We start from the raw sequence: 144,179 nt of genomic DNA, 5'->3' as shown, positions 1-144,179 counted from the left end.
ATTCACCATATTTTCTTTATCCTAGAACTGGGATTGCTGGCTCACATACTAGTCTATTTTTAATTTTCTGAGTAACCCCCATACTGTTTTCCATAGCAGCCACACCACACCATTTTACATTCCCACCGAACATGCACAAAGGGTTCCAATTTCTCCACATTCTAGCCAACACTTACTATTTTATGGTTGTTTTTTTTTTTTATAATGGCTATCCTAACAGGTGTGAGGTGATATCTCACTGTGGTTTTGATTTGCCTTTCCCTGATGATTAGTGATGTTGACCATGTATTCATGTGCTTCTTGGCCATTTGTATATCTTCTTTGGAAAACTGTCTATTTAAGTTCCTTTGGTAATTTTTCCCCCAATTTTATTGAGGAACAATGGACAAATATAATTGTATATATTTAAAGCGTACAACATGATTACCTGATATACATATATATTGTTGAATGATTACCAAGAACAAGATAACTGACACATCCATTACCTCACACAGTTAACTCTTTTTTTTTCTTTTTGTATGTGGTAAGAATGCTTAAGATCTACTCTTAGAAACTTTGAAGTACACATACAATACTATATTTTAAACTACACTCACCATGCTGTACATTATATACTCAGAAATTATTCTTCTTATACCTGAAATTTTGTACCCTTTGGCCTACATCTCCGCATTTCCCCCTCCCTTCAGCCCTAGGTAACCACCATTCTATTCTCTGTTTCAATGAAATTGGCTCTTTTTTTAAATTTCATATATAAGTGATACCATACAGTATTTGGGTTTTCTTTTCTTTTCCTGTCTGACTTATTCCACTTAGCATAGTGCCCTGCAGATTCATCTATGTTGTCGTAAATGGCAAATTTTCCTTCCTTTGATGGTTAAATAATATTCCATATATATCATATTTTATTTATCCATTCATCTGTGGAAGAATATTTAGATTATTTCCATATCTTGGCTATTGTGAATAATGCCACAATGAACATGGGAACGCAGATATTTCTTCACGATACTGATTTCATTTACTTCAGATATAAATCCAGAATTGGGATTACTAGATCATATGGTAGCTCTATTTTTAATTTTTTGAGGAACCTCCATACTGTTTTCTATAGTGGTTGCACCAATTTACATTCCTACCAAGAGTAGATAAGAGTTCCCTTTTCTCCACATCCTCACCAACATTTGTTATTCCTTCTGTTTTTGAGAATGGCCATCCTAAAAGGTGTGGGGTGATATTTCATTGTAGTTTTGATTTGTATTTTCCTGATGATTAGTGAAGGCGATCACCTTTTTACGCACCTGTTGCCATTTGTATGTATTTGGAAAAATGTCTGTTTGAGGCCTTTCTCCATCTTTTAATAAGATTGTTTTGTTTGGTTTGGTTTGGTTTGGTATTGGGTTATATGAGTTCTTTATATATTTTGGATATAAATCCCTTATCATATGTATGGTGTGAAAATATTTTCTCCCATGCTATAGGTTGACTTTTCATTTTTTGCCTGCCGTCTCAAAATCACCCTTTTTGGCCCTGGGCTCCACCAGGGTTTTGCAACTTCCTACCTGGATCCCAAAGCTCTCAGAGTGGTACTTTTGTTTGTGGATAGCTGCCAAATTATTGTTGCTATAGGGAGATACAAGTGGGGGACCTACAATTTTGCCATCTTGGTGACATCACTGTCTGATAACTCTCTCAATATTAGACAATAGTATTTTATGAGTGCTAAAATTTCAGAGTGAGATTTTTTCTGTGGTTGTATGAGAGAATCACTTTGTCTTTAAGAGATATATGTTAAAATACTTATGCATGAGGTTTCATGATTCCTCACAAATGTTTTAGCCAAAAAAATGAAGATATATCAGACATAAAATGACAATATGTTACATATTTTCATTTTTTAGAAACCTATGCATATACTCAGTATGTGTGTGTGCGTGTGTATATATATATATATATACACACACATATAAATAATGTGTATATGTAATATACATACATAAATATGTGTGTATATATATAGTGTGTGTGTGTTTGTGTGTGTGTGTGTGTATGTGTGTATAGGCAGAGACAGAGAGAGGCAGAAATTGGGCAAGATATTAACAATCTAGGTAAAAAATACATGTGTGTTTATTTTATTATTTTTGCAACTTTTCCATGTATTTGACATTTTTCCAAAATAAAAAGCTGAGGGAAAGTTTTTATTTTGTATATGTGGATTCTGTAGTCCAGGCAAAAACTTCCCAGTTTTAAAAATTATTTTGTTATTTTCTTCAAGAAGGCTGAGAATGCCATGGATGCTTTGGGCCACATTTCAGTAAAATCCGTAATCACTGAGTACAGGTATCCCCTGCTTTTCAAAAGTTCGCTTTATGCCACTTCGCTTTTACAAAAGACCTACATCAGTACCTGTTTTTTCACTAGCCCAAAGATATCCGAAGGTGATTTTTGCTTCTATGAAAAAAGGCCACCAGCAAAAACAGCATTCACCGTTAGTTTTGCAGGGATCCATTATAGAGGCAGCGCACACCCAGAGCAGCAAGAGCGGCCCTGCCAAGCTCCTTCCCAGGAACTGCACTCGCCATCTCAGCATCAAGCTTCCACAGCTTCAACTGTGTCTGGGAGCATCTGTGCTTTATCTTGATTTATTTTGTGCATCCTTAGCAAGATGTGTCCTATTATAATTGCTTCTTCACTTAACACCTTTTGGTTTATGAAAGTTTTCATAGGAACACTCTACTTTTGGATAGCGCGGGAAACCTGCACTTCTTCTTTATTAGCGTTTTCAATAAATTCATCTCCTGCATTTCTGCTTCTTTCACTCCTCCCTGTTCTTCCTGAAATCTTCTCAGATCAAAGAGAAATGGTTGGTAAATCCTACTTTATACACAGTTTAATCATTTTTTTAATTGGCTTTGAGCTTTTTTTCTTTTGCCTTGCCTTAATTATGTCTATCACCACGTTCTAAATTTTAATACCATATCTTGATCCATTCATTGAACAAATAGTTGTGTGTTCACTGTGCTTCAGGTACTGTTCTAGGGGCTGATGCCTTGCTCTTTATATTCTTTCCCATAACTCAATTCCTATACAAACACCTGAGACATAACCACCTACGTGTTGTAAACTTTCCTTCCTCCCTTACTCAAAATATAGAATCTAGTATTTGAAATTTCCACCACAGGAATTACTCCTTCGAGTTGTCTTCTTGTCTCAAGAAGACTGTCTGGCATATAATAGAAGTTGAATGAAAATGAATGAATAAATGAAAATACAAATAAATTACCTGGGAGTGTTTGTCAATTCAAGTGTTACAGATTCAACCAAAAGAATATTCAGTGCAAAGGATATTTGTTGGAAGAACATGGTATAGGTAAAAATATTGAATAAATTGTACCAAACTTGGACTCAGAAGGGCAAAACTGGGGAGCTGTGGGGAGCTGGGGAACAAGAACAATGTCTTTAAGGATAAATGCAACATTGCTACTTTCTATTCTTCTGTTTCTTTGGTCAAGTTTTAAATTTTAGGGAAAGAGGCTCTGATGGGCCTGTCTTAGGTCACATATTCTCCCTTGGCCAGAGGAGGTCAAGGCATCATGATTGCATGCAGTGGGGATGTGAGGGGAGTCCAGGATAGTACTTCACATTAAAATACACAAACATTAACCAGATGAAGTGAGAACAGATGCTGTTTTAGTTTTCTACTGCTACTGTAATGAATTATTACAAACTTAGTGGCTCAAAACAACCAGATTTATTATCTTACAGTCCTGTAGGTTGAGAGTCCAACAAAGATCTCACTGGACTGAAATAGGGTGTTAGCATGGGTGCATTTCCTTTTGGAGTTTCTAGGGGAGAATCTACTTCCTTGCCTCTTCCAGTTTCTAGAAGCCACTGCATTCCTTGGTTTATTGTATCCTTCCTCCAGCTTCAAGGCCCGCAAAAACCAGCCAAGTCTTTCTCACATCACAGAACTGACCTCTCTGCCTCCTTCTTCCACTTTTAAGGATGCCTATGATTACATTGGCCTCACCAGGATAATCTCCCTATTTTAAAGTCAGCTGATTAGCAATCTTAATTCCATCTTCAACTTTAGTTACCTCATCAACAGTCACATTGGTCATCAGTGAATCTTGAACAATAAGAATCCTTGGAAAAGACAACACATTTTGAGCAGTAGGTATAAAGATAGGCGATCTTTTGACACAGTGCTGGGGTCACAATACAGCCCAAATGGGAGGGGATTTGGGGACATCACAGAAGCTTAGTACCGCAAAAAAAGCATTAAAGCAAAACTTGTACAGATCTGCCTAGGCTCCCCCTGGGTATAATACTTTTTCATGTATGACAAAAGAAGCTGAATGCAATCTCTCTACAAAAATACTTAGCTCCTGATGCAACCCTTATGTTATCATTTATTTTAATCAATGATATGGAAGAATATAGTGTTCCACTCTCCAAGGAAATACGTCATAACCAAATAAATATCTTACATCATCTGTTAGAGGTAATCAGATAATACAGGAAAGTACTTAAAGATTAGAATCTAATATCCATGATGAAGCTAGGGAAATCCTATGTCATATATGAGTCTATGGCTACTTTTCAGAATCTTTTGCCTTGGGTGATCATCGTCATTGCCTATTCATTGCCTATGGGAAGATTTTAACTACCAGATATGATCTAGAATCCTGTTTCTGAAGAATTCTCAATACAGTACTGATTATATTTAGCAACAAAGGTAAATATTATAGTTTCATATACTTTTAGAGTTTCTGGTAAAATAATTTAATCCAACCTGTTCATGTGAGCAGAAAGAGGCCCTCAGAGATTAAATGACTTGACCAAGGTCATCCAAACTACCTGTGTCAAAGTTAACAGGAGCATCTACCTCTTGTCTGTTACCTTAATGTATATGATCCATTAGGTTCCTATCTAAGATGTTTCAAGCTCCTTTACACACACTCGTGTGAACACACACACACACACACACACAAATCAGAAACAAAGGAACTAGGAAAACAAAAACATGTCTATATAATTGAAATCATCTATTTAAAATAATAAACTTAGAATCATTCTTCTGTGGGTATTGGGGGGCCATGAGTACACTGAGTTCATGTATACATATAGCTATAAAAGAAGTGCTAACAGGAGGTGGCATTAGATTATAAGAGATAATCATTCCTCAGCTATCTAGACTGACAGATCAGAGGGAATGTATAGACATAGTATACCTTAATTTCATCAGGAATCCTGATGAAATCTCATGGTTATATCATGGGCAATGTGGAAAAGATGCTGGCAGGATGAACAACACGTCCAGTTTATCTAAAGGCTGATCGAGCAGCAAAAAGTCAAAATTAGTGAACCTATCTCATTCTGGAGGAGGATTAAGAAATGTTCACCCTGCTGCATTTGGGGTGAATATCCTTGAACTAGTTTTTAAAAGACAGATTGCAGAATATTTCAAGAGCAACCCATAGGGAAGATATTTGCGGGGGGGCACAGTGGTGAGATTTTACCCTACTTACAGGCTGACAAGTTAGTCTGCCGTATTTTCATGGATGTTGGCAGAAGATAAACTACTTCTGGGTCAGAGACAAAGGACTTTATTACCCACTGCACAGCAGGCAGCATGAACTTCATAGTTGCATTGGTTCCCCTTGTTCCCCAAGTCCCACTGGATTGATATGGAGGGACCCAGAGGATGGTGCACACACAGTAGGTCTGTGTCATAGCTGAGGAACCAGAATCCTTTACAGAGGACTGCCAACAAATCTGCCTAAGCTTTGCCCCAAGGAAGACATTATCTTTATGGTCCTGGAGAGCTAACAAATCTGCCTTCTGACCAAGGTATGAGACACTTTCTCTGCATTCCAAGGCCATTTGCTTATACAAACATCCTTGAAAAGAGAGTCCAGGGCAAAACTCTCAGTGCCTCTGCTCAAAGACAGGCAGAAACGTGAGTGGTCCATGGAAAACTGCTTCCCAACAGGTGGCTGTGGCATCAGTCACTCATGAATGTGCCCAGATTGCTCCAAGTGAACTTTCTCTCTAACTGGGCACCTTTTCTACTTTGCTGGGCCAGAGGACAGGATGTGACAGCTGGCACCTGCCTTCAGGAGCACCCATGTAAAATCAATAAACCGTAAGTCCTACATGCTACCTCACATGCTGTAACACTCCAAATGGCCAGGCCCGTCACTTCTACAAATTCCTCATTCTGCACTGATAGGAACAAGAAAAGAAAGAAAAGAGGAAGAATGTTATGATATAATTATTTTATTGTCCGTGGTTTTATGAATTTCCTCCCAGGATTTTTGCTGGCTTCCAAGGCGAAGCTGGGGTGTGCCACATGGAGTCACACATCGGCCACTTTCTGGAGGAGGGAGGGAAATTAACCCATTTCTCTGCCTGAGGGATCTGGGGTGACAGGGTCAGAGACCACGAGGTCAGATAACCACCAAGTCAGCCACTGTCGTTTTTTACTGGATTGAATTTAGGGTTTACCCAGTTAGAGCTTTATACAGGTTCACCATCTGTGTAAGGAGGTAGTAGAGGCAGCAACGTAATGAGCACAGAGCCTCCCCAAAGAGCCAGAGAACCTGGCCCGCCACCATCAACAACAGCCAGATCTGCCTTGGTAAGACATACAATAAATTCAGAGTTGGAGGAAATTGAGAGTAAGAAATAGGTGTACCATCCTTAAAACAGTTGTTTATTAAGAAGTCTCCAATCTATTTTCTGATTTCTGGCTCAAGGGTTAGAATTCTTAATTATTTGCCCCCTGCCTATGGGGCAACTGGCACGGTTTAAGACCCTCTCACTCTCCTACCTAATTATAGACGATTCACATACAAGAAAGCAGCCCAAAAAAAGCCCACTTGGTCCCTGATAGTATTTTTAGTTCTTAACAACTCTGTGCTTATCATTATAAAGTATTAACAAATAAGAAAATACTTTATTTTTACTTTTTAATAGAGTATAACATCAAGCAAAGATTTAGCTGAAAGGTCTCTACCTTCTTTCCTTTGTCACTTTCCTCAGCAAGGACATGCTTCAAATTTCCTTGTAGCATAAAGGGCGGATACACTGCTTCATTATCAAGTTAGAAATCACATTCTGAATATAGAGATACTTTTGCATCTGTTGATGTCAGTCTTTCATCTAAATTAGCTCTTATGTTTCATATACAAACTAGGTAATTTCTAACGTGGCCAATTTCTGGAAGATTTTACTTTTCAATGGCACGTAGGATGTTTTAACATATTTTTTTCTTAACTGATACATGCCTTGACTTCATATTTGTACATGCTGCTTTCAGAAGGACGAGATCTCTTTTCAGAAGATGAATGATCTTCATAATGAATCAGTTAATCTTGTTTAAAATCTGTTTTACACGTGAAGATGGAATATATATCTGTTACCAAAGAGACACTAGAGCTGAACGTTCATTGAATTTATGTTAGGAACACCCTGCATTCATGTGAATTCTTCGAAGTCTACATCCCATAGCACCTCAGCATTCATCTTTGCAAATCAGTACTCACCTGTGTCCATGCTATGTGTTATCACTGTATTGGGGAAGACAGAAATGGAGAAAACTGGGTAGAATTATGTTCTCTCTCTCTTTTTTTTTTTTTTGCCAAATAACAAATTCAGGAATAGATGATTGGACTGAAACAGATTTCCTGTGTGGTTTTGAACAACTTCTTGACTATTTATTGCCCCCATCTACTAACATAAACTAAGCATCAAATTGGATTTGGGGCTGAAGTCTAGGATTTAGCAATATTTTGTTGCCATCACTAGAACTAAATAAACTGTGTAGTTGGTAATATTAATGATTTTTCTGTGTGAAAAAAGGTAGGGAAGTTTTTACCCCAAAGGCACAGAGTAGTGATTAATAGACTCTTCAAAGTCTATGTAAGAAATCCTACTTTACAGCTACGCAAAATTTATTGAAATGTCGACCTAGTTTCCAAATGACATAATAATGCGATAAATGCAAATTAAACTTCAATTCAAAATGAAATGGCAAAGAACCTATTTTAAAATCTCCTGTGTGATATAATTTTTTTCCTCGTTTCTTCGGTTCTGCTTTTTGTTTTAACACGTATGATAACTTTAATAGATGAACTAGTTTCAACTGAGATAGGGATTTGTTTACCTTGCTTAGCTGAAATCAGTGTTAATGGCCCATATTAGCTGTATTTTCTGTGCCAATTGACAAGTTTACAACTCATGATATCTGACATCACATCAGTGAAGAGGGAGGAAACTTAGGTTGCCAAGTCTTGTTCGTATTTATTCCAATGAATCTTTTTTAAAATCCCTTTAGGGACATTTTGCTATTATTCAAGAGGTTGGAGACTTGCCCAGCATCATGTGGTCATTTTGTGTAAGAATCTGGATTCTTTCCTGGGTTTAGTTGCCTCTAAAGCCTGTTCTCTTTCCACTCTCCCCATCTTGCAAACTGTCTTTGCTCTTGTCTTCTTATCTGAGCTGCCTCTCGGCTCACAGTTTCTGCTCAGAAAAGACATACAGAGCGATTTTCAAAGAGGATATATTCACACCACATTTCTTTGGTATTTCCTTTCTTTAAACCTACTTAACATATTTTAATCCATCTTTAATCATATATCTTTTCCACAAATGATCTGTTTTTTAGTTTTAAACCTCAATGGGCCATACTGATAAAAATGAAAAAAAGATGGTAATTAGATTTTATTCAAATGTCGAAAAATTCAAAAAAAATGCATTTGCTTTAAATAGTGTACTTTTATCTAATGCCAAAATGCCACAGCAACAGTGGAGTTACCCAGCTTGATGTCAGCAGCCAAAAAAGAAATCAAAAGGTGTAATCTCTTTCAAGTGCAGCTCTGATCTCTGTTCATCAGTCCACATTGCTCTATTCTGCTGTTGTCCTTGGAGAGGGAGGAGGAGAGGAGACACCAGGGTGATCTGCAAAGAAACTGATGCTTGGTGCTTCATTTACTGAAGAGCGAAAAACTGACTGCAAGACCACGGGAGGGTTGCAAAATGTGGTCTAAATTAGATCCAAATACCTTCTAATCCTTCAGAATACTATTAACCAGGCTACTATTGAGTAAATATTTATTGAGTACCTACTGAGGAGACACCCTAGATAGGTACTGGGTTGACAAGATTAGTCCCCACCCTTGAAGATCTAATGATCTTGGGGGGGGGGGCGGGGGGGGGGACGACTGGCCAGGGTAATAGGTATAAACATTGACAAGTCTTGTGATAAAAGCTTGTTCCTTCAAGCTCAGGGCTCACACAGCTGAGCTTTAAAGACATATCCAGCAGAGAAAGAAAATGGAAAAGCAAAAAGGGCAAATCCATGTTAGAAGAGCAGTCACTAAATGGAGGAAAAAATAAAAGTGACTAATATATCACTCTTGGGTATTTTTCCCTGAGCACGGAATCGGTCTGATGTCCCTGATTTGCTCTTTTATCCTGAAGCTCTGTATTTCCTAAACTTTACTGTTAACCCAAGAATCACCTGTGGGCCCCACCTCACATCCACTAGATCTGAATCTGTGTGAAATGAGTCTGGGAAACTCCAATATTAACAGGTGCCTCTGGGTGATTTTATCAGGAAGTTTAGGAAACATGCTGTAGCTGGTGGTGCCTGAAACTCCACCATGTGAGCTTATCTCTTTTGCGCAGCAGATCTCAAACTTTAACTTGAACAAAAGAACTGAATCTCCTGCACTATTTGAATGTAATCCCTTTAGTTTGACAGATCCTCTCAAAAGGTTAGGGGACATTCATGCTAAGAATGTTCAAGTTACTGCACCCCACCCTCTAGAGTTTAATTGAGAGGGCCTGCTGTGGAGCCCATTAATCTTTGGACAAGCATGTTAAGAGATTCTGATGGAGGTGATCCTTAAAAGGCACTTTGAGAAATACTGGCCTTCTCAGGTTTTATTCCTCTTGAAAATAAACACATTTCACTCTTATACTTCGGTGTAAAAGAACGATTTGAGGATTGGATTTAATTTCAGATTATAAGTCCACTAGAATAGAAGCTCTGAGAGGACAGGAGTAATTTTTGTTGTTGTTTTGTTCAGTGATACATGCCTAGTATCTGGAAGAATGGCTTTTACATAGTAGATGCACACAAATTATTTGTTGACTTAATGAATGAAATAAAGGTGGAAAGAAATCATATCTCTTACTCTTGCATTCCCAACATACCTTCTAAGGCCATGTTATAATCAGAAAATATTCACAGATAAATTTGCAGAGAACAGGAGGGTGGTGGCAGGAGTAGAGAGGAAAAATCTAAATCACTTTAGAACTTCAGGAGGGAGAAAAAAGTGTCCATAAAGAAAAGCTGGGAGGGATAGTGGACCCCATCCCACCCCCCCAACTCTGCTGACCTCACAGAGCTATCTAGGGTGACTGTAATCTTGGACACCCATCACTGTTTGACCCTGGACGCTTTGGGTTGCCCCCTCTGAAAGAGAGAATCCCAGAGGGCAAGGTGAGGTTCTGATGAGGAAATATACAAGAAGCGAAATTGTAGCTTTCTCCTCTCCCACTTCCTCCCTTATTTTCTGAGCTTTCCCTATGCATGTTGGGATGTACAATCTAATTTGGTGTGTCAACAGGTGGGTGAAGCCATGGCATCACATGAGTTAAGTTCACTACCCCACCTCAGTTCTTTGCAGCTCTGTATGGAATCCTGTATCTCTTTTTTCAGCACCTGAGTGTTCACTTGCTCCTATGTTAGGGAAAGAAAAATTTTGAGTGTTAGGGACCTCACCAGCTGAGGAAAAAAAAAAAAAAGGCCAGCCCCTGATATGCAGCTCTTATGCCTTCTTCAAGGGTTGCTGCCAGCAAGGAATGACTTCAAGGGGTTAGAATGGTCCCCTGCAGACACCATCTGTGCCTGTCTTAGCTCTGGGTGTGAGAATTGTTACGGGGACACAATAATGGCTCCTCCCAGCTGTTCCAGGATCTGGGACTGTATCCTTTGAGAGCTGCATATTTTCAGGCGCTAGGGGAGGGGGCAGCATAGAGATTTTAAGAATGAGATTTGAGTCTAACAAATGGAATGCTTGGCAGAGTGTGCTGTATTCACAGGAGATATTTTCCCCCTAATTATTAAGTGCCATGTGAAGGATGAGGAGTAAACAATGGAATGGGATACATTCAATGAATCATGTTCATGCAGCTCTATCCTGATGCTTTCTGAATATATCGACTCTAAGAAAGATTGTACAGGTGTTTTTCTTAAGGATCTTCCATGGCGGGATCTAGGGCCCCTCCTGGAACGTGTAGGATGCCAGAGAGTTTCCCTTTGTTCTAAAAAGGTCTGCATTGTGTGTGAGACTCTCCAGAGCATAAAAAGCCTTATATCAAAACTTAGTACAGTATTTCTTTTTACCTATGACATAAAGGTTTTGAGGAAACTAGCTTTGTTAGTGACACAGGGAACACAGGTAGCTCTGGTGTTCAGAAAACAGGGTTTGGTCCTACATCATTTCATTTTTAATAGCTACCTCAGAGAAGCCACTTTCTTTAGAACAATTGTACCATTCGTAGAGCACTTGATAACTTACCAAGCATCTTCACATATTTTTGTGTTTTGAGCCCCACAATGAACTTGAAAGACTGGATTTATTGTTCTACTTTTTCTTAAATTAATTTTTATTGGAGTATAGTTGCTTTACAATGCTGTGTTAGTTTCTACTGTACAGCAAAGTGAATCAGCTATACATATACATATGTCCCCTCTTTTTTGGATTTCCTTCCCATTTAGGTCACCACAGAGCATTAAGTAGAGTTCTCTGTGCTATATAGTAGGTTCTCATTAGTTATCTATTACTGTTCTACTTTTTATAGTATGAAAGGGAGGCTCGGAGATTTTAAAGAAATTTCCAGCCAGTGGCAGAGCAGACAACATACAAATCTTATTCCAAATCCTGTATTTTTCTCCTAAGAGTAGCTTATGACTCTCTACTGTTGAATGAATAGAGATATAGAATCCCAAATTTTGAGCAAGATGTTTGGGTAGAACGTGCCAGCGTCCTGCTCATGATGGCATTTGGATGTCTAGAAAAATTAGGCAGTCACTCAGATTGTTTAAAGCAGTGGGTCTCAAGGTGCGGTTCCTGGATCATCAGCAGCAACGGCATCACCTTGGAGTTTTTTCGCAATGTAGAATCTCAGTCCCTACTTGAGACTTAATGAATCAGAAAATCTGGAGGTGGAGCCCAGGAATCTGTGTTGTAAGCCAGTCCTACAGGTGATTCTGATGCATGCTACTGTTTGAGAAATTCTGACTTGAAGGATACAATCTCATGAAGTCCTACCCCCAACCCCTTATCCCACAGTTTAACCTTAATTTGAAAGCCTTTTTTGATACACAATAAACACACTGTCATTTAGTACATCAGGAAGGTTTTCTCTATAAAAGTCAGTGAGAAACAGGCACAAATGCATTGAGAATTTGGATGGGTGAGGAGGGTGAAGGGAAAAATTATGAGTTGAGAGCATAGAGTTTTTCTGGAAGGCCAGTGGGAGACTCAGGTCTTGGGACTTGAGATTTGAGAAGAGAAAGCAAGAGAGAAAGTGAAGAAAGGACTGAATTTACACTTTCTAAATTTACACTTTCCAGTTGTCTAAGACTAGTTCTAGCACAGTCAGTTACTTTTCCTGAAATGCCATTGTCTTTGATAATTCCAACCCATTGGTTCAACTAATCAATTGATGCAATCTACTAAGTTTAAAAACACAAATAGTGACTCTCTCAGTAGAAATCATCTTTATCAAGGAAAGGGACATCCCTTCTTTAACTTTGAAAGGACCTGGGGAATGCAGAAGTAAAAAGCTTATGTCCAATGGAATATGTCCAGGCCAGCTCCTAAGAAGTCTACAAATGTAGCACTCAGGGAGACTCTGTGGCTTGGGGGGACCAATAAAAGAGTACAAAGTTACGGCCAAGAGTTGCTTGCTCCTCATAAAGCCCACCTTGCACAGAGTGAATCCTCTTCATGAATGTTTTCCAGTCCTCAGCTTCTTTCATGAGTATTTGCCATCCAATTTAACAGTAACAACCAAAAGATTTACTGGGTAGAAACCACAAGGATGCTCTTTTTTGTCCATTTAAAAAAATTAAAAGAGAAATGCCATGTTCCTACACAGTAGTGAAAGCCCTTTTCCCGTTCACTTTGATCCATATTTGGGCCAGGGTAGGAGACTAACTTCCATGGAACTTTCCACTATGCCAGGAAGTAGCTCTGTTCCTAAATCTTTGACAGAAGGTGCGTCCCTTGCTAAACCTTTTGAGTCCCTAATGCTAAATAGGGGTCACTTACATAAGTAAATTTTATCTGATAATACAGATATTTTCATTTTATATGTCCAAAAGAAAACTATAAATCCCTTGCTATAAAAAAAGTTATTAATTTCTTATAGATATGTACACAAACATTTGGAGAATAATTTCTCTCGGATCAGCTACCCTTAGTTTCAGAAGCAGCCTTCACTCCTTTCTAGAGCAGGAAATCCTAACTCAGAACACTGTCATTTTTCACCCCCTCCTTTTTTTGTTTTGACCACATGTATGTATTTGTGATCATACACATCTTTGAACACGTTACACAAAGTCCTCCAGTCTCCAGCCCACCTTTCCAGATTCACTGACGTTTCCTCTGAAAGCCATTTCCCTACAGGCCATATTTTTTTTTTACCAGTTTTGTTGAGATATCATTGACATATAAAAATTATATTTATTTAAGGTATATGCTTGTTGTTTTGATATACGTATACATTGTGAAACAATCACCACAATCAAGCTAGTAACATTTATCAACTCATATAGTTATCATTTGTGTGTTTGTGTGTGTTAAGAAGATTTAATTTAGGAGCTATCCTTTTAGCAAATTACAAGTATACATAACAGTATTGTTAACTATCATCACCATTGCTGTATATTAGATCCCCAGAACAAGTCAAGTTGTTAAACTATTTCTCAGTCACAATTTTTTTAAATGATCTGGATATCAATCCTTGGAGAAGAAAAAATCTTACATTTGAATAAACAACAACAACAACACCTTTGCTCCTTTGAACCTCACCTCGATCATCTATAACATTATCTACCACTCTCATCATTCACTCTCCTGCTCATCTTGCCCAATTACCAAGACTTTTCCACCCGGCTTTTTTTCTTTTTTTCCATCCCAACTCCTCCATCATCCTTGATGATGCTAACGTCCTTGTAAGTAACTGCTTCATTGCTTCCGCCTCCTACTCCCTTCACAGGGTGGGACAAGCAGGGACAGACCATTGACCCTAGAGGGTTCACTAGGGGCCAAACTCCAGTGTAGAGAGGGAGTAATGCTTACACAAACTCAGCCTAAAATCACATGAGCTGCTTGCTTATTTGCTTTGTTTCATCTTGGAGCTATCATGTCTCCTAGTTGATTGATACTGAGAACGTGTTTCTCAGTCAGTGAAATTCTAGAAAATCAACTGCTTGTCAGAAAATCAACTCTATGGTCTTACAACCAACTGGACTGTGCTGTGAAACACATGACACAGGGTCAGTTTGGTGACATAAGTATTCTATCCAGGTTTCCTGGTTCTGTTCCAGTCCGGATTTACCTTATCATTGCTTTAGGGAAAGTGATTGAGAATAGTTTATAATTGGTTTCAGTACAGAACGAATCCATGGAAAGATTTAACTTCCCATGGTTTGGGTTTTACACCCCGTTATTACAAAATTGTCCCCAAAGCCAGCTGTTAAACAGAAATTAGCACAGGAGTGTTGAGATGACAGAATGGAGGAGGAGATGCATTTAGAGCTCCCTGGCAGGGAGGTGGTGTCCAATCTGATCAAAGTAACCTAATGCCCTATGCTAGCTATTAATTGAATATTTATAGATGCCAGGCATAAATTATATATTTTCAATCCTCCATCTATAATGTATGTGATCTTGTTTTGTTTATTTGTCAATGGGTAGAACTAAAAGAGAAGGAAAATAGCTTGCCTGAAATGTTGGGGCTGAGACTCAAATCTAGGTCTGCCTGAGTCCAAAACTAATTGTTTTAACCACCCTATTCTATTTTAGTACTTGATGCTACTCCAACCCCAAGCTTCCTTCCTGAAGCCCCAAACCCCCAAGATCATTGAAAAAGAATCTACATCTGAACCATCTTTGTATTTCTCATATTGCTTCACTCAATGATCTGTATATCGTAGGTGCTCACTATTTGATTATCAAATGAATGGATACATTTTTATAAAATGGATCAACATCAGTTACTGATATTTGTAGGAGGCTTGTACACAAAAAGTATATATATAAAACAAAACCTCTTCCTTCTTTGTCAATAATGTTTTAATAGGTAAAATGAAAAGGGAAATATTTAACTCAGTGATGGGTAGGGGTGTGTTTTGTTTCGTGGGGAGACTATGGTAGCTGAAGGACAGACTCAAATGTTGCAGCCCTCCTTGTACCTACTGCCTTACAGTGGCCTCATCGTGGGCAGAGTGCGCCTCCCTGACCTTTGACTTTCTGCTTGGTCCGCAGGCTTGCTCTGGCTTACGGTATGTAGGTGGAGGTGGCCCTACAAGGCCTCTTGTGTTTCTTCTTGCCCTCTTGCACCTCAAGCATCAGCATGAGAAGAGCTTTCGCCAGGTGGTGCACCTTCAACCTGGGCCCCGAATGAGACATGAGTAGAGCTGAGTCAGCCCAGCCTAGATTGTGTGACTCTCAGTTATTTGACTCATCCGATCCAACTGCAGATCCAGTAAAATAAAAATTTCTGTTAAAGCCACTGAGTGTTGTGGTAGAGCTAATGAATACAGCACATGCTCCCATTATTTTCAGAGTTAAATGTCTAATTCAACAATATGCTATAATAACAGTTTACGATTTGCTCACTAGCTTCCACCCTTTACTTTTTAAAGAGAGTCAAACCTCAGAGGTGGCCTGAGGCTGAGAAGCTAGGACAGAGTCAACCAACTGAACAGCCAGAGACATTCACCAATCTGTCAAGAAGAGGAGCCTCCCTGAGCGAACTCCTTCATGTAGAGATTAGATCTGTTTGACAAGTTAGACTCGGGTGTTCATAAGAAAATTTCTAATATTGTCTGCAATTTTCTTTAAAATGTTTTAAATGTGGTTTGTGTAATATATATATATATTATGTAATATATATAATATATATTATATTATGTAATATGTATGTTAATATTAAATATTATGTTATGTAATATATATATATATGTGTGTTGCCTTTCAATCTGTACCCTGGAGATCATCAGTGAGCATTTGAAGCCACTAAATCAAGAGCATTCGCTACTGGGCCTTGTTACTTAGGATTTCACAGTTTGTATTCAGAAGTTTCAGGCTCTGCCAGTGCCCTTCAACTATCTTTATCTCTGATCAGCACCAGATGGTTTGTTAATTAGTATAATGTAAGGACTGATCTTAATTGCTGACCTGAGTGGTTTCAACATATGTGGATTGGCTAGAAATGTTGTCTCTATTTCTGCCTTTGCATGAATTGGGATAAGAGGTCTAGAGAGGCCACGACCTTTACAAGTGGAGCCCCAGGCCTCTGGTTATGTCTGAATCTTGTGTGGAGCCACTTCGGAGAATTCTGAATAGTGCCATATCTGCCTTGCATAAAGATTTGAAGCAAAATGTTTACTGAAATGCCTAAAAAGACAAAGCGATGACTACTTTCTCATAAATATGGTATGATGTAGATCACCGGCAGTGAGATCCTGAGAGCAGAGACCTAGAGACATTTTCTTGTCTCTAACTGCTGGAGACTACCCAGATCTACCACGACAACCTATTATTTGAGTATCACCAAATTGCCTTAGTTCAGTTACAACTGCTTCTTTAAACAATTCAGTTAAAAGCTCATCGGGGTGGAATGAATAAACAGAGTGGCATATTTCTTTACTGAAATTCTATTCAGCAACATAAAAACATTGCTATATGCAACAATAAGGATGAATCTCAAAGACAGTATGTTGAGCTGTATATTTCACATTAGGGCATTTTGCTGTATATATATTCTACCCCAATTAAAAACTAGCCATAAGAAAGATATCAAGATAATCAGCAGATCCATGGCAGGCCAGGAATGGTCTTCCCTAATCAGAACTGTGACCCCTGTCCAGAAATTCTCCTTCCTATCAAATTCTAGAATCCAAGCTGCCACCTTCTCATTTTTCCATTCATTTTTGAAGCTCCCAGAAACTTGATTTATTCATCTAAAAGGACAAATAATTGCACTCCAGGAACTCTTTTATACAAATCCAAGGGTGCTATTCCACAGACTCTGAAGTGAATTTGTGAACAGCCCTTGCTGGAACTGTACAATGACAGGTGGCAGGTCCCTATGTGACCATCGTGGAGCTGTCTTGGAGAGGCTGAAGTGACTTAGCTAAAGGCATGTATACAGCTAACCACAGCACCCAACTAGAAGGTAGAACTCTTTCTACTTACAGTATATTAAAATATAAAATTTTCTTACAGTTTCAGATTTTGCATCAAGGTAGTCATCCCTTCAGTATCTATTGTGTAAATTCAATTTTAAATGAATAATATCTTTTTAAATGAGTAATATCTTTACTGATAGTTTTTGCAAGTAATTGGGGATTAGATGTAAAATTTTAAATGTTTAGAAAGTTTACTTTTGACTTTAAATTCAACTTTACTAATTAAAAAAATAAATTTTAAAAAATAAATAATTTATAAACAACAATTTTAATTATAATTCATACTTTTAACAGTTTAGTCTAGTCTGTCCAGGCTTAAATTTTATTTTTCTTATAACCTTTCTAGTGTAGTTTACATTTATGTGAACTTTAGAACTCTGAGGCCTTTTTCTTCAACATCCCTCTCATTAGTATTTCAAGACAGGCTCACACAGCCCCAGCCTGGGTCAAAGTGAAGTGAATATTGATGCTAATATGGCATGCTTTGGCCTATGTCAATCAGGATACTGCTTCACCAAAGCTTAAGAGAGATGAGTATCTGAAGAGAATGCAGACCACAAAAACAAAGATGAATGATATGTCTAAAGTAAAGAAAGTTTAAAGAAATGAAATGATTTACCCTGAAGAAGAGAGGCTGAAATCAGAATTCTCAGATTTGGCTTCATTTGAATAGAATTTTTCAAGAGATGTTTTGAAATTCTCATAGATTGTACATGTTACTTTTTCAGGTTTTTATCTGCAGTAATTTTAGGCTTACAGAGAAGTTACAAAAATAGTACAGAGAACTCTCATACACCCTTCACCCACTTTCCCCCAATGATAACATCCCACACAACCATAACATGATTGTCAAAAGTAAGAAATTAACAAAAGACATTAAATTACATCTAAATAAACTACACCTTGTGCATATTCACCACTCTTTCCACTAATGTCCTTTTTTCTGTTTCAGGATCTAATGTTGAATACCACACTGATTACATTTAGTTCTGTTTCCCAAGTCTCTTCCGATCTGTGATGATAGTTCCTCAGTATTTCCTTGTGTTTTATGACTTTGACACATAAAACTAACCATCACAGAGTTAAGAGTCTAACCATCACAGAGTTAAGAGTCTAACACCCATTATTTATTTTGTGACCAACTGTTCTAGATTTGGCCACTGGGAACTCTTTTTAATTGATTCCTCTTGTCCTTTTGCCATGCTCCCAATCTAGTTGTTTAGCACTTTCTATCCCTCTAATACCCCCAGAAGCTCTATGCTTGACTTGCGTTTTCCATTCCCAGCCCTAGACCAGCCCTAGATCAGGGATCCAAGGAGCCCTCATTCCTGTTATTAAAGAATGGTATTTAGGAGTTTGGGATTAACATATACACACTACTATATATAAAATAGGTAAAAAACAAAGACCTACAGTATAGCACAGGGAACTCTACTCAATATCTTGTAATAACCTATAATGGAAAAGAATCTGAAAAGAATATATATATATAATATGTATCTGTAAATATTATATATATATATATATAACTGAATTACTTTGCTGTACACTTGAAACTAACACAACATTGTCAATCAACTATACTTCAATTAAAAAAAAAAAGAATGGCATTTAGAAGCAAAGACCTGGGAACTAGGTATGCTCATTGCTACCAAGTTGTCACTGCTTCTATCTTCTCTCAATGGATAAAGCTGGGCCATACGTGTTTGCACAGAAACCCATATATACACACATATCTCTATTCATTTCCATCTATCTATCTATCTACTTATCTATCTCTCTATGTATATGTGAGTTCAAAATGATACCTTTACCTCTAATTCAGTAGCACATGGTTCATTCTAGCTTCATCTCCCCTCTTTTTGACTGAGAAATTGACTATAATTGGCTGGAACATATTTATTTATTTGTTCAAACCTGGTATACACGTAGGGTCATTTCAGAATTGCTAACCTACATACTTAAATTTGTAAATTAGGGTACAGAGTTTGTGTACCAATTTTTTGGTCTTTAGTCTTACAGTAACCAGTTAAAATCATGTTTTTTAAAGTTACGTGGTACAGCTTATTTCTTCACCGTCTCATTCACTGTGGTCAGAGCACTCATTTACAATACATAGAGATTCATTTGTCATAGTCTACTCCATTTTGGTTTCCCATAATATCCTAATTATTTTTAACTTACATATGAAAATTCATCCTTTGTGGTATATAGTTACATGAGTTTGGACAAATGATTAGAGTTGTGTGTTCACAACACAGAACAGTTCCATCACCTCAAAATTTCACTTGTTATGCTCATTTGTACTCAAACCCTCTTCCCACCCCACAAAATGGGCAACTACCTGTCTTTTTTCAGTCCCCTTAGCTTTTTCTTTTCTAGCATGTCATGTAAATGGAAAAATATATTATGTAGCATTGTAGGTCCAGCTTTTTGTACTATTTTTTCTTCATTAAGGCACCTGCCCATTCTATTTCATAGAAGATACATCCTCCTGCATATATTTCAGAACAAAAAGTCAGAATCCTCATTTTTTGTTTCTTATAGAAAAACATCTTCAGAGGTACACTATTTTCCAAATTTTTTCTATGCATTGTTTCTTATTCCTTAAGCTGCAGTATCTTTTGTATTGGATTCACTGTGTTGCTTTCATATTTGTTTTGTTTTGTTTAGTTTTCTTAACCTTGAATCAGTAGAGAACCATTCATTCCCTGATTTTCTCAACTGAGATGAAAAGCTTTGGCTCACTGATTTCACACTTGGGCAATTTCAGTTTCTAAGACCCAAACCTAAAGATCAGGATGATATACATGCCACCTGGGTCAATGTGAAATGTCCAGAAGTGGGATATTTAGTGAGGAAGTCAGACACTTAGTGAGAGTATGCTTCAGAGAAGCTGGATCTTCTCCTACTTTGATTTTCAAGTTCCACACATCAGCAAATGATTCAGATGCAATTTTCAATTCTTTTTTGAAAAAAATGAAGTATCTAAAATATTACACTCTGTTTCTTATACTACTCCCAAACTTTCCCTGTGTCTTTCCTTGCTTACAATGCTGCTTCTTAGGCAACCAAACATATTTATATGAAAAAGATCATTTCTAGTTACTCTACACTTTGTTCTGAATTGCATGTTAGGATGTGTAATTTCTGAATAAAGAGAGAATAGGTCCTTACAAAGTAAACTTGGGTTACTGATTTTAGGTCTTTTTTCTTTTTTAATGTAGGTGTTTGCAGCTATGAATTTCCCTCCCAGCACTGCTTTCACTCTATCCCATATGTTTTAGGATGCTGTGTGTTTTTTTTTATTTATCTCAAAGTATTTTCTAGTTTCACTTGTAAGGTTTTTGATCCTTTGATTGATTAAATGTATTGCTTAATTTTCACACATTTATGAATTTTCCAGTTTTTCTTTTGTTACTGATTGCTAGTGTCACTCCATTGTGGCCAGAAAAGACATTTTCTGTGATTTTAATTTTTAAAAATTTATTGAGACTTGTTTTATAACCTAACATATGATCTACCCTGCAGAACGTTCCATGTGCACTTGAAAAGAATGTGTGTTCTGCTGCTGTAGATGGAATGTTCTGTATATGTCTGTTAGGGTGCTGGTTGTAGTAGCAGCACACCCTGGGGATGGTGAGTCTAAGTCCTGACTCCAGCCTCAGGGGGCATGCGTGGAACAGAAAAGGTTCAGTTACAGGGCTGTTGGGACAAAGCCACAATTTAGACCCTGGGGTGGGGCAGTGTGCAGAGCAGCAGCAGAGTGGACAGTGATGGCGGGTAAAATCTTGCCTTAGCACCTAGGGGCAGGGTGCAGAACAGCAACAGTGCAGCCCCTGGGATGAGAAGTCAAAGTCGTGGCTTAGGACCCAGGGGTGTGCAGAGCAGCAGCAGCACGGACCTAGAAATGGCAGGTCAAAGCTACGACTTGGGACTTGGCAGTGGTGCACAGAGCAGTGGCAGCTTTGGTCCCTTAAATGGTGAGGTGCTGCAGCATCCCAATCCCAGAGAGCAGGGGCACAGAAGCAACTGGAGCCCCCCAGGGACAGGATCACCACAGGTATCACTCACACCCTGGGGAGGAGATGTAGAAGCCACACCCTGAGCAGCTCCATCAGCTGGAATCAGCACTGGTGAAGACTATGAGGGTGGTCCTTGGTAGCAAAGGCTGCACATTTCCACAGTGGTGAGGCTTTCTGGGCTTCTCCTACTCTTCTTTTCCCTGTAGAATGAAATCCCTCCAAAGGGATCCCTCTTGGCATTGAGCTGCTCGGGACTGGGGGATGGGGTGACAGAGGCAAAATGTGTCCTATGCTTTTCTATGTGGCTATCCTTGGTTTTTAGCCCTGCAGTGTTTCTGCTGTTTCTTCATTGTAGTCCAGAGCCTTTCCCAGAGCTATTTTTGTTAGTTTGTGCTTGTTTATTCAGTGTTTTCGTTGCTTTTGTGGAGGAGACAAGTACTGGGGCCTCCATCTTGCTGACATCACCTTAATTGACCTTTTTCTATTGTACCATTTTGATTAAATTCAGAATAGGTGACAGATGAAAGAAGGAGGGAGAGGAGAGGGCTATGATTGCTTCAGGATTTAGTTTCCTTGTGGTAGAGAAACAGGCATATTACTCTGGCCACTGCAGCGTGGAATTCTGGAATTAGGTTAATACCATCTTAGGGTCATCTCTCTTGTTCTATATTTTTTTTAATGTGTTTCTCAATTCATTCCCCTTGGAGACGCAGTTAGTGAAACTGTACTTTGATCTTATTTCAATGTCTTCTCTGATCTTTGTCTTAAGATGCTGTCATCAATTTGGGGCTCTAGATATATTTCATGGGTATTTTAATGGGCAGAGGTATTGTGCATCAATTTTCACCAGAATGAGGTTCTCAAGTTTATCTCTCCAAGCCACTTTCAGTCCTTGTATGGTTGGGGCATTTTCTTGAGGGCCAGTTGGTCTCGTGTGTGGTTCATGAAGGCAGTGAGAGGTGATCCCTTAAGCAGAGGCCGGGACTGATCTCCAAAGTCAGGACAGGGACTGTACGGATATCACAGCTTAACCCTTATGGGTATACGGCCAGCCCCAGCTCTGATGAGGTCAATTCAGCCAGGGAGAACCAACAAGACCTGACCAAGGCAAGAGAAAACAACTCAGGAGCCACACTAGCTACAGCAGGTAAGCTGCAGCCAGGTGGGTAGAGGGCATTGCCCCTGGTATCAAAGGAGAGAGCAGGCATCAGCCACAAGGACCTAGATTCTCTGCTTTGCCAAAATTCAGTGTTAAAGAAAAGAGTCATGGGCAGGAGGGCAGGAGGAGCTGAAAGACCAAATTTCATCAAATGAAAGTATATAAAAGGACTTTATAAATTATTTATATCAAATAAGTTTAAACCATATTATACACACATACATGAACACACACACATATAACTGCTTCTATGTGCTTTTAGTTATATCCCCTCCTGGGCTGAAATTTCACTGGAAGGTTTAGCTTCTAGAAAAATCAAATGTATACAGTAGGTACTCAGTAAGTAGTTTCTGAATGATTTACTAATTAAGATCAATTCTCTATTTTCTGAAGATGAGAGAGCTGAGTTTGAATTGCAGTTTTACTGTCACATAGTCAAACAGTAGAAATACCTGTACGCTCTCCCTTTGACAACATAAATAATGGAGGCCTCAGGAGGGAAGGGAAGTCTCTACTCTTCTGCATGACTCCACTACTAAAGGAACACCACCCCAAGGTGAAGGATATTTCCTCAGAGCACAGGAAAGATAGGAACATCTCAAAGAAGATAAATACAAAATCCTAGTAGTCAGAGAGCCTTGATTTCAGACTCAGAGAGCCTCCTGGAGTCCTGAGGGTGAGCAACCATGTGGAGTTTTCATCTTCAGGGAGGAAAGCGAGCAATGGCATCCAGCAGTACACCAAGCGCTCATACTGGCTGCAGGCCCGTGAATGAATTAGGCTCAAGGGCTTGGCTGTCTTTGCGTAAAACAACTTTCAAGGAAATACGGACAAGAAGCATAATCACACTCACACAATGACCAGAGGGGAAATCAAGTTTTAGCAAGAACATGACAGCTGTAATGTATATTGTTTATTAAACATGTAATCAATCATCAGGAATTTTCATAGGGAGAATCCAGAAATATAACAGGAAATTCCATTAGAGATGAATCTTGATGCATCTTTATAAGAGATGTGAAAGTAGTGATTGTCTTTTATTATTGCAGAAAACTGTATAATTTCTATGTATGAATTTCAAGTTGGCTGAACTCTTGAAGTAGGTCTCTTGCTTATTGTAGGAAGTGAAAGATCCTTTGATAGAATTTTCAAGTAGAACGGACCTTCCACCACAATTCTATACAGTAACTGATTGCTATAACTCTTAAGTGCTCAGGCATTTCACTATTAGATTCTAATTTGTTGCACTATAAATCACATTGAGGTAGACATATTTAATAGGAAAAACAAATAATTCTGCCAAATATCTGTCAGTACTCTACTACCTGATACCTACCTACAGCCTCCAGCTTGTTGAGCATCACTACATTACCAAGGACAGCATCATTAAATAAAGGGGGAGATGAGGTACCTAGGGCAAAAGTGCTGATCTGATAAAAGCTCCTGAGTTTGATGCCCTTAATAGTATGCATCAAGGGAAACTTGTAAACCTAATAAATTGCACTACATTAAACAAATCAGGAGGCTTTTCTCAGTCTTGAAAAACAACTTTACATGATTTACCAGTAATGAAAGCAAAACTGTACCAAAAAGAAGTATGCTGCTGGCAAACTGTCAAAACAATAGATTTTGATCAAATTAGAAGTTTTTTAGTCTACCTCTTTGGCGAAACTTGGTTTATTTAAGGTGAAAAAGTGCAAACCATCTTAATACTTCTGTCAAATGAGAAAAAAAAATTCCTCTATTAGACAAACCTATAATTTCAGGGTACAGATGCTTCTTTTAGAAACCTTTTCTGAATCAATATTGCAAAGCATGTCTCCTAAGAGAGTGTAAAAAAAATCGTTCCATGACTTTATAGACTTTAGGGTGTCAGAAGCCTGAAATACCATAGGGATCCGTGTCATCACAACATTTTTTTTTTTAATTATTATTTATTTATTTATTTTTTGGCTGTGTTGGGTCTTCGTTTCTGTGCGAGGGCTTCCTCTAGTTGCGGCAAGCGGGGGCCACTCTTCATCGCGGTGCGCGGGCCTCTCACTGTCGCGGCCTCTCTTGTTGCGGAGCACAGGCTCCAGACGCGCAGGCTCAGTAATTGTGGCTCACGGGCCCAGCCGCTCCGCGGCATGTGGGATCTTCCCAGACCAGGGCTCGAACCCGTGTCCCCTGCATCGGCAGGCAGATTCTCAACCACTGCACCACCCGGGAAGCCCCCACAACATTTTTAAGGTTGGAAAAAATCATATAAAATTTAAATTATCTGATCAATGTCATAATTAGGTGGCAAAGTCAGGACCAACAACTGAGAACAGCAAGCATTCACTGAGCGCTTACTTTGTGCTGGATACTGTCCTATGGACTTTGCATAGTTAAATGACAGTAACCCTATGAGGCAGACTTCAAAGGGTATGTAACCTCTCCAAGGTCACACAAATAGTTACTGGGAATCCCAGGATGGAAATCCAGAGAGTTTGGCTCCAAACCTTTTTTACTTAAAATCTTATTTTTGGAGGGCAAGAAGATATGATTTCTTTAAATCAGCCTAATCCTCACAATTTACATACAATTTCACCAAATTTAAATGCACAAATAAGTGTGTTTTGACAAATGTAATACAGTTATGTAACCACCAGCACAATGAAGATATAGAACATTTCCATCATCCTAAAAAGGTCTGTTGGTCAATCTCCTTACCTGACTTTTTGGTCCTTGGCAACTGCTTATTTGATTTCTTTCACTATGACACTTGAATTGTTACAAGGTTTTGGCTACAGTGAATAAAAGTACTATGAATACTCATGTATAAGTTTGTTTGTTTTTTTTAAATAGACATGGGTTTTCAGTTCTCTTGGGTAAATACCTAGAAGTGATTGATAAATAATGGGTGGTAGTGGCCTCTCATTATGGTTTTAATTTGTGCTTTCAGAATGCCTAATGAATTTGAGTATATTTTCATGGGCTTATTGGAATTTCACATAGCTTCTTTGTTGCAATGTTTGTTCAAATCTTTTGTCCATTTTAATTGGTTTAACTGTCTTCTTATTAATGAGCTATAAAGGTTCTTCTACACATTCTAGATACACAAATCCTTTATGACATATATCTTTTCAGATATTTTCTCACAGTCTATGGAGAAAATAGACTTTTTCTTTTCTTTCCTTTTTCTTTTCTTACCAATGCTAACAATGTTTTTTTGAAAAGCAAAACTTTTAGTTTTTTTCTTTTATGGTTTTTTTGTTTGTATCTTCTTAAGAAACTGCTGCCTGACCCAGGTCACAAGTGTTTCCTCCTAGGAGTTTCATAGTTTTCACTTTTACACGTAGATGTATGATCCATTTCAAGTTTGTTTGTGTAGGGGGAGAGGTAAGAGTGGCAGTGTATATTTTTTCCATGCAATATCTAATAATTACAGGACAATTTGTTGAAGGGACTATACTTTTTCCACTGAATTAATGGGCATCTTTGTCAAAAATAAATTCATCATATAAATGAGGTCACTTTCTGGGTCTTGTATTCTGTCCAATTCTTCTAAATGCCAATAACACAGTCTTGATTATTATAGCTTTATAATAAATCCTGAAAGCAGATAGTTCACCAACTTTGTTCTTCTTTTAGAAAGAATTTGAATTGTTCAGTCAGGTGCATTGTATTTCCATATAAATTTTATAGTTTGCTTGTCAATGTCTACTGAAAGAAATTCTGGTATAATTTTGACTGGGATCACACTGAATATGTAGATTGACATGTGGAGAATTGACATCATAACAATATTAAATATTCTAATACAGTAACATGGTATATATCTATTTTTAGGTCTTTTTAAATTTCCTTTTGCCATGTTTTGTAGCTTTCAGTGTGCAGTTCTTGCATATGTTTTCTTAAATTTATCCATAAATATATCATATTTTGGATGCAGGTATAAATGGCATTTTAAAAAATCTTGCTTCGAGTGGTTGTATTCTAGTACATAGAAATGCTATTTTTTATTGTATATTGACCTTGACCAGTGATGTTGATAAAATCATTATTAATTCTAGCAGTATTTTCTAGATTCTTTACAAATGTCTGCGTAGGCCATCATGTTGACTATGATTAAACACAGTTTTATTCCTTCCCTTTCAATCAATATGCCTTTAATATTTTTCTTCTTGCCTTATTGCATCACTTAGAACTTCCAGAACAATGTTGAATAGAAGTGGTGAGAATGGACATTCTTGCCTTGATCATGATCTTAGGAAGAAAGCACTCAGTTATTTATCATTAAGTATAATGAGCTAAAGCTTTTATAAAGATTTTCTTTATCAGTTTGAGAAAATGTCCCTTCTCTTAGTTTTAGGAGAATTTTTATGATGAATGAGTATTTAATTTTGACAAACACTTTTTCTGCATCAACTGATAATGTTTCTTTTAATAATATTAATTACTTAAATTTTGAGTGTCAAACCAACCTTTCATTCTTATTACAAACCTCATTTAGTCATAAAATATTATCACGTGTATATCTTGCTATATTCTCTTTCTAATACTTGGTTAAGTATTTCTCCATTTATATTCTTGAGGAAAATCTGTTTACATTTTTTTTTTACTGTTTTTGTCCGGTTTTGGTATCAGGGTAATGACAGCTTCATATGTTGAGTTGAAAGTATTTGATCCACCTCTATTTTCTGAAAGAATATGTACAGAATAAATATTAATTTTTATTAAATATCTGGTAGCATTCACCAGTGAAGCCATTTGGGTCTTGTGGTAGCTAGTGACCCCCAAAGATATCCAGATTCAAATCTCAGGAACCTGTGAATGTTACCTTATATGATAAAAGGTACTTAGCAGAAGTGAGTAAGGATCTTGAGATGCAGAAGTCATTCAGAATTATACAAGTGGATAGTAAATGTTATCACGTGTCCTTATAAGAGGGAGGCAGAAGTTAGATTAGAATACATACATGATGGCAGAGCAGAGGGAAGGAGGGAGAGAGAGATTTAAAGATGTTACCCTGATAGCTTTGAAGATGGAGGACGGGGCCATGAACAAAGGAATGCAGCTCTAAAAGCTGAAAAAGACAAGGAAACAGATTCTCCCCTAGAACCTCTGAAGGGAACACAGCCCTGCCAACACCTTGGTTTCAGACCAATGAAACCCATTCCAGATTTCTCACCTCCAGAACTATAAGATAATAAATGTGTGTTGTTTTGGGCATATATCCAGACAAAACTATGACTCAAAAAGACACACGCACTCCTATATTCACAGCAGCACTATTCACAATAGCCAAAACATGGAAACAACCTAAATGTCCATCAACAGATGAATGGATAAAGAAGATGTGGTACACATATACAATGGAATAGTACTCAGCCATAAAAAAGAACAAAATAATGCCATTTGCAGCAACATGGATAGAACTAGAGATAATCATACTTAGTGAAGTATATCAGAAAGAGAAAGACAAATACCATATGATATCACTTATATATGGAATCTAAGATATGATGCAAATGAACTCATGGACAAAACAGAAACAGACTCACAGACATAGAGAACAGACTTGTGGTTGCCAACGGGGAGGGGGCATGGGGGAGGGATGGAGTGGGAGTTTGGGGTTAGCAGATGCAAACTATTATATACAGAATGGATAAACAACAAGGTCCTACTGTATAGCACAGGGAACTATACTCAATATCCTGTGATAAACCATAATGGAAAAGAATATATATAAAAAGAATGTTTCTATGTGTATAACGGAATCACTTTGCTGTATGGCAGAAATTAATACAATATTGTAAATCAACTATACTTCAATAAAAAATAAATAAATAAATGTGTGTTGTAGTAATCTTTTTCAGCAGTAATAGGGAACTAATGTAGGCCTGTAGTTTTCTTTGTCTGAAAAGATTTTAGTATCAATACTGTCCTTTAATAGATACAGTGCTATAATGGTTATTTTTTTTCTTGAGAGATGTGGTAAATTGCATCATTTACTATTCATCCATTTTATTACATTTTTCCATTTTATCTAAGTTGTCAAATTTATTGGCCTAAGTTGTTTATAATATTTCTTTATAATCTTTTCTAATATCTGTAGGATCTGTAGTGATATAAGCTCTTTCATTCTTGATATTGGTAATTTTCATTTTCCAGCATTTTCTTACTCGACTTACGGTATGTCAGTTTTATTAATCTTTTCAGTGAACCAACTATTGGTCTCACTAATTTTCCTCTATTTTTGTCAATTTTCTATTTTATTGATTTTTTTCCTTAACTTTACTATTTCCTTCATTCTGCTTCCTTTGAGATTAAATTGCTCTTCTTTTCCTGAGTTCCTAAGGTGGAAACTTAGATCATTAGTATTAGATTTTTCTTCTTTTATAACAATCATTTATAGCTATACATTTCTCTCTAGGACTACTTTAGCTGAATCTTACAAATTTTGACATATTGTGCTTTCATTTTCATTTACAAAATATTTTCTCATTGAACTTGCATTTTATTTGTCATCCATGTACAACTTAAAGTTTGTTATTTAATTTCTAAATAGTTGGAGATCATCCAGATATCTTTCCGTCAATGATTTCTAATTTAATTTCACTGTAGTTAGAATACTGCTGGGCCGCACCCCACAGGCCTACAAGCCCTGTACTTGCCCAGCCTCAAGACCGAAGAAAGAGCCTGGAGTCATCAACAAAGACATCGATGGTTTAATGGATAGGGGGCTCTTAAATGTCTGAAGCAAGGTCCTGGAGTGACACAGCGACACCCCACTGTGTGCTGCAGGCAGGCATGACATGGTGGAGGGCGGGAGGTTACCAGTTATGGGGGAATTGACACTGACGTCAGGTTGGCTCGTTGGTTACCAGGGACAGGGAAACCAGTAGAGGAGCACTGCCCTCACTGCCCCTTTGATAAGCTATCATGGTGGAGATGTTCTAAGCTAGAGGTTAGAACAAGCACTAGCTGGGGCTGGGGCCAGTACGTCTCTGTGATTAAGAGGGAAGGTCAGTCATGTGAGTAGGTTGTAGGTGAAGCAGGCACTGGTCGGGCAGGGCATGTTACATACTTTGTACAATCTTTTAAAGTCTGTTAAGAGATATTTCATAGCCCAGCATATGTTCTATTTTGGTAAATGTTCCAAGTGCATTTGAAAATAATGTGTATTCTGCTGTGTTTGAGTGGACTGCTCTATAAATTTCAGTTAGATCAAAACTGGTATATAGTATTGTTCAAATCTTACTGATTTTCTGTCCATATGTTCTATCAATTATTCATCTCAAGATGAATATTGATGTCTCCAATTGTAACTGTAGAATTACCTATTTCTTTTTTAATTTTTTTTTTTACATCTTTATTGGAGTATAATTGCTTTACAATGTTGTGTTAGTTTCTGCTGTACAACAAAGTGAATCAGCTATATGTGTACATATATCCCCCATCCCCTTCTTTTTTAATTTTAATCTTATTTTGCTTCATATTTTTTAAACTCTAGTTGTGTGCAACCACATTTAAAATTATATCTTCTTGATAATTTGAACTTTTTTCACTATGAAATATTTCTTTTTATCTATTATAGTACTCCTTGTTCTGAAGAATAATTTGTATAATAATAACATAGCCACTCCTCCTTTCTTTTGATTAGCATTTGCATAGTATTTCTATCTCTTTACTTATAACTTATCTGTGTCTTCATATCTAATGTTGGTTTTCATAGATAGACTATAAGTAGTCTTTTTTTTAAAGGGGATTCTATTTTATCTCTACTATTGATATACATCCACATATTTAGATATTATATTTTAGTCTGTATAAGTTCCATTTTTGTATTTTTTATATCATCTCACTAATATCTGGGCTCATCTTTTGATTAATGGGTCATATTTATTTCCTTCTTTACATGCCAGGCAATTTTTGATTGGATGCCTGGAATTGTGAATTTTATTTTGTTGCATAATGGATTCTGTTACATTTCTTTTGAGAGTGTTTGACTTTCTTCTGGCATAGTGTTAAATTACTTGTAATAAGTATAATCCTTTCAGAAATTAATTTTAAACTTTGGTAAGGAAGGTCCTGAATAGTCATTATTCTGAGGTTAATTAAATCTCACTAAAATAGTGACATCTTTCTGAGGTCTCTCCCCTTTAGCTGATGAAAACACAAACTATTCTCATCCTGTATGAGCTCTAGAACTTTTAGATAACTATTTATGGTAGTTCTTTCCCCAGACCTTTGTAGCCCTGTCTCTATATAGTTCCCTCCTTTTCCATATTCTGCTCTTCAAATTCTAACTACCTCAATCTTTATGTACATTGCTATCTGTCTTATCAACTCAGTGGGATCACTGGGGTCTATTTGGTTTCACTCTCCCCACACTGTTAATCCTTTTACCAGGTCTTTTTAGTTATAATATTCCACATATTATGTCAAAATCTAAGTTGATTTCTGACACTACTAGCTGAGTGATTTGAGCACATTGCTGAAGTTTATTAAAATTTATCTGGGATATCTACGTGAATATTATGGAAGTGTGTCCTAAATCGGTTTAGAATTTTAATTAAGAAGTGAAAGTCCTGATGAGTGGCTGAGTATAAATCTTAGTTCCTCGGGAAATTAATGAATATCTCTTACCTTCAGTTCTATATTTTTTTCACTTGTTATAAAAACAGTGCCTATTTTAAAGAATTCTTGTGAACAGTAAAAGGGGTAATGTATATTGAAAACTTAGTGCAATAAATACCTGGCACATTTTCGTGCTCATTTTATGGAGGCTATTATTATTTTGAAATTAACTGTCTATTAATATGTTTTATGGAAAATATGCTACAGAATGGCTTAATATGCTTTCAGATTGCTACAAGAGGAACAATAGAGATTAATGTACTGACTCACATTTTTTAGCCTAAGTTATTTCTTGTAGGATTTGAGTATAAATTATTGTAGGGCTGAGCAAGTTTACTGTTTAATTTCCATATGGATGGCATTTCAATAAAAACTTATTGAACACATTATATATGACACTGTGCTGGGCACATAAGATAAGCAAATACTGATGAGTCACTGGCCAGGCCATCAAATACCTTACACTCTAAGAGTCAGTTATTTGAAAGAGCTCCTCTATTCACACAAGCACATAACCATCTTAAACTATCCTGGAATAAGACCTCTAATTATTTTTTTAATATTTCAAGTTACTATGCTGTTTTGATTTTCACCTGAAGTACCCCTGCCCATCTTCTGTTATCTGTGGATTCACTTTTTTCATGACTATTGTAGCTTCCAAGAGGGATCTCTCCTTCCTGCCCTATGTATCTTTGTGCTGACCCAAGCTGCTGCTGGCCTTAGAGCACTACATTTTGTCCCTCATCAGCACATAGTCAATATATTTTATTATTATTTTAAACTATTTTCGTTCTTTTCATTCCAAGTCCTAATCCAAGTTTATCATCAATTTTTCCTTAATTTCATTCAAGAAAGATATTTAAGGAACTCTGCAATAGTCCAAGTAACATATAGGTAGAGTGACCAAGCTTTTGTTAATAGTCCATCCTTCTATGTCGGTACCTAAAGCTCATGATGGAGGGAGAAATGCTAAACAGACATCATGTGTCTGTAGAGTGGAAGGAAGAGTCACTCAACTCAAAAATAAAACAAAAAAATTTGGAAAATAAAACAAACTAATTTGGAAACAAACATGATGATCACATTATGCTTCTAGCTAACCCAAAACCAAAACAACATTTCCCCAGAGGAACTTCTTACAAATGACTGAGCCTACTTTCGTCTATGTGCTGATTTCCTGTGTCATGCTTTCAAGTCTCATCCATACCCACTCCCAATTCCCTGAGATCTTCAAGTTATTACAGACAATTTCCTACAACTCTAGTGTCAAGGGAGAACTTAACACATAACAGCATGAATGCTTGTGTATGAAATGTTCTATATGTTTCTTGTATATATGTGGAAGAATGGGTTAACCTCAACATAACACATTTTGTGAAATAATGTGGTCCTTTAAATGTTTAACTGCACTTTGCATGCAATTACATATTTGCTGCTATTGTTTTACTGAACTTGGTCTCATCTTTTATTTGTCACGCTCTCTTGTACACGGAGTTTGCTCACAAGTCATGCTTTGCTTCTTTCCCTCCTTATGACATAATATTATTCACATGATACCGAAAACTCCACCCCCTGAAACTTCTCACACCATACTCTGCCTTCTACACAGACTCCTTAGATTCTGATGCTGTCTTGCATTTATCTATGCCTTTTGCTTTCACGAGTTTGAAACTGCACTTATGCTGTCCTGATAGGGGTATCTCTCAATATCCATACACATACAGAATGATTTCTTTCTAGCGTTAGGTTCTTGTCTCCAACTATCACTACAGTGATATCACTATACCACTTACACCACCATGTGCTTCAAACTGGATGATTATATCAACATCAACTTCATTTAGTTTCTGCAGTCTCCACATTCTGATTCAGAGCACACTATGATTTTTAAAATCATAAAGATATATATTCTTCAGGAAAATAAGGGACAAAGACTGAAAAAAAGGATTTATCAGTGTCCTTTACTCCCTTCTTAGTTTCAATGCCTAAAAACACCTAGGTATTTCCCACATGAGGTGCTAACTTTTATCTCCAGGAGGAGATATTTTATTATTCAGATCATTCCTGGATCCTTGACCTGTCATGGTGCAGTCAGATATCAATGACAAGGCATAGGCATACCCTTTCTTACAGCAGGTACTGTTTCTACAAAGACATGGTGGGAGAGAGGGGTACTCACTTTATTACTTTGTGTGGGGCAGAAATGATGGACTAATGGTGACTTCAAATTGTCTTACATGTGAAACAACAGGACAGGAAAGTGCTCTGTGATTTTTCTACTTTTCTAAGGATAAAGAACATGTTCCCAAGAGAAGAAAAAGGGGCATTGGTTAGCCCAACCATGCCAACAGGACTCTGAGCCACAATCTTTGCAGCAACCTGAGTAGGAAGCCAAACCTTAACATCTATGACAATTAGTCCAGACTGGTCATAACTTGGTCAATCACTAGAAGCTTCTCTATATTTTTCACCTGCTTCCAACTCAGGAACAACCAGAGAAAGCTAAACACGTTCCCCAAAACACACAAGATACCGTGCTTCTAGTTAGCCTGCCTTCGGCTTCTCCATGCCAACAACTTCAGATCAGAACATACTTGAAGCCTTTCTTTTTGTAAACCACAAAGCTTTTCAACTCCCCCCCTTGCCTTTGAGGCTCTGCCAAATCCAAGTGATGCTGGCTGACTCCCTAGCTATAGCAAGCCCTGAATAAATAGCCTCTGCTTATTCTCAATGGGGTTGTCTTCACTTATTTCCACACATAGTATTGCCGACAGGTTTTAGGATTTATTTGAAATTTGGGGAAGGATTCCTTATTACACCATTCATTCAGATCAGGTCTAAATACCATGTCCTTTCTGAAGTAGTTCCTGTTATTTTACAGGGAAGTGACTACATCCTTATTTCAACTTGTATTAAGTGGGATCTTGTAGCACTTGCCATTTCATAATGTAAGCTCCTTGATGGCAGGACGTGTTACTTATGTCTTTGTAGCTTCCAATGTCATTACCAAAAATGCTTTTAACATATTAAGTGCTCAAATTTAGGACTGGACCTGGGGAGCCTAAGATTCAGATTATGAAACTGGACTGTATCACTAGGCTACCTAATGTTCCTAAACCCCACAAATCTGGTGCTGATGCATAATGCAACGTTGCAGGGGAGTAAGGTAACCAACTGTCTCGGTTTGTCTAGGACTTTCCTGCCTTTAGTACTGAGAGCCTCATGTCCTGGGAAAGCCTCAGTCCTGAGCAAATGGGGGCAGTCAGTCACCCCCATTTGTAGGAGTTAACAAAACAATGTGAGTAGCGCACTGTCTGGCATATTATACGTGTCAAAGAAAGGTTATTTCCTTCTGCTTCTCTTCAGTAAATACTTAGCTGACAATTTTAGAATTAAGCTAGCATCACCATCATTATGTCGCATTGAAGCCAAAATTGCACCAAAGTTCAACAGGCAAGGAAGACTTTACACCAGCTATTGCAGTAAGAGAGAGCGACTGAACTCAAACCTGCTGAAACAAAAGGTGGGAGAGTATTTAAGCACTGGAGTGAGCTAATGGAAAAGTATTGGAGGATGTTAGGGAGGAAGTAAGTCAATGGGATGTGTGGAACACACTGAGTTATTCCTGACCTTGCAAACAATCTTCACTGTGTTTAGGGCATCTGTGTTTGCTAATTGCCATCAAAGTTAGGCTCCTACCTTCCCACAGAGACTGGGAGATAGGGGCGCAATCATCCTATCATCTTTGATGCTTACATTTTAAAGAGATGCTTCCCAGGTCCTGTGAGCAAGATATTTCCTGGGTTGCAAAACTGGGCATGAGGCTGGGAGAAGATTTACATGCAGTTCAAAGGAGTAGAGAAGGAATTTACAATTGCTAGTTCTCTAAAGTAAATACTTTAAGAAAGGGAAGTCAGGGGTCCAACGTTAGGAAGAAAAATATCTAAAGTTTAGTCAAGCTGAAGGGAATGATAAGACAGTCTTGGTCAGTAGACAGTATCACTTCTTTCCTTCAGAATCATTGGCGCTATTTTTTTCTTGAAAAGAGCCTAAATACCATTCCCTTCTCTTTTGTCCTGCTAAAAGTAGAACATGCTTTTAAGCTGCAGTCAACATTTACGTAAGGGCACTGTGATATTTTATACTTTAAAAAAGAGTCTCCCAAGAGTTTCGTAAATACCACATAATGAAGACAGAATATTTAAGAACTTTTATTCATGTACATTACACACTTAAGATTTAACAGCATTTGTAACGGTTGACAGGCTTAGGAAACACTCCAAAATTTCTAGCTGAAATCTCTGTCTTCTCGGCTTTATCCTTAGAGGAACTGTTAAAGCACTCCGATAAAAACACTGAGCACTTGGGCCTTCCATCAGTCGCACGGTAATGGATGTTTAGATAGTGCAGGTGCCCATGTCACAAAGGGAAGACAGACCATAAAGAAGGTGGCAAAAATAAGGCTGAATTCCAATGTGACCAACCAGATGTTCAGCATCTTGAAACAGCGTTATTGGACTTCATCCAGAAGGGCTCTTCTTTGCCCTGGTGTCAAGTAAGTTCATGTTTTGGATTATTAACAGTGGCTAAATGTTACATTTCTGAAACTGCTTATATTTAACAAGTCTATTCACAGATTTTAGAGCTTGATTGCTTTGGCTCCATTTAGATCTTGTCCTTTGCAGTATTATCTTCTTGGTCAAGAACAGATTGACAGGCTCATGGAAGAATGGATGAAATGTTAGTCTAAAAACAGAACAGATTTGCTTAACTGGAATCAACCAAACAGAAGCTGATACGCAAGAACTTCCACACTACAAGCCTGTGTCCTGAAAGCAACTGGTAGAGGCTGAAGATGGCACTGGAGACACAAAAGCCCATATGCAAACCTGCCCTTTGGCAGATGCATGTGCTTGGGCTGCCTTTGAATAGCCAGATGGGTCCAGTCTGACTTCAGAGCATTGAGATTGGCTCAAATTACAGATAACGACATTTGCATTTAAATAGACCCAAGGAGGAAAAATTCAAAGTAATGTACCTATTAGAACCTGATTATGAGTGTGCATATTTGAGAAGTTTGACAAGAAAGCTCGGAGCAGCACAGAAATTAGTAACTCTAGTTCTGTGATGGGTTATTTGTTAATTTTCTATTTATAATAAGGCATAGTGCCTTGATATTTGCAATACAATGAGATCTCTTTCAAAATGTGTCTTTAAAATAATTCTGATGGTAATAATAATAAATATTTTAGAGCTGTAAGTACATGATAAGCACCTCAGTAGATATTAATATGCATTATCTTCTTTAGTTCTATAAACAACAATATAATGACTAAAATTTGAAAAGAAAGAACACCACCAAGCATTGGTAAGGATACAGAACAGCCAGGATTTGATTTGACTGTGGATATGACTGTAAATTTGTACAACCTCTTGGGACAATTTCTTGGCAGTATCTACTAAAATGGCACATAAGCATACCTATGACCCAGCTGTTCCACTTCTAGGTATATACTCAGCAGAAACATATACATGTGTTTACCAAAAGACATGTACAAGAATATTCACAACAGTTTTATTGTTAAAAGTACAACACTAGAAGCAACTCAAATGCCCACCAATAGACAGAAGCATGTCACAGGGAGTCTGACATAATTTTTTGCTGTTTGACTACCAACAGCTTTTATGACTCACCTCTCCTTCTTCCCCCAGTGCCCCACATCTGGGAAAGCTAATAAAACCTGGATGCTCCCTCCTTTGGAACAGGCAGGAGATCCAAACCATGCAAACCCCTCCTCCATGGAAATTCTCATTCCCGCCCCACCCCCTAGACAAAATAAAAATCCAGGTCACTCTTCTTTCCTTGCTCTCAAGTCATTTCAGAACAGTTTGAAAGGCTTGCCCTGCTCTCCCTGGAAACCTCACCTAAGTAATAATGCTTTTTATACCCTCTTGGTGTGTGTATGTGGTATCCACATTCTCAGAATCTGAACCAAATTTTCTGTGAGGGTCCATCTGCTCCTGCAGCTTACTGTAACAATGGGCACACTAACATATCACCTTGTTCCTGATTCTTAAGGTGCCTGTCTTGAATTATAAATGTTTGGTACTAGAACAAAGCTTCATATGAAATTATGAACTTCTTGAATTCAAGGTTTATGTTTAATTCATTTAGGAAAGCCTATATATGGCACATATTTTTTTCACTGAATATTTAACTTAAAATTCTGTTAAAAAAACAAGTCTGGGCTTCCCTGGTGGCGCAGTGGTTGAGAGTCTGCCTGCCAATGCAGGGGACACGGGTTCGAGCCCTGGTCTGGGAAGATCCCACATGCCGCGGAACAGCTGGGCCCGAGAGCCACAATTGCTGAGCCTGCGCGTCTGGAGCCTGTGCTCCGCAGCAAGAGAGGCTGCGATGGTGAGAGGCCCGCGCACCGCGATGAAGAGTGGCCTCCACTTGCCACAACTGGAGAAAGCCCTCACACAGAAACGAAGACCCAACACAGCCATAAATAAATAAATAAATAAATAAATAAAAATTAAAAAGCTATCACAGCTGGATGCTGTATGGAAACACGTGAAGCATTTTCAGATGTATAAAAAAAAAAAACAAGTCTTCTGAGAGAATAAGAGTGAGTTTAGTGACTGTTATTAATTAGATGAAAAAATAATTAAAGGCCAGAGCAATAAGGCAAGAAAGAAACAGAAGTCATCCAAATTGGAAGGAAAGAATTAAAATTATCTGTTTGTACACGACATGATCTCATATGTAGAAACCCCTAAATATTCCATAGAAACATTGTTAGAACTAATAAATGAGTTCAGCTAAATCAAAATATAAAATCAGTCACATGTCCATAGACTAACAATGAGCAACCCCAAAAGCAACAATTCAATTTCTAAGAGCATCAAAAGAATATAATATTTACAAATAAACTTAACCAAAGAGGTGAAAGACTTGTACACTGAAAACTAAAAAATGTTGCTGAAAGAAATTAAACAAATGCAGATAAATGGGGAAGACATCCTGTGTTCATGATTGGAATATCTAATATTGTTAAGATATCAACTGTGCCCAAAGTGATCTATGAATTCAATGCAATCTCTATCAAAATCCCATCAGCAATTTTCTCAGAAATAGAAAAATCCAACCTAAAATTCATATGAGATTTCAAGGCACGCTGAATAACGAAAAGAAAAAAAGAACAAAATTGGAGGTCTCAGACTCCCTGATTTTAAAACTTATGACATGTACACTGCTATATTTAAAATGCATAGCCAACAAGAACCTACTGTATAGCACAGGGAACTCCGCTCAATATTATGTAACAACCTAAATGGGAAAATGTCTAACAGAATCACTTTGCTATACACCTGAAACTATCACAACATTGTTAATCAACTAAACTCCAGTATAAAATAAAAAGTTATAAATAAATAAATAAATAAAACTACAAAGCTACAGTAATCAAAACAGTGTGTAAACAAAACTGTGTAAAGACAGATCAATGGAATATAATAAAGAGCCCAGAAATAAATCCTCACATATATGGTCAAATATTTTTGACAAAGGTACCAAGACCATTTAGTGGGAAAAGAGCATTCTTTTTCACAAATGATGTTGGGAAACAGGATATTCACAGGCAAAAGAATGAAGTTGGACCCTTACTTTTACCTCATGCACAAAAATTAACTAAAAATAGATCAAAGAACTAACTTGTAAAAGCTAAAAAATATAAAACTCTTAAAAGAAAACATAAGGAAAAATCTTTATAGCATTGGATTTAGTAATAATTTCTTGGATGTGATGCCAAAAGCAGAGACAACAAAAGAAAAAAAATTGATAACTTGAACTTCATCAAAATTAAAACCTTTTCTATGCCAAAGGGAACTATCAACAGACTGAAAAGGTAACCCGTGGAGTGGGAGAAAATATTTGCAAATCATACGTCTGGTAAGGGATTAATATCCAGTATAAAGAATTTCTAAAACTCAAGAATAAAAAAAAACCTAATTCAAAAATGAATAAATATTTCTCAAAAGAAAATATACAAATGACCAGAGGGCAGACAGCAGAAGCAAGAAGAACTACAATCCTGCAGCCTGTGGAACAAAAACCACATTCACAGAAAGACAGACAAGATGAAAAGGCAGAGGGATATGTACCAGATGAAGGAACAAGATAAAACCCCAGAAAAACAACTAAATGAAGTGGAGATAGGAAACCTTCCAGAAAAAAAATTCAGAATAATGATAGTGAAGATGATCCAGGACCTCAGAAAAAGAATGGAGGCAAAGATCAAGAAGATGCAAGAAATGTTTAACAAAGATCTAGAAGAATTAAAGAACAAACAAACAGAGATGAACAATACAATAACTGAAATGAAAACTACACTAGAAGGAATCAATAGCAGAATAACTGAGGCAGATGAACAGATAAGTGACCTGGAAGACAGAATGGTGGAATTCACTGCTGCAGAACAGACTAAAGAAAAAAGAATGAACAGAAATGAAGACAGCCTAAGAGACCTCTGGGACAACATTAAACGCAACAACATTCGCATTATAGGGGTCCCAGAAGGAGGAGAGAGAGAGAACGGACCAGAGAAAATATTTGAAGAGATTATAGTCGAAAACTTCCCTAACATGGGAAAGGAAATAGCCACCCAAGTCCAGGAAGCGCAGAGAGTCCCATACAGGATAAACACAAGGAGAAACACGCCGAGACACATAGTAATCAAATTGGCAAAAATTAAAGACAAAGAAAAATTTTTGAAAGCAGAAAGGGAAAAATGACAACATACAAGGGAACTCCCATAAGGTTAACAGCTGATTTCTCAGCAGAAACTCTACAAGCCAGAAGGGAGTGGCATGATATACTTAAAGTGATGAAAGGGAAGAACGTACAACCAAGATTACTCTACCCGGCAAGGATCTCATTCAGATTCGATGGAGAAATCAAAAGCTTTACAGACAAGCAAAAGCTAAGAGAATTCAGCATCACCAAACCAGCTCTACAACAAATGCTAAAAGAACTTCTCTAAGTGGGAAACACAAGAGAAGAAAAGGACCTACAAAAACAAACCCAAAACAATTAAGAAAATGGTCATAGGAACATACGTATCAATAAATACCTTAAATGTGAATGGATTAAATGCTCCAACCAAAAGACACAGGCTTGCTGAATGGATACAAAAACAAGACCCATATACATGCTGTCTACAAGAGACCCACTTCAGACCTAGGAACACATACAGACTGATAGTGAGGGGATGGAAAAACATATTCCATGCAAATGGAAATCAAAAGAAAGCTGGAGTACCAATACTCATATCAGATACAATAGACTTTAAAATAAAGAGTGGTACAAGAGACAAGGAAGGACACTACATAATGATCAAGGGATCAATCCAAGAAGAAAATATAACAATTATAAATATATATGCACCCAACATAGGAGCACCCCAATACATAAGGCAATTGCTAACAGCTATAAAAGAGGAAATCGACAGTAACAATAATAGTGGGGGACTTTAACACCTCACTTACACCAATGGACAGATCATCCAAAATGAAAATAAATAAGGAAACAGAAGCTTTAAATGACACAATAGACCAGATAGATTTAATTGATATTTATAGGGCATTCCATCCAAAAACAGCAGATTACACTTTCTTCTCAGGTGCGCATGGAACATTCTCCAGGATAGATCACATCTTGGGTCACAAATCAAGCCTCAGTAAATTTAAGAAAATTGAAATTATATCAAGCATCTTTTCTGACCACAACGCTATGAGATTAGAAATGAATTACAGGGAAAAAAACGTAAAAAACACAAACACATGGAGGCTAAACAATACGTTACTAAATAACCAAGAGATCACTAAAGAAATCAAACAGGAAATCAGAAAATACCTAGAGACAAATGTAAATGAAAACGTGACGATCTAAAACCTATGGGATGCAGCAAAAGCAGTTCTAAGAGGGAAGTTTATAGCTATACAAGCCTACCTCAAGAAACCAGAAAAATCTCAAGTAAACAACCTAACCTTACACCTAAAGGAACTAGAGAAAGAAGAACACACAAAACCCAAAGTTAGCAGAAGGAAAGAAATCATAAAGATCAGAGCAGAAATAAATGAAATAGAAACAAAGAAAACAATAGCAAAGATCAATAAAACTAAAAGCTGGTTCTTTGAGAAGATAAACAAAATTGATAAACCATTAGCCAGACTCATCAAGAAAAAGAGGGAGAGGACTCAAATCAATCAAATTAGAAATGAAAAAGGAGAAGTTACAAAAGACACCACAGAAATACAAAGCATCCTAAGAGACTACTACAAGCAACTCTATGCCAGTAAAATGGACAACCTGGAAGAAATGGATAAATTCTTCGAAAGATATACCTTCCAAGACTGAACCAGGAAGAAATAGAAAATATGAACAGACCAATCACAAGTAATGAAATTGAAACTGTGATTAAAAATCTTCCAACAAACAAAAGTCCAGGACCAGATGGCTTCACAGGTGAATTCTATCAAACATTTAGAGAAGAGCTAACATCCATCCTTCTCAAACTCTTCCAAAAAATTGCACAGGAAGGAACACTCCCAAACTCATTCTATGAGGCCACCATCACCCTGATACCAAACCCAGACAAAGATACTACAAAAAAAGACAATTACAGACCAATATCACTGATGAATATCGATGCAAAAATCCTCAGCAAAATACTAGCAAACAGAATCCAACAATACATTAAAAGGATCATACACCATGATCAAGTGGGATTTATCCCAGGGATGCAAGGAATCTTCAGTATATGCAAATCAATCAATGTGATACACCATATTAACAAATTGAAGAATAAAAACCATAGGATCATCTCAATAGATGCAGAAAAAGCTTTTGACAAAATTCAACACCCATTTATGATAAAAACTCTCCAGAAAGTGGGCATAGAGGGAACCTACCTCAACATAATAAAGGCCATATATGACAAACCCACAGCAAACATCACTCTCAATGGTAAAAAACTGAAAGCCTTTCCTCTAAGATCAGGAACGAGACAAGGATGTCCACTCTCACCACTATTATTCAACATTGTTTTGCAAGTCCTAGCCACAGCCATCAGAGAAGAAAAAGAAATAAAAGGAATACAAATTGGAAAAGAAGAAGTAAAACTGTCACTGTTTGCAGATGACATGATACTATACATAGAGAATCCTAAAGATGCTACCAGAAAACTACTAGAGCTAATCAATGAATTTGGTAAAGTTGCAGGATACAAAATTAATGCACAGAAATCTCTTGCATTCCTATACACTAATGATGAAAAATCTGAAAGAGAAATTATGGAGACACTTCCATTTACCATTGCAACAAAAAGAATAAAATACCTAGGAATAAACCTACTTGGGAGACAAAAGACCTGTATGCAGAAAACTATAAGACACTGATGAAAGAAATGAAAGATGATACCAACAGATGGAGAGATATACCATGCTCTTGGACTGGAAGAATCAATATTGTGAAAATGACTATACTACCCAAAGCAATCTACAGATTCAATGCAATCCCTATCAAATTACGAATGGCATTTTTTACAGAACTAGAACAAATCATCTTAAAATTTGTATGGAGACACAAAAGACCCCGAATAGCCAAAGCAGTCTTGAGGGAAAACACCGGAGCTGGAGGAATCAGACTGCCTGACTTCAGACTATACTACAAAGCTACAGTAATCAAGACAATATGGTACTGGCACAAAAACAGAAACATAGATCAATGGAACAAGATAGAAAGCCCAGAGATAAACCCACACACCTACGGTCAACTAATCTATGACAAAGGAGGCAAAGATATACAATGGAGAAAAGACAGTCTCTTCAATAAGTGATGCTGAGAAAACTGGACAGCTACATGTAAAAAATGAAATTAGAACACTCCCTATCACCATACACAAAAATACACTCAAAATGGTTTAAAGACCTAAATGTAAGGCCAGACACTATCAAACTCTTAGAGGAAAACATAGGCAGAACACTCTATGACATAAATCACAGCAAGATCCTTTTTGACCCAGCTCCTAGAGAAATGCAAATAAAAACAAAAATAAACAAATGGGACCTCATGAAACTTCAAAGCTTTTGTACAGCAAAGGAAACCATACACAAGACGAAAAGACAACCCTCAGAATGGGAGAAAATATTTGGAAACGAATCAATGGACAAAGGATTAATCTCCAAAATATATAAACAGCTCATGCAGCTCAATATTAAAGAAACAAACAGCCCAATCCAAAAATGGGCAGAAGACCTAAATAGACATTTCTCCAAAGAAGACATACACATGGCCAAGAAGCACATGAAAAGATGCTCAACATCACTAATTATTAGAGAAATGCAAATCAAAACTACAATGAGGTATCACCTCACACCAGTTAGAATGGGCATCATCAGAAAATCTACAAACAACAAATGCTGGAGAGGGTGTGGAGAAAAGGGAACCCTCTTGCACTGTTGGTGGGAAGGTAAATTGATACAGCCACTATGGAGAAAGGTATGGAGGTTCTTTAAAAAACTAAAAATAGAATTACCATATGACCCAGCAATCCCACTACGGGGCATATACCCAGAGAAAACCATAATTCAAAGACACATGCAAATATGTATGGAAATATGTTAATATAAATGTTTCAGACATTACATGAAATTTCTAAAAATCTTGTATTTGTATGGAAATATGTATGGAAATATGTTAATATAAATGTTTCAGACATTACATGAAATTTCTAAAAATCTTATATTTGTATTTGTATGGAAATATGTATGGAAATATGTTAATATAAATGTTTCAGACATTACATGAAATTTCTAAAAATCTTATATTTGTATTTGTATGGAAATATGTATGGAAATATGTTAATATAAATGTTTCAGACATTACATGAAATTTCTAAAAATCTTATATTTGTATTTGTATGGAAATATGTATGGAAATATGTTAATATAAATGTTTCAGACATTACAGGAAACGTCTAAAAATCTTATATGTTCTGGTATAATGTTATAAGTAATAATCCTAGTTATTACTTTAAAATGTATATCTCAGAAATAACTAATTTTCTTGTCAACTGCATTATTATGAACTTTCATCAAATCTTTAACCATGGTCATTTTTAAGTCTTTTGTCATTTACAGACAGTTCTGGGTGTACTCTGATGATTTTGCAAATATGTTCCTATAAAAGAGTTTCATCTTCAAGAAATTCATGGAAAAGACTCTGACAAGTACAGGTTTCTGGTAACTGACTGTACTGCTGAACTGAATGAATAAGCATTTTCAGAACTCTAATGAAAAACTGATGAACTCATAAAACTGCTAACAAAAGATCAAGATGAAAAAAAAGAAATTAATTACATGGGACTGAGTGAACTGATGAGGATGAGTATAATTTTTGTGACTTTCTGTCTGAATTAAAAAAAAAAAATCCCACAAGGACTCAGAGGAAAAGAATATACAAATCAATTTTCACTGCAAAGTAAAGGAGCTGTTACAGTGGAGGATTACTGGACTGAATGTCAATATTATGACATAGTATAAGTGTGTTTCATGTTTGGTAATTGCAATCATTGTTGCTTTTGTTGTGGTCATCCATGTACAATGCTTGGTGTCAGTCTATCTATCTCTTGTAAAATTAAAATACAGTGTGTGTGTGTGGAAAAAAAAAAAAAAAGAAAAAAAAAAAAAAACAAAGACACATGCACTCCAATGTTCATTGCAGCACTATGTACAATAGCCAGGTCATGGAAGCAACCTAAATGCCCATTGACAGACAAATGGATAAAGAAGTTGTGGTACATATATAAAATGGAATATTACTCAGCCATAAAAAGGAACGAAATTGAGTCATTTGTTGAGACGTGGATGGATCTAGAGACTGTCATACAGAGTGAAATAAGTCAGAAAGAGAAAAACAGATATCGTTTATTAATGCATGTATGTGGAACCTAGAAAAATGGTACAGATGAACCGGTTTGCAGGGCAGAAGTTGAGACACAGATGTAGAGAACAAACGTATGGACACCAAGGGGGGAAAACCACGGTGGGGTGGGGATGGTGGTGTGCTGAATTGGACGATTGGGATTGACACGTATACACTGATGTGTATAAAATTGATAACTATTAAGAACCTGCAGTATAAAAAAACAAACAAACAAACAAAAAAAAACTAACACTAAACTTTCTTTGGGTTATATGTATGGAAATATGTTAATATAAATGTTTCAGACATTATATGAAATTTCTAAAAATCTTATATGTTCTGGTATAATGTTATAAGTCATAATTCTAGTTATTACTTTAAAATGTATATCTCAGAAATAACTAAATTTCCTTGTCAATTGTAAAAAAAAAAAAAAAAAAGAAAATGTACAAATGCTCAATAAGTACCTGAAAAGATGTTCAATATCAGTAATCATTAGGGAAATGCAAATCAATACCACAATGAGATATGACCTCATACCCATTAGGAGAGTTATTATAAAAATTTAAAAAATAGAAAGCATTGGCACAGACATGAAGAAATTAGAACTGTTGTACATTGCTGGTGGGAATGTAATTATGGTGCAGCCACTGTGGAGAACAGTATGACATTCCTTATTAAACACAGAATCACCATATGATCCAGCAATTCCAATTCTGGATATATACCCAAAAGAATTTAAAACAGAGACTCAAACAGATATTTGCACACCTATGTTCATAGCAGCATTATTCCTTGAAGGACATTTGCTCCTACCCCAAAACATCCATAAGACATTTGGTCCACTCCAACAGGTCCTTTTTATTTGGTCCTGTCCAAAACGTCCATAAGACATTTGGTCCATACCAAAAGGTCTCAGATATTTGGTCCTGTCTGAAACCATTTGGCATGGACCAAATATGTTCATGGATGTTTTGGATAGGACCAAATTTCAAGGACCTATTGGCATGGACCACATGTCTCACAGACATTTTGGACAGGACCAAATGTTGCTAACTGCATTATTCACAAGAGCCAAAAGGTGGAAGCAACCGAAGTGTCTAATAATGGATAAATGAATAAACAAAATGTGGTATACTCATACAGTAGATTATTATTCAGTCTTAAAAAGGAAAGAAATTCTGGCACATCCTACAACATGGATAAACGTTGAAGACATTATGCTAAGTTAAATAAGCCAGTCAAAAAAGGGACAAATACTCTATGATTCCACCTATATGAGGTATCTACAGTAGTTAAATTCATAGAGACAGGAAGTAGAATGGTGGTTGCCAGGGTCTGGGGGAAAGTGACAACTGGGAGTTATTACTTAATGGGTTCAGAGTTTCAGTTCGAGAAGATGATGAAATTCTGGAGATGGATGGTGGTGAAGATCGTACAACAACATGAATGTACTTAGTGCTACTGATCTGTACACTTAAAATGATTAAACTGGTAAATTTTATGTTATGTGTATTTTACCACAATAATAAAAAAGTAAATGTAATCTTCTTATTTGGAAGATAAAAGAACCAGAACCACAGCGAATTGGTCTCATTATTTGTACCATTAATAAATGTGTACTAATAGGCTAAAATATCTGAAATAAAATTAACACAAAGGAATGTACTTCTGCTTTGCTATATTTATGTTGGTGTTTTTAGATTTATTTTCTGAAAGAATATCATTGGTCATCCAAAGCAAAAGAAAATGCAGAAGGACATCAATTATTAAAATCTATTTTAAGCCTTGAATTATCTACTCTGTTTCCCTTCAGTCATCAAAGTGATGTGACAACTGCCAGATATAAGTTTCCTTTGGTGCTCAATAAACCAAGAACAATCCTGATAATATGATTGATTAATGAAGAACTGCTTTGTCTTTGCATATACTTCAAGGGATTTTTCTTTTTATGTGGTTGATTATTACATTACTGAGGAAAAACTAGGGTTTGTACAACCATGGCTTAATATTTTACAGTTGGTACCCTGAAGCACAGATATGTTATTTCACAAAATTTCCTTTGGAACTGCTGTTAGAATTCTTTGTTGGGTGGATTTTGGTCCAAGTAAGTCTATATTTGTGTATTTATATTCATGAGCTCAAATAATGGGCAAAGAGTTTCTAGAGATCTGAAGCAAACCCATGCAGGACTAGCCATGAAGAGTTGCATGAATGCTGTATACTTGAGCCAATGATGTAACTCTGGAGTTACTTATTCACTGCCTATTTTATATGTTTAAAAATAGAAAATATATGAATGGTTAAATAAACTGTGGTGCATCCAAACAATGGAATATTATTCAGTTCTAAAAAGAAATAAGCTATGAAGCCATGAAAAGACATGGAAGAACCTTAAATACATGTTACTAAATGAAAGAACCCAATACAAAAAGGCTATATAGTGTATGATTCCAATTATATAATATTCTGGAAAAGGCAAAACTATGGAGACAATAAAAAGATCAGTGGTTAAGAGGGGTTAGGGAGGAGGGATAAATGGAGCACAGGGGATTTTTAGGACAGTAAAATTATTCTGTATGATACTACAATGGTGTATAACCTGTCATTATACATTTATCCAAACCCATGGGATGTATAAAGCCAAGAGTGAACCCTAATGTATAGTATAGACTTTGGATGATAATAATGCATCAATGCAAATTCATGGATTGTAATAAATGTACCACTGTGGTGCAGGTATTGATAGCTGGGAAGGTTGTGCAAGTGTGGAGACAGGAGATATATGGGAACTCTCTCTACTTTCCTTACAATTTTGCTTTGAACTAAAAACTATTCTAAAAATAAAGGCTATTTTATTTATTTCTAAAACAATTTTTTATTGAAGTATAGTTGATTTACAATGCTGTGTTAATTTCTGCTGTACAGCAAAGTGAGTCTCATATATATATATATATATATATATATATATATATATTCTTTTTTATATTCTTTTCCATTATGATTTATCCCAGGATATTGAATATATGTTGTTTATCTATTCTATATGTAACAGCTTGCATCTACTAACCCCAAACTCCCAGTCCATCCCTAATAAAGCCTATTTTAAAAATTAGAAACTACTTAATGACAAGCAGAAAGTTAAATGCTTCATTGATTTGACTGACTCATTCATTTGTTTTAGAATTACTCAGCACCAGTCTTGGCATTTTAAGACACTGAGGATCTTCCTTTAGACAGTTAATATGCTACTTGATACTGTGTAATTTTGGGCAAGTCACTTAACCTAGCTGAAAAGAGAGAGAAAAATTTTACACTCAGTTTAACGGTGTAATTAAATACAATGGCTAAAATATACATAACATATGGAGTATTTAATAAATATTAGCTTTTATTTTGTTGTATTAAGGTCTAAAAGGGAATCTATATGCACTTCAGATCTTTAAAACATTTCCCATAATGGTCTTTCATGAAAATACCTTTCATTATATGAAACAAAGAACTGATGAAGATAATTTCATGAAAATAAAGGTCAAAAAAGCTGCTTTCCTTGACAACTTAATTCTGTTTAAATAGTTGATTTGGGCTCTGCCCACCTCTGTGTCTATAGACCAGATCAAGATTAGATCACCCCAAGTAGGTAGTTGTCTACATTCTAATTCTCAGAATGCTGTACTGGAGGAGATTTCACATTGATTTACACTAACACATTCAAACCAGAAGTTTTACGCTTTTAAATAAGAACTTGACATTCAAATATTCTACTGGCAATAATCACTATAACATAATAAACCATCTGAATCTAACTGACCACATTGAAAATGCATCCCATAGTTACTGGCAACAGAATAATAGCATGTGATTATAAAACAACAGCAGCTGCTCTGTCTGCTTTCCTATTCTGAGAATTTAATAAAATACTTAGGATAGTTATACTACAAAAAATCCCAAAGTTAATTGTTAAGCTATTATTACAAAATAATCTAGTTAGTAGTTTCATGATGAATACTATGGTTACACAGTAGTATTTTTGGTCTCAACGTATAGTGATGTTGTGTACTTCTTACAAGCTCTTGTAAATTAAAGTGGAGAAAAGGAGAACTTTAGGTTTTACAAGAAACCTGGGCAAAATAATACATAACTGGGGTCTTAGGTTGTATAAATTAGAGCCTGAGATGACTATATTAGTTCTAATATATTGAATGATATATTTACTTTTCAGAAAAAAATTGCAGAGCCAAGGTTTTTAATCTATTTCACTCATGGTCTGACTGATCTCTCATGTCAAATAAATAAAATAGAAATAAAACCATATACAACACTTCAATCTGTTCTTCTACTGACTGAATTTTTTTTAGTAATTCCCTTTGCATGCAAAGGGAATCATTTTATTTATTTCAAGAGTAGGCACTGCATTCTCTACTATCTTGATTTTTATAACAATGCCAAGGTTGGTGGACCCTGGGAGTTCTTGGTTCTTGTGTGTGTTTGTGTTCAGGGTGAGGGAACTGGGTGATTAGGAGAGCCTCTCTGGGCACACAACAAAGAGATTTTGCTGTTTGTTGATGCACTTAGAATCTCCAAGGGTCAGGTGGTAATTTCACTCTGTGAATCACAGCCTTGGACTGCCGCTGCATGTGGTAAAGGCAGCCTTGATTTCATTTACAGAAAAATAAACAATGTTCCTCTTCTCTACAAAGAAGCTCCAAAATTTTCCATTCTTTATATCCTGGAAGCCACAAAACTTGTGTCAGCAAATTTAATATCACACACTTTCTGAGGAAACACACACACACACATATGTACATATACATAAAATAAAATTCCAGTGTTAAGTAGTCTTAAGAGGAAGCTCTAGTAAGCTAATGACTATGTATATGGATAAACTTTCCATCTCCTCTCACCCAATCCAATTAGATTTATCTCTCTAAGAAAAAGGCACCACTGGGCTCCCTGGCTGCCCACTTCAGCTCCTGGAATGCTCATCTTGCTCTAGTGATAGGTTCACAGAAGGATGCTAATAATGATCATAGGAAAAGTAAAATACTCTTTAAAATAAATGTGAAAAGTTGCAGGACTAAATTCAAAGAACAGTGAAGATCACAGGATCACATTTATAGAATTATGCGAGTATTACTAGTATGATTAGGAACTCATGTCTTCAATTATGATATGTTAGATCCGGATATCACTTTTGAAACCTGAAGAGAGTTCACTGAACCTTGGAACTCTCTTCTTTTCCCTTGTTTCCGGCTCTTACTTCATTTCCTTTATATAGAAAAAATGTACATTGCTACAAATGAAAGGGCAATTGAATGATAGAGCTTATCACAAGAGATGATACTTTTCTTTCTAAAACTATAAAAGTATGTGCAAACTGTAGAAGTATGTGCGAGCAAGATGCACAGAGAAGGCATTTCTTGGAATTTGGGGGCATGATGTTACTTAGTGGAATTATGCATGGCACAGGTTTGAACAACAGCAATTCAAATTGATGTAGAAAAAGAGAAGTGAAATACAGTAGCTGAATTTTGTAGGATGGAGATAGAATACATGGATTCTATGGATTTAGAATTCTATAATCAGCATGTTGCTTCTGAGAGCTGTAAGAGAACAACCTTGCATGGAGCTGGATTGGATGAAGAATTTGATACCTCCTGTCAGACAAGGCAATCCAGTATCAGGGCAGGGCAATGCAAGGAGAAAATCCCGAAGACAATACCTTAGTCCTCTCCACATCCCAGAAAGAAGTGGTGGTTAGTTGCCACTCCAGCCACAACCGAGTTAGACTTGCATTAACTTGCAATTTGTCACATATATATAAATGCCTGCATTAAGTATGTTTCAACAATATATAGATTCTTCCTTGGCTTGTTTGTTGTGGTGATCGCTCAATAAATATTTGTTAACTGTCACATTTTTTCTTGTTGCTTAATCAACAGTAGTATGCAGAGGACACAAAAAACTTCTGATCATAATATTCAGTATTAACAATAAAAATAGAAACATTTTAAAATACTGAAAAGCAGAAACACAGCTATTTAAAAAAATAAACATATAAAAGGATTCAACTCTCCATCTTTGCAAATTTTAAACAGAGTAATTCAGTGCAGTATACGGGCATTGTTAGAATCTAAGTGAGCCAATTAATCTTCTAATGAATTTGAAACTTAATTGTTGTTAGAAAGTGATGTACTACTTTTGGGGTGTTTTAAAACTGTGGCTCATAAACCTTTTTATGTAAAAACATTAAAGAATATTTTAGGCACTTACCCAAAAGGAAAGAGATTTTGTTATTAGGGTATGGGAAGGCTGTTTCTCTCGCTTTTGAAAATTAAACTTAGGTAATCATATTGAAGTTTAATTTCTATTTCATTATAAAAATATGTCATATAAAAATATGGTAGTTCATTAGAGCTGCCATAACGAAGTACCATAGACTGGGTGGCTTAAACAACAAAAATTTCATTTCTTACAGTTCTGGAAGCTAAAAGTCCAAAACCAAGGAGTGAGTTGGCAGATTTGGTTTCTTCTAAGGCCTCTCTCCTTGATTTATAGATGGCTGCCTTCTCTTTGTGTCCTTACATGGTCTCTCCTCTGTGTGTGTGCACAGGTGGTGTTTCTCTGTGTGTGCAAATTTCCTCTTCTTTTAAGGCCACCAATCAGATTGGATTAGGACCCACCCTAATGGCCTCATTTTACCTTAAGGGCCTAGCTCAAAATATAATCACATCCTGAGGTATTGAGTGCTAAGGCCTCAACATACGAATTTTGAAAGAGGGAGGCACAATTCGGCCCATAAGAATAGTCATGCTCACTGAAAATAATTCAAAATAGACAGAAAGTTATATTCTTCCCTTACCCATTTACCAGAGGTAAGGTGATTAATATATTCCTAAAAATTTGTGTAAGAGATTAACTAGCTGTTGACTAAGCCTATTCTTTCTTCTTCCGGGGCAAAAAGCTAGACTATATTTCCCAGTCTTCCTTACAGTTAGATGTGGCCATATAACTACATTTTGGAAATGTGATCCTAAGTGCTGTGCTACATGTTTAGGCCAGACCCATAAAAATTCCCATGTGTGTACTTTCATGTCATTCCCCTTGCATTTGATAAAAAATCACAATGTTGAAGATGGCAGTCATACTTTAAAGGACGCCGAATCACTGCTTAGAAGACCGACGCTCACTCAGAATAGAAAAACACATTCTGAATTCCACATGAGCAACAAATTAACCTCAATTGCCTTAAGCTACTGAGATTTGGGGACTTATCTGTTATGACAGCTAGCATTATCTTAACTAAAACTATAGATACATTCTAATTTACACACATGTATGCATCTGTGCCCCATCATGCTACACACTTGTTTCTAAAACTTGCTTTTTAAAGAAAATATAACAAGTAACTTTCTGTATAGTTACATAAGAATGTCTCTTTTTTTAAAATGTAGTAAAATGCATAACATTTATTATTTTTAACCATTTGAAAGTGTAAAATTCAGTAACATTTAGTATGTTCACAATGTGTTTAATCATCACCACTATCTTGTTCCAGAAAATATTTATCACTCCAAAAGGAAATACTGTCCCCGCTAAGCAGTCACTCCCCATTATCCCTTCCCCTGCAGCCCCTGACAACCACCAACATGCTTTCTGTCTCTACTGGTTTTCTTAAAATTTATTGATGAATTTAATCACAAAATACATGGTCTTTTGTGTCTGGATTCTTTCACTTAACAAAATGTTTTCAAGGTCCATTAATGTTATATCATCTATCAGTATTTCATTCCTTTTTTATAGCTGATTAATATTCCACTGTATGAATATATCATAATTTGTTTATCCATTCATCTATTGATGGTCATTTGGGCTGTGTCCACCTTTTGGCTATTGCAAAAAATGCTGCTATGAACATTCATGTACAAGTTTTTGTTTGAACATCTGTAACATCTGTTTTTAATTTTGGCAGTATATAACTATGAATGTTAAATCATACAATAATTCTATGTTAAACTTATTGAACAATGACCAAACTGTTTTATTTTATTTTTTTAATTAATTTATTTTTTTGGTCATGCTACACGGCATGCAGGATCTTAGTTCCCAGATCAGGGATTGAACCCGTTCCCCCTGCAGTGGAAGCCCAGAGTCTTAGGGAACGGCGGTTTTGTTTTGTTTTGTTTTTGGCCACGTGGCTTGTGGGATCTCAGTTCCCTAAACCTGGGCCCCAGCAGTGAAAGCCTGGAATCCTAACCACTAGGCCACCAGGAAACTCCCTATAACCAAACTGTTTTATACAGAAGCTGAACCATTTTATATCCTTATATTCAGTGTATGAGGGTTAAAATTTCTCCACATACTCACCAACACTTGTTATTATCCTTTTAAAAAAGTGATAGCCATCTTAGTGGGTATGAAATAGTATCTCACTGTGATTTTGATTTGTAGTTCCTTAATGACTAATGATGTTGAGCATCTTTTAGTGTGTTTGTTGGTCATTTTCATATCTTCTTTGGAGAAATATTTTCAATATTTGTCTATTTTATAATTGCGTTAGTTGTCTTTTTGTTGTTGAGTTGTAGAAGTTCTATGTTCTCTGCTAGATTCCTATCAAGTACATGATTTGCAAATTTTTTTTGTTTTCTGGGTTGTCTTTTCACTTTCTTAATAGTGTTCTGTGATACACAATTTAAAAAAAAAATTTGATGAACTTAAATTTATTTTTTTCTTCTGTTGCTTGTTTTTGTTTTTGTTTGTTTGTTTGTTTGGTGTTATATGTAAGAAATCATTGCCAGATCAAAGGTCATGAAGATTTACCCTTATGTTTTCGTCTAGGAGCTTTATGGTTAGCTCTTATATTTAAGTATTTGATCTATTTTGATTTAATTTTTACATATGATATGAGGTAGTGGTCCAGCTTCATTCTTTCACATGTGGATATCCACCTGCCCCACCACTATTCACTGAAGAGACTGTTCTTTCTGCATTGAATGGTCTTGCTAAAAATCAATTTATCATAGATATATGGGTTTATTTCTGAACTCTCAGTTCTATTCCACTGATCTGTATGTGTATCCTTAAGTCAGTACTATACTTCTTTGATTATTGTAGCTTTGTAGTAAGTTTGAAGACAGGAAGTGGGGAAGTGTGAGTCTTTCTGTGTTCTTTGTTCTGTTTTTTTTTTCTGTTTGTAGTCTCTAAAATTTCATTTGAGTTTTAGGATCAGCTTTTCTATTTAAAAAAAAAGGCAGTTTGGATTTAGACAGAGATTACATTGAATCTATTGAATTTTGAACAGATTACATTGAATTTGTTATCATTTTGGTAACCAACAATGGATAAGGAGGACCTGTTTGGGGAGAGAAAAGCATAAGAAAAGACACACAAGCAAGACTTACAGTCAATTTGGTTCTGGCATTGGGCAAATACATGATAACATGGAAGCTAAGCTGCAAAAAAGACTGTGTACAACATAAGGCGTTTATGTACAGAAATAAAGAACTGGGACTCAATTTTGGAAGTAAGTAGGCAACTATTCATAGCTTTTGATCAGAGGAATGAAACAATCAGAGCTGTAATTTCAGCACGTTAACTCAACTGTATTGTGAAGAAATGAAAGGCTAGGCTCATCATTAACACTTGGGGAGCAAGAGTGATAGTATAAGGGAGAAATTATAAAGTTCTGAACCAAGGTTCTAATGAAGGGAATGGCAAAGAAGGGATCATGTGAGACATGGAGGTAGAATTTCTAATATTTGGCAGCTGATTAGATGGTGGTAAGGGTTGTGTGTAACAAATTACTCCAAAAACTTAGTGGCATAAAACAAAAATATATATTATCTCTTACAATTCCTGTGGATCAGGAATTTGAGAGTGATTTAGCTGGGGGGAAGGGTTCTGGCTTGGGGTATCTCAGAGGTTATGGGCAGATGTTGGCAAAGGCTGCAGTTATCTGAAGGCTCGACCAGGGCTGGACCATCTGCTCCCAAGGTGGCTCATTCATATGGCTAACAAGGTAGTGCTGGCTGTTGGCAGGAGGATTCAGTTGCTCCCCACAAAGGCTTCTGCATAAGCCAGCTTGTATGTCTTCACATTGTGGTGACTGGTGTTCCCCAGAGTGAGTAACTGAAGAGTCTAAGGCAGAAGCTGTAACATCTTTTTTTTTTTTTTAATTAATTTATTTATTTTTGGCTGTGTTGGGTCTTCGTCTCTGTGCGAGGGCTTTCTCCGGTTGCGGCGAGTGGGGGCCACTCTTCATCGCGGTGCGCGGGCCTCTCACTGTCGCGGCCTCTCTTGTTGCGGAGCACAGGCTCCAGACGCGCAGGCTCAGTAGTTGTGGCTCACGGGCCCAGTTGCTCCGCGGCATGTGGGATCTTCCCGGACCAGGGCTCGGACCCGTGTCATCTGCATTGGCAGGCAGACTCTCAACCACTGCGCCACCAGGGAAGCCCCTGTAACATCTTTTATAATCTAGCTTCAGAAGTCTCACACTGCCACTTTTACAACATCCTATTAGTCACATAGGTTAGCCATAAATCAAAATGAGAGGGGAGTATATAAGGGTACAGATACCAGGAGGAGAGAATGGTTGCGGAACATCTTGGTGACTGTCTACCAAAGTGTGGTTTTGTTTGATACTTCATATCCCCGGATCCTAGTGCATGACCAATGTGAAATATGAAAGATGGCTTTGAGCTTTTGAGCTTGTAAAATTGAGAGAATTATAGCTCCATGCTTCATAGAAATAGAGATGAAGAACCTTGTTTGAAAGGGAAGATTATAAGTTTGATTTCTTTTTATACATTTTCCTTGAGGAGAGAGATACATAAAAGAATGTATTTATTTTTTTAATCCCTCAAATCTCAAATGCTAATTGAAAGAGACAAAGTTCAACATGTACTCTTCTATATTCAGTCCCTTCCAAGTGCATGAATTCTGTTGTGAATAAGAAGTGGCATGAACCATGGATTCATTTTAGATGGAACTTTTTGCTTTTTGGCAGATGCTATAATATTGAAGGAACTTGAAAATTTTTTTTAGGAGAGCTTCTTAAGAAGTGCAGTGCTCATGGAGATGTGATGAGGGATTTTCAAAGGGGCAAAATAGAGATGATTTTGCTTTCTGTGCTATATGAAAGTTAACAAATTCGAAGAAAAATTGTAATAGACTTTTACTTTTTAGAGATGCATTTTTCTTTGCCATAAACCCAAATCCCTAATCTCTGCTGTCATTTTATGATGATAACAGGTAATATGACTGCATGTATCTACTCTAATCACACAGAACCAGACATTTAATAACACACAGCCTCAGGGCTGTCTCCTGGCTTGCTTAACCTTGATGGGTGCTATTCTTAAACTCTGGATGTAAGGCTTCATTATTCCTCTAATTACTTATTAGAATTGCAAATACTACCCAGAGACTTTTAAATGTAAATATGAGTGTTTATATGAGAGAGAATCTAATAGTTTGCTTGCATGTATGTATATCTCATTCCTTTGAAAAGCATCATGGCTTTGTGTTGTTACAGCAGGTATATAATCTGTTCATTGATATATAATTTTTGAGAACTGCAAGATAATTTGCTCTAAACATTCCACCATCAACAGGAAAAGAAAACTGCCTTAGAGGATAACTTGCTACCACTCTGTCCTGGACTAAGTGACATAAATGATTTATTATACTGTAATGCCTATTTGTCTGTGAGGGGTGTTCCTTTAATGCATACTAAAACTAACTGCAGCTTTTATAACCTAACCAAAGAGTTGTCTAGTTTCCTCTTATTGATGTAATTTGAATAGAAAAATATTTCTTGGAACATCCATTTTAGCACAGGACTGATTTCACGTATTCCTTCCGAAGATTATAGCATCAATGTACACTACCTGCCCAATCTGTCACTGGCAACCATGGGGGAAATTTTAGGTGACACTAATGAATCTTGCAAGTGCAGGGGAGCTGAACAGGCATATAGCCAAGTGGCGAAGCATCTTGGAAATGGTTAATGCAGGAGCTATTCTGTCTGAGAGGAAAAGACATAAAAGCTGCTACTAACATTAAACATAGGGCTTTTGTTTTTCTTTTCTGTTGTTGTTTTCTATTTTCCTTTGTTTGCAGTGCTTCCATTCCACTGCATTTAACTAATTTAACAAGTATTATATAATTTTAAGGAGAATAAGGCACACATTTAACAGTACTAATTTTGGGACCATAGATTGAGAAAAAATGACTGCTATAAGCCTACAGTGTTATTAATGATAAGAAGCAGCCCAAGGTATGTATTTCCCAGGAGAAACTTGAAGATCTTCCAATAGTAATTGGAAGACTGAGAATGAAGTGGTTTGGACAATATTCACTTCTGACGTACTTCTCAAATACAAGTCAAGTTACTCTGAGGGTTCATCTCAGGCTCTTGTCCACTTTAAAATCTCCCTAAAAATGACAACCAGGTGGATTTGGTCACTGGATTTATGAATAAAATATGTGTGTGAAAGCTTTTAAGTTTAATTAGGTCCCACTTGTTTATTTTTGCTTTTATTTCCTTTGCTTTAGGAGACAGATCCAAAACTATTGCTGTGATTTATGTCAAAGAGTGTTCTGCCTTTGTTTTCCTCTAGGAGTTTTATAGTATCTGGTCTTACATTTAGGTCTTTAATCCATTTAGAGTTTATTTTTTTATATTGTGTTAGAGAATGTTCTAATTTCATTTTTTTACATGTAACTGTCCAGTTTTTCCAGCACCACTTATTGAAGACACTGTTTTTTCTCCATTGTATATGCTTGCCTCCTTTGTCATAGATTAACTGACCATGAGTGTATGCATTTATTTCTGGGCTCTCTATCCTGTTCCACTGATCTATGTATCTGTTTTTGTGCAAGTACAATACTGTTTTGATTACTGTAGCTTTCTAGTATAGTCTGAAGTCAGGGAGCATGATCCCTCCAGCTCCATTCTTCTTTCTCAATATTGGTTTGGCTATTCGGGGTCTTTTGTGTTTCCAGATAAATTTTTAAATTATTTGTTCTAGTTCTGTGGAAAATGCCATGGGTATTTTGATAGGGATTGCACTGGATCTGTAGATTGCCTTGGGTAGTATGGTCATCTTAACCCTATTAATTCTTCCAATCCAAGAACATGGTATAACTTTCCATCTGTTTGTGTCACCTTCAGTTTCTTTCATCAGCTCATAATTTTTCAAATACAGGTCTTTTACCTACTTTGGTAGGTTTATTCCTACATTTTGTTCTTGTTTTTGATGTGATAGTTAATGGGATTGTTTCCTTAATTTCTCTTTCTGATAGTTCGTTGCTAGTGTACAGAAATGCAACAGATCTTTGTACATTAATTTTGTATCCTGCAACTTTACCAAATTTATTGATGAGCTCTAGTTTTCTAGTGGCATCTTTAGGATTTTCTATGTATAGTATGATGTCACCTGCAAATAGTGACAGTATTACTTCTTCTTTTCCAATTTGGATTCCTTTTATTTCTTTTTATTCTCTGATTGCTGTGGCTAGGACTTCCAAAACTATGTTGAATAAACGTGGCAAGACTGGACATCCTTGTCGTGTTCCTAATCTTAGAGGAAATGCTTTCAGCATTCCAGTATGATGTGAGCTGTGGGTTTGTCATATATGCCTTAAAAGCTTTTGCACAGGGGACTTCCCTGGTGGCCAGTGGATAAGACTCCATGCTCCCAATCCAGGGGGCTTGGGTTCGATCCCTGGTCAGGGAACTAGATCCCACATGCATGCTGCAACTAAGAGTTTCACACGCCACAACTAAGAAACCTGCATGCTGCAACTAAGGAGCTGGCGAGCCACAACTAAGGAGCCCGCCTGCCGCAACTAAGACCTGGAGCAACCAAATAAATAAATAAATATTAAAAAAAAAAAAAAGCTTCTTCACAGCAAAGGAAACCACTGACAAAAATGAACACAACCTACTGAATGGGAGAAGATATTTGCAAATGATATGACTGATAAGGGGTTAATATCCAACATACATAAACAGCTTATACAACTCAACTTCAAAAAACAAACAACCCAATTAAAGAATGGGCAGAAGAACTGAATAGAAATTTTTCCAGAGAGGACACGCAGATGGCCAACAGGCACAAGATGCTCAACATTACTAATCATCAAGGAAATGCAAATCAAAACCACAATGAGGTATCACCTCACACCTCTCAGAATGGCTATCATCACAAAGAACACAAATAAGGAATGTTGGCGAGGATATGGAGAAAAGGGAACCCTAGTACACTGTTGGTGAGAATGTAAACTGGTGCAGCCACTGTGGAAAACAGTGTGGAGGTTTCTCAAAAAACTAAAAATAGAACTACCATATGACCCAGCAATTCCACTCCTGGGTATATATCCAAAAGAAACAAAAACACTAATTCGAAAAGATACATGCACCCCAATATTCATAGATAGCATCACTATTTACAATAGCCAAGATATGGAAGCAACCCAAGTGCCCACCAAAAGATGAGTAGATAAAGAAAAAGTGGTATATATACACAATGGAATACTATTCAGCCATAAAAAAGAATGAAATTTTACCATTTGCAGCAACATGAATGGACTTGGAGGGTATTACGCTAAGTGAAATAAGTTAGAGTGATAAAGACAAATACTGTGTGATATCACTTATATGTGAAATCTAGAAAACACAACAAACTAGTGAATAAAACAAAAAAAGAAGCAGACTTATAGAGAACAAACTAGTAGTTACCAGTGGGGAGAGGGAAGGGGGGAGGGACAATATAGGGGTAGGAGGGAAGAAAGGGTTATTATGGGATTATATGAAATCATGTATGTGAAACTTTTGAAAATTGTAAAGTACTATAAGATTTAAACAATCTTTCATTCAATTAAAAAAATTTTTTAAATCTGTAGGTGGTTCAGAGAGGGAAAATGACCCAGCATGTACTTTCCCTGTACACTTCAGATAATGTTTTGCATGACTCGCTCTGTGGGACTGGAGACGACCTGGAATCCTATCTGCCCTCTTTGTGGGGAGATGGGAAAGGAATTCCAACATTGCTACTGTCAAACCAGAAACTTCACAGAATGATTCTTGGTTTTCCTACTGTGTAAATTACTGTAACCTCAACCTCCAGAGTCTGAATCATTTCTGTCAATTTAGTGTCTGAGTTTTGATATAAATATGAAAGAAACTTCAAAATAGAATTTCAAATTTTTACCTCTAGAAGCATTTTTCTGGAATACCATTGAGATACTTTGGACTGACTGACACAATTTACACTGGGAGTTGATGAAAGGGAGCTCTGTCCTGTGAATGATAATACCAACTCTTCACTGATGGGAAATGCATGATGCTTTGAGAGATTTTTTCCTCTCCTGTTGTTTCACCTTCTTTGGTCCAGTCCTCCTGTGATCAGTGATGCTGACTGTAGAATGGCTGATTGGGGTGAATGGCATAGTCTGTGCCAATGGAGATGAAACAAATTAACTGATCCTTTTGGGGATGGAATGTGTGGCATTTTACTTATTAGTGGACGGAGCAAGCCAATCACAGACAGTGCCACAGAAATGAGTGTGTAAAGTCCACTTTATTAATGTCCTAACATGGGAGCAAATCAGATGAAATGGAGGGGGAGAGAATTTCAGAAATAAAGAATTAACATCACCACCATCCATCTCCAAAAGTCTTGTAATCTTGCAAAACGGAAACCCTGTACCCATTAAACAGTAACTTCCCATAACCCCTCCTCCCAGTCCCTGGTAACCACCATTGTACTTTCTGTTTTTCTTTTCATCTCCCCTTTTCCCCTCAAGCCCCAGCCTCAGCCTCTGGTAATCACCACTCTACTCTCTGTTGTTACAAGTTCAGCTTTTTAAAAAAAAAGATTCCACATATAAGTGATATCATATAGTATTTGTCATCTTTCTCTGTCTGGCTTATTTCACTTTGCATAATGTCCCCCAGGTTTATCCATGTTGTCACAAATGGCAGGATTTCCTTCTTTTTTATGGCTGAATAATATTCTGTTGTATACATACAACACATTTTCTTTATCCATTCATCTGTTGATGGACATTTAAGCTGTTCCCATATCTTGGCTATTGTGAATAATGCCGCAAGGACCATGGGAATGTAGATATCTCTTCAAGATAGTGATTTTATTTCCTTTGGATATATACTCAGAAGTGGGATTGCTGGATCATATAGTAGTTCTATTTTAGTTTTTTGAGGAACCACCATACTGTTCTCCATAGTGACTGCACCAATTTATATTCCCACCACCAGTGCACAAGAGTTCCCTTTTCTCCATATCCTCACTAACACTTGTTATCTCTTATCCTTTTAGTGATAATTATCCTAAAGATATAAGTTGATATCTCATTGTGGTTTTGATTTGCATTTCCCTGATGATTAATGAAGTTGAGCACCTTTTTTTTTTTTATAATTTTTTTTTTTCCCCCTACTTTATTTATTTATTTATTTATTTTTGGCTGTGTTGGGTCTTCGGTTCGTGCGAGGGCTTTCTCCAGTTGCGGCAAGCGGGGGCCACTCTTCATTGCGGTGCGGGGACCGCTCTTCATCGCGGTGCGCGGGCCTCTCACTATCGCGGCCCCTCCCGCTGCGGGGCACAGGCTCCAGACGCGCAGGCTCAGCAGCCGTGGCTCACGGGCCCAGCCGCTCCGCGGCATGTGGGATCCTCCCAGACCAGGGCTCGAACCCGTGTCCCCTGCATTAGCAGGCAGACTCTCAACCACTGCGCCACCAGGGAAGCCCGAGCACCTTTTTTAAGTGTATTTTTTTAAGGTCTTCTTTTTTTAAAAATTAATTAATTAACTTATTTATTTATTTTTGGCTGTGTTGGGTCTTCGTTTCTGTGTGAGGGCCTTCTCTAGCTGCGGCAAGCGGGGGCCACTCCTCATCGCGGTGCGCGGGCCTCTCACTATCGTGGCCTCTCTTATTGCGGAGCACAGGCTCCAGACGCGCAGGCTCAGCAATTGTGGCTCACGGACCCAGCCACTCCGCGGCATGTGGGATCTTCCCAGACCAGGGCTCGAACCCGTGTTTCCTGCATTGGCAGGCAGATTCTCAACCACCGCGCCACCAGGGAAGCCCTGAGCACCTTTTAATATACTTGTTGGTCATTTGTATGTCTTTGGAAAAATGTTTATTCAGGTCCTTTGCCCATGTTTTAATTGGGTTATTTGGCGTTTTGTTTTTTTTTGCTGTTGAGTTGTAAGTGTTCCTTATACATTTTAAATATCAACCCCTTGTCAGATACATGATTTGCAAATATTCTCTCCCAATCTGTAGGTTGCCTTTTCATTTTGTTTATTGCATCTTTTGCTGAGCAGAAATTTTTTAGTTATGACACAGTCCCACTTGTTTATTGTTGCATTTGTTGCCTGTGCTTTTGGTCAGATCCCCAAAACCATTCCATGACCAATGTCAAGGAGCTTTCCTCCTATATTTTCTTCTAGGAGTTTTACAGTTTCAATTCCATGAGGATTGTGTGTATGCTTGGCTCTACCATATCTGAGCTTCTTTATGACCGTTTAAGGTTAAGTTCATCTAAATTACAAAGAGTTTTAGGAATCCCTCTGTAGATGTCACCAATTCAACCTTATCAGTAATAAAACTATACTTTGATTAATCTCCTTTTGATTTTTTTGCCTGTCTCTTAACTAGTTTCTAATTTGGGTGCAGGGAACAAGAATGCTATTCATCAGCCACGTAGTATCTCAACATCTTGGGTCTTTGACTAGAAATCTTGACCTGATATTTGGGGAAGAAAAAAAATCAGGCTTCTGGTACAGCCTGGGTGAGAGGCATCAGGTTTCAATGCATGTATGTCATGTGAGGCTTTGACCTTAGTGGGTTGCAGCAGTTTATTTTGCAGTAGGTTTTAAACTGGATCAGGCAGGACAGGCCTCAGTAAGCATAAAAAATGGGGAATTCTGGCTGCCCTTGTCCTGACCCACACTGACTTAGCTTTTAACCAAGCAGGGTCTGCTGACACAAGGATTAAATGATCAAAGGAAAAGGACTTTTAGTCCTAAAGGCCTATATCAAAACAAACTGAGCTTTCAAGTGTTTGAGCTTTCCAAGTGTTTGTGTGTTGGGTAAAATGGGAAAAAAATAAAACTTTTGTTGTTTTCTCAGGCAAATATACATGTTGATTTTTTTGAGATATAATTGACATAACATTGTATAAATTTAAGATGCACTACATGTTAATTAGATACACATATATTGCAATATGATTACCACCATAATGTTAGCTAACACATCCATCCTGTCACATGATTATCCTTTCTTTTTTGTGGTGAGAACATTTAAGATCTAGTCTCTTAGAAAATTTCACATATATAATACCGTCTTGTTAAATATAATCACAATGCTGTGTATTAGATCCCAGAACGTATTCATCTTTTAACTGAAAGTGTGTTAGACCAACATCTACCAATTTCTCCCATCCCACCCCACCCCCCAGCCCCTGGTAACTACCATTCTACTTTCTGTTCCTACAAGTTCAGCTTTTTAAGATTCTACTTATAAGTGATATCATAATCCCACTTCTGGGTATCTATCCAAAGAAAATGAAAACAGGATGTCGAAAATATATCTATACTCCCATGTTTATTGCAGTATTATTTACAATAGCCAAGATATGGAGATAACCTAAGTGTCTGTCAACTGATGAATGGATAAAGAAGATGTGATACATACACACACACACACACACACACACACACACATATATAATACTCAGGCATGAGAAAGAAGGAAATGTTGAATTTTTAAACTTGCAATAGCAGAAAGAATCACACTGGAGAGAGGCGAACAGTGTGTATATTTTGTGTCAGGCATAAGTAAGTAATGCTAGTCCAGAGGCCTCCAGTTCAGTTCCTCTTAATATCATTTTGAACTATATTGAGGGCTAAGGGGAAAAAAAAACTGGATAGTCCAATCTTTTGGAGTTAAGTGGCTTTTCCATATGCTCAAGTCTAAGACATTACCACATCCTCTCAACTGGAACCGTGATTGATTAATACATTTGGTCCAAGGTTTTAGTGCTCATAGACCCAGACTGTCTTTTCACATAGAAAAGGAGGGCAGATTTTGTTAATGAAAAGCTAGAAAGAAATAGATATTTAAAATAAGGACAACATGCTACTTTTTGTTGTTAAGGTAAAGAAACACCTGAATGAAATTGAAGTACCAAAAGTTTAGAGGACAAAAATATCTGTTCCTCCAATACTGTCTTAGAGAATCAAATTTATTCAAGAAATCAAGGAAGATCCAGGATGGTTTGACATCTATACTTCAGACTTACTATCTGCATATGAGCAATAGAAAAATAAAAGAAAAATAAAGGAATAAGGACAGATTAAGCTGATAAAGAAAGATTTACTTTAAGAACTTAGAACCAGGTGAGGCAGATATAAAAGATAAAAGAAAATGCTTTCATTTCTAATTGCCCTTTAAGGCAGTGGGCCTTAATGATAAAATAGAAGGCAAGAGTACACAGTTTCACTAAATGAGCAAAAGTTAAAAACAAGATTTGGCCAACATCATAAAATGAACCTCTGGGATATAAGAATAAATTGGAAGTGTTGTTTTAAAACTACTACTTATTATAAAATTATAATTAAAATTTGGTAGTCATTTTTAAGCATAACGAACTTCAGGGCTGCTCCAGTAATCACTCTATTGCTTATTTGTGATGCTAACATATTCATGTTCAACTAGCATTTCTGGAGGAACATCTCACACTTTCTTCTTTTTAACCCTCTTTTTATTCTTTATTATATATAGTACATAATTTTGGAGTTTTTCTTAGGAAAAAAATGGGGTGGCAAGTTTAACATTCTGCTTTTTCTTCATCTTCATAAGATACGAAGAATTTTGAAATGGCACTTCTACATGAATGACCCATGGCCTGATTGGAATTAAATAAATCAAACTAAAGATGTTCATAAAGCTTATTTCTTTATGAAAGCAAGTATGCAAAATAACATAATAGTCTCTACTATTACAAGTGGAATTGATATTTAAATTTAAATACAATTTATTGGCTCAAATTGGATGTGGTGTCCTCCATAAAGTTTTCTAGCAAATGTTCATATTGGTAATCTATTTGCTTTTTAACTATTTGAAAATTCTTAACAACTGTTTTTGTGTGTCATTCATATCATTAAATTTACTCTTGCAAAAGTGTATATAAACTTATACATCACTGAATGACAAAATTTCAAAACATAAAACATAAGATTTTTGCTTCAAGTTATACTTATTATGAGAACCTATCATTGAAAGTAATTACTATTTAAATGTTAAAAATAAATCTATATGATATGTCTTGTGTATATTACTGATTATTACACTGATGAGAATGAAGTAAGTAGGTAATCACATGATCAAATACAATTCACGAATGCCAGAGACAACAATGAAGTAGATAGACACGTTTAGCATCTCGGCCTTCCAAATTCCAAGACCAAAGCTGAAACCAGATAGCAGTTTTTAGCCAAATCCTGAGGTCTATGTGAACCCAATTGAGAGGTATAATATTACAACTACAGATACATTGTGCATAGCATAGCAATTGTGGAATAACCACTGGAAGATTGCATTCTTCTATACCATTTATTTTTGCTCGATATTATGCCTCTAAATTTCCTGTGCCCTTTACAGTATTCCACTAAATATGCAACTAGTTATCCATCCTTCAATTAATGAGCACTTATGGATATGTTGGCTATTTTTTCTTTTTCTTTTCCTAGAAATGCTGCTTTGAACATTCTTGTCCATGTCTCTTTGTAAACATGTGTGTCTTTGGAGTATACACTTAGAATTGTAATTTTTTGTTTGTAAGGTTTATGCTTCTTCCATTTGTCAGGTCATATAAAATTGTTTTCTAAAAGGACAGTAAAATTTACCTGCCTGTAGGAGAGACTTATAAGCATATACAGTATCTATTTCCCAGTTTCACTTTCAGCTACTGGCTGAGTTCAGATCAATAAATAAAATGCAAGCCGAGGTGGTATGCAATTTCAAAAGAGAAAAATGCAGTCTTCTCCTTCCCATTCTTTTCTTCTGGCTGGAATGAAGAAAAGATGGCTGGAGGGGGAGGAATCTTAGATCATTAGGAAATAACTATCCCTTGAGGATGATGGGAACAAAATTTAAAAAAAAAAATAGAAGTAGCTGGAGTCCCAGATGATAATAGAACTCTATATTAGTGATGGACTTCTAATGTTAATGTGAGAGAGAAATAAACCACTAGTTAGGTTAAGTCACTGATAGTTTAGGTTTTCTGACACTCTCAGCAGAACCAAATGGCAACTAACATGCATTCTCAGCAGCACTTTATAAGCATTCCCATTGGTCTTCATTCTTGTCAACACTTGTTATCATATTTTCTCCAGTTTTGAGTATTTGATGAATCTAAAATAGTCCTGAATTAGGGCTTTAATTTTGATGTCTTTATTATTAATGAAATTAAGTATCCCTTCATATGTAAATAGGATATTTCTATCTATAACTGTTCTTGACTTTTGACTATTTTTTTCTAATGAATAGTTTTTATTTTCATTGATTCTTAAGATTTTAAAAATATATAATCTAGATACTAATGTTTTGTTGGTTATATACTTTGCAACTATCCAAACTCAGTTTCTGAATTGTATTTTCATTTCTGGATGATGAACAGAACTTCTAAAGGTAAACTAGTTATATTTATTAGTCCTTCCATTATGATTTATGCTTTTTATGTCTTATATACTATGATGTCCTAAATTACATTTTCAAATTTATCTTCCAAATATTTTAAACTGTTCTTTTTGCATTTCAGTCTTTAGTACATCTGGAATTGACTTTTTGTGTGTATAGTATGAGACAGGGATTGCATTTACTTTTGTCTCATGAATTTCTTATTATCTCAACACCATTTCTTGAACAGACATATTTGTTCCCATGAATACAGAGTAATCTTTGTCATAAATCAACTGACCCATACAGGTCAGTTTTGTGATCTTTATTCTTTAGGTCTATATACCTGTACCAATATTACATAATTTTAATTAGTAAATATTTAGAGCAAGGCTTGATTTGAGGTAAGATAAGTATCCCAATTTCTTCATAAACATTTTTCCCTTCAAGTTAATCACATTTTAGGAATCTAAAATTGTACACTCACAAATATAAAATAATATGCAAAAAAATATGTAATTTTGTTAGAGGTTTCCCAGTTTACCTCCATCTCACTTATCCCATTTTAAACTCTCAGTAACAGTGTGTGAGAGACATCGTTGACCCACTGGTTTGCCTTTCCTTTGAAAATAACTGAAAGTTTCTTAGTTACAAAACAAAACAAAAATTTTAATATCAGTTTGGAAGTATAATAACTGGGCAATTGTATTCTTAGAGAACCAAGAGAAATAAAAACATATAGCAACAAGAATACATGTGACAGGACGTTCATAACAGTTGTAATCACTTTAGCAGAATTTGGGAACAATCCACGTGTTTATCAATATTGTACTATATTTATTCAAATGCACTACTAAAAAGGTATAAGATTTGAATCTCTGATGTTCACAACAATGTACAGGAGTCTCCAAAACACAATGTTGATGAAAATAAATCAGACACAGAAGAGTATATACTATATGCTTCCTTTCACATGAATTTCTAGATATGAAAAATAAGTGATGATGACAAATAACAGAGTTTGCCTCTGTCTGGATTGAGAGATTTCTTAAAATACTAAAGGGGGGGAATTTCTGGAATGACAAAAATGTTCATTATTTAATTGGGATGGTGGTTTAAATGGGTGTATATATTTATCAAAGCTCATCGAACTGTATAGTTTTAAAAGGTTGAATGTTCTACATGCAAATTACACAACGTAAACAATTAATATTACATAATTTATTTATTTGTAGTAGAATAAAGTAAACTTTGGAAACAGTCTCAGGGCAAGATCATGATTTTGGCTTGTTTGAGGAACAATTCTCTATAGCTCTCTCTTATTTCTGCATGTCTTGTGACTGAGGTACTATACTAACTGTTCTTTCTTCCAGACTGTCTTTTCAATAAGATTTCCAATAAATTCCCTTTTGATGTCATCTAGCCCAACTAAGTTTCTGCTCCAGCTGGCTCATGACTTTCAACAGAAAAATACTTAAGGAGATGGAAAAAACTGTTACTTTGATAATGTTTTTTTTTTTTTGTAAATCTAAATCTCAAATAGGGATAATTAACAGGTGTTAATATGCAACTTTTGGAGGAAAAAGTGATGGAGTGTAGTTCTCTAGTTCAAGGTGTGGAGTGCAAGAAGTGAAAGAAAGATATATCTGTTAATCCATGACTACTTACAATTATTACCAAAGTTATAACAAATGCAAAATCCTTTTGGAAAAATACTTAGGGCATAAAAGATTACAGTTAAAAGCATTTAATAATATGTGTATTGTTCTATCTTTAATATGAATCTTTATACACATTTAATCTCTAATTCCTATTTACATGCCAATTGTATCCATTATATGTACATATTGTACACCTATTAGATATATTTAATAATGAAAATGATGACTATGATTTATCTAGTATTTCTATGTACACACATAGCTATACTAATGTTTTTCTTTTTTTTTATTCAAACAAAGTCACAAAAATTATAATCATCCTCATCAGTTCACTCAGTCCCATGTAATTAATTTTTTTTTCATCTTGATCTTTTGTTAGCCCTTTTATGAGTTCATCAGTTTTCCATTAGAGTTCTGAAAATGCTTATTCATTCAGTTCAGCAGTACAGTCAGTTACCAGAAACCTGTACTTGTCAGAGTCTTTTCCATGAATTCCTTGAAGATGAAACCCTTTTATAGGAACATATTTGCAAAAGCATCAGAGTACACATAGATATACTAATGTTTTTCTTTCTTTTTTTTAATTTATTTTTTAGCTGCATCGGGTTTTAGTTGTGGCACGTGGGATCTTCATTGAGGCATGTGGGATCTATTTTTTTCGCTGCAGTGTATGGGCTCTTCATTGTGGCATGCAGGTTTTTTTTTTCTCTCTCTCTCTAGTTGTGATGCTCGGGCTCCAGGGCACATGGGCTCTGTAGTTTGCAGCACATGGGTTCTCTAGTTGAGGCGCACGAGCTCAGTAGTTGCGGCACATGGGCTGAGTTGCCCCACAGCATGTGGGATCTTAGTTCCCAGACCAGGGATTGGACCCCCGCATCCCCTGCATTGGAAGGTGGATCCTTTACCACTGGACCACCAGGGAAGTCCCCTATACTAATGTTTTATCAACAACAACATCCTGGTCATTCTCCTCTTCATATTCAATGCAAGAGAGCCTTCGAGTTGTTAGAATCTCACAGCTATTAAGTGTCAGACTCAAGGTTTTCATTGAGGTCGATTTAATTTCAAAGCCTGCAGTTTTTCCATTACTTCATACTGCTTCTCCAGCAGTAAGCATAGGAATGTTAAAGATGGACTAATTATTATAAATAAGTTGATATATCTTTTAACTCACTATTGACAACTGCTTCCCAATTTTCTTTTGCATTTTTATATTATTTTTCACCATAAGAAATACAAAACTGGTTTCCTGTATGTCAACTCTCTTTATCCATGCCTCTCTATCTTCAGCTTCTTCTCTTTCAAAGTGAAAATTGCATTGCTAAACAATGGCCTCCCTGGCTCAGAATCTCATCTAGTGCCAATTTTGTTCAGAGACAGATGTACGTTGATAAGAATTTCATCTCTGAGAGTGTCTATCAAGTCCACAGATGCTTCTTTACACAACTGGCTGCCTCATAGTTGGTGAAAATAGGGTACTGAATAACAATAGCCAAAGCCCTGTTACATTTTGTCCTCCAGTAAATTTATAATGAGAAATCAATGGAAAGGAAGAACAGTCTGGAATGGATTAATAATAATGGGAAGATTTACCATGACTCAAACTTCAGGGCCCTTCACTTGCACAGGTCCCTTCCAAAGCTCTGTCTGGTTATGATAAATTTACAGAATTTTCCTTAAAGAGTCCCCTCATCCCAAATTATATAAGCTTTCTATTCCATAAAATCTAGACTCTTTCCTGAGAAATCTGTAAGTAATGGGGATATTTCTAGCTCAAATACAAGATCAACATCAAGGGAAAAAAGAAGATAATGGAAAGAAAAGGAGAGGAGCAATAAAGGGCAAAATGACAAAGTTGATTTTTTTTTTAATGGAAAGTTTGGGAATAATCAAGAAATCACTAAGAAGAAGAGACTGAGAAACAAAATACAATGAACATGAAATTAGGGTCTAAAGAAATATTTGTTTCATCTTTCACTTGGGAGCATTCCTTTGGCAATAAAATTTCCACATCAATTCCCCACACAATTGATCTCAAGTATATTTAAATTTCACTTTGTTATAGAGAATATTGTGTAAAATTTTAATTGGGAGTCGTTTACCGTTCTATAATTCTTAGATATATACACAGAAGCTAAAACTCAGTTGCATATCAAGGGCACATCATAGGTAAATAACAAAATAGAACAGGCCAAAAAATGATAGAAAAATAGCCTTCATCAGAGAGATCCTGAGCCTTCTGATCTCCCCTGACTTATGAACAAAATCTTGAAGTCATCTCAATGCTGAAATGCAGTTTGTTTCCCTAATGCATGCACTCGAAGAAATTCTTTTCTTCTTTTTTCCTTTTTACTGAAATTGGAATAACTGAAAATAAAAGAACAGAAAGACTCCTTTTTGCCTGAGCATACTCTTGTTTTGTTCTAATTTGCAGTAATGTTTTGTCTCTATGTTACTTTTCTATGATCTTTGTTTATTTCATGCACATTTTATCTCTACTGTTGCTGTATCTTTCCCTAGTTTTGCCAACTCCTGAAGGCCTTTGGAAAAACCACAAACACAAATGCATGAAACCACAATTAATGACAGTTAACTCAATTATAAAGGCCTTTAGTAGCTAAACAATGGATATTCTATTTTTCTCAAATGACAATTTGCACAGAACCCAAAACTCTTTTTTTTTTTAATAAATTTATTTTATTTATTTATTTATTTTTGCCTGCATTGGGTCTTCGTTGCTGCACATGGGCTTTCTCTAGTTGCAGTAAGTGGGGGTTACTCTTCGTTGTGGTACACGGTCTTCTCATTGCAGTGGCTTCTTCTCTTGTTGTGGAGCACGGGCTCTAGGCACGCGGGCTTTCAGTAGTTGTGGCTCGCAGGCTCTAGAGCGCAGGCTCAGTAGTTGTGGCACACGGGCTTATTTGCTCTGCGACACGTGGGATCCTCCCAGACCAGGGCTCGAACCCGTGTCCCCTGCATTGGCAGGTGGATTCTCAACCACTGCGCCACCAGAGAAGCCCAAACCCAAAACTCTTGGCTACTGCAGTAAAAAGTCCTGTTTCAAAGCAGAAGAAAGGCTGGATTGGGGAGGGGTCCATAAATTTAAAAGGTATTTAACAGAAAAGTAAAAGAGTCAAAAAGCACCCATCTCCTGAAGAGATATAAAGGATTTGGAAGAGTAGGGAGAATTTATGAGCCCAGAGAGGGAAGATTAATTTCACCCAGAAAATTATAGAAAGTGATTTGAACAAATTAATATGGAGAAGAAATTTCTTATAAATAATTCTAAATCATCCTATGGAATGATTTGTTAAAATTTTTTTGTTAGTTTCAAAGACTCATAATCAGGGTGGTCTTATGTATTTTAAGCCTTCTACCTAGTGTCTGTACTGGTTTCCTTCGTGTGTGTGTGTGTGGAAGAGGGGAGTGACAATCATGCCTAGGACAGAAAAAAAGGTTTGTCCTACTTTATTGAGAAATATTTGACATATAACATTGTGTAAATTTAAGATGTACAACATGTTGATACTTATATATCGCAAAATCATTATCATCGTACAGTTAGCTAAAACCTCAATCATGTCACATAATTACCATTTATTTTTGTGATGAGAACATTTATATCTACTCTCTTAGCAACTATCAAGTGTGTAATACAATGTTGTTAACGATAATAACAACATGGGGGTAAATTAGATCCCCAGAACTTATTCATCTTATAACTGGAAGTTTTTACTCTTTGACTAACATCTCCTCATTTCTCCCACCCCCAAGATCCTGGTAACCACCATTCTGTTCTGTTTCTATGAGTTAGGCTTTCTCAGACTCCACATATAACTGGCCATACAGTATTTGTCATTCTCTGCCTGACTAATTTCCCCTTGCATAAGGAACTCAAGGTTCATCTATGTTGTCACAAATGGCAGAATTCCTTCTTTCTCATGGCTGAATAATACTCCAGTGTGTGTGTGTGTGTGTGTGTGTGTGTATCACATCTTCTTTATCCATTTATTGACAGACACTTAGGTTGTTTCCATACCTTGGCTATTATGAATAATGCTGCAATGAACATGGGAATAAAGAGATCTCTTCAAGATAGTGATTTCATTTCCTATGGATGGAGATATATATATATGTATGTATATATCGAGAAGTGGGATTGTTGGATCATATGGTAGTTCTATTTGTAATTTTTTAAGGAATCACTATACTGTTTTCTATAGTGTCTGTACCAATTCACATTCCCACCACCAGAGCACAAGTGCTGTCTTTTCTCTACACCCCTGTCAATGCTTGTTATTTCATGTCTTTTTGGTGATAGCTGTTCTAACTAGTATGAGATGATCTCATTGTGGTTTTGATTTGCATTTTCTTGATGATTAGTGATGTAAAGCATCATTTTATGTACCTGTTGGCCACTTGCACATCCTTGGAAAACTGTCCATTCAGAAATAAAGAAAACAATTACATTTACAATAGCATCAAAAAATACTTAGGAATAAATTTGACCAAAGAGGTGAAAGATCTATACAAAGAAAACTATAAGACATTAATGAAAGAAACTGAAGAAGACACAAATAAATGGAAAGCTAACCCATGGTCATGGGTTGAAAAAATTAATACTGTTAAAATGTCCATATTTCCCAAAGTTATCTACAAATTCAATGCAATCCCTATCAAAATTTCAATGGCATTATTCACAGAAACAGAAAAAACTACCTTAGAATTTTTATGGAGCCACAAAACCCCTAATAAGCCAAAACAATTCTGAGAAGGAGAAACAAAGATGAAGGCATCATACTTCCTGATTTCAAACTATAATACAAAGCTATAGTAACCATAACAATATGGTACTGGCATAAAAATATACACACAGACCAATGGAACAGAATCAAGAGCCCAGAAATAAACCCTCACATATATGGGCAACTAATATTTGACAAGGGAGTTAAGAATGCTCAGTGAGGAAAGAATAATTTCTTCAGTAAATGGTGTTGGGAAAACTGGATAACCACATGCAGAAGAATGAAATTGGATCAAAATGCATTAATTAAAAATAAGACCTGAAACCATAAAACTCCTAGAAGAAAACATAGGGAAACAGCTCCTTGACATTAGTCTTGGCAAAGATATTTTGCATAAGACACCCAAAGCACAAATAACAAAAGTAAAGATAAATAAGTGGGACTACATCTAAATAAAAAGCTTCTGTACAGCAAAGGAAACAATCAACAAAATGGAAAGACAGCCTATGGAATGGAAGAAAATATTCGCAAACTCTGTATCAGATAAGGGGTTAATATCCAAAATATATAAAGAACTCATAAAACCCAATAGCAAAAAAGCAAACAATCTGATTTTAAAATAAGGTATAAAACAAGATTGTGGTAAAAGTAATTATAAAAAGCTGATACACATTACCATGTATTATATTCCAGACATTTTATACCACTTCATTATTTAATTCATATAACACCCCAATTCAACTGTTATGCGTGAGAAAAATTAGGTACATATCTGTTCACTACCTTGTTCAATATCACACAGTGAAGTAGTTTAGAAGCACTGTCATGACTTTAGGTCGTTTTGATACCAAATGCTGTGTTTTTTCCTTCTTACTAACTCTAGCTCATCAAGAGTGTACGTCTATGCTCCAACAGAAGGAAAATAAAAGTAACATTTTATACTGAGTAGATATTTGCCAGTAGCATCCACCCCACACATCCTCCTAGCCATTCATTCATCTATTCATTCATTTATTCAACAAATACTATTTTACGATTAATAATGTACTAGGCTCTGAGAAAATCATGTTAGGCCAAGAAGAGAAGATCTACTACGTTTTGAACATGTTTTAATATTGTCTCGTTTAGAAGATACAATTTTGCTTATTATTCTTCATGATTAATCTCTCACATAGAAAACCCAAATTAGATACTTATTGTGTAGGACAGTATATTTAGGGATTTTAAAGTGCTAAATATGATTACATCCTCACCTTCATACCCTTTTCCCCTGCCCCAGCAGCATATGCTAAAGGCTTAACATTAATGGAATTGAGAGTTATGAAGGGATTTTATTTGCTTTGTATCCATGAAATTGCATAGTTCTCAGTCATACAAGTTCAATGAAACCCTCTGAGTATAACACCCCTGGTTACATATTCCATTTCATATACTACATAATTAAATCACACAACTAAGCATATTGGGGTTGTGCCAAAGTACATGAAGCCACCTCAAATTTCCCCTGGGCCCATGGGATGATTACATGTTACCCCTTTTATCTGGGGGAAGCTGGAAGAGAGGGGCGGGATATACGACTAGTCATGGTCAGCAGACTCGAGGTTGAAGTTATGAACATGAGTTCTAGACCTGTACCGTAAATTATGTACCACATTTAATATAAGAATCTCTTGTCTTTTCCCCTTTCACAGCAACCTTGGAGTTCACATGTACAGAAGAGCTGTAATAAAGAGTCTGACTCAATTTTTCATGTGTGACTGCTAAATGCTTTCAAGCTCCACCCCTCCTTTTTTTCCTTCTGACCCACACTGGGGGCAAGCTGATAAGAAAACCTGGGTTCCCCCTCCTTTAATTCAAGTGGTAAATTCAAACAATGCCTGGCTCAGCCCACATGAGGGAATGTTCACCCAGCCTAACTTTCTAACTGCCTAAAAATCCTGTGTCAGTCACCACTCTCTGCTCAGTCCTTTTGAACCTGCTTTAGGAGCCTTTCCAGCTTTCCCAATAAAGCCTCAATATGTGAGTGAAAATCCTTCAGGGGGTGTTTGTGTTTGTGTGTGTATGTGTGTGTGTGTGTTTTCAACAGTCTTGACTTCTGAACCAAATTCTGAGTGAGGGTCCATCTCATCTCTAAAGAAGGATCAAAGCAAAGGTGAAGTCCCTACATGGAAGAATCCTGAGTCTCTGAGTTACTTAACAGAGTGGAGCTTTCCATTCCTCACCTTATTGAACTCTGATATGAGTGAGGAACAATTTTCCACTGATATTTAAGCCCAATCTAATATGAATAATGCAGAAATTAGAAGCCTGAAGTGGAGTGTTTCTGTAACAAAGCTAAACTTTGCCATTTGATGTTGAGAGTAGGAATGAGGTGGCAAGGAACCTAACATCAGAGAGTAGAAAGATGGCACGCTGTATATTAAGAAATAGTCAGTAAAATTGGTGATTGAAAAAAATAGGAGGCAGACCAGAGACCACTGAGTTTATAGCTTGAGGGAAAGAAGTTGAAAAGCAAAACTTTAATAGTGCAGATTGTTTGTTAGTAGGCTTATTTGGTTTAAAAAAATGTGATAGGGCTGAGCTCCGGAAATAATGTCTATTTTAAATATAAATGAAGTAGTATAGAATACCCCCCAATTCATAGTCTTAGAGTTTTGGAAAAAAACAAAAGCGTCTGGATTCCAAATGTATATGAGAGTAAAAAGGGCTTTGATCAACCAAGATCTAATGAGATTTCTCAGTTGAACAGAGTGACTCTACCTTATAACCAAAAGTCAGATTAATGGTATGCCCTCCCCCACTGAAACATGATAGTCTCAAGGTATCTTCCATTACATTGAGAGAAAGATACAAGGGGTGAATGAGCACAGAAATAAAGCGGGTATGAAAACAATGACTAGGAAAGAATTGTGAAAGAGGTCACTGGCATATGGAACTGACTGGAAGAATGCAGATTAGAAACCTACCAGGTTTTTGAGGGAATTCTATCACCAAATCAACCAAAATTTTCATTTGCAAAAGAAAAGCACCTTTCCAGAGAGTCTTAAAATAATCATGGCAGAGGAAGGAAACTACAACAGTTGCACAGCACTCTAGGAAGGCATACTCTCCAAAACTTAATTTTGATGTCACCAAGAAGAATCATGGATGGAGAAGAATCTCAGAGAAGTAAATCCAGGGGCTAGGAGGAACAGTGGACTGTGAAGTTCTTCCCGCAGATGAGGATCTGGACTTTCACGATGTCTATTCATTGGAATTTTATAATTGAATGCACAAAGCGCTGCTGTATGTTTCCATTTGTTCCTTTATAATTAGGAATGGTTATTATTGTGATTGTGTCCCTGTTTCAACATTTTTTAAAGATGTGGTGTGGAGAGCAGTCTACTTCTCTTTTGAGCTCATGAGTTGTCATAAGACAAGGATTCTCATCAGTGTTGCATGTACAGGACTCTGCATCACCCAGAGATCCTAAACTTTGAATTGGATAGAGCAACTGGTGGAACCTTGAGTCTCTCCCTGGAAAAGTGGAATATGTTTTCCAGGGATGGAGGGAAAGATACACGTGATCACCAGAAGGGTAGACTCTTGTAGAAACTGACTGGATACTCACCAAACCCACTCCTTCTGCTGAGGCAACTGGAACTATATTCTACTTGCTAAACTAAACTCCCCAGCCTCCTTGAATCTATGTGGGACCATATGACTAGTTCTTGCCAATGGAAAGAAGGTGGCAGTAGTATGCTACTTCTGAATGAAGGCACTTAAAAATGGGTGTGACTCATATTCACTCTTCACACCCACTCCTTCTGCTGACTGGATGTTATAATGGCAATCATGAAATCATTTGTTCAGGATGTGGTTACTCAGCATGAAAGGAGTTTGGGGACATCCATCACCTGTGGAGGAGAGCCACCTGACCAGGCTTTGTATGCATGAGAATTAAACCATTATTATGTTAAATCCCTCAGATTTGTGTGTGTGTGACAAAAAATAATGTTAACTGCCTAGACTGTGCCACCACAAATACAGTTTTTTTTTTCCATTAAAAATAGTAGTTATGGGCTTCCCTGGTGGCACAGTGGTTGAGAATCTGCCTGCCAATGCAGGGGACACGGGTTCGAGCCCTGGTCTGGGAAGATCCCACATGCCGCGGAGCAACTAAGCCCGTGTGCCACAACTACTGAGCCTGCGCGTCGGGAGCCTGTGCTCCACAACAAGAGAGGCCACGATAGTGAGAGGCCCGCGCGCTGCGATGAAGAGTGGCCCCCACTTGCCACAACTAGAGAAAGCCCTCGCACAGAAACGAAGATCCAACACAGCCAATAAATAAATAAATAAATAAATAAATAAATAAATAGTTATATTGGTAGTGGTGGAGTCTGGGGAACGTAGCTCTAGCTTTTGTCACAAACAACTTTAAAAAGGTAAAGCACTACAAGGTGTCCGAAAGCAGTAATTTGAAAATATATATTTTTCTATACAGATACAAGTAGCAGACAAGTTCATGGAGTTAAGCAATGTTTTCCTTAATTTTCTCTTATTTCATGTTTAAGTTCCATTTCATTAAAGGCCCTTCAACAAGACAAATGAGCCCTGATACCTCATGTTCGACAGAGTGCGTACTGGATAGGATGAAATTAGTTACGGTACTGTAGATCTAGCACCACTGAGATCCTGAACATGTGCTCTACTGGTTTGCCCAGTACACTAACTTGCCCTAATAAATGCCTATTTATGTTACTCTTGCCTCTTTGAGAAACTGTCATTTTCAGAATATCACTATAGCCTACCGAATATTCCTTAAAAGCACTGCCAGGCTTTTAGGGCATGGAACTAACAATTCATAGCACCATCTTCTATTTTTGTGCCTAACAGTAGGGTATGGTGGCAATCTTCTGGTCAATAAATTCATGTTTTATCATCTCCCCCTTTTTCTGATGTGTGACTCACTGGCTGCCCTTTGCAAATTTAAATCCCTTTCCACCAAACAACTGGCTACATTGTTTTCTCTCTTCATCTTTCTATAATCTGCAGTGAATATGTGGCATTAAATGGAATGACTGATCTGGTAACCCCCTAAAAATGACCACTGCTGGGGTTTAGATCTCATTTCAATGACAACAGAGCACACTGAGGATTTTTTCTTTTATAGGAGAAGAATAAAAATATCCACACTAAATTTACAATTGGCTATATTTAGATCTCTCCAGTATAGGTAATTCCTATCTTTAAATATCATTAAATGTCAAAATCATCCATCATTTGACTTTTTTTTTTTAGCACAGGCAGGAAAAGGTTTGACTTCTCCTTAAAACTGAAACAGAAAAAAAAATGTACATATGTCTGTGTCTCCATACACACACATATTTTACAACGTATGTAAGCACCACAAGCAGAAAGCACTAGAGGCAGCACAGAGTGGAGGTGGCTGGCACACTGTGTAGCCAGCTAATCGATTTGTTGGGAATTAATTAGGATCTCCCAAGCTAGGAGGTGAGGAGGAGGAGGAGTCAAGAAGGTGTTATGATCCACAATTCCTATCTAGTTTGGGCAAAACATTCCTGGAAATTTCCTGGATGAGGAAAATAAAGAAAAACAAAAGTGATCCAGTGTTTTTTGCCTTGATGATAGATACTTCGTGTTCCTTCATTTCAGTCCAATGACTGTTGTTTTCATGCTTGTTCAGTGATCCTCTCTTCCCTGATGAAGACCGGTTGTCTGGTATTGATGATAATTGTGTAGTATGTCTGACTAACAGTCTCTAGGGATGTCTCCTTGGCAGAGATGACAAGAAACAGCAGGGAGACTTATTCAGTATGGAATGGAAAGAATACAAAAGTGAGTTTGAGCACAAAACAGGAAAGCAGGGAGAGCAGTAAGAAAAAGGAGTCTCAGAACGTTAATGCTTGATACATTTTAAAGACTTGGGTTTTTCCATCTGAGGAAACTGAGACCCAGAAATAATAAAGGAATCGCTCAAGACCACAACTATTTCCAGATTTGATATCTTTTTATTACTCTCAGTTACCTGTAAAAACTGTATCAGAGAACTTATTTCAAAGCTGACAATTCTACCACTGAGGAAAAGTTTCCCGCTTAAGACAATTATGTCTCTGCTCACTCATGTGTTCTTACTGTCTCCCTCCAACTCTCAGTGATCAATTTTGAATAATTCTGCTTACCAGAACTATCATTTTAAACGGTTACTCTTGTTTCAGGCACCAGAATGTCACAAAAATACCTCACTGTTTACCTCTATGCTACCTTCCTAGACACGAGAAAAGGCCATTTGAAAGAAATAATGTAGTTTTGGTGATTTTTTGGTTATTTTTTCTGGCTCTCTAAACAACACCAATGTTGATCCACTTCAAGACGTAAGCATCCTACTGCTGGAAAACCAGATACAGATCTGTGAGTTAGTGTCAGGATCCCATCTCTGGCACCTGTACTACCACAATCATTTCCTATACTGAGGGAGACTGAACTGGGCAGGTGTGAATACTGAGACTCTCAGGCCAACCCCATGGTGCATGCCTTTCCTGTCTATAGCTGGCTTGTTTGAGGGCAGAAATTAAACCTGTTGTTTCCTTCTCCCTTATACCGAGATCCAGTCTTTTTAGGATGTGCTCTTAGAACACTTTGATCCTTCCTAATGATGATAATCCAGGAATATTCCTTATGTTCACTGGCTATAGAATTCTAGTAAAACTCCCAGATGCTGTGCTGACTTTGGTTCTACCAAAGTTTTTTTTTTTTTTTTTTAAATCTTGCTTGATTTTTATTCTGACAATAGCATTCATTGACCTTGATATTGGCCTTGTTATCTTTTACCTCTCTTGGGTGACAAAATTCTGTGAAAAGATTAATAAGCTCTTTCTTACCAAGATCCTTTAGCACTAACAAAACTTCTTGAACTATGCTGATGAAATCATTTTTCACTTCAAAATTTGGTCCCACTATTCTCTATCTAATTGGAAAATAGCAAGCTCCCATAGTTGAACTATAGTTGTAGATATCAAGTTCTTGACAAAATTGCTAAATCGCTGTGTTTAACTGAAACAACTGCTTTCCGGACTTATAATCAGGAATTATTTAAAGTGTTCTAAGACCACACATTCACTAACTAATAGAACAAATAGGAAGGCATATATGAAATATGCTGCTTCAAATCAAATGTGGCTAAAATATTCACTAACATTTTTACTCAAAACTTTATTTCAATGAACAATTGTTTTAATTTAATAAAAAGAGAAATTACGAGCACAGAGCATCTTAGTTTTTATCTTCTGACAAACGGATTATCTAAAGTATAAGTAACCATACTATATATACAGAATAACGCATACATGACATAATAGCAATGCTTACAAAGTGAAACAGAGAGCCAAGAATTATTCTTTTACACTTAGTTTCTTTGAGAATGACGAGACAATATAATTTGAAAACTTCTTATATTCAAAACTCATATCTGATTTTGATGAATATTTAATTACCTGAGGTCTTTTTGGAGGTTTAAACTTTTAGATCACTTCCAAACATGAAGCTAAAATTTAAAATTCTATATCATAACTTTCAATATCTCTATGATGACATCATGAAGAATGATAATTTTATCCTCTAAAACTTAATCTTGGTTCCTTTTAGAGAGCTAAATTTTCTAAAATAAAGTGTCATTACAGAAGTTCTATTTTTAAAAATCGTTAGGACACTCTCTTACACCATATACAAAAGTAAACTCACAATGGATTAAAGACCTAAGTGTAAGACCAGATACTATAAAATTCCTAGTGAAAAACATGGGCAGAATACTCTAACACAAATCACAGCAACATTTTTTGGATCCACCTCCTTAAGTAAAGGAAATAAAAGCAAAAATAAACAAATGGAACCTAATTAAACTTAAAAGCTTTTCCACAGCAAAGGAAACCATCAATAAAACAAAAAGACAACCTACTGAATGGGAGAAAATATTTGCAAATGATATGACCAATAAGGTATTAATATCCAACATACATGAACAGCTCATATAACTCAACATCCTAAAAACAAACAATGTGATTTAAAAATGGGCAGAAGAACTAAAAAGACATTTTTCCAAAGAGGACATGCAGATCACCAACAGGCACATGAAAAGATGTTCAACATCACTAATCATCCAGGAAATGCAAATCAAAACCACAATGAGGGACTTCCCTGGAGGTCCAGTGGTTAAGATTTCACCTTCCAACGCAGGGGGTGTGGGTTCAATCCCTGGTTGGGGAGCTAAGATCCCACATGCCTCATGGCCAAAAAACCAAAACATAAAACAGAAGCAATATTGTAACAAATTCAATAAAGACTTAAAAAAAAATGGTCCACATCAAAAAAAAAAACTCTTAAAAAAAAAAACACACAATGAGATATCACCTCACACCTCTCAGAATGGCTATCATCACAAAGAACACAAATAAGGAATGTTGGCGAGGATATGAAGAAAAGGGAACCCTAGTACCCTGTTGGTGAGAATGTGAATTGGTGCAGCCACTGTGGAAAAGAGTTTGGAGGTTTCTCAAAAAACTAAAAATAGACCTACCATAGACCCTGCAATTCTACTCCTCAGTGTATATCCAAAAGAAAACACTAATTCTAAAAGATACATGCACCTCAATGTTCATAGCAGCATTATTTACAATAGCCAAGGTATGAAAGCAACCTAAGTGTCCACCAACAGATGAATGAATAAAGAAGAAGTGGTATATATATACAATGGAATATTACTCAGCCATAAAAAAGAACAAAATTTTGCCATTTGCAGCAACATGGATGGACTTGGAGGGCACTATGCTTAGTGAAGTAAGTCAGAGAGATAAAGACAAATACTGTCACTTATATATATCATATATCATATATGTCATATATATGTCATATATCACTTATATGTGGAATCTAAAAATTACAACAAACTGGTGAATATAACAAAAAGACGCAAACTCACAGAGACAGAGAACAAACGAGTGGTTAACAGCAAGGAGAGGGAAGAGAGGAAGGGCAATATAGAGGTAGGGGAGTAAGAGGTACAAACTATTAGGTATAAAATAAGCTACAAGTATATATTGTACAACATGGGAAATATAGCCAACATTTTATAATAACTATAAATGGAGTATAACCTTTAAAAATTGGGAAACACTATATTGTACACCTGTAACTTATATAATATTGTACAGCAATTATACTTTAAAAAAATAAAGTAACTTAGCCTGAAAAAAAAGAATCTCTAAATCCCAGTTTTTTTCTATCATGTAGAACTTGCAGCTGTAATAAAAAGAGGAAACTTTCTTTTAAAATATAAAATAAAAATCATTAAACAAAATGTGACTATCTATTGAAAGTATTGAGCCCAGGAGTGGTAGATCCACAAGGAAAGCACTCTAGCATTCATACAGTAGTCAGAAACCTGAGGTAGACGCTTAGATTATTGATTTTAGACTTTTCTTCCTTTTTAATATACATTCAATGCTATAACTTCCCTCTAAGCACTGCTTTCGCTATATCCTACAAATTTTGGTAAGTTGTGTTTTCATTTTCATTTTGTTCAAAATATTTTTAAATTTCTCTTCATATTTCTTCTTTGATCCATGTGTTATTTACAAGTGCATTGTTTACTCTCCACATATTTTGGGATTTTCCAAATATCTTTCTGTTATTTATTTCGAGTTTAATTTTATTGTGGTCTGAGAACAGACATTGTATGCTTTCTATTCTTTTAAACTTTTAAGGTGTGTTTTATGATCCAGAAAGTGGTCTATGTTGGTATTCACCAAGTCCATGTGAGCTTGAGAAGAATGTATACTATTCTCTTGCTGTTGGATGAAGCAGTCTATGGATGTCATTATACCCAGTGGATTGATTGTAGTTTTGAGTTTAGCTATGTCCTTACTGATTTTCTGCCTGCTGAATCTGTCCTATTTATTTAAAATTTATTATTGGTTTATAACATAAGTTTCATGTATTCAATATTATATTTTGGCTTCTGTATACACTACAGTGTATACAGTGTATACATCACCGAAAGTTTAGCTTCCATAAATAAGGGATGGCATATGTTTTACTTGATATAGTAGTTTTAGTAGAATGAGGATGGTAATGCAATGCAGGATAATCCATTTGGAAAGCAGTCTGATGATATATACCAAGTATCATAAAAATATTATTATACTTCATTTAATAACTATATTTTTAGAAATGTTTCTATATAAAATATAATTAAATATTAAAAATGTACATGCATGAAGTTAGGTGAAATCTGATTTGTAATAGCAAAGAATTGAAAAACCTAAAAAGTTAAAAATAGTATTGGTAATAAAATCAGGTATACCTTGTTTGATTAAATATTATAAAGTCATTTAAATGATATTTCTAAAGAATGTTTAAAGTATGGAAAAGATTTCTGTTATAATGCTAAGTAAAGAATAAAATCAGGATACAAAATTGTGTATATGCTATATAAGCATACTTATGTAAAACAAAAACCTCTGCAGACATAGGAAGGAAATACATTTAATGTTAATAGCTTTACTTTGGTGGTACACTAGAATTGAGTGTTTTAATTTGTTCACCTTTATATATTTCTGCTTCAAGAAAATTATTTTGGGCTTCCCTGGTGGCACAGTGGTTAAGAATCTGCCTGCCAATGCAAGGGACACAGGTTCGTGCCCTGGCCCGGGAAGATCCCACATGCCACGGAGCAACTAAGCCCGTGCGCCACAACTACTGAGCCTGCGCTCTAGAGCCCACGAGCCACAACTGCGGAGCCCAGGTGCCACAACTACTGAAGCCTGTGCGCCTAGAGCCCGTGCTCCACAACAAGAGAAGCCACGAAAATGAGAAGCCCGCACCCTGCAACAAAGAGTAGCCCCTGCTCGCCGCAACTAGAGAGAAAGCCCACCCACAGCAACGAAGACCCAACACAGCCAAAAATAAATAAATAAATAAATTTATTTTTTAAAAAAAAGGAAATTATTTTGATTAATCCTTGCCATGGTCATCAGCTTTGTGTACCATTATTCCTGCCTCTGCTATATCTATGTATGAGACACTTGTCATTTGCTTATAACTGAACTTTGAACACTTAGAGGACTTTAGGGTAATGTTCTTCTCTCTGATACCATTTATCCAAATAGATAATACTATACTAAGGCAGCCTTGTTTGCACAGTACAAGACACCCATGGTCTATATTTGTCAAAGACTTTTCCAAACCTTATTATACATGTGAACGTAATTACATAATACTACTTAGTAACAGAGGTATGTCTTATGGGGAATATTTTTATAGTAAGTTACAAAACTTTTTAAAATATTTTAATTATTATCAACTATCACTTAATCTAACTTGGAGCTTACACTCAGATATTTATGAAACTAAGGATTTATAACCATTTTATTAAATGTAAAACCTTCTATGTAATTAGGATCTAAGGTTGGGAGTATGCGTCCTGGGAACAGACTCCCATACTAAGTAACTGGAAAAGTCACTTAGGTTCTCATTACCTCCGATAGCTTCTTTATAAAATGGAATTGTATCCATCTTGTAGGATTGTTATAGGAATTTAGTGAGCTAATACCTACATGACATTTACACGTAGAACAGTTCCTGGTAATAATAAAAATGTTCAGTGTTTGCTATTACTATTATTCCCTCCAGTTTTGAAATTCATTTCGTGTTCAAGTATCTCTGAAATGTTTCTCTCAGCTGCTGTCAGTGTCTCTGTAATTCTTCCACAGTCAGGCTATTTATCTTTTTTTATTCTGTTAGAGGTGATTGGAGTAGGGATTCTCAGTTGCTGCCTTTTCACTCAGCACCCACTAGTGATATAGACACTTGGTCATTAGTAACAAGGCCTCACTGGAACAGTGGTTCTCAACCTTAGAGCCACAAACCATACTGATAAACAATGAATGAAATCAGTATATTCAGTTCAAATTTCTGGAAGCCCAGCTTGGCTAGGATTTTCCCTGCTGCTATCTTACTTTTTCTACCTTAAGAATTCTAGTTTTCTCTCCCCTATGACATGAAAATGAAGAAAAATAATCTGTTCAAAAGACTGGTCCCAAGAGTAAATAAAATTTTCCATAGCTGGGCTCTATCCTGTCAGAAAAAACTATTTTTCTCATCATTCTTTTTTTTTTTTTTTTTTAATTTTATAGCTACTGTATTTATTTATTTATTTATTTTTGGCTGTGTTGGGTCTTCGGTTCGTGCGAGGGCTTTCTCTAGTTGCGGCAAGTGGGGGCCACTCTTCATCGCGGTGCGGGGACCGCTCTTCATCGCGGTGCGCGGGCCTTTCACTATCGCGGCCCCTCCCGTTGCGGGGCACAGGCTCCAGACGCGCAGGCTCAGTAGTTGTGGCTCACGGGCCCAGCTGCTCCGTGGCATGTGGGATCTTCCCAGACCAGGGCTCGAACCCGTGTCCCCTGCATTAGCAGGCAGATTCTCAACCACTGCGCCACCAGGGAAGCCCTCATTCTTAAAGAAGAGTAAAAAAGCCTTTTCCCCATTTTCTCTTTTTCTTCAAGACAGTCATTTTTTTCCTCCCTAGCTTTTACCATTAGGAATCCCTAGCTAGAAATAGTTGGAATCCAATATCTTCTAAGGAGCACTTAGAGCACGCTTAGGCCCTCCTTGACCTTTTCCTTTCCTTTGGGTGTCAGGCTCCTTCTTCTGATGCTTTGCTCCTGCTGCTTCTGTAAAAGTCAACTCAGCCCAGATGACTTTTTTCCACAAACCACCACACTATTCTTTCCATAATACCTTGTCCTGGTGAGGATGGCCCTCACAAAGAAATGCGGTGAGAAAAATAAAGGTTGTTTGCCATAAACACATGTAGTGGTTAGAGAATAGTATAAACATCCATTAATACATCCTTGGGAAGTTTACCTTGGTTACTCAAGGGGATCCAAAAATCTGCTATTTTAAAGAGATGAAAACCATAAATATGCTTATTGAATCTGGCTCAACAAAGTTGTCTTGAGTGAGAGATTATAGGACCTTCTCAGGGTTTTCCTGGGCACGTGCACAGCCCTGCACATGCATGTGGTCTCTAGATTCTCACAATTATGTCAGAGCTTTTCATAGCCCACTGTGGGTATCTCATTACCCAGATCTTCCTTTTAAGTTTTTTGGTCAGCCTCTTGTCCCAAATGGTAGTGCCTTCTTAGGCAGTTGTGGTGTTAATCCATTGCCACTGATTTCTTTTGTTTGTTTGTTTTTGGACATATGCCCTTAGTTTGGGCTTTTGCCACTGAATGTGTTCTGAGATGGATCAAATTACATGAAGCCTTGTAAATGGGCTTTTCCCAGGGAGCTGCCAGAGGGATAAAATAGTGGCAATTCTCTAGGGAGGGGGCTTTATGAGGAGCTGCAAACCTTTTCTATTTATTCAAGTGTCTTCTAGGCTACTGGTTTTCACAGCTGTGAAGGTTGTTGAAGCTGCCGGTTGTCAATATTACCTTGGAGGTGTGGAGAGGGGGATGAAGATAGGGAAAGTTCCATCACCACAAAATTCGCCTTTCTTTCCCAGATTCAACTGTTTCTCCTGAGTAAACGCTCCTGTGGTTACAGTAGGACTTTAATTGTCAAGGTTCTGAAAAGGTTGATTTTGACAATTTTGGCCAGTGTTCTTTTTGTTTTTACAGCTTTTTGGTCATCCTTCCTCTATCATTCCAGAGTTCCCACCCTTCCTCTTGCTTTTTGAGCCCTGCTGGTACCACACATTGGTCAAATATGCAAGCAAAAGACAAATAGCAAGGGTTTCAGGTAATGCAGCCCACAAAATCATTCTTCTAGAACAAAGAAAAAGGTTAAAAATGAAAGGAGTATGTCTGGAGGAGCAACTGGAGATTATCCACCACATCATTTTTGTAGAAACTGATGTGTACACCAGAATACCAATTTCTGGCTTCACAATCAGAAGTAATTTTCACATGCACATGCACTTGCAATTGAAATGACTAGGGCATCCTCTCTCTGTATGCAGGAAGCAAACTTATAATCAGCAGTCTGCTTGTTGGCAGGAAATCGAAAAATACAAGTAAATAATAATGTCAAGTTTAGTTTGCTAACAACTTCTGTGTCTGAAGTAGGAGTATGTCTGGCAACAGAACCATCTTCTCCCTACAAAATACTTGGATGGGTAGTGCTAATGGCTTTTTAAAAATCATTCTCCTTTTCCTATACTTTATCAGCTGAATAAACTCCATTCTCATCAACACCATTTTTCAGATGCACATTTACTCAGATAGATTTAAAGTCTTACCAAAATGGAGACATTCCTCTCTCCTTAAGTTTTTTTTTTATATCTTCAAATAATTTTTCATTCACTGGTTTTATGCTTAAATTCTCAGAAAATTATCTTATTTTCCATGTTTTAAAGTTATTAGGGTAAGGTAGTTCCATGTTTGCTTTGGATACTGTCTATATTGGACTGGTTATGTGAGCCCTTGTGTACTCAAGAAGATCCATAAATTTACTATCGAGAAGATAAGAATCATAAATGTGTTCATTAAACCAGGCTGAAGAAAGACGTCTAGACCAAAAGAATCCTTATTAGTATTTTCCTATAGTACAACTGAGTAAGGTGATCTAGAACACTCAACACAAATACAAATTTAACAAAAGATTCTTTTATCTATATTGTAGTTTTATATGGATTTGTCACTTTAAAGACCTACAGACTGCTAACATATGAAAACTAATTGCTTGATCATAAAGCAAAGTTACAAAATAGTTTTTATAAGTCAGCTTAGGCTAAATTTTGCTAGAGCAACTTCCAACAGAAAAATCTCAGTGGTTTACTATAACAAAGATTTATTTTTCACTCAGTTTACATATCTATTATGGGTCTGATGTGACTTTATTCCAGGAGCCCTGCCTAAGATACTTCTAGTCTTTCAGCAGATAAAAAAGATATGAATAGTAAGGTACATTCTGGCCAAAAACTCTTCTCAGAAGTGACCCAGTTCACTTCTACTTACAAATCATATGGCCAAGCTTAATTCCACAGTACAGATAAGTGTATTTTTCCAGTGGGAGAGGAAACAAAGTGCAAGGAAACATGGTGAATATGTTTGACAATAAAGTGATAATATCATACTCTCCTAGTCACTTACCTCGAAAACCAAAGTTACAAGTGTTTCCAAAAAGCATCTATGGTACCTACTATATCCTTCTTATTAGGCCTTATAAGCATGAATTATTAATATAGCATATTAATTGAATGTCCCATAAAAATTTTAAGATAATTAAGGTCCCTGTGGACTAACTTAGTGAATGAGAGTTGACATCATAGATCTGAAGTGAATTGATGAAGTAGCACTGCTATCCATGCCAAGTGACAGCCTGCTATTCTTCTGTCCTCTCCCTTTTAAAACAGGGGGACAAAATGGTTGCTAGATCACAAGCTGCACTTCAAGCCTGTGTTTTGTTTGCTTAAGCAAAGAAAGCACGTCTCTAACAGTAAACAGATTTACCATTATTCACTGTTATTCTTCACAAAAATGTTTACCTTATGCTTGGTCAAAACAAGGCATGATAAAGAGGATGTAACAGAAATAATGACCTCTGCACAAAGAATTCACTTTGGCTAACTTAAGTAAAAGTGGTTTATTAGAGAATATTGGGTAGCTCTTGTAAGGCTGAGAGAAAGTGTAGAGGCTAGTGCTCTAAACTGAGAAAGAGGATTGTCTTATTCGGGAAAGTGCTGCTGCAGCTATGGGAGCAAACACCACCAGCAATAATGATTAAGAACTTGACTTTACAGCCACTTTCCAGCACCAGTGCCATTTCTGTGATAGCAAGTCATCCCTTTTCTGAAAACTAGATGCCTCTTCTGCCAAGAAAGCCAGATAGAATGGAAGCTCCCTACTGGTCCTGTTTTCTCACACTGCTCACCTTTGAATCAAATTCACCCATAGCGCTCCTGGTCACATGCATGTTCCTAGCTGAAAGGGAGGTTTAGAACATGACATTCTGCTTTCTATGTCTGTGAGATATATAAACTTCACAATGAAGGAATTTCCCTAAATATAGTAAAACTATTATTAATTAGAATAATGAGCAATCATGAATATGTCATATACTTCTACACATGGAAGTAATGGACTAAATATACAAGAGAAAACTAAATGCTAAACCTACAAGAGAGAAGCTAACATGAGACAGAATGATTGGAACAACAGAACTCTGGAAAGCTTCAATAAAAGGAGACAAGTCTTTGAAAGCATTGCTCACCAGGTAAATTTAAAATAATATAATTGGGCAGCACTATTTACAATAGCCAGGACATGGAAGCAACCTAAATGCCCATCCACAGAGGAATGGATAAAGAAGATGTGGTACATATATACAATGGAATATTACTCAGCCATAAACAGGAACAAAATTGTGTCATTTACAGCGACATGGATGGACCTAGAGATTGTCATACTAAGTGAAGTAAGTCAGGCAGAGAAAGACAAATATCATATGATATCGCTGATATGTGGAATCTAAAAAAATAGTACAAATGAACCTTATTTACAAAATATAAATTGAGTCCCAGATGTAGAAAACAAACTTATAGTTACCAAGGGGGAAAGGCGGGGAGGGATAAATTGGGAGATTGGGATTGACATATACACACTACTATATATAAAATAGATAACCAACAAGGACCTACTGTATAACACAGGGAACACTATTCAATACTCTGTAATGACCTATATGGGAAGGGAATCTAAAAAAGAGTGGATATATGTATATGTATAACTGACTCACTTTGCTGTACAGCAGAAACTAACACAACATTGTAAATCAACTATACTCCAATAAAAAAATTAATTAGAAAAAATAAAATAATCGGTTGTATGTTTGTAAAAGGGACAATTTGACCTTATACCTGTCAAATAGAAAACAAATCCAAATAAATCCAGACTTGGTAAGGAAACACTTTATTCAAAAGGACTATTGCAAAGAGATTGTTGCAAATAGAATGTTCTGACCATAAAGTCTGTAAGCATCTTGAGAACTTGGCAAAAGGAGCTTTTCTTCTATAGAGAGGAGTAAACAAATTGGGAATGGGGAAGAGGGAAGAAAAAGTGGCAGTCAAACAGATCAGGGAATGCTTTATTCTGAGTCCAGCCTATTCTCAGGAGATGTTGTTAAGGAGGGGCTGTATCTAGCTCAGACTGAGGGTGGGTCAAAGTCCAGGGACCAACCAACAGTTTGGTTAACAAGCATTTTGTTCTGATTGACAAAGGGGAGGAATAAGCAGATCTGCTAATCATTTATGAGACAAAGAATGAGAATTTGAGAATTTGGAGAGTGTGTGCCTGGCCTTGTCATAGGTAGACAAGGGGAGCATTCTTGCGTCTTACCTAAGTCATACGGAGAAGGGTGGTTCTTTGCAGTAAACCCTTGTCCATAACAAAATGGTAGGGAGGATTCCCTTATCCTTTACTGTTTTTCAGGAACACAGAAATCAGCTCTAATTCAGCACTGTCAAATCCAATGCCCTAGCCAACAGAGTGTGGATACTACTACACCCCTGCACTCTAGTTCTAGAGATTTATTCTCTCCACAGTTAAACCAGAGAGGATATGCATTTGAGGATACCAGGCACAACTGAGAACAGGAGTGAGATGTTATAGTGAAAACATGGGAATTAAGTGAGACCTGTTAATAGAATGGTGAGAACCCACTGCTCCCCACAAGCTCCCTTCTGCATTTACTCTGAGAAACTATAAAATAGGTCCTAACTAGCCCAGGAGCAAAGGCCTACAAATACTGCCATTCATAGAGCCCCTGATGAAATGACTGGAATCCTAATCCACCAATTTGTGAAGACTGATATTTTTTAAGGCACATCCATGCATAAAATACATGCAATCAGCATACTTTTATCTCACTCCTAAATATAAATGGACAAACAAGGATTCTGATACTTGGGAAAACCTCTAACAAGAAAAGTGTGTGTGTGGGGGGGCAGAGATGGAGGGAGGAAAGAAGGAGGGAAGGAGAGATAAAGAAGAAATTTATTAAAAACAATTCAGGGAAAAGAAAATAATAATAATATTTTTAGAAAAATAAGGAAATATTAAATCTATTGAAGAAGTAATAAATGCCATCAAATTAAAAAAAAGTTGAGAGACCAAGAAATGGAATAAAAATGTCAATAAAAAAGTTTAGAAGATATTATCAAGGAAGTATTTCATAAAATAGAAGAAAAAGAGTTGCAAAATAGGATGAAGAAAATTTTTTAAATTAGGGGATAAATCTGGGATGATTAAATCTGAATAACAAGAGTTGAGGAAACAAAGAAATGGAGAAAAAAAAAGATGTCAAGGAATTATAAAAGAAAATTGATCCAGAAAACTTTCCAGAAGTAAAGGACATCAATTGCTTGAATTGAAGGGGCCCACTCAGTGACCAGAAAATTAAAAGGAAACAAACACACACACAATTATAAAACACCAATAATAAAGAGAAAAGTCTTGGGCTTCCCTGGTGGCGCAGTGGTTGAGAGTCTGCCTGCCAATGCAGGGGACACGGGTTCGAGCCCTGGTCTGGGAAGATCCCACATGCCGCGGAGCAGCTAGGCCCGTGAGCCACACCTACTGAGCCTGCGCGTCTGGAGCCTGTGCTCCGCAACGAGAGGCCGCGATAGTGAGAGGCCCGCGCACCGCGATGAAGAGTGGCCCCCGCTTGCCGCAACTAGAGAAAGCCCTCGCACAGAAACGAAGACCCAACACAGCCAAAAATAAATAAATAAATAAATTTAAAAAAAGAAAAAAAAATTATAAAAAAAAAAAGAGAAAAGTCTTAAAATATAACGGGGGGGGGGGGGTATGAGAACAAATATCACGGATCAGAATGGCATTGGATACCTCACTGGCAACATTGGAACTAAAGAGAGGATAATGAAGAAACACCTAACATTTTTAAGGACAAATTATTTCCAACCTAAAGTATTGTACCCAATCGTATTATCAAATATGAGGATAGAATAAAGGTATTTTACAATGTCAATGGTCACTCTCTAATAGATAAGGAAAATTACTGGAGGATCTGTCGTACCAAAAGTTAGAAAGTAAATGATGAAAGAGGAAGAAATGGAATGTAGGAAATAGGGGTACAACACAGTTGAGTGGTGAATGAAACTCTGAGGCTGATGCTGAAGGGAAATTCCAGAAAGACAGCTGTAAGCAAGCCAAGAGAATAATTAGTCCAGATTGGAGAAGAAGGATGGAATGTTTAAGGAGAGACAAATCCAAGAAAATGGTGAAACTGATAGGATATTTGATGCATTTGAACACTTGATTGGAAGTTTAAAGCTCTATTGAAAAGATTGGAGATGAGTTCATGGGGAGATATTTAAGTAAACATGCGATTATGTTATAAAGAGGCAGATCTTATAATTAAGTTCTACACTAAATACTTTGGAATTTATAGGGGGAAACAAATCTGCCTGTGGAACTCCTTGCAAAGAAGATGTGACCATTCATTCAATCACTTATTCAACAAATGTTAGTTAGGGTCTAATACACATCAGGCATTACTCTAGGTGCTGGGAACACAGCAGGGAATAGCACAAACAGTCCAGTTGGGGAGAAGGAAAATTAACAAAATGAATAAATAAATGTTAAACGCTAAGAAGTAAAATAAAGCATCATTTAGGATGCCAAAAGGGTGAAGCATGGGAGAGGAGAGTGGGACTTAAAGGAGCAGCCATTGATGGATAAGGGAGCCTGCTAGGCTGAAAAGGGAATCCATCGTTTAGAAGAGCCTGCCAATTGCACAACTATCCATTATGCTGCTCCATGGATGATTCAAGCCACTTGTTCTGAGATCTGGGAAAGTCTTGTCAGTCCTATAACTGACTGAATAGCAGTCTTTTCATCATCCCAGCCAATCGTTAAGCACCAACTGCAGACATCTATTGGACTGTTTCCTAGAAACAGGCCTTTCGGGTAGTTCTCGGACCAGGGAATTAGCTTGAATAATTTTGGTTGAAGTATTACCTCAAATTGGTCATAATTTGGTATAAAGATTTTCCAAATGGACTTTGTTATCAACAGATATGAATTTAAAATTCTAGCTCTGCCATTTACTCTCTCATTGATTTTGGACAAGGGTAGTGGACTAGGTTCCCCAAGTTGCAGAATCTAACATGGAGTTTGGCAAACAGGATGTTTAGTAAGGAGTCCCCTGGGGATCAACAGCTGGGGAAGGAAGGGGAACGAAGAGGGATTAGGTAGAGGGAAAAGTCATGCTTCAGTGCCGTCTTGGAGACCCCAACCATTCCCACTGGGAGCTTGGGCACTGGGAAAAACCCTTCAGAAATGTCCCAAGTTGGGCCAAGATAGGTATTTTTGCACTCATTTTTTTCCGTTTATTTGAAAGGAGATTTATCAAGTACAGAAAATCCATTTGATTGTTTGACAGAACTAGGGTTATGTTAACATATGGATACAATTTACTGGCATAGATTATTTTGAAACATTCTGAATAACACAAAGGTAACAAAAATAAGGAAGCAACCTTTTACATAAAGGGAGATTTTTCCACCTGGGGATTTTACATCAGGATGAGAAATTTAGCCACAGCTAGCATTTAAAGGCTACCCTGAGTGCATTCAGATATTTGAAACTATTTTTAGGCCTCATTGTCTCCCTGACAATGCGTTTCTATATTGAGGTCATAGGAAAATTGGAAACCATCCTGTATAGAAGTTGCATTTTAACTTGTGGCTTATCAAATACCCATTTCTAGACAAAAACAAAGCACTGTAATCAAATTTATTTAAAAATAAAAATGCTGCTTTGTTTTTAGAGGAGGATGTGCTATAACTACCATTAATAATTCAGTCCATTAATTATAGAAATAAACTAATGGTTTTCATTTTTTCTTTCATGAGTCATAAGACCAAATAAGACTAATATTTAAAAGAAATGAAATCTAATCTGCAATTGTTGTTCTTGCATATATACGCAAATGGAAATTCCTCACTCCATACATCAATAATTGACAAAATTAATTAATAAATCTATATACTGACAAATATGAACTGATAAACCTCTGTATATTCTATACTGTTCTGGGCATTATGATGAAATTCACCTTAAATATAACATATAGTCTCTGTCCCTTATATTCCTTATTACATAGTTATTCAAGACCCAAAGAACCTGAAAAGAGTACAGCCATCCCTTGGTATCCATGGGGGATTGGTTCTAGGACCCCTGCAGATACCAAAATCTGTGGATGTTCAAGTCCCTTATATAAAATGGTGTAGTATTTGCATACAACCTATACACATCCTCCCATACACTTTAAATCATCTGTAGACTACTAATAAAAACTAATATAATGTAAGTGCTATGTAAATAGTTGTAAATACAATGTAAATACTATGTAAATAGTTGCCAGGGTATAGCAAATTCAAGTTTTGCCTTCTGGAACTTTCTGGATTTTTTTTTCCAAGTATTTTCCATCTGCAATTGGTTGAATCTGCAGATGTGGAACCCATGGATACAGAGGGCTAATTGCATAGTTTAAAACTGATATGTATCTGTCAGGGTTTTGTGTTGCAAACTGAAACTGACTTTGGCTTACTTAAGCAGAAAATGAATGTATGGCAAAGATATCTGTCAGCTTACAGAACTGACAGGACGTCTGGAGAACCAAGCTCAGAAAATGAAAGTACTGGGAGGCTTGTATAAGAATAAAATGATACAAGCTTTTTTCACTGCTGCTGAACTCAGCCCCTTGTGCCAGATGCTTCCATAGCTGTACATCTAATTGTTCCTTTCCTTCACATTTGTGACACTCTCAAAATTCACGTTCTCTAACCAGTTAAGTTGCATTGTGTTGGTTGCCAGGGGCAGAAAAAAGGAGATTCTCCTTATTTGGTCTTTTCAGTGGGAGTTTGGGTCCTGTCCTTCACAAAGATTCCAGTTAGGGACAGTTACTCCAAACTAAAGAGGATAATTGGGTGCTGGGAAGTCAAAAAATGACAAATGTTTGCTACAATGTGAGCATTTTGAAGTTTGTTGGAGTCCAGTGGACAAAGATGAATAAAGATGGAGTAGCCAGTAAAGGACTTCATGGAGAAGGAATGAATTAAGATGCACTGGCCCACTGTTTGACACTGGGGTGAATGGAGTAGGGCAAAGCTGAGGAGAAGTGAAGCTTGGCAGTCTTGCATGTATCAGAAGCCCTGATTGCTGCAATTCAAGGAGAACCAGTGATGAGATCTACAACTCCCTGACATGCTTTTAACCCTCCTTCTTCTGCCACTCTGAGTGGGTATGTGGCCCCAAGTCACGATGGGTCATTATTCTGCAGCCTGGTCATAGAAACCCAGGTGTTTGCAAGTTTGATGGGACCATGGAGATCACCTGGGCTGAAAGAAGTTCCTTATTTTACAGAGGACAGATCTGAGGCCCAGAGAGGGAGAGTTACTTACTCAAAACTGGTCAGTCAGCAGCAGAGTCAGAATCAGAACCCAGCAACTTGGCCCCAAGGCAGGTGCTCAGTCTACTAAATTTGTTAGGTCTGTCACATCCTCATTACACCAAGGGCCACTGCCTTGTTCAGGTCCTCACTTTGACTGTCGCTTTGGCCTCCTAAACTGTCTGTCCCCCTTGGGTTACTCCAGCTCTCTGCGGCTGTCAGATTTATCTTTAAAAATGGAAGAACTGACCATGCCTTAACCTGCAGTGATTTCCCAAATGAACGAAGTTCAGACTCCTGAGCCTAATTCCTGAGGTGCTGGCTGCCCCTTAGACCTGCAATACCCAAGTTTCACTCTGAGAGTCAAGTCCTTGTCAAGCTCCTTCCATTGTTTGTAGTTGCATATGCTTTATCCTCTCCCTGTAATTCCTTCATCCCTTTCCTTTCTGTGAACTTCTTTACATTTCAAAAATCAATTCAAATCTAATTTTGCCAAAGAAGATATTGTTGAGTATCCCACAAAAGCTTTGGCATAGCCTTTTCTATGGTCCCATAGCATCCTCATACACATAGCCATTGCAGTCCCAACTGAGTGTATTTGTTTAAACATTTCTCTTCCTCTCTCTATTTGAAGTGTCCAGGAAACATATTGAATCCTCATGCCCAGGTCAATTTTTAGAAAACAACAGGCATTCAGTGAGTAATTCTGAATAAGTAATTGAATCAATCCACCTTTCATAACTTCCAAGAACTTCTATGGGCCCAGGAACACGGACTTGAGAAACATCTTCTGTGTTTTGACTTAAATTTCACCTGCACCGATCAAAGATCATTTACACTTTGAAGTTCTAACCCAATTTTAACATCTTTAGCCTTTTACAAGTCAAAGAGTAAATGTTTCCACAAATATAGCTTTGTCATCATTTTCATTTTGAGAATGGACTCAGTTTTACACATTTTTTTTATGAGAAGATGGTTCCCCAAACTGAATTAATACAATAATCTATTAAGACTCTGAATCATGTCATGAGAAGTAGGTCCAAAATAAAAGTTGAACTCCTTAAAACTAACTAGTGTAAGGATTTGAGTACTTTTAATATATAAATTCTAGAGGCTTGCAGCACTGTTTACTTTCTAATTTATCAGTGTTTTATGTACTAAACAGACTTTAATATGGTGACTGTTCAAGAGAGCTGTTAGTAAGAACTATACTGTTATACCTTCCCTTTCCCTTTCTCTACTTCCTAACACTAACTTAAAGGAGTAAGAAGTAAAGAAAAAAGGGAGAGGAAGAGCTAAGAGCAATAGGAAATGACTGGCAAAGTGAGCACCTGGGAGAATTCAGTGTCTCAGCCAGAGTTATTCTGATTTCAGAAGTGTATGGATTTGGGAAATAAAGATTTTACAGAAGTGCACAGGTTCTTGAAGAATAGAGCTAAACTCTTATTTTCTATTCCAGTAATAAGTGGCATATGTTGCCCCCATCAGAATCTGGGAATATAAAATGACTAAGACCAGTTACAACAGTAAATACCACAACGGCATGAAAACCACATTGACGGGTTTATGAGGGCTCTTCAAGACAGCTGTGCCTCCCTGCCACCTTTCCATGGAATCCAAATCAATAGAAAATGGCATTTCAGCATTGCACTCCTGCGAATATTAAATATCAAATACTCCCAATGCTGGCAGTGAGTGAGCCGCATTGATTTTTTCTCCCAACTCCACTAGCATCCTGCTAATGACGCCTGCCTCTGTGGACTTTTACTGTATGTGCTAATATGCACCACGGGAAGGATGCATCATATCAGAACACCTAACCCTGTGAGAGCAGTTTGTGGATAAAGGACATGTGCTCTTAGAACCACAACCCCTATTAAAACATCTGACTTAGGAAAGAATCATACCTGCCACAAATTTATATCTTATCAAAGTGAGTTTGCATCTTTGGAGGTCTGTGTTATGTCAGATCTATGTGTGTTATAGAGGCATAAACTATATAATAAAAGATATTGAAGAGATAGTCCTCAATAAGGCTGTAAACGATCCTCTAAAGCAGTGATTCTCAAACTTGGCTGCACATTGGAATCACCTGCAGAATTATAAAACTCTGTCTATTGGACCCAACCCACAGGGATTCTGATTTAATAGTTTGGGTTGTGGCCTTAGCATCCGGATTTTTAACTATTTTCCAAGTGATTCTAATGGGCAGTCAAGGTTGAACACTACTGATGTAAAGAGTATGTGCTCTAGTTCAAGTCTAGAGAAGGTATTCTTCCATCACATTAGTCACTGATTACGATTATATTTGTTTGTGCCCTGGTTCCCTCACACTCATATTCACATGCTTGATATGCTTACCCAGTATATAGTACTGCTAGTGCATGCGTGCATGCATGTGTGCGTGTGTCTGTGTGTGTGTGTTTAGGGGAGGGGCATGTGTACCACCAGAATTTGAGAAGGAGCTAATCATTTAGAGTATTTTGCTTTGTTCATACTTAACTTGATACTTTTCTGGAAACTTAAAATGAGCATAGACTATTACAGAAAATGTTGGTGACAGACGGTCATCTCTTTAGACTGTTTATTGGTATAAAACTGGAATTGATTGTCAGCTTGAACAATGAGTAGGCTCGTCATTTAAAATAAATGGTTTGGGACAGCAAGAAGTGCTTGGTCTACTTCCTGGAATTCACCGTCTGGGTGCTCAGCTGACTACAGAGGAAGATGGCTTAGAAGGGTAGAGAGACCCTTCCTACCTATTTCCAGTACCGTCTGGCCTGCTTTTCCTAGAATCAAAATATATACTGACTCTAATGAGGCCATAAGAGGGTCACAACTGAATCAGACAATTGTTCCAAAACCAAATAGTTTGGGATGGGGTGTGGATGGGGAAGGGTCTAGCACCACTGCTGTACTGCACACAGAGACACGCCATACTGCCTGGGTCACTGTGAGCCGTGAGCCGTGGGTGAAGGATGGGAATGGAGGGTCCTCCCGAGACACTCCACAGGCCTCCTCAAGCAGATACATGATCTTTCTCAATGCTCCTAACTTGCTCATTCCAACTCCTTTCCCTCATCTTCTCTCATTCAGCAATTTGCTTTCTGTGCTTTCAATTGCCCCAATCTTCCAGGCTATCATCTCAGCCTAAGGAAATCAATTTGTCCCCTTAAGACTTGCAAATGTGGCACTTTGGTTACAATGAATGTGAATGGCATTTGAACTGCCCAGTTACTGCTGGTTCTGCCCAGAGGGTTAGTGGTGAGGGGTTTCCTTTGGTCCCAAGAATGGGGTTTGAAATAGTGAAAGGCTTCCACTCTATTTCTTTTTCTTTAAAATATGCCTGAAATTACTCATATCTCAACTTGCAGGAGACAATTTCCTTTCAAATATTCCCACCTGGGTCACAAAAGAAATTCTTCTTCCTTATCTACTTTGACTTTGACCTGATTTCTAACTAAACAGCATCTTCTTATATTACGAGACTTTTTCCCCTTTCCCTGATCTGGGGATGTTATAAGTTTTCTTGTATTAACTATTAATGAAGGGCATCATGCCCAGACTGCTTCACTCTGATCTCTAAATCCAATGTGTCTAAGAGAGGCAGAGAAACCTCGGTTCACCCCCCCACACTACATTATCAACATAGTCCACCATTTTTTATCACTGATGTTTACTTAAAGGTATGGAGTTCAGTCAGAAAATGACAGAGGATAATAAAGTAAACTGCCTACTGCTCAAAACAAATATTATCTATATGATGAATATAAATGCAAAAGGACAGAGACTCACTTGCAATTTTAACAGGAACAATAGGTTCCACAACTACCTCACTATCTATGCTTCTGTAGCTAATAATGATGACAAATCTCTCTTGGTACTCCTTTGTAAGAAATAAAAAGCCAATAATTAATCTGTCATCACACACACAGACATAATAAAGGGATTATCACTTAGCATAGGGTCCTGTGTAGAATAGGCATTCAAGAAATACTTGTTTAATGCATGGAAATCAGAATATTTTGCTAGAGTAATTATGACTTTGGTTTTGTTCACAATTTTGAAAGTACTGCTTCCAATGAGTGGAATCAGCTACTGAGCATGTTGACAATTTGAAGACATTTGTGACCCACCTTCATTTGATTACATTACAAAATGAATTGCTTGGAATCTTATGTGTGTACAGAATGCAAAAAGTGGAGAAAACACCGTACGGATTCAAACTGTTCAAGATCAAAGACATGAATAATCTTTCTAAAAATGAAAAAAATTATGGGGAAAGCTCATTCACTTGAAAGAGGACAGCTGTCATTTTCTTAGCTATATTACGTGCAGTATATACTAAAGCCTTCTGTATGGAAAAAGAAATGGATGTAAGACTGCTACTGATCTTCTGGGATTAGTAGATAATGAAAAAATTAGAAAAGAGTGAAGCCCACACTAAGCTACCCGTACATACATGACTAAGAAGCCTGAATTTGCAATTCAATCTTAAGGGAATAAGATTTCCCCTTCTCAAAATGACTCAGGGAACAGGTAGTTCTATATCAAGCATCTGTTGTTACAACCCCTCCTTTACGTTATTTGCAACACATCACCAGATACAACCATTTTTGGAAAAGCATTTGAATTTACCTACCTCTGTTGAGATTAAGGAAACTGTCAAAAGGAAATAGTTTGGTTTGTGATGGCTGCAACTCATCATATCAACATAAACCACATACCCCTAACACGTACATGATTTAGGCTGAAATATTAGAAAAATTATTAAGGGTGCTATCTTAGTCTTCTAAGGCTACAATAACAAATATCATAGATTGGGTGGCTTATAAATAACAGAAATTTATTTCTCACTGTTCTGAAGGCTAGGAAGTCCAAGATCAAGGTGCTGGCAGATTCAGTGTCCGGTGGGAGCCCACTTCCTGGTTCATAGACAGCAGTCTTCTCACTGTAGCCTCATATGTCCTAAAGGGCAAAGGAGATTTCTGGGTTCTCTTTTATAATGGTACTAACCCCGTTCATGAGGGCTCAGCCCTCATGACCTACTCACCTCCCAAAGGCCCCACCTCCAAATACCATCACACTGGGCTTTAGGATTTAATATATGAATCGTGGATGGGATGGACACATTTAGTCTATGGGAGATGCCCCGACATAGATTGTTGGCCATTAAGAGTTGCTGACTTCTCATTTCATGTTCTGCTCTAGGAGTCAATTCTAATAAATGGCATTGGATATCAAAGTTGGCCTCAATCATATTTGTCCAGCCTCAGTTGAGAAGTTATGTCATAAAAAAGACAATTTTCAGAAAATAAGCCTTAATTTATCTTCTTCAATCAATTATATCACAAGAACTATATCTTCTTTAGGAACCATGAATCTAGATAAGGTGGTTCCTGGCACATGAATTTTTGATTGTTGGGGGGAGTAAGCTACAAGGAACATGTGAAGAAAAGAGTATGTTTGGGACCCTGTCATGCCCAGGGGTATGCTACCTATGGGTGCTAAAAATGCATCAAACATAAATGGGCAGATGAAGCATACCTAGAGAAAAGTTGGTGTCAAACCTAGGAAATTTGGGACCATATATATCAGGAGAAACAGTAAGATAAAGAAATGATGATAAAATGAAATAAAAAGCTTGTTAAACAAGAGAAATAAAAGAGAAAAAATAAATCTAGGAGAGAGGTGGGGTCAGATAGGAAAATAGTTTGTTCTTTTGTTCTTGGAATTATTACTCTATATCAAGCTCTATATTAAGTATTCAGAAAACTTAATGGACAAGAAAGTTATGGTCTCTGTCCACAAGTCCTTGGGTGAGTCTTTTATTTGGGATCCTACTTAGGTCATCTCTTAAATGTCAGGTTCAGCAATGTATTAGGGTCAGAAGACCTGTTTCTTTCAAGGCATAAAGTGCCTGTAGGTCACTGTGCAAACAGTTCTTTAAAGGTGACTTGACAACAGTAGTCCAATTAGTGATACCCTTTCTGGAATCATTAGACTTCGTTTTTGCTGTACTTGTAGCTATTTATTTTTTATACCTCTTGAGGACTCAGCAGGTAAGAAAGTAAAGGAAGGGCTTCCCTGGTGGTGCAGTGGTTAAGAATCCACCTGCCAATGCAGGAGACACAGGTTCGAGCCCTAGTCCGGGAAGATCCCACATGCCGCGGAGCAACTAAGCCCGTGCGCCTCAACTACAGAGCCTGCGCTCTAGAGCCTGTGCTCCACAACAAGAGAAGACACTGCAATGAGAAGCCCGCACACCGCAAGGAAGAGTAGCCTCCACTTGCCACAACTAGAGAAAGCCTGCGCGCAGCAACAAAGACCCAACGCAGCCAAAAATAAATGAATAAAATAAATAAATTATAAAAAAGAGAGTAAAGGAAAAAAATTTTTCTAGTATGTTACGGCATCTAGTGAGAATTCCACTATGACAGCCTTGCAAAAGGAATCTCCTTGTTTGGAAAAATATATACCAAATAGAAAAAAAAAAAAGATATACCACATTCACTCAAGTGTATAGTATTTGGATCATTCTATAAGGTTTGATCCTGTTAAGGTCCCACTGTTGCTGACTTTAACAATTCTAGGAAACTAAAAGGTTAGTCAGAGACATGCAGTAAAAAATAAATACTGCATTTTAAAATCTTGCTCTTTCATTCTTTTAAATTTGTTTTTCTTCTTCTGAGCAAATCAGAACAATGTTCTGCTTGAAAATAAATTCCCATGATGAAGAGTAGTTCTTGGGAAAAAAAAAAATCAGTAAATCCAGAGAATTGGTGGTGTTATCTGGGCAGTTGGCCAATCACCCTTATGTTATCTAGACTTAACAACGCATGCAGTGATAACACCAGATGGTCCATTTTCCATCTGTCCAGAGCCACTCAAATTCTTTCCAAAGAGAAACATTTGGGGATTCCCAACCTTGATATGCCCAAAGACAAACTGTGAAATGCAAGCGGAAAATAGGAAGAATGAAAAGTTCCCTTAAGGGTGCTTTTTTGTAAGTCACCAAAAATTAATGAGAATTCGCACTGTGATTAAATTGCTAATACTCTTTTGGGTTACCAATGAATATTGACCAATAATCATTCTATTCACTGTGTGCTCCTCAGCTTAATAGGGAGTGTTCATCCCTCTCTTATCAGAGTTTCACTCAGCTGCACACACTGAGATTGCTCAAATTGTATGCTCAGCCACATCTAGTTTCTGATCTTGACTAGATTTTGACCACAGCTGGTAACCTATTAGCTTCATACCCAGGTCTGGCAAAATATATTGCCTCTTTAATCCTCGTATCTGATGTACCAAGGGTGCCCGAAGCTGCAGGCTCCCTACGTTTGAGTTTCCCAGACACAGAGTGGCTTCTGCTCTGGTTGCCTATTTTGTACTCTAGTTTTCTTTCTCTCCCTCCCTCCCTGCCTTCTTTTTTTCCTTCCTCCCTTCCTTCCTTCGTTCCTCCCTCTTCCTTTTTCTCCTCCCTTCCTTCCTTCTTTCCTTCCTTCCTCCCTCCCTCTCTCTTTCTTCCCCTCTCTCTCTCCCTCTACCTCTCTCTTTCATAAGGCTAGTTTGCCTCCTTTCAGTTAAACCCTGAGGGACTTTAACTCAGATCTTTCACAGATAGCTGTTCAGCTCTCTGCTTCTCTTAGCAACCTGCCTACCCCAGTCATTAGTGAAGGGATGCCAAGACACAGGAAGGGATGCTCAGGCCATTCTGGACTCCTGAGGTCTTCTGCCGATGTCCCATGGGGTGACAGCCTATAAACCCCTCCCGCTTCTGAAGAAGCACTGACACAGAAGCACCTCACAGGACAGCCAAATGAAAAGACGGCCCCTTTATAGTCCCACCCACTGTCAGTGAGGCACACCAGGGCAATATACAGGATAGAGGATTTTATCCATCACACACACTATATTTCATTTCCCTTTTTGCTGCTTTCTTCCTGCCTGTGCTTAACTCCTTAAAGATACATTCTTGAATTTTATGCCCAGACTTCTACACTATTCTCCTGATTCCCCAATTTTGGCTCATTTTGGGGGGTACAGCACTCTGGAATGAAAACTATAAATAGTGACACCCCGTTTAGCATGCAGCAGGTCTTGGCTACTTCCTCCTCTTATTCCTATCCTCAAAGGCAGTGTCCTTCACAGGTAGCCCTGGTCAGCAAGCTGTACATAGAGAAACAGTTCTTCTGGTTGGCAAAATTGACACTGATTGAAGAAAGCTAAATGGGAAAACAGTAAAAAGTTAATGGTTAGACTAAACTACCATTAATTTTTCCAAAGTATTCTACAGTCTATGATTCTATAGAAATGTATGCTATATAGGAACTGATGAAGATGATTTCTGATCAAGAATTCAGGATTGGGGAGTTCCCTGGCGGTAGTTAAGAATCCACCTGCCAATGCAGGGGACATGGGTTCGAGCCCTGGTCCGGGAAGATCCCACATGCCGCGGAGCAACTAAGCCCATGCACCACAACTACTGAGCCTGTGCTCTAGAGCCCACATGCCACAACTACTGAAGCCCGTGCGCCTAGAACCCGTGCTCTGCAACAAGAGGAGCCACCACAATGAGAAGCCCGCGCACCACTATGAAGAGTAGCCCCCGCTCGCCGCAACTAGAGAAAGCCCGCACGCAGCAACGAAGACCCAACGCAGCCAAAAAAAAAAAAAAAAAAAGAATTGAGGATTGTACCCATAAGTTTGGAATGATTTATTCAAAGGTTGTTAGGTTTAAAAGGGGGACCTCATTTCAAGGGATTAACAAAAACAGAATTTTCAGGGTAAAAAGATAAAGAGAGATAAGGACAAATATGTTATTGACACTTTGTAGGCAGAAATGTTGAAGGTTACAAGTTTATATCCAACCCTGGGGTGCTCCTGAATTTCTGTGAGTGACAATGCAAAATATCTAAAATAGCAAATGGAAAATAATTTTAAATTATATCGTGGTTTAGAGAAAGCCAGAGTCAGGACTTGGACAAGGAGCTTTGAGTGAAATCTAGCACTGCCACAGAAAATATGGCTAGACTTGGCAACTGGCTGTTCATGTGGGTGAAAAGAAATTAAATGTAAAGCTGATCTCAGGGCTTCAGAATTTAGAATGTCTGGCTGTAGGTGATCCCTTGGAGATAGAGGGTAGGGAATGTATAGATAGAAGGTTCTGGGTCTACTCCCCTTGAAAAAATTCTTACTAAATGCATTTACTGTATTCTCTCTGTGACAGTTATTAGTGAATATTTTAAAGCCTACATTCTACTAATGATAACTCTATTTGCATAGCTTATACCGTACATTTCTTTATAAGAACCTTTGGATAAATGAGAGTATCAGATAGGCGTCCAGAAGTAGAGAAAAGCCTCCATCAAATGGTCAAATTTAACATAATGAATGGACAATTTTCATAGGTTTGGGCAGGTTTAAAGAACAAACAAGCAATTATGAAGTCCCCAAAGACTAATGTCAGCTGAGAGGCATTACTTCTTATGCCTGAGGTGGCACAGAGAAGAAAGGGTGTTAGGAGAGTCTGGTAAGAACTAGTCATGCATACTAGCGGCTATCAGAAATGAGGCATGGCCTTAGAGGGACACAGCTATTGCCAAAACCCTGGTGACATAAGGAAGGATCTGGTGATGGGAAGGAAATAAATCAGCTGTGTTTCTGTATGCTAACAGTGATCTATCAGAAAGAGAAATTAAGTCAACAAATCCATTTACAATAGTATCAAAAAGAATAAAATACTTAGGAATAAATTTAACTGAAGAGGTGAAAGATCTGTACACTGAAAACCATAAGACGTTGATGAAAGAAATTGAAGAAGGCACAAATAAATGTAAAGATACTTCACGCTCATGGATTGGAAGAATTAATATTGTTTAAATGCCCATAATATCCAAAGCCATCTACAGATTCAATGCAATCCTTATAAAAATTCCAATGGCCCAATTTCATTTCTTTTTATGGGTGAGTAATATTCTATTATATATATGTACCACATCTTCTTTATCCGATGTGGATGGACCTAGAGTCTGTCATACAGAGTGAAGTAAGTCAGAAAGAGAAAAACAAATACCGTATGCTAACACATATATATGGAATCTAGAAAAATGATACAGATGAATCTATTTGCAGGGCAGGAATAGAAAGGCAGACGTAGAGACTGGACGTGTGGACACAGCGGGGAAGGGGAGGGTGGGCTGAATTGGGAGATTAGGTTTGACATAAATACACTACCATGTGTAAAACAGATAGCTAGTGGGAACCTGCTGTATAGCACAGGGAGCTCAGCTCAGTGCTCTGTGATGACCTAGATGGGTGAGATGGGGGGGGGGAGGTCCAAGAGGGAGGGGATATATGTATACATATAGCTGACTCACTTCACTGTACAGCAGAAACTAACACAACACTGTAAAGCAATTATACTCCAATAAAAAAAAAATTCCAATGGCATTTTTCACATAGAAAAAGCAGTTCTGAAATTCTTATGGAACCACAAAAGATCCTGCATAGCTAAAGCAATCTTGAGAAAGACGAACAAAGCGGGAGGCATCACACTTGCTGATATTATTATATATATATATATAAAATATATATATATTATATATATATATATATACATATTATATATATAACATATAAATAAAATATGTGACATATATATGCATAAATATATGCATAAATAAAATCATGTCTCCTTTATCCATTCATTGTTGATAGAAACTTAGGGGTTTTTCCCCGTATCTTGGAAAAATGCTTTTCCTATGAAAAATGCTGTAATGAACTTGGGAGTTCAGATATCTCTTTGAGATCTTAGTTACATTTCCGTTGGATATGTACCCAGAAGAGAGATTGCTGGATCATATAGTTAGTTCTATTTTTAATTTTTTGAGGAACCTCCATAATATTTTCCATAGTGGCTGCCTGATATACATTTTCATCAATAGTGCACTAGGGTTCTGTTTTTCCACATCCTCACCAATACTTGTTAACTCCTGTCTTTTTGAAGATAGTCATTTCAACAAATGTGAGGTGATATCTCATTCTGATTTTGATTTGTATTTCCATGATGATTAATGATGTAGAGCACCTTTTCATGTAGCTCTTAGCCATTTGTACATCTTCTATGGAAAAATGTCTATTCTGTACCTCTGCTCATTTTTTGATTAGACTGTTTAATTTTTGGCTATCAGGTGGTACAAGTATATGTTTTGGCTATTAACCAACCCCTTATCAGATATATAATTTGCAAATACTTTCTCTCATTTCATAGGAATGGAATTTTGATTTTGTTGTTGGTTCTCTTTGCTGAGAAGGAGGTTTTTAGTTTGATGTAGTCCCACTTATTTTCGCTTTTGTTGCCTTTTGACGATCCAAAAAATCACTGCCAAGACCACTGTCAAGGACCTTTTCTCCTATGTTTATTTTTTTGGGTTTTATGGTTTCAGGTCTTAAGTTCAAGTCTTCAAACCATTTTGAGTTGATTTTTGTGTATGGTTTAAGGTGTACGGTATCTAGCATGGATAGACCTTGAGGACAGTATGCTAAGTGAGGTAAGTCAGACAGAGAAAGATAAATACTATATGATAAAAGAACCCAATTAATAGAAATAGAGACTAGAATGTTGGTTACCAGTTGCTGAGGGGTGGAGGAAATGGACAGATGTTGGTCAAAGAGTACAAACTTCCAGTTATAAGATGAGTAAGTTCTGGGGATCTAATGTACACCATGGTGATTATAGTTAATAATACTGTATTATATGCTTGAAGGTTGCTAAGAGAGTAGATTTTACATGTTCTCATCACAAAAAAAGAAATGGTAATTATGTGATGTGATGGAGGAGTAAGCTAATGCTATGCTGTATAATCATTTTACAATATATAATTGTATCAAGTCAACACACTGTACATCTTAAACCTATACAATGTTATACGTCAATCGTATCTCAATAAAGCTGGAAAAAATATAAATAAAATTAAAAATTCAGTTCCTCAGTCACACTAACCACACACAAAAAATGCAATCACATGGCAAGATGCTCAAAATTAAATACAATGAAAGAAATACAAAATTGAAATACAAATTTCTCTTTTTAGATGGGTACATAAAATCCAGGTTTGGTTAGGGATGTATAGACAGGAGAACAATTTTAACCCAGCAGACGGTAAGTGTTGGGGCTTTCTATTGAGAGGTTTTCTTGGTGAGAAGATGCAAACAAGTCATAGAATCTGTCAAAATGTCCATATGGTGACAAGGGAAGATTACCCAACTTACCCTTTTGACTGGTTTTCAAGCAGCTTTGGGCTACAAGCCTTAAGTTGTATATTGGTTAAATCCATGAGTCACCCAAGATATACACACACTCACACACACGCACGCACGCACGCATTTAAGGCAGCTTAGAGTGGTTAAACAGTGAGACTCTGAAGCCACGCCCCCTGGGCCCAAATCCCGGCTGTATCTCTAACTACAGGACCTTAGCCAAGTTACCCAATTGTGCAAGGCTTCTGATTCCCCACTTGTAAAATGGAGGTAATGATATACATACAAGTGGGGTTGGGTAAACAGTAAATTAGTTAATACATTTAATACTTAAGACTGGTCTGGCACAAAGAAAACACTTAACCATTATTATTATTATCATCATTAGTTCTATAATAAAAATATGAAAATATATAAAGTATTAACGTTGGTTAACTGTGGATATTGGAACAATAAAGTTATAGGTACATCCTTTAAATCTGTTTTTACTCCTCTAGCTTATCTAAGTTCCCTAATAATATTATTTATATAATCATGAAAAATCAATGTGCTATTTTTTAAGGTGCTAACAATTCTGAGGAGTAACTCATTAAATGGTGAGCCCTGCTTGGAGCCAGAGTTGAATCTATGATAACACCTAAAATTGTGTGAATGATCATTTTAACAGTATTTAATATTTGAATAATTTCTACATTGTGGAATGTATAGAACAACACAAAGAAAATGGTAAAAATCACAAAATCCAAGACAGACACCATTACATTTTTCTTGTAATATAATTCTGGGAGGCTCCTGTGAATCACAGACACCTGAGTTAAGTGCTGACACCTCAGGACTTTCCCAGTCCCAAATCCCCAGAAATCTCTCATCGAAGACTTTATCAGCAACACTTGTGGTAAACGCTGTAGGCCAAAGAGGGAAATTCTTTCCTGCTGCCCCTGTCTCAAATTTCTCTTTTTCGAACCAACTTTTCCTAATTCCTCTGCCTCTGTCTCTGTCTAACTTTCTCCCCTTTTCCTCCCAATCAAGGTTAAAGGAATAATAACTGATTATTAAGTAACTGAACCTTCCCTTCTGGGAATGATTTAAATTCGAAAAGTGTTAATACAACACAGCAAATACAGGTGTATGTGTGTATGCCTATATGATAATTAATCTCAGGGAATTTTAGGGAAACTTGTGTTTTTTGGTTGGAGAGACTAGAGAAAGAGTTCAGAAGGTTGATGCTGCTCAAGTACAGATTTGCCAGTTCAGATACTCTGAAAAAAAAAATCCTTCACTGTAATGAATTAGAATCCTACTCTTGAAGTATTGGACTTTAAAATTCTTTTTAAAAATATTGAGAGAAGGGGTTAAGTTGTTGCACATAAGGTCAGAGTATATACTATATATGCTATACCGTATATACTATATATCATCTACCATATATATAATTAGTGTATATAATATATATAATAATCTGCTATACTTCTAATGAACCTCCGAGAGTGTCCTGCTCACTCTGAAGCCAGACTGGTAGTTTCTCTTTACCAACAATAGTGTGTGTGTAATAAGAATTCACATTTATGAAGAGGAAGAAGGGAAAATGCATTAGCACTCTGCTGTTTCAAAAGGCCGAAAAGGCATTTGATCAGATGATTGATTCTCCTCTGTCATGGAAAGCTTTCTTATAAAGAAAAAAAGAATATCACTATGTTTCTAATAGTAAAATGGCCGATTCTCATTTCCTGCCTAATGAATTATTTACATACTCCACCGAAGGCCATTTACACTCAGTCTACACTTAGGCGATGCTCCAGACTACGTGTGCTCATTTACAGGAGACTCTTGCTCTGAATTCAGTATATCCTCTTCATTTACTCTGAAAGCGGTGACGTGCTCCACCTCAGACAGCAATGAAGATCCAGTTACGATACATCTGCCCTTCTGTGATCACAGAGCAACGGGTGGAGTGAATTTTTGCAAGGATGCCATTATTCAGTCAATGAAAATAGACAAAAAGGATAACTCAGGACCAAGAAGAAAGAGCCGTAGCAACTCGAAGGCAAGGCTGAGCCTCTTATCCCGTGCATCTTCGTATCTTCGAGTCCTGTGGCCATTTCCTCACTCTCCCCCGACATTCCTCCTCCCTGACCGGCTCCTCCGGGCACTAGAGCTCCCTGACCTAGTGAACTTCGGGAGAAATCGGTGGAGACGGTGGCCTTGAAACTGAGGATGCTGCTTTAATATCTTGGGAAATCTGCCAAGTGAGCTGGTTATTATTTTTAGGCTTCCTTCTTTCCGAAGGCTTTATTGACAACATCTAGCTCATTCGTGCATAGAGTAGCAGGTTTTCCCCTCACAGAAAAGCGCTGTTTTCTCTCTCCGCGGGAGGTAGGAGGAAGGATGTATCTTGAAAGCCCTGCTGGTTCCTCCAGTCTTCTGCCCTCAGCACAGAGATGGACTGGGGGCCTTACAGTCACAGTAGAGGTCGCAGGCTGGTCCCCAGCCAGAGGTCCCAGCGCAGCAAGGGTAAATACCAGTGAAATGGAGATCAGCTGCCTCTCAAATGCTCAAAATGCCTTGAGTTTCTCATTTCACGTTGCTGGCAGAGTTAATTTCCCCATTAACACGTCAGCTGTGAAAATGTATTTTTAGCTTCTCGAGCAACTGCTTGTGGACAGCTTTCCTCATTTTAGAGTGACATATCACTTCCAGTTATCAATCTGACATAGGCATTGAAATAAAATGTATCTCTGTGTGGAGTAAAGATGTGATGGTGAAACTAAAAGAGTAATAGACAATAGTATGACTGCTTTGGTGGATTAACACATTGCAACAAGGAGTTCTAGGTGTGATTCGGTAAAATGTGATACAAGTCGAGACCCTTTTCTGGAGTGGTAAAGTTGACCACATTTTAATGTAGCTTGGAATGGCCACAATCTCCTGAGGAATTCATCTGAAAATTTAGCATTTTGGTTGTAAAAAAAATTTAAATTATTAATCCAATGGCTCTACATCTCTAAATATTTTCTGAATTTTAATAATTCAGGTGTCAAGATTGTGGCTATAAAGTTTTACTTTTTATTATCAATAAATTTAAAAGTTACAAAATGTTTCATTTTGTCACTTCATGGAATTTATAAGATATCCTTAGAGGTAAATTAGTTTTATTATTTTTAAATTATCATGCAGTAAAATTGATTTTTTGTTGTACAGGTCTATGAGTTTTAACACGTTTAGATTTGCGTAACTACCATCATAATCAGGGTTGAAAACAGTCCCATGCCCCCAGAAAACTTTTTCATACAGCCTATCTGTAGTCAAATAGTTTCCCACCCAAACCCCTGACAATCGTTGATCTATTCTCCACCCTTATAGTTTTGTCTTTTTCTGAATGCCATGCCACATATATATATATATATATATGGTTATATGTGATTATATATCATATATATGCATATATATATAAATATATAATTACATATTGTATGTATATATAATCATACAGTATATAACGTTTGAGACTGGCTTCTTTCACTCAGCACTTATCCAAGCTGTTGTGTGCATCAACACTTCTTCCATTTTATTGCTGAGTAGTAACTTGTTGTATGGATGTACCATACTTTGTTTATTCATCCTCCTATTGATGGACATTTGAGTTGCTTCCATATTTTTTTTTTGCTATAAGCTGTAAAAGACAGACTAAAAAACGACGCCTAATGATCCACACCCTTCTATAATCCACACATCTTGTGTGGGAGAGACTTGTGAATACAATGAGATATCAACTCCATGATTAGCTTATCTTATATGGCACAATTTACTCAAAGAAAAGGAGATTATTCTTAGCAGATATATTAGTCTGCTCAGGCTGCCATAACAGAATACCACTGACTTGGTGGGTTAAACAACAGAAATTTATTTGCTCACAGTTCTGGAGGCTGGAAATCCAAGATCAGTGTGCCACCAGGGTTGGTTTCTGTCGGGGCCTCCCTTCCTGGCTTGCAGATGGTTGCCTTCTAGCTGTGTTCTCACATGGCCCTTTCCTCTGAGCACATGCTTTTCCAGCATCTCTTCCTTTTATAAGGACATCAGGCATATTGGATTAAGACTCCACCCTTATAAATCATTTAACCTTAGTTATCTCCTTAAAGGCCCTATCTTCAAATACAGTCACACTGAGAGTTAGGGCTTCACCATATGAATTTTGGGATGACACAAGTCAGTTCATACCTGTGGGTCTCACTTCATCGGTTGAACCCTTAAAAGGGATTATCTCGGAGAGGCAGCAGTGAGCGGTTGCTTGAAGCAAGATCTTAATTCCCTACCCAGGAACTGAACCTGGGTAGCTTGAATGAAAACCAGGAATCCTAGCCACCAGACCCCCTGGCTCTTGCCCCCAGTGAAAAATGCATTTCTCATGGAGGCAAAAACTGTAAAAACAGGTACAAAGTTTATTATTAGAGACACAGCACAACAACAAGTGGGAGAGCACGCAGAGAAACAGTTTGCTAAGACAGAAGCAAGGCAGAGATGCACACCCGTAGAGAAAGGGTGTGGGCGTCCTCCCTAATGAGGAGGAGCGCAGTAAAGAGGCGGTCAAGTCATTTATATAGGCCAGTTCTTCTGGGGCTTTGTTTACCTTCTGGCCAATCATCTTGTTTTGTATCCCCTGGCTAATTTGTTTTAGGACCCTCCCCCTACGTGTGCATGCACCCTTCAGCCAAGATGGATCTCAACACAAAGGCATCTGGGAGAAGCAAGACTCATTATGGCCTGGCATTGTCCCCTGACTTTTGACCCCCAAGGAGCCTTTCTGCGCATGTGCAGTGTCTCCCTTACCCCAGGGATGGGAAATATATGACCTCTTGATCCTTTACGCAAACAGGGTCTAGCCCCTCTCTGTCCCTGCCATGACTGTTATCTTAAGGTGTCCACAGGAGACAAAGCCTGGTTATTTACCCTGTTTCTGTTGTTACTTCCATTTCAGAGAGCAAACAGGAGGCTGGTTGTAAATATCTAACCTGGAACCCACCTATCCCCTGTCTCAGGAAATGCAAACAGGAGGCTAGTTGTAAGTGTCCAGCCTGAAGCCCATCTTTTTCTCGCCCCAAGAAATGTAAATAGGAAATAGGAGGCCAGTTGTAAATGTCCAGCCTGGAGCCATCTATCTCCTGCCTCAGGATGGCACTCTTCCTGGTAAGAGATTCAAAAAGTGAGAGGGATTTGATACAAAGGAGCTTATCTATTGCTGGCTCTGAAGATGGAGGGTACACACAGCAAGTAATGTAGGCAGCCTTTAGGAGCCGAGAATTGCCATCTGCTGACAGCCAGCGAGGAAACAGGGACCCAGGCCTAAACTGCAAGAAACTGAATTCCACCACAACCTCATAAGCTTAGAAGATGACGGAGCTCCAGATAAGAACATAGCCTGACATCTTGATTTTAGCCTGATGTATGTGTGTGACTCTGAGCAGAGAGCCCAGCCATGCTGTGTCTGGACTTCTGAACTACAGAAAGTGAGCTAATAAATGGATGTCATTTTAAGCTGCTAAGTTTGTGGTAACCTGTTATGCAGAAATCAAAAACTAATACATATTTATTTATTTATTTATTTAAACATCTTTATTGTAGTATAATTGCTTTACAATGGTGTGTTAGTTTCTGCTTTATAACAAAGTGAATCAGTTATACATATACATATGTTCCCATATCTCTTCCCTCTTGCGTCTCCCTCCCTCCCACCCTCCCTATCCCACCCCTCTAGGTGGTCACAAAGCACCGAGCTGATCTCCCTGTGCTATGCGGCTGCTTCCCACTAGCTATGTATTCTACATTTGGTAGTGTATATATGTCCATGCCACTCTCTCACTTTGTCCCAGCTTACCCTCCCACCCCATATCCTCAAGTCCATTCTCTAGTAGGTCTGCGTCTTTATTCCCGTCTTGCCCCTAGGTTCTTCATGACCATTTTTTTTTTTTTCAGATTCCATATATATGTGTTGGCATACGGTATTTGTTTTTTTCTTTCTGACTTACTTCACTCTGTATGACAGACTCTAGGTCCATCCACCTCACTACAAATAACTCAATTTTGTTTCTTTTTATGGCTGAGTAATATTCCATTGTATAACATATTTAGTTTATGTATTAACTAAACCTACCTGGAAATGATTTTTATGTCTATGCTTTTGCCAATACCAGGCTGCCTTGATTACTGTGGCCTTATAGTAGATCATAAAACTGGGTAATGTGAGTTCTCTAGCTTTGTTCTTCCTTTTCAGAATTGTTTTGGCTATTCTAGTAATTTTGCCTTTTTGTGTAAATTTCAGAATCAGTTTATAGATATCTTTTTATAAAAGAAGCTTACTGAGACTTTCATTGAAATTGCATTAAATCTTTAGATCACATTAGGAAGAGTTGACATTTTAACTGTATCAAGTTTTCCAATCCATGAACACAGATTGTCTAATTATGTGTATCTTCTTTGGTTTCTTTCTTCAGTGTTTTGCAGTTTTCACATATAGACCCTGCACATATTTTGTTAGATTTATGCCCAAGCACTTCATTTTTTTGGTGCTGTTTTAAAAAGTACAGATTTCTTAATTTAAAATTCAAATTATTTATTGGTGGTATATAGAAAAGCAGTTGACTACTACTGTACATTGACTTTGTTTTTGAGACCTTGCTAAATTTGCTTACAGTTCCAGGAGTTGTTTTGTTTTTAAGACCCTTTCATGTTTTCTATATAGACAATTATATCATCTGCAAATAGACATATTCTTATTTCTTTCTTTCCAAACTGTATACTTTTACTTCTTTTTCTTGCCTTATTGAATGAGCTATGATTTACAGAACAATGTTGAATAGGAGTAGTGAGAAAGGATATCCCTGTCTTGTTTCTAATTTTTATTTTTTATCCATGGATTCCAAATTAAGCCAGAAACATTCTTCAGTAGTCTATTCTTCCCTGCTGATCAGCAAATATTCCTTGTCCTTTTTTTCATATATGGAGTGCCCATATATGAGTTGGTCTGTTTCTGTGTTCTCTTTCTATTCTATTTGGTCTATTTTCTATCCAAGCACCAATTCCACACATTCCTGATTACCGCAGCTTTATAATAAGCCACAACATCTAGTCAGAAAATTTCTGCACCTTATTCTTCTCTACGAGAGTCCTCACTTTCCTTACCACTTTTCTCTTCTATATAAATTTTAGAATCAACTTTCCATCTTTTCATATTTCACAAAAGTACTTTCAAGATTTTGACTGGGATTCCACTGACTCTATAAAACAACTTGAGTAGAATTGATATATTGACAATTTTGAGTTTTTCAATTCAGGAAAATGTATGTCTCTCCATTTATGGGTTTTCTTAAATTACTTACCTTAAGGCTGTGGAAGTGAGGACAAGCCATACAATGTTGAATAACTGTGTAGAGCATCCTTATCTCAAATCGAAATCTTTCAAAGTGTCACTCTTTAGCAGATTGAAGAATCTCTGTTCTACTCCTAGGCTGTTAACAAGTTTTTTTTTTCCCTTTTTAAAAATTGTATAGTGGAAAAAACACTTAACATGATATCTAGCCCTGAACAAAATTATAAGTGTACAATATTTTTTCCTTTTTTAAATTCTGCATGTATGTTAAATTTTAGAGTGCTTTCATTAATTATATGAATTTTCCATCTTATAATACTGCAATAATTTACATTAATTGACTTTCAATGGTAAATTAACTTGCTCCAGTGTATTCATCTTTTTATACCTTGAAGATTCCACTTATATTATTATTGTGTCTAGGATTTTTGCATCTATGTTCATGAGTGAGGTTGGCCTTCTTGTACTTTTCTTCTCAGGTTTCTGTATCAGGGATCTGGTAACATGAAACTGAATTGGGAAGTCTTCCCTTGTCCTGTCCTTTGGAAAAGTGTGTGTGAGATTAGAGTCATTTGTTCTTGAACATTTCAGAGCACTTCGTATGAAGCCATCTTTTGCTCATCATCCAGGCAGTGGTATTCCTTGCAGTCCCTGAGGGTGTATACAGAGTAGGCAGCTTTAACCTTAGTTTTCGGTTACCCTGCCCTTGTGGTATCAAATTTACAAGGGGAAGAGTCCTACTTGTCTCCAGCCTCTGGGAGGCCTGCATTTCGCCCTTTGTATCCTAAACCAAGATTGTGAAAATTTAAAGTCAAATTCAGCAAATACCCTTAGGGCAAAACTAGCTTCTATGCTCAGCCTAATTATCTGGTTCCAGCCTTCTCTTAAGTTTGGCCATATCATTCTTTCTGTTTTATCATCTAGGCAATGTTTTCAAGAAGGTACTTTTAATATTTCATCTGGCAGTTTTGGTAGTTTTTGGCAAGAAGCTCAGTCTAAACACCTGACCAGCTCTGGTACCAAATTAGAAGTTAAATTTGAACATAGATTTCCATGAATTTGGTCAGTTTTTCCTTTCTAGAAAAGGAATTCATTTTGGATAAAGAATTTCAATTCACTTCAGTCCCTATTTTATGCCAGCCACAGTATTAGGCTATGGATGGTACATTTATGAATAAGACCTTCAGAAAATTCCATTCCAACAAATGTAACAAACATTAAGGTCTAGCAAGAACTTCAATTCTTTTATATTACTTTTTAAAAGACTTTATTTTTTAGAGCAGTTTTAGGTTTACAATAAAATTGAGAGGAGGGTACATTGTGCAGAACATCCTCACCAGCAATTGTTGTTGTCAGGGTTCTGGATTTCAGCCATTCTAACAGGCATGTAGTGGTATCTCACTGTTGTTTTAATTTGCATTTCCCTGATGACATATGATATGGAACATCTTTTCATATGCTTATTTGCCACCTGTATATCTTTGGTGAGGTATCTGTTAAGGTCTTTGGCCCATTTTTTAATCAGGTTGTTTGTTTTCTTATTGTTGAGTTTTAAGAGTTCTTTGTAATTTTGGATAACAGTCTTTAATCAGATGCATCTTTTGCAAATATTTTCTCCTAGTCTGTGGCTTCCCTTCTAATTCTCTTGATATCTTCTTTCACATGGCAGAAGTTGTTAATTTTAATGAAGTCCAGCTCATCAATTTATATTACTTTTTATTTACATCTCATTTGTATTTCCATTTCTCCATTTTATTTTCCATAATTGATTTGCTATAGGTAATTCCAACATTACCCCCTGCTCTTGGGTGCAAGACTCAGGTGAAGATTCAAATTCCCGATTCAATGATTAGCTTAAATTGTGCTATCCCCACAGCAATATACAGAGGACACATTATAACCACAGAGAATGCAAGAGAATATGTGCAGAGCTGTCAGGAGTATGACAGTGTTCAGCCTAGTTTGAATCCTGGGTAATGAAGGTTTAGGAGTGTGAATGTTTCAGGGTGAACTCCCTGGTGCAGTGTACTGTGAACACTGGTTTATAGGAAGAAAGAGAGGTGGATGACTATAATGTACTTTTCAAGCTCCAAAACTGCAGGGGAAATCCACAGGGGTGGGATTTGGGGAAAACCAAAAATCACTCTTTGTAAAAAGGTTCTTTCTATACCAAATAAACAAGGAATTTAAAACATAAGCCTGTGTGGAACTGAGCTGAGTCCCCATAGGTTGGTGAATTCCTACTGACAACTGGGAGAGGGCAAATTCCTTTAAAGTTTCTCAAACTTTGTATCTTCAAACAGGCCAGATTTTATACTTTCCTACTGCTAAAACAAACTAGTCAGTATTGACTTGAAATAATCAGTCTTTTATAAGTTTTCATTTCCTCACAGTTCATGATTGAGCACATGCAAGTAATTTAAATATTAGTCTATAAAGATCTATCAATATATCATTTATTTTTGGCAGCCGTTTACACAGAAGAATTTCAAAAACTGATTAAGAATTAGTTACATATTCTTATGGGGTATTTTTCTGGCTTTAAGCAAATAAAAGCTTATATCTGTAAAGTTTAAAAGGATTTTTCTTGTCTGTCAACTTCACATTCAATGAGGATTGGAAGCACAAGCACACATATCCATTTTATCAAGCTAGCTAATGTGAATACCTTAGTATTTTTGATTGGGAACTCATTTTGAAAGTCTTGCTTACATTTAAGAAAATAATAATCTAAAATCTGCAGTCTACTAACCAGAAACATAGGTGAGGTAAGCCTACCTGACATCTGGAAACTTTGCACAAAGGAAGTTATTTCTTAAAAGGAGGTATGCTTCTCAAAGCAGCTTCCGGCTTCAGAAGAAGCACTTACTGGGCGAGGGTAAATTGATCTAAGAACAGGTGGAGGTCCAAGTACTGGAGATCTAAGAACCGAGTAGCTAGGAAGGGGTGAAGAAACATTTCTCTTTCTAGCTCTCCTAAATTAGCACATTTTTTCCATAAGCAAATAAATAAATGTAAACTAAGACTCATTAAAGTGTCACTTCCTGAGCTTTTACTCTGTATTAGGCAAATTATCTACGTTAGTTCTAATCTTTACCACAACCAGGAAAAATAGGCACGATTATTACTCCCATTTTACAGATACACAAAGTGTCACAGACAGGTTGTCCAAGGTTACATAACCAGTAATGGTAAAACTAGAACCTGAAATCATTTCTTGCTGACTCCAAATCTTGAATTACTTCCACTGCACTGTTAGCTTAATGTTTAATGTTGTGATCAAAGAAAATGCATAGCTTCACTTGATAGATATTTCAAACTGCATATGAGAGCACACAAGTAACCCTGTTTAGTATAGTTTTACATAAACTGTATTTCTGATGTTTCCTCTTTCTCTGATATCTATACCTTTCAGTGTTGAAAACTACTATCTGAAATTAAGTGCAGTTTAATCTTCTTTTTCACATTAAATATTGAAAGACTTAGGTCCTACTCAATGTACCTTTCTCTGAATTCTTTCCTTCTTGCTCTCTTCTGAATAGCCAGTTAGAAATAACTGCCTCAAAATGCCAAAGCAGAGAAGAAACAAAATATTTGACAGAAACTTCTTCTCACTGTAGTCATTTTACTGAAAGGTATAAATAACATATTTGATCTTTCTCTATTCCGCAGAAGGAAGAAAAATGTGATAGAAAAGTATTCAGGAGGAACAGAACATAGAAAAGTGATGCAAAAGATATTGAGACAAAATATAATGACTTCCCCTTTAAAAGACCACAGTGCTCACATATGGATGAGAGAATTTTGGCATTCCTGGTGATATGAGTTTACTGCTTATTTGGAAAATATTTTGAAGGGAATTTTTACCAAAACGGAGAGATTTCTGGACTAGCAATTGTAAACAGACTTGATTAAACAAGAGAATGGACTTGATTAAGCGTGATGATGTATGTAAACATTTATGTTATCAAGTAAGGACCCAATTAACAAATATTCCTACTTCTTCTCTTCTTCTTTATTTTTAAAAAATTATTTTCTCTAGAAGCTCTGATCTTGTACAAAAAGTATTGTTTGGGTGTTAAACAAAAATTTTTTTCGTATCCTGATTCTATCTCCCCATAGCTATACGATACAGGGTAAGATACTTAAATTCTCCAAGCCTCAGTTTCTTCATTTGAAAACTGGATCCACAGGGTTATTATGAGGCCTTCATATGACACGTACGTGTGGAAAATACATACTAAAATGTCTGTGACTGGATTACAATTATTCAATGGCACACATGTTAATAAGGAAATAGATTGCTCAGAAATTAATTTACACTAAACCACCTATTTAGTCTCCATGAGGTTGAAGGAAAGAGTCAGGATCTCATGACAGACCTTGAACCAGCCAGGACTATCCAGCTAAGCCACTCAAATTCTTAGCCCACAACTCACTGTGAGATAATAAATGTTTGTTGCTTTAAGTCAGTAAATTTTGGGGTAATTTGTTATACAGCAATATATAACTAATACAAATCTCTTAAAGGATGTTCATCATGTTTCCGAATGTAAATGACTACAATTTGTGGATATGTTAAAGTTACCAGTGAAAGAAAGGCCTAGATAATTAATGAAGTGATGTAGGTATGAGGAACGGGATGATAATTTGAGAATATAAATAAAACTGTCTTCAAGGATATAGATTAACCCCTCTTGCTATTGTTTTTATGTTTTATTTCAATAGCATTTCAAAATAAGGGTGTTCTTTCAGTAAAAGAAGTATCTTTTGACAAAAGATGCGGTTTATGTTACATGAATGATATTTTTGATGGTCAAAAGGAAGTGTCAAATCCTAGTAGTCAAAGAGCCAGGCACATATCTGCAGTCAAAGTCAGATTTATTTAGTAGGCTGTAGCAAATGAGGACATACCCCACATGAAACCTTGGGGCACCTCATAATGGTGATTTAAGAGGGGCTGTTTATAGGTGTGGACTTGTGCTTGATATTTCCAAGGGAGATCATGGACTCCTGTCTTGGATAGGGTCTTGTCAAGAAGAAGGAGCAGTTTAGCAATTAGATTCTCAGTAATCTTTCTTCATGAGGTAGGGTAGTAATGCTGGCCTGGGGACATCACTGATAAAAAAAGCAAAAATCACTTACAAAGAGGGGTCATTAGTCCTATTTTCAGTTGTGGTGGGTCCTTCTGTGTATAAACACTGTTTACTTGACTTTGTCCGTGTCCCATTGGAGGCACTCTTTTACTAGCAGTGCTAATTTTCACTTTCTCAAAAGGATAGTGTGACACAACCATGAAGTGAGGAGTTTTAAGAGCCAGCCAGCATAGGTCCACTGGATTGGTGCATACTTTTACCTGACTTCTGATCAGCTGAAATAGTAAAGCGAGACAAGACCTTAGAAATCATTATTTATGGATGGGGAGACTGGAGCTTAGGGAAATGGTGATTAGCTCAAGATCACTCAGGTGGTTTGTACCAGAGGGAGGATTATAACCTAAATCTCCAACAATTCGCCCAGGACCCTTCACATGAAATGAGTCCACCCTCATACTCACAGTGACTGAAGCATCAGGGTCAGATATGAAGTGCTTGAAAGTGATCTGTTGCTGATCAGAGTTAAAATACTGAAGTGGTTGGTGCTCTATAACCATTTTCACACTGTAAAAATTTCAAACATACTGTCAAAATAAAATTCTCTCTTGAATTCCCTTCAATTCCCTCTCTCATCCCTACCACCATATAATTTTCTTATGAGTTCATCCCATATGGATATAAACATGCATTTGACTGTTATATAAATGTAATAATATAGTAGTACATATTGTTTTGCAATTTGCTTTCCCCCCGATTAATAACACATCTTAGAGATTGTTCCATATCAGTATTCATGAAGTCTGGAAACACAGACAGCATTATTATTTTACAGAGTGAAGATGTCCTTGATTATATTCTACATATTTTTCCACATCTCCAAGCTTTATGTACACTCTATAAATAGACCTACCTTTTTTCTTATATTAAAATAGATAGCTAACCATTTAATTAAAACATTCACAAGTACTTTCATTCAAAAATTATCTTGAGTTGTAAAGGTATGTGGATACATAACTAACGTGCTATGTATTGTTCATGGGAATTGGTAGGCTATTTTTCCCATGGGTCATGAGAAAAATGAGAAAAAAAATAGATAGTTTGAATATTGCTTATCTTAGTCAGTTGGAATTGCTATAACAAAATACCATAGACTGGGTAGCTTATAAACAACAGAAATTTATTTCCCACAGTTCTGGAGGCTGGAAAGTCCAAGATCAGGGTGCCAGCATGGGTGGGTGGGTGAGGGCCCTCTTCCTGGATGTATCTCCTGGTTGTATCCTTACATGGTGGAATGGGTCAGAGACCTCTGTGGAGTCTCTTTCGTGAGGCACTACAAGATTAATACAATTAATTAGGCTCCACCTTCATGGCCTAATTACCTCTCAAAGGCCCTGCCTCCTAATACCAGCACATCTGGCATTAGGATTTCAACATATGAATTTTGGGGGAACAGAAACAGACCACAGCACTGCTACATTATATCTTTCTGTCTTATGTAAACTTATCTCTGCATTTCCAATTATTGATCTTCAAGGTACAGTCCACAAAATCCTGATCATAAAGAAATATAATAATAAAATATCAAGTAGCAGTTTGAGAAAGACACACAAAACATGATATCATAGTTTTGATTTCCAAAAGCTTAAATGCTCCGCTATTGAACACAGCACCAGTGAGGGATTTTCCATTTGTCCCTTGGGAGCTTGTTATATCATTGCTGTGCTGTATTTGGGTGAAGCAGTTTAACCTAATCCATCTCACCGTGGAATCATTTTACAGCCCTCTAGGCTTATTTTATTGTATTTACATTCCTTTTCTGAACCTAGAAACAAGAGTAAAGCCAGCCAGCAGAACCAAGCCTCTAACCTTTGGAGTCCAGATTTTATGTTTTTATTTCATTTTTCTTCATCCACCTCATGTACTTCATTATTAATCCAAAATACTTTGTCCTTCTACAAGTTTCTTTATTTCTTACACAATGATGATTTCATAGAAAGAGATCTTTTATAAAGTATGTGGAATTAATTACATCATGGAATTTTAATACTTTCTTCTTCATTTGCTCCCGTATTTGACTCTACATTATGCTTCATTATAAAGCAATTAAGCTTTAAAATGGATAAAATACAGAAGTAGATAGTGTAGCATTACATCATTTAATTTAGGGTGTTTTAATGGCACATTAAACACAAGCAATTCACAATGACCATGATACACGTCAAGTAAAAAAAATTGGAATAGGTACTTTTTTTGTAAATATAACCAATGAACTTCTAACTATAGCTACTTTTAATGTGTTCACTGTTCTAGAAAACTATAACATGGCAAATGTCATTGGAAACCTGCTCTATTAATAACAGCAAATCAGGAGTATTAAATTAGTTTCTCTTAGTTACTGAGATTAATATAAAAAGTCAAAAGTGCATACTACTCATATAGCTCTTTAATTAAACTGTCTATGATTACTGTGTCATAAAATGGCATGCTACATACTTTATTTAATTTGTCCATGCCACTTTATGTAAAGAAATTACCATTGTATTTGCTTTCACTAGGTACTCTCTATCCCCTGTTTCACATTTTTAAAAAAGTATTTTCTAGAGCAGCAAGTAGGTCATTGAATGTTAGGTTACAAAGGCTATGTACCCATGCAGAAGTAGTCTACCTTAACTGACCATCAATTGCTTATAAACAGACCAGTAACTAACTGGTTAGTATCAAGCTGACTGAGTTGACTGGTTTCTCACAGAAAATGCATTGATCACAAAAATGATGAACTGACATACTGTAAACTAAGATAGAATTAATAGTTCACTGAATTTTAGAGACAGTAAGACCTTAGATCAAGGTTTCTCAATCTCAGCACTAGTGATATTTTGAGCTGGATGATTTGTTGCTGTAGGGGCTGTCCAGGGCATTTCAGGTTATTTAGCAGCATCCCTGGCCTCTACCCACTAGAAGTATCAGCAGCACTCCTCCTCAGTTGTGACAACCTCAAACGTCTCCAGATTTTACCAAATGTGTTCTGGGGGATGAAACTGCCTCCTTTTGAGATCCACTGCCTTAGAGAATATCTGATCCAATACACTCATTTATCAAAGGAGAAAACTGAAAGCCAGGTAGATAAAACCACTTGGCAAAGATAACTGAATTATATGAACAGTATTCTAACTGAATGATCATTTAACGTTATTACAACCAATTTTATACTCATATTTTATAAAGCTCATGTAAAAAGCATATTCACTTAATTTGGGGGCTACTATCTGGACTGTGAATTTGAAACAAATCTCTCTCATAATGTAGGTTTAGCAGATGATATTCTCCCAAATAAACTAAGGTTTCAGATCCAAGTGTTTTTAAGGATTTACTCCCAGGAGAAACTATTCAGGGAGTGAAGGAGGCAGGATAGAAAAGGAGAAGAGGCCCAGAAAGTGTGTAATTTTTGTTGAGGTCTTGGACTCACCCTAGTTCTACAGGGGCCCTGGAGCATAAAATACACCTCAAAGTTATTTCAGCTTTGAAGCAAAGGAGCTGTTCTGTCGTTGGCTAGGGACCGTTCAGAGATTGGATGTGGGAATGTGAAATTGCTAGGCACTTCCAGTTCTCTGTACTGGGAAGGAGGCCATGGATTGTCTGGGAATTTTGCAGGGGATGGGAGGGATATAAAATTGCTAGACGTTCCTGACTCTGTGTGAACAAGGAGACTCCAATGCCCAAGGGTAATCCTCTGAAGGTCAAATATATGACACCTCAGTGGCAAGGCATGCAGAAGCCTGGAAAGGAATGCACAAAGCTGGTAAGAAGTATCTGAGAGTGTCTGGGTAGGGCATTAACAGTGTTTACTCCAGTGGTACTGTGGAAAAATCAGGGACTTTAGACAGAGAAATATATATTCAGGTTCTGGCCATGCTACTTACTGCATGAATTTATAGAACCACAGTTTCTTTACCTTTAAACTCGAGGCAATAACACCTATCTCACACGATGTTGTAGGAATTAAAATATAAAATAAATACAAAATGGAGACCATATAACAATGTTCGCTTTGGGTTTTTGTTTTGTTTTTTTGTTTTTCAGTTCATGAAAAAGCATATCTTCCCAATTATTTAAATCTTTAAAATTTTTCCTCAATAAGGCTACAAAATTTCTTTGTAAAGATCATATAGGAGAGAGGAGAAGATGGCGGAAGAGTAAGATGCAGAGATCACCATCCTCCCCACAGATACATCAGAAATACATGTACATGTGGAACTGCTCCTATAGAACACCCACTGAACGCTGGCAGAAGGCGTCAGACCTCCCAAAAGGCAAGAAACTCCTCACGTACCTAGGTAGGGCAAAAGAAAAAAGAAAAAACAGAGACAAAAGAATAGGGATGGGACCTGCACCAGTGGGAGGGAGCTGTGAAGGAGGAAAGGTTTCCACACACTAGGGAGCCCCTTCGCAGGCGGACACTGCGGATGGCGGAGGGGGGAAGCTTCGGAGCCACGGAGGAGAGCACAGCCACAGGGGTGTGGAGGGCAGAGCGGAGAGATTCCTGCACAGAGGATCGGTGCCAACCAGCACTCAACAGCCCGAGAGGCTTGTCTGCTCACCCGCCAGGACGGGCCAGGGCTGGGAGCTGAGGCTCAGGCTTCAGTCCGATCCCAGGGAGAGGACTGCGGTTGGCTGCATGAACACAGCCTGAAGGCAGCAGTGCGCCACAGCTAGCCGGGAGGGAGTCCAGGAAAAGGTCTGGAGCTGCCGAACAGGCAAGAGACTTTTTCTTGCCTCTTTGTTTCCTGGTGCGCGAGGAGAGGGGATTCAGAGCGCCGCTTAAACGAGCTCCAGAGACGGGCATGAGCCGCGGCTATCAGCGCGGACCCCAGAGACGGGCATGAAACGCTAAGGCCGCTGCTGCCGCCACCAAGAAGCCTGTGTGTGAGCACAGGTCACTATCCACACCGCCCCTCCCGGGAGCCTGTGCAGCCCACCACTGCCAGGGTCCCGTGATCCAGGGACAACTTCCCCGGGAGAACGCACGGCGCGCCTCAGGCTGGTGCAACATCACTCCGGCCTCTGCCGCCGCAGGCTCGCCCCGCATCCGTGCCCCTCCCTCCTCCCGGCCTGAGTGAGCCAGAGCCCCCGAAGCAGCTGCTGCTTTAACCCCGTCCTGTGTGAGCAAAGAACAGACGACCTCAGGCGACCTACACGCAGAGGCGGGTCCAAATCCAAAGCTGAAACCCAGGAGCTGTGCGAACAAGGAAGAGAAAGGGAAATTTCTCCCAGGAGCCTCAGGAGCAGCGGATTAAATCTCCACAAACAACTTGATGTACCTGCATCTGTGGAATACCTGAATAGACAATGAATCATCCCAAATTGAGGAGGTAGGCTTTGGGAGCAAGATATATTATTTTTTCTCCTTTTCCTCTTTTTCTGAGTGTGTATGTGTATGCTTCTCTGTGAGATTTTGCCTGTATAGCTTTGCTTTCACCATTTGTCCTAGGGTTCTGTCCGTCCATTTTTTTTTTTTTTTTACATTAAAAATTCTTTTTTCCTTAAAAATTATTTTTTATTTTTAATTTTAATAACTTTATTTTATTTTATTTTATCCTCTTTCTTTCTTTCTATTTTTTCTCCCTTTTATTCTGAGCCATGTGGATGAAAGTCTCTTGGTGCTCCAGCCAGGCATCAGGGCTGTGCCTCTGAGGTGGGAGAGCCAACTTCAGGACACTGGTCCACAAGAGACCTCCCAGCTCCACATAATACCAAACGGCGAAAATCTCTCAGAGATCTCCATCTCAACGCCAAGACCCAGCTTCACTCAACGACCAGCAAGTTACAGTGCTGGACACCCTAAGCCAAAAAACTAGCAAGACAGGAACACAACCCCACCCATTAGCAGAGAGGCTGCCTAAAATCATAATAAGGCCACAGACACCCCAAAACACCACCAGACGTGGACCTGCCCACCAGAAAGACAAGATCCAGCCTCATCCACCAGAACACAGGCACTAGTCCCCTCCACCAGGAAGCCTACACAACCCACTGAACCAACCTTAGCCACTGGGGACAGATACCAAAAACAACAGAAACTACGAACCTGCAGCCTGCGAAAAGGAGACCCCAAACACAGTAAGATAAGCAAAATGAGAAGACAGAAGAACACACAGCAGATGAAGGAGCAAGGTAAAAACCCACTAGACCTAACAAATGAAGAGGAAATAGGCAGTCTACCTGAAAAAGAATTCAGAATAATGATAGTAAAGATGATCCAAAATCTTGGAAATGGAATAGACAAAATGCAAGAAACATTTAACAAGGACCTAGAAGAAATAAAGAGGAACCAAGCAATGATGAAAAACACAATAAATGAAATTTAAAATACTCTAGAGGGGATCAATAGCAGAATAACTGAGGCAGAAGAACGGATAAGTGACCTGGAGGATAAAATAGTGGAAATAACTACTGCAGAGCAGAATAAAGAAAAAAGAATGAACTGAGGACAGTCTCAGAGACCTCTGGGACAACATTAAACGCACCAACATTCAAATTATAGGGGTCCCAGAAGAAGAAGAGAAAAAGAAAGGGACTGAGAAAATATTTGAAGAGATTATAGTAGAAAACTTCCCTAATATGGGAAAGGAAATAGTTAATCAAGTCCTGGAAGCACAGAGAGTCCCATACAGGATAAATCCAAGGAGAAACACGCCAAGACACATATTAATCAAACTATCAAAAATTAAACATAAAGAAAACATTAAAAGAAGCAAGGGAAAAACAACAAATAACATACAAGGGAATCCCCATAAGGTTAACAGCTGATCTTTCAGCAGAAACTCTGCAAGCCAGAAGGGAGTGGCAGGACATATTTAAAGTGATGAAGGAGAAAAACCTACAACCAAGATTACTCTACCCAGCAAGGATTTCATTCATATTTGATGGAGAAATTAAAACCTTTACAGACAAGCAAAAGCTGAGAGAGTTCAGCACCACCAAACCAGCTTTACAACAAATGCTAAAGGAACTTCTCTAGGCAAGAAACACAAGAGAAGGAAAACACCTACAATAACAAACCCAAAACATTTAAGAAAATGGAAATAGGAACATACATATCGATAATTACCTTAAATGTAAATGAATTAAAGGCTCCCACCAAAAGACACAGACTGGCTGAATGGATACAAAAACAAGACCCGTATATATGCTGTCTACAAGACCCACTTCAGACCTAGGGACACATACAGACTGAAACTGAGGGGATGGAAAAAGATATTCCATGCAAATGGAAATCAAAAGAAAGCTGGAGTAGCAATTCTCATATCAGACAAAATAGATTTTAAAATAAAGACTATTACAAGAGACAAAGAAGGATACTATATAATGATCAAGGGATCGATCCATGAAGAAGATATAACAGTTGTAAATATTTAGGCACCCAACATAGGAGCACCTCGATACATAAGGCAAATACTAACAGCCATAAAAGGGGAAATTGACAGTAACACAATCATAGTAGGGGACTTTAACACCCCACTTTCACCAATGGACAGATCATCCAAAATGAAAATAAATAAGGAAACACAAGCTTTAAATGATACACTAAACAAGATGGACTTAATTGATATTTACAGGACATTCCACCCAAACACAGCAGAATACACATTTTTCTCAAGTGCTCATGGAACGTTCTCCAGGATAGATCATATCTTGGGTCACAAATCAAGCCTTGGTAAATTTAAGAATATTGAAATCGTATCAAGTATCTTTTCCGACCACAACGCTATGAGACTAGATATCAATTACAGGAAAAGATCTGTAAAAAATACAAATACATGGAGGCTACACAATACACTAGTTAATAACGAAGTGATCACTGAAGAAATCAAAGGGGAAATCAAAAAATACCTAGAAACAAATGACAATGGAGACACGACGACCCAAAACCTATGGGATGCAGCAAAAGCAGTTCTAAGAGGGAAGTTTATAGCAATACAAGCCTACATCAAGAAACTGGAAACATCTCAAATAAACAACCTAACCTTGCACCTAAAGCAATTAGAGAAAGAAGAACAAAAAAACCCCAAAGTTAGCACAAGGAAAGAAATCATGAAGATCAGATCAGAAATAAATGAAAAAGAAATGAAGGAAACAATAGCAAAGATCAATAAAACTAAAAGCTGGTTCTTTGAGAAGATAAAAAAAATTGATAAACCACTAGCCAGACTCATCAAGAAAAAAAGGGAGAAGACCCAAATCAATAGAATTAGAAATGAAAAAGGAGCAGTAACAACTGACACTTCAGAAATACAAACGATCATGAGAGATTACTACAAGCAACTCTATGCCAATAAAATGGACAACCTGGAAGAAATGGACAAATTCTTAGAAATGCACAACCTGCCGAGACTGAACCAGGAAGAAATAGAAAATATGAACAGACCAATCACAAGCACTGAAATTGAAACTGTGATTAACAATCTTCCAACAAACAAAAGCCCAGGACCAGATGGCTTCACAGGCGAATTCTATCAAACATTTATAGAAGAGCTAACACCTATCCTTCTCAACCTCTTCCAAAATATTGCAGAGGGAGGAACACTCCCCAACTCATTCTACGAGGCCACCATCACCCTGATACCAAAACCAGACAAAGATGTCACAAAGAAAGAAAACTACAGGCCAATGTCACTGATGAACATAGATGCAAAAATCCTCAACAAAATACTAGCAAACAGAATCCAACAGCACATTAAAAGGATCATACACCATGATCATGTGGGGTTTATTCCAGGAAGGCAAGGATTCTTCAATATACGCAAATCAATCAACATGATACACCATATTAACAAATTGAAGAAGAAAAACCATATGATCATCTCAGTAGATGCAGAGAAAGCTTTCGACAAAATTCAACACCCATTTATGATAAAAGCCATGCAGAAAGTAGGCATAGAGGGAACTTTCCTCAACATAATAAAGGCCATATATGACAAACCCACAGCCAACATTGTCCACAATGGTGAAAAACTGAAACCATTTCCATTAAGATCAGGAACAAGACAAGGTTGCCCACTCTCACCACTATTATTCAACATAGTTTTGGAAGTTTTAGCCACAGCAATCAGAAGAAAAAGAAATAAAAGGAATCCAAATCGGAAAAGAAGAAGTAAAGCTGTCACTGTTTGCAGATGACATGATACTATACATAGAGAATCCTAAAGATGCTACCAGAAAACTACTAGAGCTAATCAATGAATTTGGTAAAGTAGCAGGATACAAAATTAATGCACAGAAATCTCTTGCATTCCTATACACTAATGATGAAAAATCTGAAAGTGAAATTAAGAAGACACTCTCATTTACCATTACAACAAAAAGAATAAAATATCTAGGAATAAACCTACCTAAGGAGACAAAAGACCTGTATGCAGAAAGCTATAAGACACTGATGAAAGAAATTAAAGATGATACAAATAGATGGAGAGATACACCATGTTCCTAGATTGGAAGAATCAACATTGTGAAAATGACTCTACTACCCAAAGCAATCTAAAGATTCAATGCAATCCCTATCAAACTACCACTGGCATTTTTCACAGAACTAGAACAAAAAATTTCACAATTCATATGGAAACACAAAAGACCCCGAATAGCCAAAGCAATCTTGAGAACGAAAAATGGAGCTGGAGGAAATCAAGCTCCCTGACTTCAGACTATACTAGAAAGCTACAGTAATCAAGACAGTATAGTACTGGCACAAAAACAGAAATATAGATCAATGGAACAGGATAGAAAGCCCAGAGATAAACCCACGCACATATGGTCACCTTATTTTTGATAAAGGAGGCAAGAATATGAAATGGAGAAAAGACAGCCTCTTCAATAAGTGGTGCTGGGAAAACTGGACAGCTACATGTAAAAAAATGAAATTAGAACTCTTCCAAACACCATACACAAAAATAGACTTGAAATGAATTAAAGACCTAAATGTAAGTCCAGACACTATCAAACTCTTAGAGGAAAACCTAGGCAGAACACTCTATGACATAAGTCACAGCAAGATCCTTTTTGACCCACCTCCAGAGAAATGGAAATAAAAACACAAATAAACAAATGGGACCTAATGAAACTTAAAAGCTTTTGCACAGCAAAGGAAACCATAAACAAGACCAAAAGACAACCCTCAGAATGGGAGAAAATATCTGCAAATGAAGCAACTGACAAAGGATTAATCTCCAAAATTTACAAGCAGCTCATGCAGCTCAATAACAAAAAACCAAACAACCCAATACAAAAATGGGCAGAAGACCTAAATAGACATTTCTCCAAAGAAGATATACAGATTGCCAACAAACACATGAAAGAATGCTCAACATCATTAATCATTAGAGAAATGCAAATCAAAACTACAATGAGATATCATCTCACACTGGTCAGAATGGTCATCATCAAAAAATCTAGAAACAATAAATGCTGGAGAGGGTGTGGAGAAGAGGCAACCCTCTTGCACTGTTGGTGGGAATGTAAATTGATACAGCCACTATGGAGAACAGTATGGAGGTTCCTTAAAACACTAAAAATAGAACTACCATATGACCCAGCAATCCCACTACTGGGCATATACCCTGAGAAAACCATAATTCAAAAACAGTCATGTACCAAAATGTTCATTGTAGCTCTATTTACAATAGCCAGGACATGGAAGCAACCTAAGTGTCCATCATCGGATGAATGGATAAAGAAGATGTGGCACATATATACAATGGAATATTACTCAGCCATAAAAAGAAACGAAATTGAGTTATTTGTAGTGAGGTGGATGGACCTAGAGTCTGTCCTACAGAGTGAAGTAAGTCAGAAAGAGAAAAACAAATACAGTATGCTAACACATATACATGGAATCTAAGGAAAAAAAAAAAAGGTCATGAAGAACCTAGTGGCAAGACGGGAATAAAGACACAGACCTACTAGAGAATGGACTTGAGGATATGGGGAGGGGGAAGGGTAAGATGTGACAAAGTGAGAGAGTGGCATGGACATATATACACTACCAAACGTAAAACAGATAGCCAGTGGGAAGCAAACGCATAGCACAGGGAGATCAGCTCTGTGCTTTGTGACCACCTAGAGGGGTCGGATAGGGAGGGTGGGAGGGAGGGAGATGCAAGAGGGAAGAGATATGGGAACATATGTATATGATAACTGATTCAGTTTGTTATAAAGCAGAAACTAACACACCATTGTAAAGCAATTATACTCCAATAAAGATGTTTAAAAAAAATCATATACACATTGTCTTGGATATATTCCAAGGTACTTGGAAGTTTTAGTCCCGTTGCAGATGGTGTTTCTAATTTTATATTTCAGCTTTTTCCCTGATATGTAGAAATACAGTTGATTTTGTTACAAGGAATTAATATCCAAAAAACTCTTATTATTTCTCATACATTTTTCCTTATTTCTGATACATTTTTCCTTAGATTAAGTTTGGATTATTCACATACAAAACCATTTCATTTGTGAATAATGACAATTTTGTTTCATCCTGTACAATTTCAATTTCAATATATTTTGTTTATAGTCTCTTAGCTTTATTATGGAGGTGAGGATCTGCCATACTATGTTGAATAGCCGCATAGAACATCATTATCTCAAATGAAAATCTCTCAAACTTTCACCAATGACTGATCATCTTTAGCAGGCTAAAGAACTTCCTTCTATTACTAGGCTGCTAAAAGGATTTTTCCTTTTTTTTTTTATCTTGAATATATGTTCAAATTGATCAAATGCTTTCTTTCATTAAAATGATTATATGAATCTTCTTACAATAAAGCAATAATTTACATCACCTGACTTTCTAATGATAAATTAGCTTGCTTCAAGTGTTTTATTCTTTTTATATGTTGCAGGTGAAATAAACTATTATTACATCTAGGAGTTTTGCATCTATGTTCACAAATGAGATCAATCTATATGTTGGCCTTCTTGCACTTTTCTCCTTAGGTTTCTGCATCAGAAGTCTGGTAGCATGAAACTGAGTTGAGAAAAGTGCCTTGAGATTAGAGTCATTTGTTTTTCACCATTTGAGAGCACTACAAGCCATCTTTTGCTCATCATCCAGGCAGTGTTCCTTGCAGTTCCTGAGGGTGGGTGAGTGTTGAGGCAGCTTTACCTCTTGTTCTCCCTTACCTAGGGCTGCCAGATTTAGCAAATTAAAACTCAGAGCACCTAGTTAAATTTGAATTATTTTAATTGTCTGTAGTTATTTGCTAGGGCTACCATAACAAAGTACCACAGACTGGGTGTCTTAAACAACATAAATTTATTTTCTTATAATTTCAGAGCCTAGAAGTCCAAGATCAAGGTGGTGGCAAGGGCTAGTTTCTTGTTAGGCCTTTCTCTTTGGCTTGTAGATGGCCATCTTCTCCCTGTGTCTTCAAATTGTCTTCCCTCTGAGTATAGGTGTCCTAATTTCTTCTTCTTACAAGAATACCAGTTATATTGAATTAAGGCCCACTCTAATGACCTTATTTTAACTTAATCACCTCTTTTTAAAAACTATCACCAAATACAATCACATTCTGAGGTACTGGGGGTTAGGACTTCAACATACGAATTTTGAGAAAACACAATTCCACCTGTAACATTTTCTATGCATATACACATTGAAATAAAAAGAAAAAAAACATTTCATAGGATATACTTATACTAAAACATAATTTATTGTTTATTGGAATTAAATTACAAACACCTAAGTTATATGCCTCTTTCTTTAGTTATATTCCCCTGATCTGATGATTTACCTCTCTTTAAGAGCTCCTTGTTTCACAAAATTTGCTTATAAAATTCCTTGCAGTTTCAGTCTGTCTTCCATTTACATTGTAGCATAGCTTTCATAGCTTTTACAGTGGTCACTTTCAACTTACTTCATTATTTTGTCCTTTGAAAATTAATTAATGAGAACATATGCTCAACATTAGCATTATGAGCTGGTATACTAAACAGGTACTGGCGTAGTTAACAATTCTGAGAACTGCTCTTCAAATTTGCTTTGTCGAATCACGTAATACCATCTTTACAGCGTAGCTCACTTTTCCATTGTTCAGGATTGTGTTGCATCTCAACTTTTTTTCTTTTTTTAATGTCATCCATTGACAAAAAAGATCATAATCATCAATCGTTATCCTCTTCTTGTTCCTGTGCTGGAAGACTATTCAGTAACATCCATGGTACTAAATCAAATTCTTCAAGTGATGAGATCCATTCCAAATGATAGTCTTGACAAATTCCATAATAATTACCCATTTCAAATCAGAATTTCTTTTCATGTTCATAAGTAATGGTGTTAATCTTAAGAACAGCCTTGTCACACAAAGGGAAACATTTTTCATCAATTCTTTCTCTAACACATTCAACAAGTTCCTTTAATCAATGGAGTACTTTAATAACTGCTTGATCTTCTTTCAATGCACATAATCCTAATGCTAGATAAATATTGATAACTATGAACAAGAAATAAGTAGACTTTGCTCTGTGGCTTATTTAAGAAGTCAACAAGAATGGGGGGGGGCGCCCTTTCTTCAGAATTAAAGTATCACTGCTTCAAATAAACTGAAGATTCTTTCACCTGCATTTGTTTAAGAGAGCCAGTGGATATTTGAATGCAAACTGAAGAATTCTGAATGCTAACAAAATCACCAAAATCCTTTAGTAATTCAATTCAAAGAATATAAATGCTGAAGTAAGAATCATTTTATGATTATTACTTCAATTTCAACAAAAAGGACATCAGGTGCTGTTTGAATTGCATTATGTAGAATATGGGCAATACAGCCAACATAGACTCATGCATGCTTTATGTCAACTTTAGCCCCTTTAATTCAGTAACTCCTAACTAAAAAAAAAAAAAAAAAAAAAGGAACTCTGCAAAAATTTGCTACCGTTTCTGAAGTCACATTTGCAAAGGACTTTACTCACAATAACTTTATAAGAAAGCCTTTTTTCACAATAGAAAGGCTTTTTTCACAATAGAAAACTATTTCACAAGCAAAGGAAAAAGGTATTATTATTACATGCATCTGTGGCCATGACGTAAAAAGGTGAGGAATTTAGATCTTTGATAATCTCTGTAATGTAAATTAAGCTATTTTCATTACTGTAGTAGATCTAATCGTGGCACTTGAAAATTTGCTTCCAACTTTAAGTGAAAGATTGATGATGATATACAGTGTAGAAGGTCATTTTAATTTCTGCTGTGATTTTATCTTCGTAATCTGAATGTCTCTTAAACAAAAAGAGTACATTATCTTTTTTTAATGTCACTGTTACTAGCTGATGGAATCAAACAGCTAGCATGCTCAGCTGTAGTATATTTACTGGTTTATAACTGATTTTCCACAATTTTCTGTATTGAATGAACAGCTGCATACTGCACAAAAATCTTTGAAAGGACTTGTTTCTCATTTAATAAAGTTGCACTGTTCATAAAATTCGTCACGACATTTACACTTGTGTTTGGGCATTTCGAGGTTCAAATGTACACAAAAGAAAATACATGAAAAAAGACTGAATTTGAAAATCTCAGGGCCACAGTCAGTGTGTTCGTCACCCACAAGTCCGAACAAGTTAGTAACAGGAGCTGAATGGTTGAAAGGGCTGTGAACTCAGGAACTATGAATAAACTGAACTTGATATTTGGTGCAAAAATACCCCTCCCGTTTCCTCATAGGGGGAGCAGTACTTACCAGGCGCAGTCTTCCAGAACAAAGCCAGAGCCTATCCTATACAAGGTTTTGGTTAGCTTGGGGATTCAAGCATTGCCGAGCACTTAGAAGCGGGAGTGTTTAGGGACTGACAGACTTTCAGTGGCGGCACTAGAGTACGGCTACTACGGGCCCGCTGACTTCCAGAAGCGCGGCTTACCTGACAGAGGAACTTGCTGATTGGACGCTGTCTGGAAATGTGAGGCTGTTGCTGATTGGCTGATGTTCAGGACTGTGTGGGTGGGGGTATCACTGATTGGCTGACACTCAGGATGAGGTTCCTGGGGGTATCACTGACCAGCTGATTTTCAGAAGCCTGGTGCTGTCGTTGATTTGCTTTCAGAAGCTTAGGTACTGCAAGAGAGGCAGTCACTGACAGCTGATTCTACTGATCCTACATCTAATTAATGGTGGTTACCTGTTCACAACTTGGGACTATGGCCAAAAAAAGCTTTTTCTTTCGTGAAAATTTCCTTTAATTCTAAATACTGCCCCCCGCCCCCGCCCCTGGCACCCCTTTGGCTCTTCCCTCAGCCAAACCTGCAGGAGAGACCAGATCTTTATTTGTGGAGGTATGATTTTCAGCTAGTGTCGCCTTAAGTGATTTAATCGCCAATTACTGTGGTTGAAAAACAGCTCTAACTGCTGAATTGTTGTAACTTATTGAAAAAAGCTGAATACAGGACATTTAGGGTGTCCTGACAAAGCCAACATAGAATGCAGGACAAAGTCACATCGGGGATGTGTCCTGTGTGTTCAGGACGGCTGGCAACCCTAGATGAAGTCCATGCCTGAGGCAGGGTCTTCTAGCACCAAGCTTTCCCAGCAGTGTTCAGGCAGCAGCCAAGAGTTCTGTGGGTGTCAGGGCCCACTGTCCTCAGGGGGAAGAAAGGGCTGTGGGCTTGCAGTCCCCACTTTACCCAGACTGCTCGGCCTTCCTTATGTTCATGGATCGGATTTCTGGGGAAAGCTTCAGCTGGAATGAGTGGGCTCATATCTAAAATTTTGACAATCACAGTCTCCCGGTTAGATAAAAGATATGTCATGAAATTCCAAATTCCAAATTCCAAATTCCAAATTCCAAATTCTTGGACATGGGCCCAAGACTGCCTCCAGTCCTTTGCTCTCTATGTCATGAGAAACTTGAGCTACTGCAGAGTTGCCAGCTGCCTAGAACAGACACATTAGTTAGAGCAGATAACTGTCTGTGTATTGTGGGTGTAAGCTTAGCCTTGAACAAAGGCTATCAAGAGTAGAAGACACCTGAGAGGGCGGATCTGAGATTGAAAATTCATGCTATATAACTTTTTATATACTATAAGCCACAAATACACAGGCATGGGCAATTTATAGGCAAAGGCACAAGTACATGCTTAAAAAAGAGAGCTATAGGAAACACAGGAAAACTTTCTCTTACTGATGGTTTTCTGGGTGAGTACTTTCTCCCTTTAAACTCTTCCCTGGACTTATTAAGTTTTGTGTAATTTTGGTTTCCAACAGTGTTTGCAGGGGAGGAGACAGAATATAGGCCACTATATGCACAATACTTGATTTTACCTCCACCCATGGCCTCACATGACCTCTCCAGATGCAGCCAGGGACCCTCTCCCGATAGCCAGGACTATGTTTTCTACTGCCCACTGGAGTCTCCACCTGGACAGCCTGCAGAACCTCACCATATGTGGCCCACACTGACCTCATCCACCACACCCTCCTTCGTCTCTACCTCCAACTCACATTGCCACCAACTCTTCCTCCTCCTTTATCCTCAGTCTCAGCTAAGAGGAAGAGCTTCTACCTAGTCAGCTAACCTTCAGAACTCAGGGTCATTACAGACTCTCTCCCACCCTTTCACATAGTCCCCAACTCCTAAAACTCAAATCTGTCTCCTCCTCACCATCCTCACATCTACAGCCTGAATCAAGTGCCTTGCCATCTCCTTTTGTTTTGTTTACTTAGTGTTTGCCTTCAGCATAAGTTCAATAAGTGCTTTCCAGGTGAATGAATGACTCAGAGTACCAGAGGTAACATTCACTGATTCAAAATAATCCTGGTAGGGTCTCTGCCTCCACAGAGGAAACCCAAAGTGTTACAACTCCTTACCTAACTTGAGAATTCCCATGGGTGTCTCCTTTCCAAGCCCTAACACCCTCATCTTGGAGGTGGGGATGCTGCCAACAGGATGGTACATAATGCTTCCCTCTTTGGACCTCACATATCTCCATAATCTCCTGTCAGTTTAATAAGGAAGTGTGCCATCTCTATAAGTGCACCACACACTCTGCAAACGTCTGACCCCTTCCCAATCCCCTATCCAAGGCAGTATCTAGTCGCAACACAGGCCAGCAAACACAGCCCCAGGACACTTACCTCTGGTATGCCAAAAATTCAGGAAGCATAGAAGGCAGTCTGGGTTTAAGGATACCCCCTGATTGTTTTTTAAGACATGTCCATACCTAGCCTCTTACAGTCACTGAGCTAACTAGCCACTAAGGCATCCCCCCTCCAATTTCCCCCTCCTTGAAATTGTATATCCGTTTCTACTACGCATGGTACTCATGGTCTGCCTCAACTGTCTGCCGTCATTCACTAACCCCATCCATTTACAAAGCCCCATCCTCAGTAGAGGAGGTACACTGCATACAAGGTAAGAAATAGCTGTCTCCAGGAGACATAAAGATAGTTCCCAGCCCAGTTACATTGGTTGTTTGCTTACACAGTGATCTCCATGACCTTGCCCCATTTGCCTCTTAAGGGGGAGGCCTTGGTTTTTGACCACCAACGTATGCTCACTCATTGCTGTCTCTTTTCAGTGGCTAGTCTCAAACATGGCACCCCATTAAAATCCTACTGCAAACGTCAAGATGGTTACATGGTTTCAAAAACTTCTCTTACTTCAGGTTTACATCCCAGGAACTAGTATGTTCTGTGCCAAGAAGCCCATAGGAGATTGACCATGTACCTAAACTTCACTGTTCAAAGAGAACTTTACATAGAAGGGGCTGTTGCTATCAGAGGGATCCCATAGTAAATGTCAGCCAAGAATGCTTGCAGGAAGTTGGAATACTCTGTCAGGGAGAAGGAAGGTGGTTCTGGGCTGTCTGTTCTACTGGGATCAGGATGCAATGTTCAGAGGAGGATGCAGTGAAGAGCTGGTCAGCAGATCAGGTTACAGAGTTAGCCAGGAAGGCACACTGGGGAAGACCCAGGGGAAGGGAGCTGTAATGTGGGAAAGTGTTGGGACTGAACACACGTGCCAGCTACTGATCAGAGGCAGCTCTCAAGGAACCTTGGTGTTGAGGTAACAGCACCCTGGGCAAATGAATCCAACAAACAATCTCCAAATTGTGTTTGATTCTCATTTTCACATCCTTTCTTTATACCCACTTTTAGTACTTTGGCTACAAGGTACTTTTTATCCCCTGAGAGGCATTATGGAGTAGTAAGAAATGAGTTAACAGACAGAATGGTGACCTCAGGCTAAGAGGAGTGGAATAGCATGGGCTCTAGAAGAATTCAAACCAGAGGTCTAGTTCCAACTCTGTCACATATTAGGCCTGTGAACTTGGGTACATTCCCAAGCTCTCTAAGCCTCGTGGTTTTCATCTGTGAAAGGGTTTTGTATGTAGGACTGTTAGAATGTATGTATTGTATGTAAAGCCCCTGGTACAGGGCATGGTATGCAGTGGGTTTTTAATGATGGCAGTTATTATTATGATTATTTTAACCCCAGAAACTAGCACTTTCCCCTCTGGGATTTATTTATCCAGCAGATGTCAGAGAATATGCCCTGCTCTGGGACATGGCACACCAAATCAGCCAAAATTGCTGCTTACCAAGAAAGCCTTACTAAATCTTCTTTATTAAGGGATGCATTATTTAATTTGGGTTTGGGGGAGTATTTCCCAACTGGATCCTAGAACTTGTGTCAAGGACCAACTCCTTCCCTCCCTCCCAGTTGCCCTTCCAACAGTCCATCCCTATTTTCATTCACTTGCCTCCTCCAAAAATACAGGCCTTGCTTAGATTTTGCCAAATTTTACTGAACATAACCTATTTAAAATGTCCCTTGAATGGTGCGGACACTGGACCTCCCAGCCCAAGGCAAAGAGTGCCAGCCCAGTGGCTTCTAGGTATCTCAGCTCAAGAAAGTATCACCTTTATTTCTCACAAACTCCTTGTTCATGATAATCATAAAATGCCTAATTTGTGTACTATGTTCAACTGCATTTGGACAATAATGCAAGGTATCTTCTTCCATTCTTATCCCAGGAGGGATCTGGTTTACCCATGATCCCAAAGTAACTGGTAAGAACAGTTTTCCATTCCATTCCAAGTCTCTCAACTCTGAGACACACCCCTGGCTCACCACTTCCCCAGCCTCATCTAGTGTATCATAGAGCTCAATTAACATATACACACTACTATATATAAAATAGATAACTAAAAAGGACCTACTGTATAGCACAGGGAACTCTACTCAATATTCTGTAATGACCCATATGGGAAAAGAATCTGAAAAAGAATGGAGATATATATATATAAAACTGATTTACTTTGCTGCACATCTGAAAATAACACAACATTGCAAATCAACTATACTCCAATAAAAATAAAAAATTAAATTAAATTAACTCCCAATGGAGGACTTGCAGTTTCCCAAGGCCTCAGCCTGCCTTGTCTCAGGACATTTATATTTGACAGCCCTCATATGGACTCCCCAGCTCCTGACTCCTTTTTAATTTTTCTTTTGGTATTAAAGGATATCCACCATTGTCTTTACATGATTCCTGCTCCTAGGCTCTAAAATTCTATGGGTGGGTAGTAAGTCTTGTTTATCTGGGCATGCTCAGTACTAACACAGTGCTTTCCAAAGAGCACATGCTGATTTAATGTTTGGGGAATAAATGAGCCATTGTACACGAGGTCTAATTTATTAAGATTTATTTCTCTTACATTCTTAAACAAGATAAGCAAAGGCATATATATGTCATCTAATTTTACAGAACAACAGATTAAACAGGATAAGGGAAGCCAAGAATTGACCATCTTTTAGTTTTTTCTTGATCCCAACTATTTTACTGCTGAGTTCTTTGACAGTGCCAAGGAAATGCCTATTCTAATGTCATGTTATCTTTTCCAGATCACAAAAGAAGATGGTCAGTTTTACAATTTGTTTTACAAACAAACTTGTATTCTTAAATTCCATAAATAGCAATAAATGTATGACCAATGTCATTCATAAACTTAGATTCTGAAGCTAATGAAATGTTATATTAAAAGGAACATATGAAAACTCACTCCAAAAAGAAAATAAACCTCCATGTTAACTATATAGAAAAGGGACAGAAAGTATACAGTTTCCCAACAGCCACACTCCAGCTCTCAACTACTTAGGAAGTTGACTACTCTCTTCAATGACAAAGTGAAGAATTGGCCTCAGACCTCACTAGGGGTGGGAGGAGCTATTGGATATGGCACTGGAACGTTTCCTGGCCATGGCAGCACTGCCAGCCCTGGTTGCAACTCTAGCTGAGGCTCTCTCTGCTTCATCTCTCAAAGCCTCCTCATACTGGGATGGGAAGCAAGTAGGGTCAGATCCATGGATCTTGGTCAAAAACTCTAGCAATTTCATTTTGCTGGCTTCAGCATGGGCTCTTGGACCCCACAGGAATTCATAGCGTGGAGGATTGCTACTGGGTACCTGGCGGTACTCCAGGTACTTTTCTCTCACTAAATCTTGGGTGATAAGCTTCCTGGGCTCCCCAAAGATAAAATGCCTCCTCCCAGAATATAAGTCCATCATATTCAACACTTCCCAGATCTCCTCCTCAGTGGCATGATTGCCCTTCATGAAAATCACACCCAGGATAACTATCAGGAGGCCAGTCTTGGGCACGCCCTCGTCACCACTGAGCCTCACATCATAGGTGAGGCCTAGTTTGTTGACGAGGGCATAGCTGTGGCTGCTGGGATCCACTTCCTTCACATCAATACCAAGGACCAGCCCTATGCACTCAGAGGCTCTCCTGAGGATCTCAAGGAAGTCATCCTTGTACTCTTTGATAACCTCATCAATCATGTCTGCCTTTCTGATCAGCTCTCTCATTTGATACTTTCTCAGCAGGAACTGCACCAACAAAGTCACCTTCTCATCTAGAGGGTCTGTGGGCAAGTCCTCAGTTTCTGACAGGGGATTTGAAGAAGCTGACCCAGCCTCCTTTTCCTGGCTGCTGGAGCACTCCTCTGATTTGCTTGATGAGATGGGTGCAATGATAATGTAAGATGAGTAGGCACTCTGAGGACTGTGGGGAGTGCTGGGTGCCCCAGCAGCCAGAGCCTCCTTCAAATCGCCAGGCATTAGAGGATGGGAGGAGGGAGAGGTCTCCTCCAGAGCCTCGGAGACCTGTGCAGCCTCCAGGCCCTGGGGTTCACTGAGGGCATGGTGTTGTTCCTGCATGCAGTGTGGAATCTCTTGACCCTGAGACATGTTCACTCTGGTTGGTGGCAGCAGGCAGGAATGTGGGCAGGAGAGTGGGTACAAGAGGACCACAACCTAGGGAGAAAGGGAGGATGTGAGTGGCCTCATCTGTTAACTCAACTGTGGCAGCTCCGAAAAGAGTGCCTTCCATCCATCTTTTCCTGAGGGCAGTACTCGAGCCTCACAGGTCTCCTGTCCTGAACTGTAGGAAGCAAAGGAGGGAGCGAGAAGGCTCTTCAGGGTGCAGCCAGCCACCCTAGCCCAAGGCTTCCTAAAGCTGATAACAGGGCAGGTGGGGTCAAGCTCTGTGGGATCCCTTCTGTTCTGCGGTGGGTGGTCCCCTCCGTCTTTGTTCAGAGTCCTCACTGTGATCCCAGGGAGTATCTGGGACTCCTTCCTCTACTGACCCAAGGACTGTCACCTCAAAAAGAGGCTTAAATCTTCTTGAGACACTTGACTTACAACGAAGAAAGGAGGTGCCTCACACTGACAGCTTTTTTCAGAGCCTCTCAGCCAGGAAGTCACAGAGGAGACAGACAGGGGAGAGAAGTGAGGGGCCGCTCATTGGGCCATACCTGCCTGGGCCTCCCAGAAGTGACAAAGGAGCACAGCTGTCTGTTGGGGCTCTGTTGTTCTGATGTGTGTGGTCCCCACAATCCTCACTAAAGGTCATGACTTTTGACCTTGACAGAGACTGAGACACCTCTCTCTGTTAACTTGAGACAACAGCCCTCAGATTCCCAAAACCAAAATCAGAAAGCACGAAAGTCTGACAACTATTCCAGGGCCTACCCAGTCTGACAACAGGGACAGGGTTCTATGGGGCCCCCACTGTTCTCCAGGGTGTGATTCCCCCAGTCCCTGCTCAGCACCTTAACTTGATTCCTGGCAGGGCCTGATTACTTGGGGCCACACCTCTCGGAACAATATCATCATCATCCTCATACCCCAAAAGTCAGAGGAAGTCACTCCTGGCCAGCTCCTCCTCCTCCTGGGACTCACAAAAGAATTCTGAGGACCCTTCTCCATCCTGGGGAAGAAATCTCCTCAGTCCCACTCAACATCTTACCTTGACTCCCGGCAGGGTCTGAGACTCCTCCCTCCACTCACCCGAGGCAGCAGTCCCCAGAACAGGCCTCACTTTCCTGCAAACCCAAGGTGGAAGTCAGGGAGCAACTCAGTCTGACAGTTATTCTCGCAGCGCCGAGGGCTGGAGCCGGGGGGCCGCACTTTTACCTGCAGCGTCCCCTCTATTCTGCGGAGCTGGTCACCTCATTCCCCTTCCCCACCTTCCCTTGAAACTCCCCCGTGCCAGGGCCTCCTCCCTCTGCTGACTTGTGGCCACGCCCCGAGCGGCCCGCGCTGCCCTCAGATTCTTGAGGCCCTAGTTAGTTACTCGGGGGACTCCCCGGGATTACAAAAGGGACGGGGCTTTACTCAGCGGGCCGCCCCTCTCTTCTGGGGTGGTTAGTTCCCTCGTTCAATGTCTTCACCTTAACACTCGACCACTCCCAGGGCGCCTCCTTCCGCGAAGAGAGCCCTCAGCTTTCGATATCTGCCTTCGCCAATCGTCCTCCCGGAAGTCAGGGGGTGTTCCTTCCGCTCTGCTCCCCCTCGCCTCCTCCCCCCCCCCCACGCCAAGTGGTGCCTGGCTCTCGCGAGGCCGACAGCAGGCGTGAGGTTCTGTGGGGCTCCTTATATTCTGGGGTACTTAACGCACTCGGTGTCTTCACCCAGAATCACTGCAGGATCAAGGATTCCTCCCTCCGCGGAGCTGAGGTTTTACCCCATACACCAAGCCCCTCACCCGGGTCAGACTCGCGAGAGGACGAAGTCAGAGGGAGCCTCTGTCTAATAGTCATCCCAGAGCTGCCCATCGCCAACGTGGTGGCGGAACTCTTAGAGTGCCCTCCATTCCTCAGTTCTGACTCAGTGTCTTACCCGGGGCTTACATGGCCTGAGGCTCCTCCCTCTGTTAACCTGAGGCTGCACCTCCTCAACTCAAGGCCCTCCATCACTACCTTTAGATTCCTGAGGCCACTTCTAGCCACCTCTGCTGGGAGTCTTCCAAGCTTGACAACAGGAGCAGGCTCTGTGGGGTCCCTCTCTTCTGGGGTTAAGTGGTTCCCACAGTTCTCACTTAGGGTCCATATCTTGGCTCCAGTCTTTTTGATTAATTACTTCCTAGACGATGCCACCTCCTTGCCAATCTCTATGCATTTGCCCCCCCTGTGTGACTCTCATACAGACTGAGTCCAAGTTCAGGCTGGATGCTGGGTGGTGAAGATGAAGCACCGTGAATTTAAAAAACAGAAACAAAAACAAAACAAAACAAAAGTCACCTTCCCATTGGGTCCCTTCTCCA

General features: G+C 37.7%; 1 protein-coding gene and 1 long non-coding RNA gene across 2 annotated transcripts; both read right to left on the bottom strand.

Moving 5' to 3' along the window:
- Window positions 1-35,601: 35,601 nt before the first annotated feature.
- Window positions 35,602-135,435, bottom strand: LOC103010119 (uncharacterized). The gene is made up of 4 exons (XR_451335.2): window positions 135,316-135,435; window positions 121,048-121,150; window positions 100,724-100,834; window positions 35,602-36,040 (listed from the first exon to the last, which is right to left on the bottom strand). It is a non-coding gene; the product is annotated as an uncharacterized LOC103010119 (long non-coding RNA).
- Window positions 135,436-140,782: 5,347 nt separating this feature from the next.
- Window positions 140,783-141,823, bottom strand: LOC103010312 (melanoma-associated antigen B16-like). Its single transcript, XM_007186169.2, has one exon. It carries the CDS (start codon window positions 141,821-141,823, stop codon window positions 140,783-140,785), a length of 1,041 nt encoding a protein of 346 aa, XP_007186231.2.
- Between the last annotated feature and the right edge of the window lie 2,356 nt (window positions 141,824-144,179).

The sequence above is a fragment of the Balaenoptera acutorostrata genome, chromosome X, assembly GCF_949987535.1.
Source record: "Balaenoptera acutorostrata chromosome X, mBalAcu1.1, whole genome shotgun sequence".
Classification (NCBI taxonomy): domain Eukaryota; kingdom Metazoa; phylum Chordata; class Mammalia; order Artiodactyla; family Balaenopteridae; genus Balaenoptera; species Balaenoptera acutorostrata.
This window is presented reverse-complemented; position numbering and strand designations above follow the sequence as displayed.

Excerpts from the sequence above, each read along its gene's own strand:
- LOC103010312 (XM_007186169.2), bottom strand. The coding sequence starts at position 141,823 with ATGTCTCAGGGTCAAGAGATTCCACACTGCATGCAGGAACAACACCAT.